Source organism: Vulpes lagopus, chromosome 11 (assembly GCF_018345385.1).
Source record: "Vulpes lagopus strain Blue_001 chromosome 11, ASM1834538v1, whole genome shotgun sequence".
Taxonomy (NCBI): Eukaryota; Metazoa; Chordata; class Mammalia; order Carnivora; family Canidae; genus Vulpes; species Vulpes lagopus.
The window spans coordinates 76270897-76388538 of record NC_054834.1 but is presented as its reverse complement, the minus strand read 5'-3'; the positions used below and the strand labels follow the sequence as shown (position 1 = coordinate 76388538).

At 47.8% G+C, this 117642-nt stretch overlaps 1 protein-coding gene and 2 long non-coding RNA genes across 4 annotated transcripts; all 3 read left to right on the top strand.

The window, feature by feature from the left end:
- The first annotated feature begins 1676 nt into the window (after positions 1-1676).
- On the top strand, positions 1677-13318 carry RPS6KA4 (ribosomal protein S6 kinase A4). 2 transcript variants are annotated; one of them, XM_041723326.1, is made up of 17 exons: positions 1677-1810; positions 1904-1975; positions 2665-2883; positions 2976-3091; positions 3656-3763; positions 3989-4069; positions 4158-4261; positions 4362-4512; positions 7407-7571; positions 9674-9805; positions 9985-10118; positions 10199-10292; positions 10868-11041; positions 11122-11316; positions 11655-11814; positions 12029-12192; positions 12436-13318. In XM_041723326.1, the coding sequence occupies exons 1-17, from the start codon at positions 1756-1758 to the stop codon at positions 12628-12630; spliced, it is 2319 nt and encodes a 772-aa protein (XP_041579260.1). In that variant the 5' UTR covers positions 1677-1755; the 3' UTR covers positions 12631-13318. The 2 variants fall into 2 exon arrangements, with proteins under 2 accessions (XP_041579260.1, XP_041579261.1); XM_041723327.1 differs by having other exon boundaries at positions 1743-1810; positions 1904-1929.
- A 34927-nt stretch (positions 13319-48245) lies between these two features.
- Positions 48246-51158, top strand: LOC121472061. The gene is made up of 3 exons (XR_005982769.1): positions 48246-48411; positions 48796-48989; positions 50555-51158. It is a non-coding gene; the product is annotated as an uncharacterized LOC121472061 (long non-coding RNA).
- Positions 51159-63389: 12231 nt separating this feature from the next.
- Positions 63390-98898, top strand: LOC121501525. Its single transcript, XR_005990623.1, has 3 exons — positions 63390-63504; positions 96858-96945; positions 98860-98898. It is a non-coding gene; the product is annotated as an uncharacterized LOC121501525 (long non-coding RNA).
- The last annotated feature ends 18744 nt before the right edge of the window (positions 98899-117642 follow it).

Genomic DNA, 117642 nt, shown 5'->3' with positions numbered 1-117642 from the left:
TGTATCCCCACTCTCTTCCCACCCCACTAGGGTTGAGCCTCTCCCCAGTGAGTTCTCAGCCTGGTGGGACATCACTTAGTGTCTCAAGCCTTCATGCAGGGACACAAAAGGTGGGAAGGACACCTGGTCTCTGACCAGCGCTTCCAGAATGACGCCCAGGAAAGCGGCAATTAGGCTAGGTGGCAGAACGTGAGTCAGGGCACCTGGGGCCACCCGGGGTAGGGCGGGGCTGCCAGGGCTGAGGTGAGGCAGCCTGAATTTGGGGGTGGCCAGTCCAGCCTCCCCAGGGTGCTCTGCAGAAGCCTGACTCATAGGGTTTCCACAGCCCCTCTTGGGATAACTAATGGCTCTGCCCTCCTCTCAGCCCAAGCTTCATAGTCTGGTGAGGTGAGCCAGACCCCTGGCCTCCAGCTAGGCTGAGGAGCTGAGAGCCCCTTCTCTTAGGCTTCAGCGTGGGGGCCCAGATAGCCACCCTACTCTCTTCGTGGCTCTGGTCGATTGTCAGAAAGGCCAGGCCAGCCGGGGCCCCTGGACCTGACCCTGAGTGGACATGCCCTGTGTGGCTCTGACACCTTTTTTGAGATTACTTTGGGCTCTGTGCTGGCATTGGGCTGGGCTTGGGGACGACAGGGGACAAAACCATGTGAGGGGTGCTTGGCACTGGTTGGGCTGTGAAAGGTGGCTGGGGGCTGAGGTGCTCTCACAGATCCACCCTAAAGGGGATCCCTGGGTGGCGCAGCCGTTTGGCGCCTGCCTTTGGCCCAGGGCGTGATCCTGGAGAACCGGGATCGAGTCCCACGTCGGGCTCCCAGTGCATGGGGCCTGCTTCTCCCTCTGCCTGTGTCTCTGCCTCTCTCTTTCTCTCTGTGTGACTATCATAAATAAATAAAAATTAAAAAAAAAAAAAGATCCACCCTAAAGAGGTTTGGTCAGGAATGCGCCACCGTCCCTGCCACAGGGGTGGGGGTGGGGGTGGGGGTGTGGGGGGTGGGGGTGTGTGTGTGGGGGGTGCGGCTGGATCCAGTACCCTCTCAGCGCCCCCTGCAGGCGCCCCCTGGGTAGGCGCCGCCCAGAGACAAGGTCCTCAGGGTGCCTGAGCCCCCAGGCCCTCACCTGCGAAGGCAAGTCCCACTGAGTGAGAAGTGCTGGGCGGAGGCTGTTAGGGCAGCACCTGGACAGGGGTGTCAAGGGAACCCACACGTCCGCTCCCCTGGAGTTATCAAACACGAGTGAGTTGAGATCTTTACCAAATACCTCACTTTCGCTGGTGGCTAAGAATTAGGTGGAGCTCCTTGGCTGCCCTTAGGCCTGGCCCCTGGAGGGGGTGGCTGGGAGCGCCTGTGTGCCCCTCACCACCCCACCGGGGGGCACGGGCTCTCGTGTCTCATCAGCCCTGGCTGCGGCAGGCACTCGGGCAGACACCTGGCTCGGGGTGGTCCCTCCAGCAGAGGCTCCAGGTCCTCCCCGGGGCCCCAGGCCCCCAGCAGGATGGCACGGGGTCCCGGAGCGCACAGCCCTGCGCGCCCGGGGGCCCGGGGGCCCGGGGAGCCGCTGCCCTAGCCGCCCACCCGCAGCCAGGCGCTGTCACGTTCCAGCCGCCTGACTCAGGCCGCGCGGGGCGGGGAGCGGGAGGCGGCGCCGGCGCCCGCCTCGGCCCCGGAGGCGGCACCAGGAAGCGCCCGCCCCGGCCGGAGCCGCCATGTAACCGGCGCCGCCCGGAGCAGAGCGGCGGGGGACCCGGGCGACCCGCACGCCATGGGGGACGAGGACGAGGACGAGGGCTGCGCTGTGGAGCTGCGGATCACCGAAGGTGGGGTGGGGTGGCCCCGGGGCGCGGGGCCGGGTGGGCCGCCGGCGGGGAGGGGCATCGCCGGCCGCGCTCATTCGCCTCCGGTGCCCACAGCCAACCTGACCGGGAACGAGGAGAAGGTGAGCGTCGAGAACTTCGAGCTGCTCAAGGTGCTGGGCACGGGAGGTGAGGACTCCGCACCCCCACAGGGCAGGTGTTGGCGGCCTGGTGCCCCGGGCCTGGCGGTGGCGCACCCGCCTGGGCCTGGGCCAGGCCTCCAGCAATGCCCCCCACCCTTTCCCGGCTCAGCCCGCCTTGGCTGCCCCGCCCTGCCCTGCCAGGGTTTGCATGCCCACTCCCAGGGACATGCCTACTCGCGCTGCTCCACATTGACTTTGCTCCTCCCCGCAAGGTCCTCCGGGATTTGCCAACACCCTCCAGGGCTTGCAGCCCTCCCAAGTGATTTGCACACCTCCTCCCCTGTGCATATGGGAGTCTGGTCTCCTGCTTTGCTCACTCGCAGCTTTGCACACTCCCCGGCCTGGGTTTGCACATCCTTCCCCTGTCCACTTTGCATCCCCCCGCATGTGTCTGATTGCCCCAGGTTTGCCCGTGATCTGCCCCTACCTTGCACTGCAGGCCTCCTGGAGTTGCATACCTTCCAGCCTGGTTTGCAGATCTCCTCCTTGGTTTTGTTGGCCCTCCTGGGCTGTGTGCAGCTTTTCCTTAGAATGTTCTGTCAGCTTTTTGCACACTTGCCTCTCACTCCAGCTCTTTACCCCAATTTGCACACTCTCTGGGTTGGCATCACCCCCACCAGTCTGCACCATCCTTCTGCTCACAGTCTCCCCTCCGCTCACTCACTGCTCCCACAGCCTATGGGAAGGTGTTCCTGGTGCGAAAAGCAGTCGGGCATGATGCAGGGAAGCTATATGCCATGAAGGTGCTGCGCAAGGCAGCGCTGGTACAGCGTGCCAAGACGCAGGAGCACACGCGCACCGAGCGCTCCGTGCTAGAACTGGTGCGCCAGGCCCCCTTCCTGGTTACGCTGCATTACGCCTTCCAGACGGATGCCAAGCTGCACCTCATCCTGGGTAAGGGCGGGCCCCTGCCGACCTTGGGGGCCACGGAGGCGGGTGGGGCTGCTCCATCAGGGTTGCTGCCCAACCTCTGTTCCACCCCCCAGACTATGTGAACGGAGGCGAGATGTTCACCCACCTCTACCAGCGCCAGCACTTCAAAGAGGCTGAAGTGCGTGTGTATGGGGGTGAGATTGTGCTGGCCCTGGAACACCTGCACAAGGTGGGTGAGGACCTGGCCACCCGGCTGTTGCCAGGGGAACTGGGTCCGGGCCTTGTAAGGGGATTCCAAACACAGCAGCCTTGAGCTGCACTCTCTCAGGCTTCCTGGGGGACTGGTGGTCCTGGTGGGGACTGGAGCCACTTCCCCAGGGGGCCTCTGGGAAGGAAGGCTTTAGTGCCGCCTGGGGAGGGATCTCTTCCCCTGGTACCTCCTCAACCAGGGGACTTTCCTCTGACAGGGAACTCGGGGCTACCTCCTGGGGCCATGCTCACAGAACTTCCTCAAATGGAGACCTCATGCCTTGGCTCCAAGGCCTTCTTAAAATGGGGCTCTTCACATAGGTTTTCCTCCCTCTGGGGCCTTGGGGCCTGTTCCCATGGTGTCCTCCTTCCTTGCTTTTACATCTTCAATGGCTTTTCCCATCCTGGTCCCTGTGCCCACTCCTGTACTGGAGACCCCACCTGTAGGGGGCTCCCTTATCCTGAGTGGGGTCTTGGTGCCTGGTCACCATAGCAGGTAGGGGCGTTGGGGAGGAAGGCTCAGTGCTCCTTTTGCTCTTGCCAGCTGGGTATCATCTATCGAGATCTGAAGCTGGAGAATGTGCTGCTTGACTCCGAGGGCCACATCGTACTCACAGACTTTGGGCTTAGCAAGGAGTTCCTGACGGAAGAGGTGAGCGAAGGGCAGTCTCTCTGCCTACTGCACCCCCATTCAAGCCTTCACCTTCCTGTCCTCCTGCTCCATGCCAGGCTCTGCATTTCTTGCGGGGCAGAGGTAAACAGGTCTAGGTCCTGCCTTCAGGAGATTCCCTGTGTTCCAACCCTCATGAGTCCAGCGAGTCCTACTCCGAGCCTTGGGGACTGCTGGGTGTCCAAATGGGTCCTCTTGCCCTCCCAGAAAGAACGAACCTTCTCCTTCTGTGGCACTATCGAGTACATGGCCCCCGAAATTATCCGCAGCAAGTCGGGGCATGGCAAGGTGGGTTAGCAGGGGAGTGGGTGGGGATTGAGGGTGGGGTGAGGCAGGTGTGGCCACGGGCCCTCACTCCCTGGCTCTACCCCATCAGGCTGTGGACTGGTGGAGTCTGGGCATCCTTCTCTTTGAGCTGCTGACGGGGGCCTCGCCCTTCACCCTGGAGGGCGAGAGGAACACGCAGGCAGAGGTCTCCCGGTGAGCGGGGCTGGACAAGGAAGGGGGCAGGGAGAGTGAGGGGCCTGGGCAGGGTTGGGGAGGGGGCTCGCTGCCCCTGACGCCCCCCCAATCCTCCCAGACGGATCCTGAAGTGCTCCCCTCCCTTCCCCCCCCGGATCGGGCCTGTGGCACAGGACCTGCTGCAGCGGCTACTTTGCAAGGACCCCAAGAAGCGACTGGGTGCAGGGCCCCAGGGGGCACAGGAAGTCAAGAACCACCCCTTCTTCCAGGTAAGACTCCTGACTCTTCCCCCACGTGTCTCTGCACACCCCCAGAGTGGGCTGCTGCCCTGGGTTGAGGGACACTGGAGGGATGGTCTGAGACCCACTGATTTCAACTGCTTTAGAAAAACCACCAGATAGCCAGTTTTTCTCTGTCTCTCGTGAAACTTGGTAGATGTGATCCTGGGGGAAAGAATTTTCCCAGGTTCATTGGCTGGCAGGGGCTTGAGGATGGCTTCCTCAGTCCCCTCACTGGGCAGGTTCAGAGAAGGGGCGTGACCTCTCCAGACTGTACAGGAAATAGTGTAGAGCTGGAGACACATTGCAGGTCAGTCCCCTGTTGGCTCACACCAGTACTAAAAGTCACACTTGCCACTCTCAGCACCCACCCAGGCATTTTGTTCTTTGTCCTCAGTACAGTCTTTGTGCCTGTGATTCAGATGGACAGTTGGTCAGTCACTGGGGTTTTCTTCACCTGTGAAGAGCACGCACAGGTTAGAGTGCAGTGCAGCGTGAATTCTGCTTCTTAGTGAGACCTCACTGGCTTGGGTGCTGTGCATGGCCAGCATTGTTGCCAGCAGGATCCTGTAATGGTGAACACCTGCTGTGTGTTGGCTCTTTGCTTGCATCATTTCATGTAACCTTTAGAACCATTTTGATGATTGCTGTCTTTCCACATGGGGAAACTGAAGTTCAGGGAGGTTAAGGAATTTGCCCAAGGTCACCCAGCCAGGAAGTGATGGAGCTCAGATCCACACCCAGGTCTGGCTGATTTGAAGCCCATGTCCTTAACTCGTGTGTTGCATTTACCTGTGGGCATTCGATTTGCCAGTTGTCTGGCATCGTAACAAAAGTGCTCATTTATGGGCACTTACCGTGGGCTGGGCACCTGGTTACCCTTGCTGTGAATGCCATCTCCTATCTTCTCACTGAGTGCCTGCCTGGAAGGTCCCTCGGAGATGCTTTCTGGGACAGGAATCTCAGTCTTCATAGTGAAGTTGTCCTTCTGTGGGGGAAGTGGCCGAGCAGTGTCAGTTTCTTGAAGTGAATTCCCTGAGCCACTCTGAGCACATGCCAGGCCCGGGGTACTGGGAATGGCTTGACCAACAGTAATACCGGAAGAGGCCCTAAGGTCTTCAGGGCCTGATACTCACAAGAAGTGTTCCCTGCAGTCCCCCTTCTCTCAAGACAGCCTCTTTGGTGATAGTAGTGCAGAGGTCCTGGTGCCAGATCCTGGGCCTTCAAGCCCAGATCAGGCCTCTTGGCTGCAAGTGACAAGAAGTCCAACTCAAAATGGTGATATCCCTGGAATAAGTTTGGCTGCTAAGAATAGAGGTTGGAGTGAACAGTGGCTTAAAGATAGAGGTTTATGTATGTATGTATGTATTTTCTGACATAGTAGGCTTGGCAGGCCAGGGCTGCTGTGGTGTTTTCATGAATACAAGCCCCTTTCTTCTTCTTTTTTTTTAAAGATTTTTTTATTTATTCATGAGAGACACACAGAGAGAGACAGAGACATAGGCAGAGGGAGAAGCAGGCTCCATGCAGGGATCCCAATGCAGGACTTGATCCCAAGATCTGGGATCATACCCTGAGCTGAAGGCAGATGCTCAACCACTGAGCCACCCAGGAGTCTCTGGTCCCAGGGTTGCCTTGTGATCCAAAATGGCTGCTGAAGTGCTTGCCATTTAGGCTGTCATCTGGGCAGAAATCAGGAGCAAAAAGGAGGGGAAGGGCAAACTGGGCACATGCCAGCTGTTCACCCTCCTCCTTTTTAAAAAATATTTTTATTTATTCATGAGAGAGAGAGAGAGAGAGAGGGAGAGAGAGGCAGAGACACAGGCAGAGGGAGAAGAAAATTGCTGTCTCTGGCAGTTCTTTCTTTTTTTTTTTTAAAGATTTATTTATTTATTTATTTATTTATTTATTTATTTATTTGAGACAGAGACAGAGAGAGAGGCAGAGACACAGGCAGAGTGAGAAGCAGGCTCCATTCAGGGAGCCCAACGTGGGATTTGATCCCGGGTCTCCAGGATCAAGCCCTGGGCCGAAGGCAGGTGCTAAACCACTGAGCCACCCAGGGATCCCCTCTTTCTTTTTTTTTTTTTGAGATTTTATTTATTTATTCATGAGAGACATAGAGAGAGGCAGAGACCCAGGCAGAGAGAGAAGTAGGCTCCATTGCAGGGAGCTGATGTGGGACTCGATCCTGAGTCTCCAGGATCACGCCCTGGGCTGAAGGTGGCGCTAAACTGCTGAGCTACCCGGGCTGCCCTGTTCACCCTCCTCTTGAGGTTCTTTCTCTGGATTCTCATAATTTTTGCTTGCAGGTCATCATGGGTCGCACTGAAGTGCAAGGAAGTTCGTAAAATAATGGTTTTTAGTTGCATACATTGCTTTCTGTAATAACATCGGGGCTATGGTACTAAGGAAGATGGGGAGTATGGAAGTTGGGGAGGCCACAAACAGGTTCTGCCACCATAGATGAAACATAAAAAAGCATGTTTTAGCTCCCGTAAGTGAAAAGTCCAAGGAAAAGTGGTCTGACCTCAGGCAAGACTGCATCCAGGTGCTGGATTTATGTTATTAAGAATTTCTTTCTTTGTCTCTTGGCTTTTCTGCAGGAGGTCCCTAGTGGTTCCAGGCCCATGCCCTCTCAGATTTAAGTCCAGTTGGAGGAAGAGATTTGTTTTGCATGCCAGTGCTATCAAAAGTGTGGTAGAAATAAGGATTCTCTTATCAGAGGGAGAAAACACAAGCTGGGAAGGCAGGAAAACAGCTTTCCACTCAAATGCCATATAGACCCTTGCCTCACTGAGGAGCTGCCCAGTGAATGTGGCCTGAGCAGATGGGGGTTTTCATTTCCTACATTTCACTCCCAGTCTCTGATTCCATCTCTCCAGGGTCTGGATTGGGCTGCTCTGGCTGCCAGGAAAGTTCCAGCCCCATTCCGACCACAGATCCGCTCGGAGCTGGATGTAGGCAACTTTGCAGAGGAATTTACTCGGCTGGAGCCTGTATACTCACCCCCTGGCAGCCCCCCGCCTGGGGACCCCCGCATCTTCCAGGTGAGTGAGAGCTCACAGAACCACAGGTGCCATGGAGACAGGATACTGCTGCCAGCCTTGGCCCAGGCTGACTCAGCAGGACTCAGCATCTCCCCCAGGCCCTGTCCACTGGTGGGTACCTGGAGTTGTCTGGTGTACAGACTGCCATGGCAGGCTATGTCTTTGAATTTCATAGTTTATCTTTAAATTTCATGTTAATTTCTCTTCCACTCCATATATCTTTATTGTTATATTTTTGTAACTATTCAGTTGCTTCAGTGGACAACTAGAAAGAGATGCCATGTTTATACTGTGGTTTTGTATGTCCCTTGACAAACCATTTCACATTTGTGGAAGCACAGGCCCCCTGCACTCAGTTTTAGAAGCTTAGGCCTGTTGCACAAGGCCAGACTCCTTTCCTTGGCATTCAAGGCTCTGTACAATGTGGTCCTTGCTCAGTGCCCCAGCTTCAGCGCTCACCATCATCCCACTTGGTGCTCTAGCACCTACAAACTGCTCAGAGGTTCCCAAACACACGTCCGTGCCTTTGCACGTTCAATTCCCTCCACCTGGAGTACCTTCCCCACAGTTGCCCACCTGGCACGCTCCCCCTCACCTTTCAAGCCTCTTTGTGCAACGCTGCTCCTCTGTGAATTCTTTCCCACTGCCCTGGTTCTGGGTTGCCCTTTCCTTGTGCACCAGTCCCCTGTAGATAGCACTTCCTTCTAAGCACTTTTGTCCGGTTGTACCCTAACTGCGTTACTGAGACTGGTCTGGAAACTCCCAGAAAGTAGGGACTGTGTTTAATTTCTCTGTCCCTTTGCCCAGTATGGGGACCTGGCCTGTAGGATGTGGCCCATAAATATGAAATAAGAACAGGCCAATATCAAATGTAGATGGGTCCATTCTCTCTGAGGCTCTCCCAATGATGGCTGTGCTGGAACAACCCTCTACCCATTATCTCGCAGTTCTTCTTTTTTTTTTTTTTAAAGATTTGTTTATTTGCAGTGGGGGGGTAGGAGCAGAGGCAGAAGGAGAGAGAGTCTCAAGCAGACTCCACGCTGAGTGCAGAGACTGATGGGGTGCTTGATCCTATGACCCTGAGATTGTGGCCTGCGCCAAAACCAAAAAGTCTAATGCTTTACTGACTATGCCACCCAGGTACCCCCATTGTCTTGCAGCTCTGAAAAAGTTCTTTCTTGTGAATCAGTGGTTACTGTCATTCATTCATTTACTTTTTATTTAATTATTTTTTAAAAAAGATTTATTTTTAGAGAGACAGAGAGTGCAGGAGCCTAGGGGTGCATGGGGAGAGGGAGAGGGAGAGAGAATCTCCAGCAGACTCCCCACTGAGTGTGGAGCTTGCTGCGGGTCTTAATCCCACCACCCCAAGATCATGACCTGAACTGAAACCAAGAGTTGGACTCCCAACTGACTGAGTCACCCAGGCACCCCTCATTCATTCATTTAATGATTCAACAATATGTACTGAGTGCCTGCGGTGTGCCATTGATCTGGCCCTAGATCCTGGGGCCAGATCAATGAACCCGAATCCAAGCGTGGATTCTTCATTCTTATGCAGTGGGTGCTATGTTTTTAGGAGAAAACAACTTGTTAAACTTGCCCTTAGAAATCCCTTGAATCGCCCCATTGTATTTCCTCAGTGCCCCCCCTCCCCCTTGCAGAGGAGACCAATGTTTGGTTTGAGATGAAGGCATAAAGACCTTTTGTATTCAGTGGGTGGATTTGAATTCTCATAAGCTAAGTGTGTGTGATGCCAGGCTGTGGCCCTTTCATGCATTGAATCCATCATTTTCTGGGTCACTACGTTGTGCTAGATGATGCCCTTGGCACTCGGGGTAGGGGGCAGTTTACTGTGATGAGAACTGTAGAGGCACAGACTGGTGGGGAAACATGAACCCAAGTGATCATAGAACAAGGTAGAATGAAATGTCCACATACTTGTGTGCACCAGGATACCAAAGCTACATCCTCCGCCACCCACTAAGTCCAGGGTCTTCCCTCTGGTCCCTGCTCCTGACTGGTCGGGGCCTTCAGGGGCTCCATATGCAACTCCAGTCCCTATGCCCATAAGCTCCTGACACTGCTCCTCCACTCCATAGGGGTACTCCTTCGTGGCGCCCTCTATCCTGTTTGATCATAACAACGCGGTGATGATGACGGATGTGCTGGAAGCTTCTGGCACTGGAGACCGGCCAGGCCGCGCAGCGGTGGCCAGGAGTGCCATGATGCAGGTGGGTTGGGCCAGGGTGGGAAGTTGATTGTGGGGGTCCTGGGCTCGGGTATTACAGACCTGGCTTCACCAGGCGCCCATAGTGTGACCTCCGTGAGGTTTGGAGCCTCTCTGAGGCGGCGCGCGGCGTGGCCGCAAGGTTCCCAGGTAGGATCCCTGATGTGTCCCCTTCGCCTCCAGGACTCGCCCTTCTTCCAGCAGTACGAACTGGACCTGCGGGAGCCCGCGCTGGGCCAGGGCAGCTTCTCCGTGTGTCGCCGCTGCCGCCAGCGCCAGAGCGGCCAGGAGTTCGCGGTCAAGATCCTCAGCCGCAGGTGGTCGGGGCCTTTCAAAGCCGGGAGGAAGGGGGGAGGGGCCCGAGGGCGGCCCGGCTGACCCCCGTGTCTCCCCCCAGGCTGGAGGCGAACACGCAGCGAGAAGTGGCCGCCCTACGGCTTTGCCAGTCGCACCCCAACGTGGTGAAGTTGCATGATGTGCATCACGACCAGGTGACGCTTTCTAGGGCTGGGGCACAATGCGGGGACTCAGAAGGCTGCCCCCCGGAGGGCCAGGGGTGGGGGGTGTGGCGGGTGGGGAGGCGGGCCGGAGGTGGGTCTCGGGCTCCGTGGGCGGGGCCTGAGGGGGGGCCCCGGAGCCCTAGGGGGTGTGGTGGGCGGGGAGGCGAGCAGGAGGAGAGGGCTAGGGTAGCGTGGGCGGGGCCTGAGGACTGGGTAGGTAGGGGCGCTAGGGGTGTGGCAGGCGGGGAGGTGGGATTTGAGCGGGAGAGTCGGAAGGCGGAGCCGAGGATGGCCAAGGTAACAGAATTTGAGGAAGGCGTGGAGGGGGCCAGGATTTAAGGTAGCAGAGGGGCGGAGGCCCAGAAGGCCGTGCAGGTAGAACCTGCCGTGGGGCCTACGGGTGGTTTTTGGGGGTGGTCTTGAGTTCTGGGCTCAATAGCGGTAGGGACTGGGACTCGGGGCGTGACCTGGCCAGTGGGTGGAGCCCGGCCGGGTCGATAGGTCACGACCAGGTCCCGATGGACCGCGGTCCAGGTGGTGACCTAGGCCCACCGCTCCGCCCGCAGTTGCACACGTATGTGGTTCTGGAGCTGCTGCGGGGCGGGGAGCTGCTGGAGCACATCCGCAAGAAGCGGCACTTCAGCGAGTCCGAAGCGAGCCAGATCCTGCGCAGCCTCGTGTCCGCCGTGAGCTTCATGCACGAGGAGGCGGGCGTGGTGCATCGCGACCTCAAGCCCGAGGTGGGCGCGGGGCTTGGGCAGCGGGGGAGGGCTGAGGCGCAGAGGGCGGGTCTCTGACTGCCGCCCCGCTGCCCTCACAGAACATTCTGTACGCCGACGACACGCCTGGAGCCCCCGTGAAGATCATCGACTTTGGGTTCGCGCGGCTGCGCCCGCAGAGCCCCGCGGGGCCCATGCAGACGCCCTGCTTCACGCTGCAGTACGCAGCTCCCGAGCTGTTGGCGCAGCAGGGCTACGACGAATCCTGCGACCTCTGGAGCCTCGGCGTCATTCTGGTATGAGACGGGGTCCTCTGGAGGATTGGGGTGCCTCCAGCGTGGGGTTAGAGGGCTTCCTGGTGCTGGCCAGCAGGGACGCCCCCGAGGTAGAGGACAGAGATCATCTTCCTGGGGGTGGCAGGATTCTGAGACTGGGTTTAGAAGTCGTCCTAATATGGAGGCACAGTTGCTCAGATGCCCGGGTCAGGGCACCCGAGTATTAGGGCTTGGAAGTCAGGGTTCACCATCACGCATGGGCCTGGTGGATGGTTCTGTGGGTGGGCTCAGTCAGGCTCTTGGACTCTCTTGCTTGGCCCTACAGCCTGGACCCGTCTCTCTTTTCCTTACCTCTGCAGTACATGATGCTGTCGGGGCAGGTCCCCTTCCAGGGGGCCTCAGGCCAGGGCGGGCAGAGCCAGGCGGCAGAGATAATGTGCAAGATCCGTGAGGGCCGCTTCTCCCTTGATGGGGAAGCCTGGCAAGGCGTGTCTGAGGAGGCTAAGGAGCTGGTCCGAGGTGCGAAGCAGGGGTGGTGGGGGGGTGAGGGGTGTCACAGATCATGGCTGGGGGGGGGCGGCCATGGGGTCATGATGAGGCACGGATCGCCAGTGGGTTAGATGTTTGGTCTCCGGACTGATAGGGGAGGAGAGTGGGGCCATCGCGATCTCTCCGGGGCGCACGCAGCCTCCGCACGCGGCCCCTTCTTAACCCTTCCCTGTCCTGCCTCCAGGGCTCCTGACGGTGGACCCGGCCAAGAGGCTGAAACTTGAGGGGCTGCGAGGCAGCTCATGGCTGCAGGACGGCAGCGCGCGTTCCTCGCCCCCGCTCCGGACCCCGGACGTGCTGGAGTCCTCCGGGCCGGCCGTGCGCTCCGGGCTCAACGCCACCTTCATGGTGAGGGGCGGGGCCTGCGGGAGGCAGGGGTGGGGCGGGGGGGCTGGAGGGGTGGGGCCTCCGGGGCCACGCCCCCAGCCCAGAAAGGTGAGGTGAACCGAGTCCTGGCCCCTGGTGGATAGGCACCCTGAGCCTTGGGGAGGTCCCGTCGGCCTTGACCTAGTGGGATGGGGCCAAGGCTAGGTTCTGGAAGTCGAGGCCCGGCCGGTGGTGGGGGGACCCTCACCTCCTCCTTTCTGCCAGGCCTTCAACCGGGGCAAGCGCGAGGGCTTCTTCCTGAAGAGCGTGGAGAACGCGCCCCTGGCCAAGCGCCGGAAACAGAAGCTGCGGAGCGCCGCCACCTCCCGCCGCGTCTCCCCCGCGCCCTCCGCCCAGGGCAGGGCCCCCGCCGCCAAGGGAGCCCCTAGACGAGCGAACGGCCCCCTGCCGCCCTCCTAGCCCCCCCGCCACAGTGACCCCTCCTTCCCCCATAGGGGCTGTGACCTGGGAGCCTCCGGTATCGGCTCCGCCCCATCCCCAGGGATTGCCCTTCCCTCCCCCTCCCCCACCCCACTCCCAGACAGAGCAGAAGTATTTTTATAAGCAGAGAATTTTTTATGTCTTACCAGATAGAGTTAGAGATGCAGGGAGGAAGGGGCCTCTGCCAAGACAGTGCTTCATCTGGCCCAAGGCACTCCCCCAGGGGCTGCTCCAGCCAGGAAGGGAAGGGCTCCTTCTCCCATTTCTTCGCACTGAGTTGCCACTGGGAGAAACTGGGACCTCTTCCCTACTCTCCCCTGAGGCCCTGCCCTTGGGAGGGGGCGCCCCTCTCGCTGTCACTTTATGGACTGTCTGTGCAATTATGTCCACCAAAGACCTGTGTTGAGGGGTTCACGGAGAGGCCCTGGGGGACCCCTGAAGCATCTCTGCCTCACTTTATGTCACCTGCTTCTTCCCTGTTGGGGCTAAGGAAGGAGGTAGGCGACCCTTTAAAGGGGAGGTCCCTTCCCTTCCTCCCCCCAGCCTCCCTTGGCATAGCTACCCCTGGCTGGGGGCAGGGCCTCAAGGGTCTGGGCTGGGCATCCACGGTCACTGCCTCAGCCCAAAGGCTGTGCCTTTGACTTTAAAATAAAAGTCCATCCAGTGCTGTGTGTGGCATCTGTGTGTGGGGGGGTGCAGAGGTCTTGGGGCAAAACAAATTTCCAGCCAAGAGGGCTTAGGGCCTCTGAGAAGAGGGACAGGACAGACCCTTATGGTCTGGGTAGGACCATACCCTTTGTCCCCAGCACCCAGCAGCAGGAGGGCCCACCAACCATCTTGGTTGTGTACTTGGACAACTCTGCCAGGTATCCTTTGGGATTCTCTTGGTTATAGCAATAGAAAACCTAACCTGAACTTACTTCAGCAGAGTGGGATTTTTAGGCTCTTACATGGTGCGGGGTAGACTCAGGCAAGGCCTGATCTGGACACAAACCTATGATCAGGACACAGCTTCTCAGTCTGACCTTTTTTTTTTTAAGTTTTTTTTTTTTTTTTTTTTTTAAGATTTTATTTATTTGTTCACGAGAGACACAGAGAGAGAGAGATAGAGGCAGAGACACAGGCAGAGGAAGAAGCAGGCTCCATGCAGGGAGCCCGACGTGGGACTCGATCCCAGGTCTCCAGGATCACACCCTGGGCTGAAGGTGGTGCTAAACCGCTGAGCCACCAGGGCCACCCTTAAGGTTTTATTTATTCATGAGAGACACAGAGAGAGAGAGAGAAAGAGAGGCAGAGACACAGGCAGAGGGAAAGGCAGGCTCCCTATGGGGAGCCCAGTGCAGGACTCGATCCCAGGATCCTGGGGTCATGACCTGAGCTGAAGGTAGATGCTTAACCACTGAGCCACCCAGGTCCCCCTCGATTTGAGCTTTTTCTGTTTTTCTTGGTGTTGCAGTCTCCTCCAAAAGGAGGATTTTCCTTTTGGCTCCAGGATGGCTGCTGGGTGCTCCAGCGGCTACAGACTGAAATAGGGTGATAAAGAGTCTTTGTTTTAGCATTTCCTAGGGGAATCCCAAGATGTTGGATCCACTTAGGTCATGTGTCCTCAATGCACCAGTCACTGTGGCCAGGGATGCAGGGTGCTGCTCCCTTTAGATCCAGTTCATGGATTCCCCTCCGGCAACTCGCTGGGTAAGGAGGAGCAGGAGGAGGGGTAAGCCCTTAGAGAGAGGTCAGTTGGATAGAGCTTGGTGCCTGTCCGTGAACAAATGAGTGAGAGGAGCAGCCCATATTCATGGCCCTCACAGCCATCTCACCCTTTCCAGGGGAGTGGGAGACACCCTGCTGTGTGATCCCTGCTAGGTGGCTGTGGCCCAGCATCTTTGTGGGCACCCCAGGTCAGAGCTATTTTTTTTTTTAAGATTTTATTTATTCATGAGAGACACAGAGAGAGACAGAGACAGAGACAGAGACATAGGCAGAGGGAAAAGCAGGCTCCATGCAGGGAGCCCTATGCAGGACTCGATCCTGGGACTCCAGGATCATGCCCTGAGCCAAAGGCAGACACTCAACTGCTCAGCCACCCTGGCATTGAGCTATTTGTATAGTGCAGAGAAGTCTACCCCAGGATTGCCTAGACATTACCACTCTAGGTGTCTCTGGGCCTTCTCTTCCCATACTATCCTGTAGGGTCATCTCCTGGTGGGCCTTCCCATCCCATTCTGAGGGGAAGGTTTGCCCCTTGGCAAACATGACCCTAGAGATACTGAGGTCAGGGCAAAGGCGGGCAGGCCCCCAGGGGCAGGTGGGGTGCCATGGGTGTGGATTAAGGGCCGTTGGGTGGTGTTGGTCATTGGGTGGGACATCCAACTGTGTCCCATCCTGAGGGTCTGAGAGAGGAGAGAAATGCCTAGGAGAAGGTCCCCAGGAGAAGAGGAGATGGGGAAAGCATCTGGAATTATGAGTCCTCTGTTACTGACCGTGGCATGAACAGCTCACACAACAGCCCCAGGCTTCTCTATTTTTTTTTTTTTAAGATTTAATTTATTTATTCATGAGAGACACGGAGAGAGAGAGAGAGAGAGAGAGAGGGAGGGAGAGGGAGAAGCAGGCTCCATGCAGGGAGCCCGACGTGGGCTTCAATCCTGGGTCTCCAGGATCACACCCTGGGTGGAAGGCAGGTGCTAAACCGCTGAGCCACCCAGGGATCCCCCTATTTTTTAAAAAGGGGGTCACACAACTGTTAAGATGAACTTGCAAGGGCACCTGGTTGGCTCAGTGGTTGGTGTCTGCCTTTGGCTTGGGTTGTGATCCTAGGATCCTGGGATCGAGTCCTGCATCGGGCTCCTGGCAGGGAGACTGCTTCTCCCTCTGCCTGTGTCTTTGCCTCTCTCTCTCTCTCTGTGTTTCTCATGAATAAATAAATAAAATCTTAAAAAAATAAAAAGATGAACTTGCAAATGAACAGATGTGACATTGTGGTCATTCAGTCGTGAAGTGTTTACTGAGATTGACTGAGGCCTTCCGATGCACTGGGACAGGTCCTGAGCACTGTACGTGGGTTATCTCCCTGACTCCTCACAACTAGTTTATGAGAAAAGCATCAATTTAGTTTCAGAGATGAGAAAGATGAACCTCAGTGATGGTCAGCACCTGCTCAAGGTCACTCAGCTAGAAGTGCATTTGATCCCGATGGTCCCATTCCAGAATTCCTTCAACCCCAGGAGTTCCACTGTAAAGAAGGGCTTTAATTTTACCTCAATGCTGGATGTTGCAATTTGTCGAAAACTTTGCTTTTCTTATAAATGATGCTGAAACAAACAAACACATTTGTACACAAATCTGGGCATTTAAAAATAGTTTTCTTGAGATATAATTCATATAATGTATTATTCCTCCATTTCAGAGTACACAATTCAGTGATTTTTTTAGTATATTCAGAGTCGCGCAGCCATGACCGCTAATTTTAGAACACTTCTCACCTCCCTAGGAAACTCTACCCATTGGCAGTCATGCCCCATTGCCCCTCAAGTCTCCAGCCCGAGGCGACCATTCATCTGAGTCCTGTCTCAATAGGTTTGCCGGCAGACTTTGATATACATTTTGAAATATACTTTCAAATAACCCTTCATAAGTGTCGTACTGGCATATAGTCTTGGAATTAGGACATGAAAATGTCCCCTTTCATTATATTCCCTGAACATTATCATTTAAAAACCTTTGCTAATTTGCTGGATAAAAGTCTCTCCAGTCTCCTTACCCTTTTATCCTATGGTAACTCATCCTAAGAAAGAGACCTTCTTGGCCTCATTTTGTGGGTGAAGGAATTGAAGCTCAGAGGATGGGCTTAGAGGGGAGGCCGGTTGGGGGTGGAGAGGGTTGGGGCTCAGACGAATGAGCCAGTCTTGATCTGAATCCTGTCTCTATCCTGTGTGCTTAGGATGCCTGACCACTCATCGAGGGAGACAGCTGTGACTTGGGTGGTAGGTTGGGCAGGTGTGAACCAGCAGAATGGGAAGGGAGAGGGTGGCCACAGGTCAGAGGCAAGTGATCAGAATCCGCTGCCTGGGAGTCTGCTTTGGCCTCTGACCAGGCCAGCCTTATGAGGATATGGAATCAGGAGAACAGAGGGGGCTCATCCTTCTACATTGGATCTATCCCACTCTTTTTTCTTTTTAAATTTAAAGATTGTATTTATTTATTTAAAGATCTTATTCATTTATTCATGAGAGATACAGAGAGAGAGGCAGAGATACAGGCAGAGGGAGAAGCAGGCTCCATGCAGGGAGCCCGATGTGGGACTCGATCCCAGGACTCCGGGATCACGCTCTGGGCTGAAGGCAGGCACTAAACAGCTGAACCACCCAGGCATCCCAGATTTTATTATTTATTTGATGGAGAGAGAGCACAAGCTGGGGGAGTGGCAGACAGAGGGAGAGGGAGAAGCAGATTCCTTGCTGAGCAAGGAGCGTGACTTGGAGCTTGATCCCAGAATCCCAGGATCATGACCTGAGCTGAAGGCAGACACCGCCTGCCGTCCCCCCACCCAGGATCCCACTCGTAAGATGGCCTTAGAGAGGGGTGCCCGGGTGGTGCAGTTGGAAGGGCACCTGACTCGTGGTTTTAGCTCAGGTCATGATCTCAGGGTTGTGAGATCAAGCCTTGCATTGGGCTCCACGCTCAACTCCAAGTCTGCCTGAGATTTTCTCCCCTTTCCCTCTGCCCCTCCTGTTTCCACTTGTGCTCCCCCCTCTCTCAAATAAATAAATCTTAAAAAAAAAAAGTGGCCTCAAAGAGCAGGCTGGGGCTCCTGGCTCTGTTAATACGCCGATGTCCCTCAGACAGCCTGACAGTCCCATAAACATTCACCTCCCTACAAGTCACTGTTAACTAACTACTGTTGAAAGTGAAGTCGGGGTGCCAGTTTTTTGTCTGTGTCCTGTGCAAGGACTGGTTGACTCTAGGCAAGTTGCCCCTCCCTAACGTTCCCTGGGGCTCTCAATAAGAATGTTCCACAGTAATGGAGCAGGGATTGCAAACTGGCTACCTGTCCCTGGACTATAGAGACTTTTTTTGGGGGGGAGGGGACAGCATGCATTCTAAAATGAGAAAATGTATATGAAAGTCTGGATCGTTGACTTTTAGTGAAAAACTGGCAGCCCTAGGGTCGGCTTTCTGTATGGTCTGATCAGCTGATGCAGAATCATGTTGCTGCAATAGAGAGGGCCTCTGCTTTCTGGTTTGTCACAGTCCCCACCACTCCCTATTGCTCATACCAGTTCTATCCCTCATTTATCTCCTTGGCCTTTTTGGGTTTGCAACTCTGGTATAACTAGTTTCCCTCTACATTCACTGCTGTGCAAAAATGGGGTTTGTGAAAGGCAAAGAGACTCCTTAAGTCTTTGTTTATTTTTAAATTTAGTTTATATATATATTTTAAGATTTTGTTTATTTATTCATGAGAGAGAGAGAGAGAGAGAGGCAGAGACACAGGCAGAGAGAGAAGCAGGCTCCAGGATCACGCTCTGGGCTGAAGGCAGCGCTAAGCTGCTGAGCCACCCAGGCTGCCCTAGTTTATATTTTTCAAAAGACATAAGCTCATGATTCAAAATTCAAAGGATACAGTAGAGAACACAGTGAAGGGGCACCAGGGTGGCTCAGTGGTTAAGGGGCTGCCTTTGGCTCAGGTCGTGATCCTGGAGTCCTGGGATCGAGTCCCACATTGGGCTCCCTGCAGGGAGCCTGCTTCTTCCTCTGCCTGTGTCTCTGCCTCTCTGTGTTTCTCATGAATAAATAAATAAAATCTTAAAAAAAAAAAAAAAAGCACACAGTGAAAACAATTTCCTTCCAGTTCTTTTTTTTTTTTTTTTTTAAAGATTTTATTTATTTATTCATGAGAGAGACAGAGAGAGAGACAAGACAGAGGGAGCAGGCTCCACGCAGGGAGCCCAATGTGGGACCGATCCCGGGTTTCCAGGATCAGGCCCCAGGCCGAAGGCAGCGCCAAACTGCTGAGCCACCTGGGCTTCCCCCCTTCCAGTTCTTATGTACTCTTCCGTGGGCATATTTCATATTTAGTCAAACTAATATATATATATATATATATATATATATATATACGCATGATCGAGGAAAGTTCACCTTCATTGAATGTTAATTTTAGAAAAAAATCAGGAAATACAAAAAGGCAAAAATGAAAGACAATTGGTGGCAGTACTCATAGATAATCTTGTTAGTTAACATTTTGATTCATTCACACCCAGATTTTTCTTTATATTTTTTATTTTTATTTATTTTTATTTTTTTTAAAGATTTATTTATTTATGATAGACATAGAGAGAGAAAGGCAGAGACACAGGCAGAGGGAGAAGCAGGCTCCATGCTGGGAGCCCGATGTGGGACTCTATCCCGGGACTCCAGGATTGCGCCCCGGGCCAAAGGCAGGCGCTAAATCGCTGAGCCACCCAGAGATCCCCTATTTTTATTTTTTAAAGATTTTATTTTTAAGTAATCTCCACACCCAACATGGGGCTCGAATCCATGACATCAAGATCAAGGGTTGCAGGCTCCACAGACTGAGCTTGCCAGCCGCCCCTACATTTTTCTTTATTGATAGAGATTTTCAATGGATATGCCATCAAAATGTAAATAAGTTATTATAACCTGTTTTATTTTATTTATTTATTTATTTTTTAAATTTAGGATAGTCATACAGAGAGAGAGAGGCAGAGACACACAGGCAAAGGGAGAAGCAGGGTCCATGCACCAGGAGCCCGACATGGGATTCGATCCCGGGTCTCCAGGATCGTGCCCTGAGCCAAAGGCAGGCGCCAAACCGCTGCACCACCCAGGGATCCCTTATAATCTGTTTTAAATAGATTTTACTATCTATGCCAATAATTACATTAAAAAATTGGAGGGGGAGGTGCCTGGCTAGTTCAGTTGGTGAAGCATGTGACTCTTGATCTATGGGTTGTGAGTTCAAGCTCCACCTTGGGTCTGGAGATTAAAAATAAAATCTTAAAAACAATTTGGGGGTATATTATGATTTATTTAGATTGTTCTCTATTGTTGGCTACTTGGGCTGTTTTCAATTTCTTACTATTTTAAACAGTGCTGCAATGAACATCCTTGTGCCTACATTCTAGCTCATCTGTCCAAATATTTCCTTAGGATACGTTTCCTAGAGGTGAATTAATGTGTTAAAGGATGTGCTCATGCATGCACATTTTGAAGGCTTTCAGTATATATGATCATACTGCCCTTCAGAAAGATCCTATTATTTTATATGACTTGCAGCATGGGCAAGATCCAAAGATATGCTGTCTCCTTGAAAATGAAACGATGCATCTCAGTAGCCCTGTGTGCCTCGCCCGGCTGTCCACATTTATGCTGGCAGAGGTCCTGGAGGTTGCCAAGGGGGCTCCTCCTTCCCCTGCCTGGAGTCTGGCTGGGCTGTGATGGTGAGGGGCATGTGGCCCATGAGCAGGGTGATGGGAAGCCCCTTCCCCTCTCTCTTCCATGCCAGTCCGTGTGGAGAATGTGGAGGGTGGGCCCCATGGAGTCCCAGGGAGGTGGCATGCAGTGAGGGCAGGTGAAGTGCTGGTGGGAACACCTGAGAACCAAGTGGCCTTGTGGTTGTGACAATCCACTGGGGCCCAGGTCTGCTTTGCTTCTCGAGTGAAATGGGGATAGAGCAGTACCCACCTGGGACAACTGAAGGGTGTCCAGCAGGGCAGTGACAAGGTGCTCGGCACACCCTGAGCTTTTCACAGATGAAACTTAAATTGAAAAAAAAAAGAGAGAGAGAACCCAGGGAAAATCAGTATTGGTTCAGGCATGCGATAGGGACTCATGTCCAGGCAAGACATCAGGAATGTTCTGCTCATCTTCGAGCGATTCATAACTCCCTGCCTGGCAGCCTGCAGGGACCCCCTCTGGCTGTGCCTAAGCTGACGATATTGTCACCTCCAGGTGGTGTGAGGCCCAGATGGCCACCCCTCCCCTGCTGCTTCCCCCACTGAGGTGGGAGTCATCTATCCAATTTCCTCACTCGATGTGGTGTCAGCAGCTTGAGAACAAACCGGCCAGCTGGGAGTGGGTGGAGGTGGGAATACACCCTCATGCGTGTGAGCACACGAATGTGTGAGCATGTGGGCATGTGTGTGAGTACAGGAGAGTGTGAGTGTGTGAGAGCACACGGGAGTGTGAGGGTAAAGTGTGAGGATGTGTGAGAGTATATGAGTGTGTAAGTGTGAGTGTGAGGATGTGTATGTCCCAAGCTTGTGGATGTGTGTAAGTGTGTCAGCAGAGACATTTGAGTGTGTATGTATTGTGTGTCATGAATGTGTGAGTGTGCAGGTGTGTGAGTTTGTGTGTGTGAGCAAAGTATGCGTGTTGTGAGTGTGAGTACATGTGAGTGAGAGCATGCATCTTTGGATGTGCGTGTGCGTGTGCTCATGTGGGCGCTCTCACTGGACACTCTGAGGGAGGCACAGAGCCCCGGGTAAAAGCTCTGCAGCAGCAAGTACTTTATTCTTTTTTTTTTAATATTTATTTATTTATTTATGATAGACATAGAGAGAGAGAGAGAGAGAGAGAGAGAGAGAGAGAGAGAGACAGAGGCAGAGAAGGAGGGAGAAGCAGGCTCCATGCAAGGAGCCCGACGCGGGACTCGATCCCGGGACTCCAGGATCACGCCCTGGGCCAAAGGCAGGCGCCAAACCGTTGAGCCACCCAGGGATCCCCAGTACTTTATTCTTTGTTTATTCCTCCTGGCTGCGCCTTACTCCCTGTGGGGATTTGTGGGATTCAGATGGGACCAGGCAGGATGGACTCTGGGCCTGGGTGGGACCAGGCAGGCTGCAGGAGAGCTAGAAGGTGGAGTGGGGCTCTGAGCTCAGCCCCTGGGAGCCTCCCTGCTGGAGAACAAAGCCCTCTCCACCAAGTCTTAGCTGGGTCACTGACAGCAAATTACTGAGCTTCTTTGTGCCTCAGTAACCTCATCCGCAAAATGGGGAGAATTATACTCCCTACCTCACGGGGTTGTTGGGAGGGATAGACAGAGTAAAACATGCAGAGCCCTTGGAACATGTGCCAGGTGTCACTAAACACTGGTGACACAGCAGAGTGGCAGTTGAAGAAGAGGTGACAAAGGGTGGAAGGGTCCCTGGGACTGAGGCAGGATGTCCAAGCCATCTTAACGGGTGACCCCGCTGGCTCACACATGACAACGTGTGCTTGCCCCGGAGCACTGGTCTTGCACCACATCTTCACGCTTCCCTGCTTGCAGGGTGTGTGGAGTCCAGACAGCAACTCCTTTCAGATTTCTGAAAACCTCAAAGGCAAAAGAACTTCCCAGCAAGGAGCTCCCAGCAAAAGCAAGGAGACTGACTTCCATTAGGCACATCTCCCAGCAGCCCTGCATTTGGCAGCTGCCCTGCCAGTGAGGGGGAAGATGGGTGGGTGGCCTGCTGGTCGGTGTGGGTTTGCTGCGGGAGGTGTGCACACAGCAGCCACCAGGCTGGGGCCTCTGGGGCCCTCTGCCTCTTGCCTACTCCCTTCTTGGACCCTTCCCTTTGACCCTTCCTGGGGTCCAGGAAGTCAGTGATGCTTGAGTAAGACTGTGGGACACCTGAAACTCCTGGCCATGTGGTGGCTAGGGGTGCTGTGTCCTCAGAGATGAGGCATGGGTGGCTTCCTGAGCCCTCTGTATCCAGCTGAGTCCGAATTTCTGGGTAGAATTCAGAATCTGCCTTTGTGGCAAACTTCCCTGATGCATGTTCAGCGTTTAGGGCCACGGATCTCATCAACTTCCTGAACTTTCCTGATGGGGAGGCTGATGCACACAGCAGGGAAGGGACTTACCCACAGTCACAGGGCTGCAGACAGAAAGGCAGGGCCAGGTCTCCTGGTGTTCCCAGCGGAGTCTTCCTCCTCACTGGGCCATGCTTTCTGTAACATGGGATTTTCCATAGGGACACAGGTCCAATTTTACAGCAGGAGATTTCAGAAACCAGCATTTTCTGCCAGAAATTTAGGCCATTGCCACTTTACTGGAAGAAGGGTAGTCTTTGGAGTAGGGGGTGTTTGCTGTGCTCCCTCCCCCACACCCAGATGCTGTGTCCATTCCTTTCCTGCCCGGTGGGGGCCCACAGGTGCCTGTCAGGGCCCGCTTGCCAACAGATGTCTCTTCAGATCTCTCACAAGGTCGACTGCTGGGAAGATGCTGGACACAGGAGTGAGAGAAGCTGCCTCTGAGCCTGGGGCACCCAGGTGGGCACTGACGGTCAGGCTGGGCGGGCACATCCCTCCCCTGAGGTGGTCACAGGCGCCAGGCCGACTGCAGCTCAGAGCTCTTTGTGGGGCCTCCCTTGTCTGCTTCTCCCCTGGCTGAGGCTTGCAGGCTCACAGCGGAGAGCTCTCGTGTGAGGGAGCCAGATCCAGAGCAGGTGTCTTTAGTTGCCTATGAAAAGAGGAAAGACTTTCTGGAGATTTCCTTCAACAGCAACAAGAACAATAATGATGTTGAACCCATTTCTCCAGTCTCACGCGTGGGGCCCTATGTGAAGCACTGTTGTCACCAGACCAAACTAGTAATTGCTAGTGTTACTGGGACTTTGTCCCATGCCAGGAGCCAGGCACTGGGCCACGCACAGTCTATGGGTGATTTCATTTCATGACAAGGTTCTACATTATTATCCATTATGGTTCCATTTTATGGATGAGGAAAATGAGGCTCAGAAATATCAATTGCCCAAGGTTACACAATGGCATTGGGGAATGCCAGCCCTGGAACCCACATATCTTCACTCTAGACTCTGGGCTCTTTTTTTTTTTTTTTTAAAGATTTTAATTTATTTCTTCATAAGAGACACAGAGAGAGGCAGAGACACCAGCAGAGGGAGAAGCAGGCTCCCTGTGGGGAGCCGGAGGTGGGACTCAATCCCAGGACCCCAGGATCATGACTGGAGACAAAGGCAGACACTCAACCACTGAGCCACCCAGGCGTCCCTAGACCCTGGGCTCTTCATCACAATGTTATCTCCTACCTTTAGGACATTTCTCCCTAGTTGATGTGTGTTCTTTGCTTTCCTCTGCTGTAAGCTTTCTTTACACGGAGGGTCTGGGGCTTGCCGCAACTTGCAGAGCCTAAAGCACCATAAATGCTGGCTCTGGGCTTTCTTAATGGGAGGCAGACAAGCCAGCAGCCTTTTTTTTTTTTTTTTTTTTTTTTAATTTTTTACTTATTTATGATAGTCACAGAGAGAGAGAGAGAGAGGCAGAGACACAGGCGGAGGGAGAAGCAGGCTCCATGCACCGGAAGCCTGATGTGGGATTCGATCCCGGGTCTCCAGGATCGCGCCCTGGGCCAAAGGCAGGCGCCAAACCACTGCGCCACCCAGGGATCCCCCAGCAGCCTTTTTTGACATAAATCCTCTCCAGAAGAAAAAAAAGTCCTGTCCATCATCACGTGGTGTTGTGGTATCCCTCCTCTTAGCTCCGCTCTCCGTTCTATTTTTTTTTTTTTTTTAAAGATTTTATTCATTTATTCACAAGAGACACAGATAGAGAGAGGGAGGCAGAGGCAGAGACACAGGCAGAGGGAGAAGCAGGCTCCATGACAGGGGACCCGATCCCGATCCCGGGACTCCAGGATCACGCCCTGGGCCGAAGGCAGGCACTAAACCGCTGAGCTACCCAGGGATCCCCAGCTGCTATTTTAAATACCACGTAGCGGTGGAATAGGATAGGGGACTTGTTAAGGGAAATACCCCAAAACAGTATTGTATCGCAGGTATAGAACGGGCTGAGAATACCTGACACTCTGTCTCTTTTTTTTTTTTTTCCCTGCCATAATCATCATTAAGGCACTTGTATCATTCTCATCTGAATCCCCCAAGCCCACCCTGAAGAAACCAGGTGAGGAGTCTGTTTAAGGCTGTGTTCCCTTACTTTCTTCAGCTCTCAAAAAAGGGTGCCCAAGCCTGTATTTGCTTACCCCGTAGCCACACTCCTGCCTTCCTTGGACAACAGCAACAGAAGGCCCGTCGTGCTGGCAGTGTCAACGGGCATTTTATGATACCACATTCATTAGCTTTCAGAGAGAGGGTGACAATATGTAAGTGGAAGTTATTGGGTGGGGTTTTGGGAAAGCTCTTCAAAGGAGGCTTACTCAGCAAGGAGGCATGTCCTTTTACCCTTGCGCCTTTCTACTCTGCTGCCTGGAATGTGGTTGTGATGTCTGGAGCTGAAGTAACTATCTTGGGATCATGAGGTGACTTCAACGATGGAAATTTCATGTTAATGATGGCAGAGAGCAAGATAGAGGAGCCCGGGGTCATTGATGGCTGTGGAGCAGCTCTATTTTTTTTCTTTTTAAAAGATTTTTTACTAATTTATTCCTAGAGACAGAGAGAGAGAGAGAGAGAGAAGAGGCAGAGGGAGAAGCAGGCTTCATGCAGGGAGCCCAATATGGGACTCGATCCTGGGTCTCCAGGATCACACCCCTGGCTGCAGGCAGTGCTAAACCACTGCGCCACCGGGGCTGCCCTAGAGCTGCTCTATTAATCCTGGACTTGGAGACACCTGGGTGGCTCAATGGTTGAGCATCTGTCTTCAGCTCAGGGAGTGATCCCTGGGTCCTGGGATCGAGTCTTGCATTGGGTCCCTCGGAGGGGCCTGCTTCTCCCTCTGCCTGTGTCTCTGCCTTTTTCTCTGTGTGTCTCTCATGAATAAATCAATAAAATCTTTGAAAAAAAAAATCCCAGACTTGACTTCTCTTTACACAAGAGAAAAACTTAACCTCCATTTTATTCTAACCATTGTGATTTGGGTTCTGTGCTACTTGTAGTCAGGTGCAATTCTTAACTGATGGCAAAGGCTTTGAACACAACTCATGCCTCCTTCCCACCTCTGTTCATGAGTAAAGAGGAGTTGGATCCTGGTATGGATCCACAGGATGTGTCTGGGGATCCATACTGGGAGGCAGAGCCTGCTGTTGGCAGGCCTGGTGTTGGCCTGGTCCTCTTTGCAGGAACTGACATGCATGATGGTTTCATCTCTTAGGACTGGAGGACGAGAATGGAAGTGTTGGTGCAAAGGTGCTCAGGGAGAGGAAAGGAAGGCAGGAATGTGGAGAGGAGAGAGCCTTCGGGCTAAGACTTGTGAGTTGTTTCTGTGAGGAGTGGTGAGCCTCAGGCTGTGTCCCTTTGGGGCCTGGGTGACACAGGACAGCACAACTATCGTGTAGGCACAGAGCCTTGCACTTCTGCTCCAAACCCAGCCTGATCCTGACTGTAGGATTGGCATCCTGGGAACACCAGGGACGGCCCTCGGCCTTCATGGCTGGGGTTGGATGGGTGTGTGGGGGTGGGGAGCTGGGGGGTGGGGGTGGGGATGGGGGGCTGCTTACCTGGAGGGCGGGCCAGCAGAAGCAGGGGTTGGAAATAAGACAAGGCTGGGGTTGGAAGACAGGTTTGGGCTTGTACCGGAGTATGTGTGAAATACCCCAGGGTGTGCTGAGGTGGGCTGAGGCCCTGGGGGTGGGCCGCTGGGCACTGAGAAGCTTGGTAATTTAGCCGTGGATGTGGGGAGACCTCAAATGTGGCCCCAGGAAACTGAGAAGGTTATCCAGGGAATTGGAATCTGATGAATTTAATTAACATCATCAATCTTGCCAGCTCCCAGCACTGTAACCTTCTCCCGATTTGGTGGAGACTCACCCCTTCACAAACCTGCTTTCAGCAACTGCTCCATAAACAATCTTGAAGTTCACCATCTTCTTTGTTATCCTGGGGTTCACCCCAAATTTTCTGTCTGTTCAGTATTTGCTTATTGAATTAGCAATTCAGCCAGATGGATTTAAAGGCATATACGACTTTTTTTTTAAACAAAGACTTCTACCTCTGTCGAATCAGCTCTGTGTGCAACCATCTGCCCAAAGATTTTGTTCTCAGAAACATCCCTTTGCCAGAGAGAGAGAGAGAGAGAGAGAGAAGAAAAAGAAACATCACTTTGCCAGTTGATACCCATAATAAAGATCTGAACCGTAGCAAGGATCAGAAGCATAACGGCCAACACCTCTGCAGATTGTAAACCAGAGCTTCACAGAATTGGGTGGAGAGAGATTTTTAACTTTCATTTTCCAAATGGGGAATCAGATGTAAGGTCTTATTTGTGATGATGTGGACAGTAATTGGAGGATTTAGGGTCTTTTTATGTTGTAAAAACCACCTTCCCAACTATTAGTATAGAAGAAAGATGGACTCACTTATTAACCAAAATATTTTATTTTATTATTTTTGAAAGATTTTATTTATTTGCTCATGAGAGACACACATACACACAGGCAGAGGGAGAAGCCGGCTCCATGCAGGGAGCCTGAGGTGGGACTTGATCTCGGGACTCCAGAATCATTCCCTGGGCCGAAGTCAGACACTTAACCGTTGAGCCACCCAGGCGTCCCGCCAAAATATTTGTTTAAATAGAATAAAAGTGCTAGCTGATATGCGACTATCAACACTGAGCCTGGCCCGGAACCAAGTGCCTTTCCTGTATGATTTCACTTAATAAGCATAATTTAGCATCCTTTCCTTCCACTTACACCTTCTTACAAATGCTGAATTTTCTTTCTCTTTCTTTCTTTCTTTCTTTCTTTCTTTCTTTCTTTCTTTCCTTCTTTCTTTCATTTTATTTATTTATTCATGAGAGACACACAGAAAGAAGCAGAGACACAGGCAGAGGGAGAAGCAGGCTCCCTGCAGGAAGCCCGATGTGGGACTTGATCCCGGCACTATGGGATCATGACTTGAGCTGAAGGCAGATGCTCAACCGCTGAGCCATCCAGGCATCCCACAAATGCTGGATTTTCTTTTCTTTCTTTTCTTTCTTTTCTTTCTTTCTTTCTTTCTTTCTTTCTTTCTTTCTTTCTTTCTTCTTTCTTTCTTTCTTTCTTTCTTTCTTTCTTTCTTTCTTTCTTTCTTTCTTTTCTTTCTTTCTTTGACATATTTATTTATTTGAGAGAGAGAGAGAGAGAGAGCTCAAGTGGGGGCAGGGGCAGAGGGAGAGGGAGAAGCAGACTCTGTACTGAGCAGGGAGCCTGACCTGGGGCTCGATCCCAGGACCTCGAGATCATGACCCAAGCCAAAGGCTGACAGTTAAGTGACAGTTTGAGCCCCCAAAACACCAGATTTTCCTGTAGGTATCCACTGTGTTCCTCTCCAGCCCAAGCACATTCTAGCACACCTTGGCCAAAGTCACTGCAATGTGTGGGATACACACTCCTTTGTTTCTACTTGGCCCCCCTGTTGTCTATAGCCAGCGGTGTTACATCAATTAACAAAAAAAGCCCTGTGTGGGCGGGGGCGTGCAGCTGGCAGGGGGAGCCGGTTCAATGAGGGCAGAATTTCCAAGGAGGAAAGCTGTGGGTTGGATTCGGGGACCAGCTGGTCAGAGGCCGAGACAGAGATAGAGAGCTCCTGCAGGCAGCTGGTGGCCTGAGCCATTGTGCCTCAGGCGGGAGGAGCAGGTCTGGGGAAAGGTGCTGGGATGTTGGAGGGGGCTGAGGTTCTTCATTTTCTAGCCTTCAGCAGGTGCTGAGGGATGGCCTTCCTGTGGCCTGCAGGGGGCAGGGCAAGGGTGGAAGGGTGGCCTTCCTCAGGAGGAGAAGGGAGCTTGGTGGGTGACTGTGGACCTTAGGTTCCGAGCCTTGCAGCAAGGGAGTAAGGGAGTAAGGGAGATGGACCCGTGGGGAGGAGGCAGAGGCCCAGTCACTTCACAATGCAGCTCTGAGTTTTTTTTTTTTTTCTAAAGATTTTATTTTATTATTTATTCATGAGAGACACAGAGAGAGGCAGAGACACAGGCAGAGGGAGAAGCAGGCTCCATGCAGGGAGCCTGATGTGGGACTTGATCCCGGAACTCCAGGATCACGACCTGGGCCGAAGGCAGGCGCTAAACCACTGAGGCACCCAGGGATCCCCTGCAGCTCTGAGTTTTGATCGGAGGCCTCAGAAATGTCCCTGCTGAGAGCCCAGGTTGCAGGGAACAGGTTAGCTCCCTGTGGCTCCCAGTAGAAGGTGGGAACTCAGAGTCCTCAACTGGAGAGTTGTAGGGAACTGCCCTCAATGAGCATTTTGTGAACTGTGTTCCTTAGAGCTTAAGGTATTTCTAAGACATAATAGATGCTTTGTAAAAAGATTTTGTAATCAGCTGTCTTTTTTGCTGCCTCTGGGAAGGTCATAAAGCCCATTTGTATATTAAAGGCTCTGACAAGTCCTGCAGCACAATGCCTGTTTGACTCAGGGTTTCCCATTGCACGCCCTTGAACACCTGTGGACCACCAGGACTCCCTGGAATGTGGTTTGGGAAACTGTATGGATGCTGCCCACTCTGAGGCTGGACATTCTCTTGGAGGCAAGCCAGGCTTGTTACAGGAGGTGATTTATGAGCTGGAGAGCCAATTCATTAATTTGTAGGAAAGCCATATCTGCCTGCCTAATCGATCTATGGCGGCAATTTGCTCGAGGTGGTCCCTCCCAGCAGGGAATTAAATGTGGGGCCAGCAATGGCTTGGAAGTTGACTGGGGAAGCCCAAGGGGGAGAAAGGGGTGGATATTCTCTAGAAAGTATTTTTTTTTTTTCCCCAGGCAGGCAGTAGCTAAAACAGACTCTTCATGGCAAGATTTTCCTGGAACTCTTTCTTCAGGTGGCATCTCCCGGGAACCTGCAGGCAGAAAGAAATCCATAGGAGCACCTACTACGTGTTGAGCACCTCACAGGTGTCATCTTACGGCCTGTGGTGGGCCTCCCGAGACCAAATTCACAGATTGGAAAACTGGGAACAGGGAGATTTCTTCTCTTGCAGTCTGGGGTGGGGCTGGGGCTCAAAGCCAGGTCTGTTGGATCCCAGGGCTCGTGTGTACCTCTGGCCTGTGGCACTCAGACCCTGGCTAATCCCCTGGGGGAGACCCACCTTTCCTTTTAAAGCTGCTGCCCCTACTCTGCTTCTTAGGATTTCTTCTCCAGAGAGAGACTGCGCGATACTTCTTTCCCATTCCCGAGTTCCCAGGACTCTAGGAGCAGTTTGCTCTTACTTGTAACCTTCCCAGTCTTGCCTCAGGACCATATCAGGCCTCCTGCTTCCTGCCACAGTGTGGCGAGCAGAAATCTCGGTCTCTGATGACCTCAGAACAGCATGTGGGCCTACAACCTGCACAGTCTGGTGCCCACGGGGCCTGAGAAGTAAGTACTTCTTAGGTGCATTAGTAAGGAAGTAATGCAGATGAGATGGAGAGATTTGACTCCATACAAATTCAGAGTCCTGTGGCCTCAGTGAAATTTCTGGGGGTCCAATGATCTGGAGCATGTTAGGATATCCCCCCAGGCAAAAGGCAGGATGCTGTACCTCGTACCAGCTACTGCAACAAGGATGGTGGTTTTTTTTCTTAAATCTGGAACCACATGCTGTACATTTTAGTGGGTTACACCAGTCCACTTATTGGGTAGTAGGAAAGGGCCATTTTTTTTTTAATATTTATTTGTTTATGAGAGAGAGAGAGGGAGAGAGGGAGAGTGGGGGGAGAGGGAGAGGGAGAAAATCCTTGAGCAGACTCCCCACTAAGCGTGGAGCACAATGTGGGGCCTGATCCCATGTCCCAAGAGATCACAACCTAAACCAAAACCAAGAGTTGGATGCTCAACCAACTGAGCCACCCAGATGCCCCAGGAAGGTGCCAGTTTGAGTGGGGGCCAGGTCAGGTCCAGCAAGCCTGGGCTGCACTGCAAGACTCAGCCAATCCATGATAATCTCAAGCATGTGCAGATCAAATGCTGCGTGGAGTGAATCTTTGTGAAGGAACCCCTGGGGGATCCCTGGGTGGCTCAGCAGTTTAGTGCCTGCCTTTGGCCCAGGGCATGATCCTGGAGTCTGGGATCAAGTCCCACATCAGGCTCCCTGCATGGGGTCTGCTTCTCCCTCTGCCTGTCTCTGCCTCTCTCTCTGTCTCTCTCTCTCTGTGTCTCTAATGAATAAATAAATAAAATATTAAAAAAAGAAAAAGAAAAAGAAAGAGAAGGAACCCCTGGCTGGTTGTGGGCCTGGTAGAGACCAAAGCCTGGGAACCAAGTGACTATGCAGACTGACCTTCTATCTCAGACTTGGGGGTGGGGATTTGTGCGCAGGAGGTTTCTTGGCGGGGTGTTCTTGGGAAGAGGGTGGCCTGGGCAGAGGGAGACGTTGAAGTGCTCTGCCAATCCCAAGGCAGCTCTGGAAAGCTCTGGAATTGAGGCAGGGGAGCTGGGTTGGGGTAGACCTGCAGTAGCCTGTCCTTGTGCAGGTTACATCCTGGGGGTGGAGCAGCTCCCTGCTGAGGGCCAGTACCTGGGTGACCCTGCCCTGAGCCATCACAGGCACTGTCCCAGGATGGAGGGTATCAGCCCTGGAGGTGGGTGCCTCACTGAACACCTCAGGGTCCTTGAGAGCGTCCAATTGGAAATTGGGTGTCATTGGACCCCCTAGGTGAGGGAGCATCTGTCATCGAATGGGAAAGTGTTTGGGCATGAAGAGTTGCATGAGTAGATGGCTCAGGTCGCTTTGACACTGACCCCAGGACATTCTCCCCTGATGCACACTTGGCCCTATGAACACTTGATGGAGGAGAAAACATCGTGGGTCTGGTTCACAGGTGATTCTGCACAGTATCCTGGCCTGGACTGGAATCGATGCCTGCAGCATTACAGTCCTACCCAGGGTTGCCCAAAAGATCACTGGTGCAGGGAAACCCTTCAGTGGGCAAATGTGCAAACAAACCATTGGATTTTCTGCTTTCTTTGGACTAATGGAAGATCAGAACTCTGGATTGACAGTGATTCATGGGCAGTTGCTAATGGTTTTGCTCAGGGGTTGGCAAATGAAAGCCCCCAGGTCAAATCTGTCCACAGTCATCTTGGAACACAGCCACACCCATCTGTGTGCTTATTGTTTATGCTGCTTTCAGGTTACAATGACACATGTGACAGATAGGTGTGATGGAGGACACGCAGCACACAAAGGTGATCATATTTATAAACTTGGTAGAAAAAGTCTGTTGGCCCCTGATTTAGCCCAATGGTCAAAGATTTGGAAAGAACAGGAGTGATAAGTGGGAGACAAAGAGGTGACAAAGAGATGTGGCTAAGAAATAAGTGGTGAGCATTCTCAGAATGGATGTGCGCTGTGAAGATACTTGTTTCTGATGTAACTGCTCCCCAAGGGGATCCCCACTGCTGAGGAGGCTTTCCATAATCAGGTGGACAAAATGACAAGGGTGTGAAGGAAACGAATCTCTTTGTGGATGTCAGTTGGCTTCTTTCTCCAGCCAGCCCAGCGCTTGGTCAATGAATCTGTGTTTAAAGTCCACAGTGGCAGAGATGGAGGTTATATAGAGGCTCAGCAAGCAAGGTGTTCTTCCCTTTACCAAGGCTGACCTGGATGGGTGATGCTATGCCCGGTGCCTGGCCTGCCACGAGCAGAGTACTGCCAGGGACAAGGCAACCTGGTCCACTTCTGCTCTGCGGGGTCAGATTTGTTTTCACTGGAAGACACATATATTCTGGAGATGGGTTTGCCATCCTTGGGCAGCATTATTATCTGTGGGCTTTGGGTGCCTTGTTCACTGGCAGGTTCCACATGGCTTATTTATTTATTTAATTCATTTATTTAAAGATTTTATTTATTTATTTATGAGAGACACAGAATGAGAGAGGCAGGGACACAGGCAGAGGGAGAAGCAGGCTCCACGCAGGGAGCCTGATGTGGGACTTGATCCCTGGACTCCAGGATCACAGCCTGAGCTGAAGGCAGGCGCTCAACCACTGAGCCACCCAGGCATCTCTGCTTCTTTTCTTAAATTTATTTTATTTAAACTCAATTTATTAACATCTGACGTATTATTAGTTTCAGAGGAAGAATTCAGCGATTCTTCAGTTGTATGTAACACCCAGTGCTCATGACATCATGTGTCCTCCTTAATGCCTGTCACCCAGCTACCCTGTCTCCCCATCCTCCTCCCCTCCAGCAACTCTCAGTTTGTTTCCTAGGGTTAAGAGTCTCTCATGGTTTGTCTTCCTCTTTGATTTCACCTTGTTTTATTTTTCTCTCCCTCCTCCTATGAGCCTATGTTTTGTTTCTTAAATTCCACCTATGATCCACATTGCTTCTGATCAAGGAATTCATATCATGGTAAAAGAAGTATGGCAATGGCTTTTGCTCATGGTCTTACTAAATATCTCACTATCCATGAGCAGCTGGCCTAAAAGAATGCTGAAGGCTAACTTAGGATGCCAGTTGGGATGGAGTTCTATTGTACAGGATAAGAGTATATGCTTTGAGCCCATGAGCATTGATGGTGTTGCTTCTCCATGGCCAGAGCATACAGGCCTGGGAGCCAAGGAGTGAAGCAATAGCAGCTTCTCTCCATTCACCTAATATCCTACTTGCAGGTTTTCTGCTTCTCCTCCCAGCAGCTTTGAATGCCACTGGTTTGGAGGTTTTAGTTCCCGAGGTGGGAACATTATCCCAGGAGACACGATTATTTTACTGACTTGAGCTTGCCACCTGGCCATCCTGGGTTCCTCGCCACAGAGTCCACAGGCAGAGAAGGGGGTTACTCACTGCTGGAGTTACTGATCCCAGTTACAAAGGGAAATGGAGTCCCTGCCCTGTAATTCACATTTTCTTCCTTCTTTTCTTTCCCTCTTTCCCTGATCTTACTGTTTTATTATTTCGTGCAAGCTGGAGGTTAACCTTACAACTTAGGTAGCAGAACTTTCAGATGGGATGGTAACTGAATTTAAGAAGTCATTCTCACGTTCTGGAGGTGAGTGGGCTGTTTGCTTCCCAGGATGGGTGCCATGACTGTTGGGACTTCTCATCTTCTCATTTTGGGGAGAAGGTGAAAGTCTTTGTGTGAAGGATGGTTTCAATTTTAGTATATGTGCTGTCGAAGCGAGCATGATGGTTTCATCTTGTATGTTAGCAGAGTTCTATTTGTTTTTGTGCAGAAGTTCAAATGTGTGTGGAGGGTGTAGTTGGATGTTGAGTAGGGAAAGGGTGGCCCGTTATCCAATTATGGTCTTTTAGCTTCCAAGCCATGCTTGCACACTCTTCTACACTGTGACGCCCTGCCCTCTTGGAGTCATCAGCACCAGCTGCAGTGGCTGCTGGCTGCTCCTCTGAGGTCTGCTTTCCAAGTGTCCCCCCTTTCTGGGGACCCTCTGCCCAGCTTCTGGGCTTGTTCTAGTCCTTCACTGCTGCCCAGCCCAGGGCTGGGTCTGCTCCCTGAACCTTGGACTCCCTGACACCTTAGAGTTCTCTTTCCTGCTTTTTCGGGTCTTTGATGCCTAGTTCATAATTCTTTAGATGGAATCTCCTCTGTTAAAGCAACATGTGTTTTCTGTCTCCTGGTGGGACCCTGACTATCACAGACCTGAGACACTGTACATTGTGCTTTGTGGATTCCCCACAGCGAACTGACATCACCAGGGTCTGTTGTTCCAACAAGGCCCCGCCCACCTCAGCCCAGCACCTCCTCTTTGTCCACTGTTGAAGGCAGTGGTGAATCCATCTACTGTGGTCTGGCTTGCCTCTGGACCCCACTTCCAGGGACATTGCCCTGGGGCTCAGGCCATGCCTATCTCCTCACCTTCCATTAGACAGTTACCGTGAAACTCCGGAGCAATCTTACAGAGTTCAGCCCCATTCTTCTGTGCCCATTTTCCTGGCTTCCCCTGAGATCCATCAACCATCCATGCACCCTCCAGCTCCTTACAGGTGGTTCCCTAAGTGCAGCCCCAGGAAGAGGGAAGCTCTGCGTGGTACCTGCCCTGACTCTCCGGGGCAGGCCACTCCATTTATCTCTGGAGTTTGCCCTGGTTGGGCTTCTAATCTGTAAGTCCCCTCCCATATCCAGTGACAATACAAGCCCAATTTGTTCTCATCTCACCCATCAAAGCTCTCGGGATGGTGGAGAGCGCCATCCTCTCCATCCCCTCCCCTCCATATGGGCCTCCACGTTTCTCCCGTGGACACCCCTCTTCCTCTGGTTAGCTGGGCTGCATTTCTTTATCTTCCTGTCTCTGACCCAGCCCAGTTCTGGCCATGAGAGCTGTTTCTGAGCCCATTCCCTTTCTCCTTGAATGAGTACGCACAGCTGGTAGCTAGTGACAGGATATTGTGAGGGTGGCTTCTACGTGGCCTTGGCCTTTGGGTTTATAACGATTGCATCAATTTGCCTCATGAGAGGCAGTAGAGGGTAGTGGTAGGAGGCAGACATCGGGCCGGACAGCCCAGGTTAAAGCCACAGCCCCTTCCACAGCTAGCCATGTGACCTCGGGCATGATTTAAGTTCTCTGTGACTCAGTTTCCCCATCTATAAATGTATTATCTATAAATGTAGCTCCCAGTCTTGGAGGTGGAGTGTAAGAACCAAACAGGCTAATACATGTAAAGCAAAGAAGGGTGCTTGGCACCAAGCAAGCGCCTGTCAGGTGTTAAATGTTATTACTGTTCTACACTTCATCCCTCAGAAGGGAGCTGAATCAAATACGCCTTTATTTATGCAAATTGTATTAAATGTACTTGGCAAAAGAGAGAAAGGAGGATTTACGTATTGCTGAGATCCCGTCAGAGGCAGATCCCCTCCATGGGCATGAGCTCTGGGTGAGAAGGAGACCCCCACCCCACCCCCCCTGGGGACACAGCTGCTCAGGACCGAGCTCCAGTCTGGGGTTGCAGACCCGCATTTCCACACAGTGTAGTCTCAGTGTAAGCTGACTGCAGCCCTAGAGGGAAGCTGGCTGGACTGGACTCCCTGAGATGAGGGCTCTGAAATAGCATCTTCCAGAAGGATTTCCAAGGGTAACCAGTTACACGTGATTTAGCCTCATGTTAGGAATGTATGTAACTGCATAGAACCACCTACACAGCAGGGGCCCTGTGCAGTCCAGGGTGCTCACTTGCCATCTCCCATCCCCTCAGACCCCCGACAATCACTAATCTACTTTCTGCTTCTGTGGATTCACCTGTTCTGGATGTTTCATATAAATGGAACCAATATGTTGTTTTTTTTTGTATCTGGCTTATTTTCACTTAACGTAACATCTTTGAGGTTCATCCATGCTGTAGCATGTGTGACAATTTCCTTCCTTTTTAAGGCTAAATACTGTTCCATTGTCTAGAAGGACCACGTGTTGCTAATCCATCACCTGTTGATGGGCATTTGGGCTGCTTCCATTACTGTAAATAGGGCTGCTATGAACCTATATGTAGAGGTGTGATAAGAGGAGGGGGGCTGGGCAGAGGGGTGGGTGTCCCTGGGGCGGGGGGTGGAAGGAGTGTGGGGGGCGGTGAGCCTCGCTTGAACTTAGCCTAGGAATCCAGAGCTAGAAAACCAAACAGGCAGTCCTGCCCCACTCCTCCCCTAGGTCAATTGTTTACATTTGCAAACTGAACCCTTTAACTCCTTGTGAAAGACCTTGTTAACCCCCTAGTCTAGGCTTTTGTGCTACATCTGTCAAACTCAGCATTTCTTTCTTTTTTAAATTTTCTCTGTAGTTAAGGGCTGTTTCTTTTTTCTTTTTAAGATTTTATTTATTTATTTGATATATAGAGAGAGTGCACAAGCAGGGGAGCAGCAGAAGGAGAGGGAGAAGCAGGCTCCCCACTGAGCAGGGAGCTCCACCTGGGGCTCCATCGCAGGACCCTGGGATCATGACCTGATCTGAAGGCAGGCACCCAACCAACTGAGCCACCCAGGTGTCCTGGTAGTGATTTTTTAGATATGGCATCAAAAGCATAGACAACAAAAGGAAAAATAGATAAATTAGATCTTCATCAAAATGAAAAACTTATGGGCATGTGGTTGCTCAGTGTTTGAGCATCTGCCTTCGGCTCAGGTTGTGATCCTGGGGTCCTGAGATCAAGTCCCTGCAGGGAGCCTGCTTCTCCATCTACCTATGTCTCTGCCTCTCTCTGTGTCTCTCATGAATAAATAAATAACAAAATCTTAAAAAAAAAAAGGCTAAAAAAATGAAAAACTTCTGTGATCAAAGGACATTATCCACAGAGTAAAAAAGGGACTCATTGGATGGGAGAAAAATATTTGCAAACTACAGATCTGATAAGGGGTTAATATCCACAATATATAAAGAATTCCTACAATGCATCAACAACAAAAAAACAAATGATCCAATTAAAAAAATGAGCAAAGGACTTGACCAGACCTTTCTCTGAAGAAGATATACACACAGTTAATTAGCACATGAAAAGATGTTCAACATCACTGATAGTTAGGAAAATGCAAATCAAAACCACAATTAGATATGACTTCATACACATTAGGATGTCTATTATTTAAAAAAAAAAAACAATACCTGTTGGCAAGGATGTAGAGAAATTGGATCACTTGCGCACTGCTGGTGTGTATGTAAAATGGTGTAGCCGCTGTGGAAAATGGTTTTACAGCTCCTCAAAAAATTAAACATAGAATTACCATATGGCTTAGAATCCCACTTCTGTTTACGTACCTCAAAGAATTGAAAGCAGATATATCGGAGAGATATGTGTACACCCATGTTTGGCTATTTGCAATGACCAAAATGTAAGGACAGTCCAAGTGCCCATCAGCAGATAAATGAAATGTGGAATCTATAGCCAATGGAATATTATTTTCAGCCTTCAAAAGAAGGAGATTCTGGGCAGCCCGGGTGGCTCAGCAGTTTAGCATCGCCTTCAGCCCAGGGCGTGATCCTGGAGTCCAGGGATCGAGTCCCACGTCGGGTTCCCTGCATGGAGCCTGCTTCTCCCTCTGCCTGTGTCTCTGCCTCTCTCTCTGTGTCTCTCATGAATAAATAAATAAAATCTAAAAAAAAAAACAAAAGAAGGAGATTCTGACACCTGTTACAATGTGGGTGAACCTTGGAGATACTATACTAAGTGGAATAAGCACATCACAAGACAAAACTATATAATTGCACTTATAAGAGGTCCCTAGAGAAGTCAAAGAAGACGAAGTAAAATGTGGGCTGGGGCGAGGGAGAGTAGGGGGTTAGTGTTTATTATTTATTCTTATTTTTTTTAAAGATTTTAATTTATTTATTCATGATACACACACACACACACACACACAGAGAGAGAGAGAGAGAGAGAGAGAGAGAGAAGAGGCACAGACACAGGCATAGGGAGAAGCAGGCTCCATGCAGGCAGCCCAACATGGGACTCGATCCTGGGTCTCCAGGATCACACCCTGGGCTGAAGGTGGCACTAAACTGCTGAGCCCCCGGGCTGCCCGGGGGGTTAGTGTTTAATGGGTATGGAGTTTCAACTTGGGAAGATGAAGAAGTTCTGGAGATGGGTCGTGATGGGAATATACTTAATGCCATGGAACTGTACATTTCAAAGTACCTAAAATGTTAAATTTTATGTAATGTATTTTACCACAATAATATCTAAAAAAAAATTTAAATCAACCCTGGGAAGGAGTTCATCAAGGCTTCCAAAGCTCTGGGTGGTTGTGGTCTTAGCCAGGGTCTCCTGACTAGCACGCTGCATGACCCCTGCCTCCTCCTCTGGGCTCTGTGCCCACCTGTAGTGTTGCTCCATGCGTCCCTTCTCCTTAGCGCAGATGTGAATCCCACTGCACTTCCTTGTAGGGAATGGGGTGAGGAATCGCTTGGGGTGTTTCTCTGCCCCTCCTCAGGTTAAAATCAGCACCAGGAGCTACTGTTCATGGAGGTGCCTGGGTGGCTCAGTGGTTGAGCCTTTGGCTCAGGGCATGATCCTAGGGTCCTGGGATCGAGTCCTGCATCAGGCTCCTCTTAGGGAGCCTGCTTCTCCCTCTGCCTGTGTCTCTGCATCTCTCTCCTTCTGTGTTTCATACATAAATAAATACACAGAGCTACTGTTCATAGAGTAGCCACCATATGCCTGTTTACTAACCTATTTGAGCCTCAGTTTGCTTTCCTGTAAAATAGGCACCTTAATACTGATCCTGCCAAGTGGTTGTGAGTTAGGTTGGGCATCCATCCTCCTCTTGTTTCTTTCCTGGATTCTGCCTCATTGCCTAGCATGTCAATTTACCTCAAATTTGCACCTTTGAATCTGCTGTGAGCTTGGTAACCATATCACCAAGCTCGTTAGGTTGTAGGTTAAGAAATTTAATTAGGCTCTGAGGAGGTTAGAAGGCTGTCCTAAGGGTCAGGTTCTCAAGCCACAGACTGTGGACTCATGACATCTTTTTGGTCCCTGGAGACATTCTTCTATAGTTGTGTGGGAGGCCTCTGTGCTCCAGACTGTGAGGTTGCTAGACGGCAGTTCCCCATGTTTTGGGCAGCTGTGGAGTGATTGTGTGACACTGGTTCTGGGAGGGATGAGGCCACTGTGCTCTGGGCTGCTCAGACTGCATCGTATGGAGCAGTGGGAGGAGTAGTGATAAGCCAGGAAGCATTCTCAGGAGGAGAGCCAGGATTAAGAGGTCCCAGAATAGAGCATACCATGAGGCGTCAACGTAGTATGGCTGTATCAGTCAGCTTTTGCTGGGTTATGCTGAATAACAACCACCGAGACTTAGTGGTTGTAATAACAAAGCTTTATTCTCGATAATGGATGTGTTGCCTGTGGTGCTCTGCTCCACATCCTCTTCATTCCAGGATTCAGGCTGAAGGATCAGCTAGGAAAGGGCTGTATTTGAGGCAAGGAGTGAGGGAAGGCAGATGGGGAAGTGTGGTGGTAGAACCATGAAACGGCTCTTAAATCTCTGCTTAGAGTAGCATGTGATCACTCCTGTTCAAATGTCATTGGTCAAAGCAAGTCACATGATCAGGCCTGTCACCAGTGGGTCGGGAGATGTGATGCTCCCGCACTGCTGAGTGAATGAATAAATGAATTCTCTGATCCTGGAGGGATTTAAGCAAAGGATGGATGCTGATTTGTATTAGTTATCTACCACTGCATAACACATTACTCGCAAACTTAGTGGCTCCATGCACCAATAAATATTTATTATCTTACATAGCTTCTGTGCATCAAGAATTGAGGAGTGACTTCGCTGAGTGGTTTAGATACGAGGTTTCTCATTATGTTGTAGCCAAGATGTTGGTGAGGGCTGCAGTCTTCTACAGACTTGACTGGGCTAGAGGCTTTGCTCCCAAGATGTTACTAATGGAGATGGGGCTGCATGTTGGTAGGAGGCCTCAGGAGACATACCTATAGGGTTGCTTGTGTGCCCTTACCTGATGGCTAGATTTCTCCAGAGTGAGAGATCCAAGAGAGAGCAAGACCGAAGCCACAATGCCTTTAATGACCTAGTCTCAGAAGTCACATACCATCATTTCTTTTTTTTTTTTAAATAAATTTATTTTTTATTGGTGTTCAATTTACCAACATACAGGATAACACCCAGTGCTCATCCTGTCAAGTGCCCCTCTCAGTGCCCGTCACCCATTCACCCCTACCCCCCGCCCTCCTCCCCTTCCACCACCCCTAGTTCGTTTCCCAGAGTCAGGAGTCTTTATGTTCTGTCTCCCTTCCTGATATTTCCCACACATTTCTTCTCCCTTCCCCTCTATTCCCTTTCACTATTATTTATATTCCCCAAATGAATGAGAACATACAATGTTTGTCCTTCTCCGATTGACTTACTTCACTCAGCCACACCATCATTTCTACAATATCCATGGTTACACAGGGCTTCCTATGCAACATGGGAAGAAACGTGAACACCAAGAGGTGATCATATGGGACCATCTACCAGAAACTGTTTTATCATTTGCCATCTAGAGAGAAGCCAGGGATTTTTAAAACCACACGGTCCTTGTTCTTTTACATTTCACAGTTGCTCTTTCAGGCTTATTTCTTTCCCATCTCCTGTTACTAGAACAGGCAAGAAGAAATTAGGTGGAATCTTCAAAACTCTGCTTGGAAATTTCCTTGGCTGGATCATCTACTGCATTAAGTACATTTTCTACTTTCCACATTCCTACAGGTGACAGCGCTGCCAAACTTTTGGACATTACATAACGAGAGTCTTCTTTTGTCCAGCTTCCAATCACATTCTTCTCATTTTCCTTTAAGTCCTGACCCACAGCATCCTCCAAGGCCATCAGGCTCCAATCAACTGCTGAAGCTCCTGACTAGGTATCAGAGTCGCTATGGGGCATGACTCCTATGTGCCCCAATTTTCTCACCTTCCTCAATGCAAGCCCATTTCCTACTCAGGGCATTTGAATTTGCTTTTTCTCTCTGTCTATGCTGTTTTTCTTCCAGATATCCTCATAGCTACTCTCTTGCTTAAATCAGATTGCCACTGAAATGTTCCCTCTTTAGAGAGGCTGTGTGTGCTACTCTAACTAAAACAGCATCCCCATTCTTTATATCCTTATCCTGGTTTGTTTTTCTTCATAGCACCTTTTTGCCACCTGATGTTATATTATATGTCTATTTGTTTATTATCTGTCACCCCCATTAGAGCACCAGCTCAAGTGGAAAGGGACCTTGTCTGTTATATTCACTGTTAAAATCCTAGTGTCTGGAACAGCACCTGGCAATAATCGTTAAATGAATAAATGAAGTGGCCTCTGCAGAGGCACCTAGCATAGAGGTAGATGAGGCTCATGCTAGGACTAGAGGGCAGTTCTCTTAAGGCCAATCTGAGGAAGAGGGCCGTTGGAAATCACAGGCTACAGGGAGACATAGCAGGTTCTGGAGAAGGGATGTTGATAACAGGTCTCAGGCTCAAAGCAGGGCCTGCTCTGCCAAATCTGGCTTTGCATTTTCCCAGAAGAGGTGAAACTTTGTATGGGTCAGGGGATCTGAGGCTTGTTCCTGAAGTTGAGGACAATAGGGTATTTCTTTTTTCAATATGTCACACTGGAGCCCATGGGGTCCACCGCTCATCCTAAAGCTCTGAGGCAGGGGTTTGCCAGGAGGTTAGGATAGACTCCAGGCACCAAAACGGACTGGGCACATTAGATTGGGGGCCACAGAATATGGTAAGAACAGGCTTTTGTATGGAAAAATGGAAGAGGAAAATTAATGTGTCCAAAGTCTCAAGAGCGTGGTAGTGGAAGGGTAAGGGCAGGAGACCTCAAAGCAGGCAGAGCTAGTTGGAGACTCAACTCTGTAAAACGTGTCCTGAGCTGATGAAAAGTTATTTATAGTTTATATTTATTTCACTCAGTGTGAATATTCATATACCTCAGTGTGGAAATATTAATGTTTGTTTACGGGGTGCTGCCCCAGGCCTACTGGGGGTATTACATAATACATAGTTGTATGCATCACATTACCTTTCTAAAGTTTGAAGAAATCTGATTGATGCAATATGTCTGGCCTCAGCGCTTTTGGAGAAATATCAGTGGATCTATAAAATCACCAGCCTCCCAGAGTTTACTGTAGGAGCGCAGGAAAAAACAGTGCCAAGTGCAGGCACAGGGGAGCACTGAACAGGGAGCTGGCCAGGCTGAGCAGTGACCGAGGAAAACTGATCAGTCTTGGGGAGAGTCTGTGAGGTTACTGGCTCCAATTGCAAGGAGTTATATCTCCATGAATGGATGTTCTCCTCTGGAAACCAAGGAGAAAGGACTTGCTGTGTTCTTGGAATTGGCAGTCCCCTCCCCAGTGGTGGCCCTAAATCAGTCCTTCTAGATCTCTGCCTTTGAAGGATTTGGGAAGCATGAGGCTGTGTCTCAGAATCTGAGTACCCGGCTACAGGATGTTGCTGTCTGAAAGAAAGCTCATTAACGTAGTTATATGTTTTCATTTCTCTACATCTAGTGGTAGAATTGCTGGATTTTATGGAAACCTTATGTATTTTATGTTTTACCTATTTTATGTTTAACCTTTTGAGGAACTGCCAGACTATTTCTTGAAGTAGCTGTACCATTTTACATTTCCACCAGTAGGGTACAAAGGTTGTAATTTCTTCACATCTTTGCCAGTACTTAATTTTTTAAAAAAATTTTAGTTTATTTATTTGTGAGAGACGCAGAGAGAGAGGCAGAGACATAGGCAGAGAGAGAAGTGGGCTCCCTGCTGGCAGCCCGATGTTGGGATTCAGTCCCAGGACTCCAAGATCATGACCTAATAAGCCAAAGGCAAACACTCAGCCACTGAGCCAGCCACCCAGGCGTCCCTGCCAACACTTGTTATTGTCTGTCTTTTTGAGTATCTCCAACCTAGTGGGTGTGAAGTGGTATCTCACTGTGATTTTCTTAGCATTTCCCTAACAGCTAATGATACTGAGTATCTTTTCATATGCTTGCTGGCCATTTATGTATCTTCTTTGGAGAAATGTATGTTAAGACCCTTTGCCCATTTTTCAATTGGGTTATTTGTCTTTTTATTATTAACATTTTATAGATTCTAGATACCAGCCCTTTCTCAGATATGTGATCTGCAAACATTTTCTCCTATTAGGTGGATTGTCTTTTTACTCGCTTGATGGTGTCCTTTGAAGCATAGAAGTTTTTAATTTAATGATGTCTAAAGTATCTATTTTTTTCTTTTATTGCTTGTACTTGTGTCATATTTAAGAAATCATTGCCTAATCCAAGATCATGAAGATTTATGCCTGTGTTTTCTAAGAGTTTAATAACTCATATTTAATTTTTTTAAATTTATTTATGATAGTCACAGAGAGAGAGAGAGAGAGGCAGAGACACAGGCGGAGGGAGAAGCAGGCTCCATGCACTGGGAGCCTGATGTGGGATTCGATCCCGGGTCTCCAGGATCGCGCCCTGGGCCAAAGGCAGGCGCCAAACCGCTGCGCCACCCAGGGATCCCCAATAACTCATATTTAGATCTTTGATCCATTTTTTAAAAAAGATTCTATTTATTTATTTGAGAGAGAGAGAGAGAGAGAGAGCACAAGCAGGCAGAGTGACGGGCAGGAGAGGGAGAAGCAGGCTCCCCACTGAGCAGTGAGCCCCATGCAGGGCTCAATCCAGGACTCCCAGGATCATGACCTGAGGCCAAAGGCAGATGTTTAACCACCCAAGCACCCCTAGGTCTTTGATCCATTTTTAAAAAAGACTTTATTTATTTGTTCATGAGAGACACAAAGAGAGAGAGAGAGAGAGAGAGAGAGAGAGAAGCAGAGACACAGGCAGAGGGAGAAGCAGGCTCCATGCAGGGGGCCTGATGTGGGACTCGATCCCAGGACTCCAGGATCACGCCCTGGGCCTAAGGCAGGCGCTAAACCGCTGAGCCACCCAGGGATCCCCTCTTTGATCCATTTTGAGTAAAATTTTGTATATGATGTGAGGTAAGGGCCCAACTTAATTCTTTTGCATGTGGATATCCAGTTGTCCCAACACCCTTTGTTGAAAAGGCTATTTTTCCACTGTTGAATGATATTGGCATCCTTGTTGAAAATCAATTAATCATAAGTGTGGGAATTTATTTCTGGATTGTCAATTCTATTTTATTGCTCTATATGTCTATGCTTTTTTTTTTCTTTTAAAGATTTTATTTACTTGAGAGAGACAGAGAGGAGGAAAGAGAGAGATCAAAAGAGCAGAGGGAGAAGCAGACTTCCCGATAAGCAGGGAGCCCGACTCAGGGCTTGATCCCAGGACCTAGAGATCATGACCTGAGCCAAAGGCAGATGCTTAACTGACTGAGCCACCCAGGTGCCCTTCTATAGGTTTATCCTTATGCGACCATCATACTGTTTGGATTACTGTTGTTTTGTAGTAAGTTTTGAAATTGGGAAGTGCAAGTTCTCCAGCTTTTTTCTTCTCTTTGAAGATTATTTTGGCTATTCTGGGTCTCTTGATTTTCTTTCTTTCTTTCTTTCTTTCTTTCTCTTTTTTAAAAGATTTTATTTATTTATTCATGAGAGACACAGAGAGAGGGAGAGAGAGGCAGAGACACAAGCAGAGGGAGAAGCAGGTCCCATGCAGGAAGCCCGATGTGGGACTCAATCCTGGGGCTCCAGGGTCACGCCCTGGGCCAAAGGCAGGCACCAAACCACTCAGCAACCCAGGGTTCCCGTCTCTTGATTTTCTATAGGAATTTTAGAATCATCCTACCAATTTCTGCAAATATGACAGCTGGAGTTTTGATTAGAGGTTGCATTGAATCTATAGATCAATTTGTGAAGTACAGCTGTCTTAGCAACATTAAATCTCCTGATCCACAAACATGGATGTCTTTCCGTTTACTTAGGTCTTCTTTAATTTTTTTCAAAAATAAATTGTCGTTTTCCAAGGATAAGTTTTGCACTTTCATTGCTAAATTTATGATGAATTATTGTATTGTTTTTGATGCTATTGTAAGCGGAATTGTTTTTAAATTCCTTTTTTGGATTATTCATTGCAAATATATAGAAATATTATTGATTTTTATATATGAACATGTATCCCTACCACTTTGCTGAACTCATTTATTATTTCTAATAGTTTTTTTTTAGTGGATTTCATAGGATTCTTCATATACAAGATCATGTTATCCTCAAATAAAAATAGTCTTCTTTCTTTCTTTTTAGTATTGGTGGCTTTTGTTTCATTTTCTTGCCTAATCACCCCAGCTGCAACGTTCAACGGAAGTGGCAAGAGCAAACATTCTTGTCTGGTTTCTGATCTTGGAGGGGGAAGCAACGCTTCTTTCTCCCTTGAGTATGATGTTAACTGTGGGATTTTCACAGATACTCTTTACTAAGTTGTGAGAACTCCTTTTTATTCCTCATTTGTTTAATGTTTTCATCATGAGGGGGTGTTATTAAATTTTGTCAGTGGCTCTTTCTGCATCTATGTAAATGACCATGTGGTTTTTACCCTTCATTCTACTGATAAGGTGCATTGCATTAATTGATTTTCAGATGTTAAAACAACTTTGCATTCCTGGGCTGAATTTCACATGGTCATGGTGCGTAATCCTTTTTATATGTTGCTGGATTTGGTTTGCTAATATTTTGTCAAGGATTTTTGCATTTGTACTTATAGGAGACATTAGCCTGTAATTTTCTTGTGATGTTTCTATATGGTCTTTGTATTAGGGTAATACAGGCCTCGTAGAATGAATTTTGTTTTATTTTGTTTTTAAAGATTTTATTTATTTATTCATGACAGACACAGAGAGAGAGAGAGAGAGGCAGAGACCCAGGCAGAGGGAGAAGCAGGCTCCGTGCAGGGAGCCTGACATGGGACTCGATTCTGGGTCTCCAGGATCACGCTCCAGGCTGAAGGTGGCTAAACTGCTGGGCCACTGGGGCTGCCCATAGAATGAATTTAAAAAAAAAATATTTTATTTATTTATTCATGAGAGACACAGAGAGAGAGAGAGAGAGACAGAGACAGAGACACAGACAGAGGGAGAAGCAGGCTTCACACAGGGAGCCCGATGTGGGACTTGATCCTGGGACTCCAGGATCATGACCTGGCCCAAAGGCAGTGCCAAACCGCTAAGCCATCCAGGGATCCCCCATAGAATGAATTTGTAAGCATTCTCCCCTATTCTATGTTTTGGAAGAATATGTGAAGAATTGGTGTTAATTTTTTAAATGTTTGCTGGAATTTACCAATGAAACTATTTGGGCCTGTACTTTTCTTTGAGGGTAGTTTTTTGATGCTAATTTAATCTCTACTTGTTATAGATATATTTAGATTTTCTACTTCTAAGTCATTTTTGATAATTTGTGTCTTTCTAGAAAATTTTCCTTTTCATCTGAGTTATCTAAGTTGTTGGTATACCACTTATATTCATTTAAAAAAATAATCTCCTTATTGTATTTATTTTATTTTTTATTAAGTAAGCTCTACACCCAACGTGGGCTTGAACTCATGACCCTGAGATCAAGAGTCTCAAGTTCCACTGACTGAGCCAGCCAGGCGCACCCACTAATATCCTTTTTTTTTTTTTACATTTTAAAAATTTAAATTCAATTTGCCAAAATATTATATTCATTTTTAAGAGTGTTTTACAGTCTTTGACTGCTAATGACTTCTTCTTGAAACTCTTTCCTTTTGGTTTTCATGACCCACTTCCTTAATAGCTACGTGAGTTGAGACAAGCCACATAGCCTCACTAGAATGAGGCTATGATGATCATAGGGCCTCCCCACTGAGTTCCTATGAGGATTAGATAAGATGGCACCTGGGAGGTACAAAGCATGGTCCTGGCACCTGGGAAGCATGAATACCTGATAATTTTTCTCCTTACTCTTTCCTCATCTTCCTTCAGTTCTCCAACCACAAATTCTCAGTCTTAGCAGGTATACTTTAGAGCAGTAGTTCTCAACTGGGGGTGATTTTGCCCACCAGGGGACATTTGGCAAAGTTTAGAGATATTTTTGATTGTTACAACTGGGGGGATGTCACTGGCAGCTAGTGGGTAGAAAGCAGAGATGCTGTTAAGTCTCTTGTAATGCACAGGACAGCACCCAGCAGTGAAGAATTATCTGGTCCCAAATAATGCTGATAGTGCTGAAGTTTCTATGGAAACAGCTCTACATGATTATTGTAAAAAGAATTGAAAATACAGGTAAGCCCCCCCAAAACCCCGCCAAAACCCAAAAAGAATAATTCCCCATAATTATGCCACATTGAAAGAACTTCAGTTACGAAAGAATATATTTTTTAAAGATTTTATTTTATTTATTCATTAGAGACACATCGAGAGAGAGGCAGAGACATAGACAGAGGGAGAAGCAGGCTCCATGCAGGGAGCCCACTGCGGGACTCGATCCCAGGACTCCAGGATCACTCCCTGAGCCAAAGTCAGACGCTTAACCATTGAGCCTCCCAGGTGTCCTAGGAAAAAATATTTTTTAAAGAATAGGAATATTTATTTTTTTAAAGATTTTATTTATTTATTCATGAGAGAGAGAGAGAGAGAGGGAGGCAGAGACACAGGCAGAGCGAGAAGCAGGCTACATGCAGGGAGCCTGATGTGGGACTCGATCCCGGGTCTCCAGGATCACACCCTGGGCTGAAGGCGGCACTAAACCGCTGAGCCACCCGGGCTGCCCAAGAATAGGAATGTTTATAGGGTAAAAATATTCTGACTGTTTTGAATTTTTCCCAGTTGTACTGCCTACCTGATTATGTGACATAATGTGTTCAGTGCCATTTTGGTGCTTGGCAGGGACAAGGAAATGCCCAATATCTATGGGATGGTCCTTGGAAGGTGAGGGTGGGGCAGAGCACCTGGTTCATCTGCAGGTAAGACCTATAAAAACTCATTCTCTGGGTGGCTTGATGTCTTGCAGGTGAACTCTGTGTGTGGCTGAGTGTGTGTGTGCCAGTGTGTTCCCACAGTGTGTTCTCATGTCATCATCCAGCTAGAAGGTAGACAGGCATACTGGTAGACAGGTATACTAGAGACTCCACAACCTCGTTAATTATGAGAAAGAACGGAACTTGAGTGAACTTTGGTATATTCATTTGGGTTGAATTCTTTGATTACATAACGGTTCCAAAGAGTTCTTCTGGGGCCGAGGGTTTCTCGACTGGGCATGTGACTTTCCTTGGGCAAACCACATCAGATATCCTCCTGTGCTGTCACATCCTGAACCATCTGTCTTCTTTGCAAAGCTCCATGTCTTGTGTGCTCAGTGAGACCTGGGGTGCAGATGACATTTCCTGGGGAGAACTTGGGCTGGCCTGGGTTGTCCTTGGAAAGGTGGGATATTGGATTCAGGCCCACCTGTGAAAAATCAGACTCACTGGTAGTTGCTGTGCGTTGCTGCATGTCAAGCAAGCCATCAGCCTTGGCCCGGTGAGCAGGTGAGTAGGTGCTCAGTATTTTACTCCTCACCCTTTTGCCCTTTGCAGAACCTCAGAGGTCGGTGTCCAGCATCAGGCCCCACTCTGGCTTACAGATGAGGCCCAGAGAAGTAGTGACTCTCCCAGTGGCACCTGTCTGAGGCTGAGCCTGAGGCCAGTAATCTTCTCTTCACACTCCTTTCCTGCCCAGGAGGGTTGAGTCAGTCCACCCAAGCACCATGGGGCCGTACATTCAGGCCCTGGGGCTCCCAAATGTTGATCTGAGGACCATGACCTTGAAATTAGCAAAGAATTTCAAAAACAGGCAGGTTCCAAACCTAGGGAAAGATGTCTGGGGGGTGGTGTCTGGAGGGGGCACTGCTGATTTAGCCTCTCTTTTTACAGAGAGGAAGCATCACATCATCCAACCTGGAGAAGGACTGGCGATGGCCAATGAGTCTTCATGGAGTCTCTCTCTCTCTCTCTCTCTCTCTCCTCTCTCCCTTGCATGTTGTGGAGGAGGACGTGCACATGTAGGCTTATATGTGCCCTGTATTTGACCTTGTTTTCTCTGTCTGCTTCAAACCTTCCCTGATACGGTGAGTGGTCTGCAGGGTCTGTCTGGTGTCCATGTCAATCCCCACCAAAGGGGCTGGAATGCTGGAGAAGGGCAATCCTGAGGTGGGGGGCCTTCTGTTCTACAGGAGCTAAAACCCTCTGTCTGGCTGAGGAGAGCCCCCACTTAACAATAGGAGGGGTGGGAGGCTCTGTGAAAGGTGACTTTGAAAGGCTGCACTTGTTCTTGTCGAGGTCTGGGCAGCAGAGCTCTGCTGTGAAGGATGGTTCTGGTGTGAGGTTGCGCTGCCGGCAGCCGTGGGGGATAAAGTCTCCTTCTCAATGGCGCCCCTCAAAAATTGTTTCTTTTTATTATGAACTGTTTCCAACATCAACACAAGTGGAAAGAATAGTATTGCTAAAGCCCCTGGTGCCCATCACCCACCTAGTTTTGATAAGTAGTGAGACTTGGACACATTTGCTTCATCTATTCCTCTCTCTTTTTTTCTTTCTTTCTTTCTTTCTTTCTTTCTTTCTATTGGAGTATTTAAAATAAAATCTCGATCATAACATGCTTCACTTCGGTGTATTTCTCTACACACACACACACACACACACACGCACACACACACACACACACACACACTCCACCCTCCACATTTTCTTATATAGGCCCAAAGCCATGATCACACCTAACAATATAAATAATCACCCGTTGGGATCACTTAATATCCAGTCTGTAATCAAGTGTCTCTGTCTCAACCGTGTCTATTTATTTATTTATTTATTTATTTATTTATTTATTTACTCATGAGGCACAGAGAGAGAGGCACAGACATAGGCAGAAGCAGGCTCCCTGTGAGGAGCCCGATGCCGGACTGGATCCCAGGACCCCCAGATCACACCCTGAGCCAAAGGTAGATGCTCAATCGCTGAGCTACCCAGGTGTCCCTCAAACGTGTCTTTTTTATACTACACTTGGTTTGCTGGAATCTGGATCCAGAAAAGGTCTAAGCCCAGGGTTTTGGTTGGTCTCCTAAAGTGCCCCCAATCCAGGGCTGATCTTCTTTCTTCTCTTTTTTAATGTAATGCTCTTGACTTACTGCATACGCCAAGTCATTTCTCCTGAGGATTGCTCCACATTCTGGACTCCTCTGTCTGCTTTCTTATAATATTGCTTACCGCTTTCCCCTATACTTCCCGGGAATTAATGTAAGCATTGGAGTCTCAAATAGAGTGAGGTTCCATTTTTTTTTTTTTAAACAAGGGCACTCCATGAATGGCGCTGGGCTTCCCACTGCACGGTGTTAGGAGGCACACACAGGCAGCTTGCTGATCTTTTAGTGGCACTAAAAATGATATGTGATTTCCGATGGTGACAGACTGCCCCCTCCTTGGTAAGCTTCCTCATCTGGTAGCTAGTCTTCCCCAGATGTTCTTCCAATGAACCATGCTTCCCTGTATTTGAGTCCTCATGTTGTCACAGCGCCTTGAATTTTGCCAGCTCTAGGACTTGTTTTCTGCCCTAGAATGTGGCCACAGGGACTCTGGGTTTTCAAGGCTAAGGCTGAGCCACAGGAAGCCTATAGCTTCCCTCTCTGTCTTTCAGAAGAGTCACTCTGGGGGAAGCCAGCTGCCATGCTGTGAGGAAGCCAGCCTGAGGAGAGGCCACCTGGCCAGAGAGAGGCCCCAGCTGTTCCCACTCTTCTGGTCATCTCCACTGAGGCATGGGCACAAGAATGACAGAGAAGATAAAGCTCAGATGGCTCTGGCCCCAGATTCTGCCCAACTCCAGCCGTCTGAGAGGCCCCCGAGAGATGGGCCCACTGACTATAGGATGTCCTGTGAAATTGTGGTTGACCACTACACTTTGGTGTAGCCTGCTGTTGACTGAACAGCCAGTGGCTTTCCTTCTAAATGTTCTAACTGATGGGGGTCATTGCCGGAACCATTGATTTGATTAGAAGTTACAGAATGCTGCTGATCTAATTCTATCACTCTTGCCACAGTTATTTGTAAGAATTCTTCCCCTCAGCAGGTAGGCATCCCTGGTGATCCTGAAATATGGACCCTACGTGAAAGACAGGGAAATGGGGACGCCAGGGTGGCTCAGTGGTTGAGCATCTGTCTTCAGCTCAGGTCGTGATCCCAGGGTCCTGGGATTGAGTCCTACATCAGACTCCCTGCGTGGAGCCTGCTTCTCCCTCTGCCTGTGTCTCTGCCTCTCTTTCTGTGTCCTTCATGAGTAAATAAATAAAATCTTTAAAAAAAGGGAAATGGTGGGGCTCTTCCTGGCTACCTTCTGCAGCAGTGACCTGGCCCTTCTTGGATTTGACACCCAGATCAAGGCAGGAGAGAACAGCCTGAGGAAGGTGAGCTGGGGACTTGGTTCCCAAGGAAACCACAAGGTAATCATCAGATCCTCCGAGGATCATTATTTCTTTGTCCTGCTAAAAACCAGATGCTGTCACCTTCCAAGCCAGCTCAGACATTTGAGCAGGCACCAAAATGGGTCCTCAGGGGTGGAGACAAGTGGTTTAGTGAGCTTACGGGGGTGGCTGCTTCTGCCCCTGGGTCTCAGCTTCCTCTCTGGAGGCCTCCCCCCTCCACCAAACAATACCCTTATCCTCAGATCTCTTAGGCCACAAGAAGAGCCTAGTTTTGGGGTGAGGGATACATAGAAAGCTGCCCATCCTGGAGCCCCAAGGGACAGGATGTCTTTGCTCAGAGTCTGCCCTGGGCTGTTAAGTGCCACCTTCTAACAAGTGCTTACTTTGTGCCAGATGTGACACAAGGTGGGCTTGGAACTGCAGGCACAAAATCTCCCAAATATTGACAAGAACTCACAGAATGGGTGCTGTCCTCACCCACTGGTTGGGTCACTTGCCCAAGGTCACCCAAAGCACCCTCTGCTGTCTACCTGTATAATTGGCCTCAGGTGGTCTATTCCTGCCAAGGTCCCCTCTGGTGGCAGCCTGCTGGCGATGGGTGTAAACTTGTTCATTGCTCACCTCCAACTGTGTGTATCTCTGATGTTCTCAGTTGACCCATGATGTGTAGTAAGGATCCCCTCTTCTTGTACCCCAGCATGGTGCCCAAGCTCTTCCTGTGGCTCCGACGATCACCCCAGGCATGGGGCCAGTAGGGTGAGGGCGCTGAGTTTTTTTCTTTTTAAATTTTATTTATTTATTTATTTATTTATTTATTTTTTTTTTTTAATAAATTTTTTTTTTTTTAATTTTTTTTTTTTTTTTTTTTTTTTTTTTTTTTTTTATTTATGATAGTCACAGAGAGAGAGAGAGAGAGAGGCAGAGACACAGGCGGAGGGAGAAGCAGGCTCCATGCACCGGGAGCCTGATGTGGGATTCGATCCCAGGTCTCCAGGATCGCGCCCTGAGCCAAAGGCAGGCGCCAAACCGCTGCGCCACCCAGGGATCCCCTATTTATTTATTTATTAATGAGAGAGAGAGAGAGAGAGAGAGAGAGAGGCGCAGAGACACAGGCAGAGAGAGAAGCAGGCTCCATGCAGGGACCCCGATGTAGGACTCTATCCCAGGTCTCCAGGATCACGCCCTGAGCTGAAGGAGGTGCTAAACCGCTGATCCCCCCGGGCTGAGGGCTCTGAGTTTTGACTCACGTAAGGAATGTCTGGCAGCAGAGTCAGGCCTGAAGCTTTGACATTTTCTTCAGTGCAGGACAGACTTAATTTGTTCTGGAATAGTATTCAACAACATTAGGTGCAATGGATCCACAGAGGAAACGCCCCTAAACACAATGTCCTCCTCACAAGAAAAAAATGGTGGAACCCACAAACATTCATGTGGTGTTGCTTGAGCCACCTGGGCTCCGTGTGGGAGGGAACGTCACCATCCATACCGAGGGTGTGTCCCAGCTCTCTGACTAGGAGACAAACATCATCTCAGGTCCCAAAATCTGCTCCTTCTTTGATTTTCCTCTTCTGGGGAAGCAGGGTCCCCAAGAGTTGCCTGGCAGCATGGGGTACTCAGGACAAATCTTCACTTGTCTTCATGCCTCTGCAAACGAGCCCTTCTTGGGTGGCACTGGTGAGGGTGGTCCTAGGGGAGCAAGGGCTTCTGAAGTGGTGTGGGGGGACCTGAGAGGTGAAGCAGTACCCCAGGTTTTGTCTTCTTGAGGCTGGAGGCAGCACAGCCTGAGGGTTATGTGCTCGGGCAGGGCCTGCTCTGTGTGTGACCTTGCATGAGCTGCCTCTGTGAGTCTCAACTTTGTCACCTGTAAAATGGGCACAGTGATTCCTCCCTCAGAGGATGGGGTGCCTGTGATCATGGGGAAGAACCATATGTCACAAACTTCAGTTGGTGTCAATCCTGACAGGGTGTATTTACACTGAGTTAAGTTTGACTCCGGGATGAGTGTGGAGGCAAGCCCAGCTATCAGTGGTTCCTCCTTAAATCTACTACAAAGGGCATCCCAGGTGGCTCAGCAGTTTAGTGCCACCTTCAGCCCAGGGCCTGATCCTGGAGACCTGGGATCCAGTCCCATGTCGGGCTCCCTGCATGGAGCCTGCTTCTCCCTCTGCTTATGTCTCTGGCTCTCTGTGTCTCTCATGAATAAATAAATAAATAAAATCTTTAAAAAACAATAATAAACCTGCCACAAAGACTTTATACAGTTCATAGCTCTAGACTAGTCTCTAGTCTCCATGATTACCATGGAGATGCCCTTTGCCATGCCCCGTGGTCTCCTGGATCCCTGCGGTTTCTGGGGCCCTTTAGGACCAGGTCCACCCTCTCAGGGACACCATGGCCATCCCCTTCCTTGTGTTCTGTGAGTCAGGGGCTCTGGGAGCTTACTCCCCAAAAGGAGAGTAAGGAAGGTATTGCCTTCCCTTGGGTCAGGAATGTTTACTTTCCTCTCCCTACCCCTCCAGGACTTCCAGCATAATTTCCCTCAATGTTTGAGTTTTGACAGAAAGAGACCATTCTGGCGGGACTTGAGCTTGGGCTCCATCATAATGGTTTCCCAGAGGCAAGAAGAGGTAATGCCTGGCTTCCCTCCAGGACTTGGAGCAGAAATACAGGAGAACAAACCCCAGCAGACCTCCATCTAGCAGCCCTGTCCATGTGGGCTGGTGAGGGAGCTGCCCTCTTCTTCCTGGCCTCTTCCTGTCCCCAGCCACCCACTACTCACACCACCCCCAAAGCAGAGACCTTGCCGATTGCCTCCCATGAACAAGAACAGCTCTGGGTGTTTTTGGCTGGGATATTTTATCTCATGCCCCCAGTAAACTTGAGAGAGAGGGACCATTCTCGTACCCATTTCCCAGGTGAGGAAGATGAGGCTCAGGAACCTTGCTCGTTCAAGGTCACACAGCTTGTTTGTTAAATTGAGCCAGAGTCTACATTCTGGTCTTGGAATCTCCTCTTCTCTCCTCTACCCCTCCAACAAGGAAACTTCACAATTGCTGATTAAGATCTTAAATTATAGTTTTATCATAAAGATTGTACTTGCTTAAATATAGAGATGTTAGAAAATGCAGAGAAAAAGAAAAACATAAAAGTCATTGTCCCCCAAATCCAGTAATAAAATATGTACAGTTGACCCTTGAACAATCCAGGGGTTGGGGCACCTCCCCATGCAGTCGAAAATCCACATCTAACTTCTGATTCCCCCCAAACTGAACTACTGATAGTCTACTATTGACATAGACAAGTCAATTAGCATATATTTTATATAAGTATTACATATTGTAGTTTGACAGTAAAGTGAGTTAGAGAAAAAAAAGTGTTATTAAGAAAATCATAAGGAAGGGGCTCCTGGTGGCTCAGTCAGTTAAGCATCTGCCTTCAGCTCAAGTCATGATCCTGGGGTCTTAGGATCAAGCCCTGCATCAGGCTCCTTGGTCAGTGGGGAGCCTACTCCTCCCTCTCCCTCTGCCTGCTGATCCCCCCTTGTGTGTGCTCTCTCTCTGTCAAATAAATAAATAAAATCTTAAAAAGAAAGAAAATCATAAGGAAGAGAGAATACATCTTCAATACTGCACTGTACCAAAAAAATTCAGTATAAGTGGACCTGTGCTGTTCTGACCTGTGTTGTTCAAGGTCACCTGTATATCCTTAGACTGGTGAGTCTCAAACTGGACCACGCATCAGCATCACCTAGGAGGCTTGTTAAAGGCAGAGATCTCCTGCCCGCCCCCTGCCCCAAGTGTTTGATACAATAAATGGAGTGGGAGCAGGAATTATAATTTCTAATCAGTTCCTTGGTGATGCTGGTCCTGCTCATCAGAGGACCCCCACTCGGGGATGCTGCTCTGGATCACGGCCTTTTGCCCTCCAAACGGTTGGCATTTAGGGTGGTCATTCTCTGCTGTGGGGCCTGCTGGTGCCCTGTAGGATAGCTAGCAGCAGGATTTCTGAGCTCTTTGCACTAAAGGCCCATAGAACCTTCCCCTGAGTATGACAACTAACAGTGTCTCCAGACACTGTTGAGTGTCCCCTGGGGGAGGTGTAGAATCGCCCCCCCCCCCCGACTCCCCAGTGAGGACGTCCCACTCTCTTCTTGCTCCATTTACATTAGCACAGAGAGGCACCCTCTAACATGTACACACAAACACACACGTCTTTCCTTTTCCTCCAGAATGATGTCAAACTATAAATACAGTTTTATAACCTGCTTTTTTTCACCCTACAACACATTGCCAATTAACTCAGCAATTAGCTCACTGGCAGCAAAGAGAAGCAGGTTTCTGCACAGATGATGTAGGAGGCATCGCTCCAAGCCCACCGTGTGGTTCTGGGCCAGGAAACCAGCGGCAGAGGGGGAGCTTTCAGGACCTCAGTCTCAGCCTGGATGAGGGCTGAAACCTCTGACTTTGGGGACCGTGTCAAGGTCTTACAAAGTGCTCTGGTTTCCCATGCCCTGGGTGTAGCTTGTAAGAAAAACAAGCCATCTGACAACGTGGTCATGAACCATGGCCTTGGGGGTCAGGGATACTGGCCTTGCACCTTCTTCCCCCCTCAGTGGGTTTCAGAGATGGACCACGAGACCCAGAGCTTGCAGGCTGGGAGTGAGGGATCCTGCCTTTTTGCCTGGAAGTGTCCCGCTCTGTTTGTGTCAGGCTGCGGCAGCTGCTATCGTCCTGCCAGCAATCAGGCTGCTTGGTGCAAAGGCACTATGAGGGCCCCCCGAAGTGGTTTCTGGGACCTGGTAAGGAATATTGGCTTTTGCTGCCTCTAGTTCTCCTGGAAGCCCTTCTATCTGCCATTCTCATGACTTCACTGTCCCCCAGACCAGGAATCAGCCACTGCCCATCACTATCCTGGGTGGGAGCCTGCCTGTGGGGCCACTGCTGGAAACTGTGAGATGCTGGCTGGCTGGGTGGAAATGCTGGGGAGAGGACACTGGCAGGATGAGACATGTCCATCACAGCCGCCTCTCCCAGCCCGGGCACCTCCCTGCTTCCCACACCTGCCATGCAGCTGACAAATGGTCTGGGTAGGTTTGACCTTGCTCCCAGCTCCCGGGGTGAGCCTGATAGGTCTAAACCCATCTGTGAAATCTCATCCTCTGTTCCATGGGGATTTCACTTGCTCTGGAGAAGGATGTTGCTCTACCCCCAGGAGTGTGCTGGAACTGGTGAGAACTGTCTTGTGAGAATCAACCATCTGCATTTCTTTCCAACTGTGTTGTCAGGTTGGTAGCTTGAGGTCAGCCACATGAGAGGATTTACACCGCAGAAATTGGCAAATGCTACAAATAAGAGTCCCTCCAACCCCAAGCTAGCTTACCAGCATACCGGTGACCCTCTCCCACTAATTGTGATCAAGGAACCAGGCAGCCCAGCTGTTCATGGGCTGGTGGCTGCCCTGTGACCATAGGAGGGGCTGATGGCAGGAGCAGAGACCTAGAAAGAGCACAATTTAAAAATTTTTATTTATTTATTCATGAAAGACACACAGAGAGAGGCAGAGACACAGGCAGAGGGAGAAGCAGGCTCCCTGGGGAGACTGATGCAGGACTCAATCCCAGGACCCCGGGATCACAACCTGAGCCAAAGGCAGATGCACAACCGCTGAGCCACCCAGGTACACTGTAAGAACACAGTTTTTGATGACATTGTCTGATCATGCCTCACCCCTCGGACTTTTGGATTCCATTTTCCCAGTTTCTTGAGAGCATCCTTAATGATACAGCTTGGTAGCTGCTGTAGGATACCCCCAGGTCAGGACCCTCAGCCGCCAGACCTCTGTGGAGCAACTAGGACTCATTTCTGTCACGGGGCAATATTCTTCAGTGCGTGCATGCTGAGGGCTACTTTGTTACCCCTTCTCTTGCCTCCTGATGGGACCCTTCCTCTACTATCCTGGCTGGGCCAACTTCCCTGTTCTTGCCAGGTCCGTTCCTGGGCTCCTCGATGCAAAATTGGGAGGATGGGAATAAGAGCTGAGGAGACAGTGGGAACTGCCTTGGTGGGGTTGGGGGATTTGGGGTGGGCTGGAGCAGAGAGTTAAGGGAGGGAGAGAGAGCAGGGGTAGGGGGGTGCCTGGGACCCGATGGTCCCTGGGACCCCATTCTCACAAGAGTATAAAATATTTTTTTAATTTATTTTTATTTATTTATGATAGTCACAGAGAGAGAGAGAGAGACAGAGACACAGGCGGAGGGAGAAGCAGGCTCCATGCACCGGGAGCCTGATGTGGGATTCGATCCCGGGTCTCCAGGATCGCGCCCTGGGCTAAAGGCAGGCGCCAAACCGCTGCGCCACCCAGGGATCCCTCTCACAAGAGTATAAGAGGAGAGATTTCACACAGTGCCATTAGGTTCCTTTGTAGTTTCTGAGAACTATTAGTCGAGGCTATTTTAATGACGTCTGGAACACGAGTCTGATCCCACACAGAGGCTGGACTGGACATTGTCTGGTCTTACCTCCGCTGAAGTCTCTGCCTCCCAAGGCGCTCAGATATCTGGGGCAGAGGTGGGATTGGATGCGTCTGAGCAGCATTTTGGCTTATTCTCCTGGGATGTGCCCAGAAAAGAAATGATGGACCAGGTATTTAGGGAACAATGATTCTACAGCTATGGAAACCAAAGCAGGGTTTTTTTTTTTTTTTTCTTTCTTTCTGGGAAATCGCCCAACCCTATTCATGTACTTTGGTATCTTTTGTACCAAAAAAATGTGGAGCAAAGCAGAATGTAGTGGCCTGGAGAAAAACGGAGGCAATAACCCAGTTTAGGAACAGTTCTGGGAGGAATGAGGAACCCATGTTTTGTCCCGTATCTCTGGGCTTTACACAAGTCACACCATGGACAAACCAGAAGCTCATCTACACAGCCTCCATTTCCCTGCTTCTGAGCCCTAGGAGCTCTTTCTGGTTTTAAAACAAAAAACAAAAAAACACCTTTTGCAGCTTGGCTTCTGCCCTATGGTGCTGCAGAAGGCACGGGCCCTCTGCTGTCCTACGCGGGGGTGGCCAGTCTTTGCTGGCTCTCTTCCTTAGTCTTCTGGCAGCATCTGCGGGCATCCGTCCCACAGGAGACAAGGCTTGTCTCGGCCTCGAGGACATTTCTGTCTCTCTCCTGGGCATCTCCAGCTCCATTGCCCAAAGGGGCCAGGCAGGTAATGAAGACGAGTAGCTGGGGCCAAGCATGAGGAAACAGGGAGTGGGAGGGGGTTATGCGGTGGACGGGGCGGAGGGTGCCCTCTGGAGAGGGCAAGGGACAGCTCAGGCCCGCTGACTCATGTCCTCGGGGAATGAAGAGGGTCAGCATTGCTGGAATAACAGCATTTCCCTTGCAGATATATTGATATTGATGAGGATAAATTAGACTGTATACACGGTACCTGACATACAAGGAGGCTGCCAATATATGGAGCTGCATTCTCTGTGAAGCTTCTTGATCCTTCTTGCACACTGATCTCGCCCTCCTTGTTTGTCCCTCATGTGGTCCTGGTCACACGGTTCTTGAGTAGCAGGATGTTAGCTACTGCCACCATAGTGCCACGTAACAAATCATCCCCAAAGCCAGTGGCTTAGGATGACAATGATTTATTTGCACGAGTTTGTGGATTGGTTGGGGCTTGGCTGATGTAGCCAGGTGGTGGCTGTGCAGACAGCTAGCTCGGTCCCACATGTCTCTTCTTCTTGGGCTGGTGGACTAGCTAGGCTTGTGTCTCATGACAGAGGAGCACAAGAGGGTGAGCAGAACATATTATTAGGCCTCTTGGGACTTGGCCAACTGGCACTGGCCAAAGCAAATCCTAAGGACAATCTCAGAGTCAAGGAGTAGGAAAGTGTCCCCCACTCATGGTCAGGCCACAGTAAGGATGTGGCCACACAGGAGGTGGAATTAGGGCTGTCACTTTGGCCTACTGTGTAGAATGGGCATGGTATATTTTGAGTCAGTGCTCTTTACGTGGGTGACTCCTTGGGGCAGGACCTTCCCTCGGTGCTCTCAGGGACCTCACTGGGAGCCAACACTGAGGGAGCGGTTCAAGCAGCCCAAGTATAATGTATTAACAAATGGTTAGATCCAGCTTTTCTGTGCCAAGCTGTGGGCAGGGAAAGGAAGGACCCACCTGGGCAGCATGGTGCATACAGTAGGTGGCTGCTTGAACTTTAGTGCCTAGGAGTGAGGGAAGTAGGTTTTCCTTGGGTGGAGGCAGGAAGGAGACCAGAACTGAAGAAGAGCAGGTGCCCTCCTCCCCGCAGAGTGCCGAGGCGCTGTTCAAAACAGCAGACTACCAAGCAGGTCTATAGTTGGTCTTGAAAATGTATTTCTTTAGAATTTTCTTTTTTTCTCAAACAAGTTAGTTTCTTTTCAGCATTTCTTTTCACTTTTTAAAGATTTATCTTCTTTTTAATAGTATGACAGAATTAAAACATTTATTGAGCTGTACTAAACATCTGATATAGTGAGCAAAATGTACTAGCCTTAAGTAGACGATTCGCTCATATTTTAGGTAGATCTCTACCCATGCGACCAGCACCCGGATGGAGACAGGACATTCCTCCCCACCCCCTGGGCTCTCTTGTTCCCCTCCCAGAGTTCAGTAACCATTATTCTCACTTCTATTGCTTGTGTGTGTTCTATGGCCTGTTCTGGAACTTCACATAAAACCAAATCCCTCAGTATGTGCTCTTGTTTGTGTGGCTTTTTTTCCTCCAAATATTACGTTTGCAAGATTCATCTGTATTATTGGGTGTAGCAGTGGAATATTCCTTGTTTCCTTGTTCTGGAGTTGTCCACTCCTGCGTATATACCATTATTCATCTGTTCTGCTGTTAACAGACATTTGGGTTGTTGCTGTTTGGGGACTATATTGAGTGATCCTGTGATAACCATGTTTATACATGCTTTTTGGTGGAAATATGCATTCATTTGTCTTGGGTTTTGACCTAGGAGAGGACTTGCTGGACCACTGGGTAGGCAGCCATATGTTTAGCTTTAGTAGATAGAGAGGGCCAAATGGTTTTCCAAAGTGCTTGTGTTTAATGGCAATTTCTTTCTCCCCTTCTTCTTTCGTTCCTCTTCCTCCCTCTTGGTTCTCCCCCTCCCCCTCCCCCATCTCCTCTCCTTCCCTCCCCTCTCCCATCTCCTCTCCTTCCCCTCCCCCTCTCCGATCTCCTCCTCTCCCATCTCTTCCTCCCCCTCCTTCTTTCTCTCTCCCCATCTCCTCCTCCCCCACCCCCATCCTCTCTTCCCCCTCCCTCATTCTCTCTCTTCCTCCTTCTTCTCTCTCTCCTTCATTCTTCCCCAGTTTGAACTTCAAAGTTAATTAGAGGGATTTAGCCATTCATATTTATTGTGACAACTGATAACATTTCTTTCTGGCCCTTCCATCTTATTTCATGTTTACTGTCTGTGTTAGTGACAGTTCAGTCGCAGGTAACAGCCATCATCTAGCTTAAGCACAGAGGGATTTATACAAGGAATCAGGTGCTTACAAAATCATTGGAATAGCTGGAGGAGCTTCCGGGAGTGAGCGCCTGAGAGGCACCACACAAGTGGCCTGAAAGGGAGCCTCTATTCCCAGCAAGACTGGGAAACCAGGGACTCAGCTTGCCACCCACTGGATGCTGGCCCAGGGCCACACTGTCTCTGCTGGACACAGGGCTTAAGACGTGGCTGTCATGACTGTGGGCTCCAGGATGGCGTGACCAGGCCGTGGTTCACCCCAGCAGAGGCAGCTCTGCCCTGGGGAACCCAGCCCCACCCCTCACCACCACTCAGGCCTGAAAGCAGAAGCAGGGCTGGCCTCACTCTGGCCCTGGGATGTCCCTCTCGTGTGGCTGCTTGGTGGAAGCAAGGTCACAGGCAGAATGGGGCTGCGTCTGGGAAATGGATTTTCTTTCCCACCTTCTAGCCAACAGCAAGGCACTCTGCAAGGGGGTGGAATGCTATGGCTTTTCCAATTATTTCACTTTGTTGTTGTTGTTTTTTTGCCTTTCTTCACTCTCACTGGCTTGAACAACTTCATTTTTATTTCTAGCCTCCTCCATCCGGTGTGCTCCTGATTTAGAAGTTCCATAGGGGTCCTGGGTTCTACCAGTGGCTAATTTCTAGCCTTAAATAATCTCATTTAAACCTCTAATACCCTCTTACCATATTCAAGTGAAGTGTTACAAATACCCCCGCTGACGTTTTTACTCAGCAAAAAATGAACTCTAGAATACTTCCCCTCTCTTGCTCCCTGGCCACAGCCCCCAACTCATGTCCTGAGTTTTGCTGATGTCATCTAGACATTTTTGTTCCATTTTAGGCTATTTATTATTAACTTTTCCTTTAGAGTGTGTTTCCTGGCTTGCAGTGATCCCTTTGAAATAATTACATCCTCTTTCTCAGGCACCTTAGCATCTCCTGAAATGTAACTAACCAGGCTTTATGGCTCACCACTGTGTCTCCCACACTGTCTTCCACTCTTGTAAGATTTTTGTTGGATTTGATTTTCAACTTGTCAGAGGGCTGGTCTGTTCTCCTTGTTGCTCTGGAGGAGCTTTTCTCATCCTGGGCTGCCTTCCCTCATCAGTTTGTAAATGGGTTCCCTCCCCTCTCACCTCCAGGGATGCAAATGAAAAGCTGGCTTCTCTGCCTGTTAGGGACCATTCTTTCTGGAAGCTCCAAAGACCTTGTTTCTCATCTGTGGAGCTCAGGCTTCTCGCTGAGCTGCGTGGAGGTGGGTATTCTTTATTTATCACTTCTGCCTGCAGCCCCTTCAAATCTCACAGTTCTCCTCTCTCTTTCTGGAAGAGCCAGAAAGAAATGTTATCACCACATCTTCTTTTGTTCATTTTCCTCCTTCTAGAAACCCTAGTACCCACAATTTGGGGTCCTGAATCTGATTTTGCAGCCTCTTATCTTTTTCTCCGTGCTTTCATTGCTTCACATTTTGGCTCTAAGTGGGGAGCAGGGCCCCTTCATCAGTCTTCCAGAATGCAGTGTTTGTTCTCAAGGGACCTTTCCTTTTTTCGCTTCCTCTATTAAATTTTAATTCTGGAAGTCCCGTGTATGTCTGTGTTTTGAGTTCTTTTGTTTTGTTTTGTTTTGTTTTGTTTTGTGTTTTGAGTTCTTGAGAGACTTCCTTGTGTGTGCTGTGTGCATCCCCACTCCGCAGACAGTGCTCATCAAACCACTTGAGGCCTCGCCCCTTCATCCCTTTGTGCCAAGAAGTGGATGAAGCCCTGGTCCCTCTGGGGTGGGCGCTCTTCTCTGCTTGCCCAAAGCTCCTTCAATCTGTACAGCCTCAGCGGTGAGTCTTGTGGGTAGAACATGGGCTGGTGGCAACCAACCGGGCCAAACTGGGACCCAGTCATTATGATGTGCTGCAGGAGGGCACCATGTACTCTGTAGGTCTCATACGGGGAGCAGAGAGCGAGGGACAAAAGCCATACAGACCCTAAGGAGCTCTTGCCCTACAATATCCACTTCAGATGTGGGCAAGGAGGTTCATGCAAAAGCATCCTCAGGCCATAGAGGGCAATGAGAAGGGGGTTTTGCTAAGAGAGGAGGATCAGAGCCCGATTAAGGGAGCCCTCTCTGTGGGAGGAAGAGCTGAATGAATGTGTGGTGACCAGAGAGGGAATTGTGGCAAGGACAGTGGTTGGTGTTCTCTAAATTTGGCTCCTTTTCTTCTGGGCACATAGCTAAACTACAGTTCCCAGCTTCCTCTGCAGCCAGGTTTGTCCCTGTGACCATGTAATCTGTTCTGCCCAGTGGAATGTGAGCAGAAGGCACCAAATGCAGCGATCTGAGGGGGGTGCATGGGTGGGGGGTTATATATCCTGAGGCAGAAAACATGGTAGAAGGGTCTTTGGTTTCTGAGTCATTGCCTGGAGGAGAACTCCTGGAGGAGAACTGCTCAGGAAGAGCCCCCAACCAGGAATAGCCACGTAAGACTTCTACGCATGAGCAAGAGTGAAACTTTTGTTGTGTTAGCTATCAAGATTTGGAGGATGTTTGTTATGCAGCTAGCAGCTGATGACTAAGACTGAAATCTTTCCTGGAAGCCCCTCAGTGGACCTGTTTGCACAGCTCATTGACTGGAGTTGGACTGCATGCTGTCCCCTGACTTGTTTGCAGGTAAAGTTGATAGCCAAACAACATCAGGTTTTGGCCAGCAAGGAAGAAGTTGGGAATTGGTTTAGAGTAGGCAACCGCCAGTGGCTGCCATATTGGTGAGGCTACACAGCTTTTTATGTACTTGCTGGCTAATTTCACTTGTTTTATCAATTGTCCCTTCATGTCCTTTGTCTATTCTTCTATCAAGTTTTTCATCTTTTGTTAATGAATTATAAGGTCTCTTGAGACATTAGGGATTGTAATGCACATCTGTAGTTATTTTTGTCCACTCAGCATCTGAATTCCTTTCCTCCCTTTGAGGTATCCCCTGATTTCTGCTACAGATCCTGGCCTTGCTTTCCAGCCTCCCTTGCAGCTAGGATGCAGGCCTGTGATGCAGGCTCTGCCATTCAGGTGCTCTTGCCTCAGAAATGCACCTGGAAGCTAATGATTAGAGGTAGCAAGAACTGCACAGACTTTATTCTGGAGAGGGAGAAAGCAGGGGCATTGCCTGGTGCTTAGCATGGGGCAGCACCGGGGTCTCCACCTGACCCACTGTACCACAGTGGCCATTCCCATCTGGAGGCCTTCAGTATCCATCCCTTTGCTGATTAAATCAGCTAAGGTCAGTTTCTATTGCTTGTAACAACAGAACTGTGCAAGCAACCTTTCGTCTGTATTGTCTGTTACAAATCCTTTGTCCAATTGCTATTTGTCTTGCAACTTTATATGTACAATAGCTTTTCCTGTAGAGAAGTTTTGGATTCTTTTATTATTTTTAAAGTGGGCTTCACATCCAGCGTGGGGCTTGAACTCATGACCCTGACATCCAGAGTCACATGCTCTACTGACTGAGCCAGCCAAGGTGCTCCAGAAGCTTTGGATTCTTAGGCCACCAGATAGATCGACCATTTCCTTAGTTGTTTCTGATTTTCAGGTGATGGTATAAAGGCCTTCCACAATCCAAGATAAGAACATTCACCTACGTATTTTTAAAGTTTGAAGTTATTATTTCACTCAAATATTTATATTTAAATATTTTATGCTTAAACACATATCGAGTTTAAAAAGCCCAATACTACCAGTAGGCTTAAAGAAATTAGTACTTTACTCCATTTCTCTGATTCTTGAAACCCCCTATGCAGAGGCAACCACATTCAGCTTTTAATAGATGTTTCCTCTTTTTAAAAATTTCATTTCAGTCTAAATGAAACTGTTTATATCTTAATTCTTGGTTTTCAGTTTTATTATTTTTATTTTATTTTATTTTATTTTATTTTATTTTATTTTATTTTATTTTATTTTATTGGTTTTCAGTTTTAGATATATCTCCTCACTTGCTACCATGGAAAATGAGCTTTAAAAATTTTTTTTTTCTTTCAAGTTTTTTTTTTTTTAAAGATTTTATTTATTTATTCATGATAGACAGAGAGAGAGAGAGAGAGAGAGGCAGAGACACAGGCAGAGGGAGAAGCAGGCTCCATGCCAGGAGCCCGACGCAGGACTCGATCCTGGGACTCCAGGATGGTGCCCTGGGCCAAAGGCAGGTGCCAAACCGCCAAGCCACCCAGGGATTCCCCTTTCTTCCAAGTTTTTATTTGGAGCTTTTTTTTTTTTTCCCTCTTATCATCCACACTTGTATTATATGCCCGGCCCTTTTAAAATCTTTAGGGGCTCTTCATTTTTGTTGTTGTAAACTACCTATTGAAGACAGGGACACTTTGTCCTATAGTTTCCTGCAGTCTAGACTTTGCTGGTTGCATGACCTTAGTGTTGTTGGGCAACTTCCTCTATTCCCTATATTTCTTGTAATTTGGTAGTTGGATCTAGAGCAGGCGTTGGCAAAGTTTCGAAGCCAGATAGTAAATATTTTAAGCTTTGTGGGCCATATGGTTTCTGTCATAATTCCTCAAATCTGCTGTTGTAAAAAGTAGGGTGCAGGCAGTCGTAGACAATACATGAACAAAGACCAGTCAAATTTAATTCAGCGTTGTGGTTTGCAGACCCCTGACTGAAGGCTTGGTCAGGTTTGGCTTTGATTTGGCACCGCATTGGTGGCGCTGAAGTGTGCAGAGGCACCCTGTGTCCCATTGTTGCCAATTCCTTTACTTCTTTTCCTTCCTTCCTTCCTTCCTTCCTTCCTTCCTTCCTTCCTTCCTTCCTTCCTTCCCTTCTTTCTTCCTTCTTTCCTTCCTTGTTTTTTGGTAGTGGTAAAATGCACATAACAAAATTTACCTTTTTAACCATTTCTAGGTGTCCAGGGGCATTAAATCCATTCACACTGTTGTGTGGCTATCCCCACCATCTGTTGCCATGACTCTTTTGTTTATGAAATTGAAACTGCCCCCATTAAACAAACCTCTCCCCGTCCTCGCTTCTCCCCAACCCCTGGCAACCACCACCCTTTCCATCTTTACGATACACATGCTATTTAACTTGAAAAATACAGAAAGAGGTCAAAACTGGAAGTAAAATCCACCCATGATCCCACCACATTTTTGGGGAAGCATGTAAATTAAGAAGTGAAAGCTCTGTCTTCTGCTCCCTCAACACTACTCCTCGCCCTCTGAGAGCCTCTACTCACAGCTGGGTACAGTTTTTTCCAGACCCTTTATTTTTAAAAAACTTTTATAAGATTTTAATTAATTAATTAATTAATTATGAGAGACACAGAGAGAGGCAGAGAAGCAGACTCCCTGCAGGGAACCCAGTGTGAGACTTGATCCCAGGACCCCAGGATCACAACCTGAGCCAAAGGCAGATGCTCAGTCACTGAGCCACCCAGGTGCCCCTTTTCCAGACCCTTTAATGCACTTAGAAGGACATCTATCTACACATAGCAGAAGCATGTAACCCATGTGGAGGCTCCCTCCTTTCTGCCCTGCAAGGGGAGGCTGCAGAGGAGACGGTTGGAGTATTGACCTTCCACCTCTACCTCTGGTTGCCTGTCAGCTCACTTACACTTTTTGCTGCCTGAGAGACCATCTTGAGGACGGGATCTATGTTCTCTAGGCCACAATGGAGAGGGCACGCCCTCTCCCCTTTCTGAATTTTTTTCTTACTCCTTTTCTTGGGATAAAGGGAATATCAGACCCATATGGATTTTAAGCGACTCTTTTTGGAATGCTCTGAATTTCTCCCAAGAGTGGGGGGGTAGGGAGAGACCACATTGTCTCCTGGTTGGGCCAACATTATCCCTTAAGATAGGCAGAGGCAGGAGGCTGGGGCGCGGCTCACGGCAACCCCATGGAAGCACCTTGGTCCCCCCATTTCCCTTAGCCTCCTTCCTTTATGTCCCTTGCCACCCAGCCCCTTGGACCCACCCGCCCTGGGACACAGTCTCAAAGTCTAAGACCCTTTGAACCGCTTGCAGATTCCGCTGCCCTTGGTGCCCACTAGGTGGCGCTCTCTCCGCTGTGTTCCTCCTGGCTTGCTTTAGGGTGGTGTTGGGGGAAGGGATGGAATTCTGGCCTCTGTGTCGCTGATTTTAGGAGGGTGAGGGTGGGTAAACCTTGGGGCAGAGGATCAGGGATGGGGAGTGGGAAGCTGGAATCAGATGCAGCTCACACACTAAGATGGCAGGGTATTAACTTCAGACTTTCTGGCTGTCTTTGATGGAACCTTTAGGAAAACAGGGACATGCAAGTCCCCCATCCTTGCAAAGCTGGCCACAGGGAACCGACTTTGGAACTCCTAGGTGACCCTCTCTGGCCTATCAAAGAGGTCACAGAGGCATGAGTGGAGTGGGAATTTGGAGCTTGGTCTGTGTTCCCTGCAGCTTGGGGGAAGCACTGGACAAGTGATGGATTCTCACCAGAGACAATGAAATGGTGATTGTCTGACCAGGGGTTTGGCCTGAGGTAGCAGAAGAGAGGGCTGGAGTTCCTGTAGCCCCTGGTGGTGTCCCCACCACATCCCCTCTCCCCGCTGGTGTGCCTTCTCTGGAGAAGTGCTCTGGACTGTGGAGCCACAGTGCCTGGAGGGTTTAGGGGACAGCTCATAGCCCATGTCGAACTGATTCAGGGTATAAGAGGCTGTCCCCTCGCCTCAGACAGGGCTAAATTCCTGGTACAATTTGTACATCAGGTCAAGGCTGAGCTTAGTCTGAGATGGTTTCGTTACTTACCCTCCCCTCTTCCCTATCCTATCCTGCTTCCCTCACTCCCTGAGGGGCCTTTCCTGGGGAGCTCCCCCTGGCAAATCCCTGCTCCCAGAGCTCTGCTTCTGGACAGCTGAAGACAGGTAGTACCAAAAGTGGTCCCAGGAAGCCAAAACCCAAGGATGGGGTTTTTCAGTTGGATGCCTTACTTTTCAGTTGTGATGAGCTCCCCTACCCCCACCCCTCTGGGGAGTAGAGCCCTGGTGGTGCCAGACTTCTACCTTCATCACCTGGGACAGGACTCAGGTGGAGGGTAGTGTCATGACTTGTGCGATATTCTGGTGCTTGGGAGGCATTGGGGAAAATAATAATCATAAAGACTGCGGAACAGAGAAGTTGTTGCTGGGTACCACTGATGATTTAAAGAAAGAAAATGACAAGCTCAGGACATTGATCACTAATTTAAAGCAAAGTCAGGAGGATTCCTCGGGATTCCTTGGCAGTATTTAAAGAAAGTTCACTGCAGCTGGAGACAGGCTCAGAACTTAACCGTAATAGAATTTCAGAAAAAGCTGAATTTCCAGCCTGGGGATGTCTCCCCTCCAAAGCCAGGGCCCCAGGGGGGTGGGGTCCACAAGTCCTGAGATGGAACTGTCAGGGAGGTGTACTTGACAACCTTGAACCCCAGACATCCTGTACTCTCCGGCCTGCAGAAGTGGCCCACTCGTCCTGTTGGAAGATAGAGGTCATCCCCACTGGGCAGGCCTCTTGATTAAAGATCATACAGAAACCTCACATAAGCACTCCTTCAAAACAAGGCTTTCCCTCTTTGGGATCTGCTCTCCCCTCTTCTCTTGGCCACCAGACCTCAAAGTGCAATAACATCTCAATGTGATCTCACAAGGGGAGTGTTTTGCCTGTTAAGGGACAAGAGGAATTAATCACCAAAGGAGCTCCAGGAATAAGTCTACAGGGACGGGCAGAGACTGGGAGAATATTCCCAGGGGTGGACCCTGAAGGTACCAAGTCAAGGGAAGCTGAATATAGCAGAATATTGAAGAATTTAGCAATATGGAAAGACTCTCTCAGATTTGACACTTAGAAAGGCTCTTAAGAGTGAGTTCTCAGAACTTTGGAAGTAGTGATAGTGTCCATTCAAGGAAGTAGGTGCTGGGACATCTGTGGCAGACCATGGAGGAAGGTATACAAAGACTCAGAGAAGTAGGCAAGCTAGATTGGGCCTTCTACTGTAGACCGGAAAACCCACTGGGTGACTAAGTTCCTTGGGCAAACACACTTCTTTATGAAGGTTATAACCTTATAACCTTATGGATAACCTTATGAATTGGGGAAGCGACACTAGCATATTGGGAAGCCCAGGAGGCACTGTCTTCTGTAGCTTAGGTCTGACAGTGGAGATGCTTCTATGGAACTGAGCTCTCCAGTAGCAGTGGGGATGATAGGATCCTGTAACTCTGCACTTAACTGTCACAAGCAAGGTGGATACAATTACCAGAAAGGACAGCAAGATCAAGATGGCAGCCAGGAGCTCTGACCTGCAAAGACCTATGGAGATGGCTACTAGTACATGACTTTTCCAGGAGCAAGGTATATTGGCAGCCACCGAGGCTACTGTTTAATGTATACGATCAAAAGTGATTGAAAATGGGGCACCTGGCTGGCTCAGTGGGTAGAGCATGTGATTCTTGATTTGGGGGTTGTAAGTTTGAGCCCCATGTTGGGTGTACTTAAAAAATAGAATCTTTGATAAAGTTGGGGTGCCTGAATGGCTCAGTAGGTTAAGTGTCTGACTCTTGATTTCAGCTCAGGTGATGATCTCAGGGTCATAAGATCAAGCCCCCTGTCAGGCTCTACACTGGGCAGGGAGTCTGCTTGGGATTCTCTCTCTCTCCTTCTCCCTATGCCCTCCATCAACCCTCCTGTGCACTCTTTCTCTCTCTCTTAAAAAAAGAAAAAGTGATCAAGAATGAGGTCAGATGCCCCAATGGAAGGTAATGGTCCTTTATCCAAACTTGAATAAGCTCTTGGGCTCAGAATCCATCAACTGAAGGAAGGGTAGGTCCCATAAATATCATGGCAAGCACATAGATAGTGATTTTTTTCCAGTCTTTTCTGAAAGGGGGTACTCTATGAATTTGCTAGAGCTGCTGCAACAAAATATCACAAACGATGTGGCTTAAACAACAGAAAGGTATTATCTTGTAGTTCTGGAGGCCAGAAGTCAGAAATCAAGGGGTTGGCAGGATTGGTAATGATAGTTTCTTTCAAAAGATGTGGGGAACAATCTGGTCCAGACCTCTCCCCCAGCTGCTGGTGGTTTGCTGGGAATTCATGACAATCCGAAGCTTGTGGAAGCATCACTCTGATATCTGCCTGCTGCTTCACATTGCCTTCTCTGGGTCCAAGCTTCTCCTTTTTAGAAGGACATGGTCATATGGGATTAGGATCCACTCTAATGGCCTCGACTTAGCTTGATCATCTGCAGAGATCCTATTTGCAAATACGATCACATTCACAGATGCTGGTGTGGGGCTAGAGCTTCAACATATTTTAAGTGGGGGACAAGTTAACCCATAACAGAAAGCTTCAGCCATTCATTGTAGTAGCCGTACTTGGGGAAAGGGTGTGTGTCATTCTGGTTCCCTGGGGGTGGACAGATAAAGTTAGAGGTATAAGAAATTTGTAGGGGCGTCCCCTGTGAAAGGCCCGGGGCAGGGGGCGGAGCAAGCGTGGCTTGGAAAAGCCAACTGGTACCAGTGAAAGAAGATGAGGAAGGAAGGAGGATTGCAGGGGAAAAGCCCACAACAGTGTGGCTCTGAGGGAGTCAGACCCCAAAGGTTGCCCTTTAGAAAAGTCTCACACTGGGAAGAGAATGCGAGGCCCTATATTTTCTGCTGTGTATAGTCGTGGACCGGGAGTATTGGGGAATGGGGGGTGGGTGGGGAGTGCATGGCCTTGGCTCCAACATAGTGGCCCTACTCTCACAAGCTTATAGCCTTGTGGCAGGTTCTCTCTTTTTTAAAAATGTATGTATGTATGTATGTATTTGTAATTTCTTCACCAATGTGGGGATTGAACTCATAACCATAAGATCAAGAGTCCCACACTCTTCTGATTGAGCCAGCCAGGCGCCCCTTGGCAGGTTCTCTCTTTTTATTTATTTATTTATTTATTTATTTATTTATTTATTTATTTATTTTTAATTTATTTTATTTTATGATAGTCACACAGAGAGAGGGAAAGAGAGGCAGAGACACAGGCAGAGGGAGAAGCAGGCTCCATGCACCAGGAGCCCGACGTGGGATTCAATCCCGGGTCTCCAGGATCGCACCCTGGGCCAAAGGCAGGCGCCAAACCACCCAGGGATCCCAGGCAGGTTCTCTTTTGAAGGGAGAGCTGAGTGGCACATCTCCAGGGCTGCTGGCCACATGGTTCGAGGGCTTTTGGATGTAGGGTCCGAATTGACATGGATGCCCAGGGACCTGAGGGCCATGATGTAGCAGTAGAGAAGAGTGCAAGGGGACCAGGTGATACATGGAGTCCTGGCTGAAGTCCATCTCACGATGGGCCTGTTGCATCTAGAGGCCCCCCTGGTGGTCATGTCTCCAGTTCCTAAACGTGAAGTACTTAGCAGAAACTTCATGTCTGTTCCTTTAGCTACAGAACTTGAACTATTGTATTAGGAAAGGCCGGTAGAATCCCTTATATAGCCCTCCTAGATCCTCCTCCCCCCACACCCCACCCCAGCTAAGAGAGCACATCAAAATCAATATTGCATTTCTGGAGGAATAGTAGAGGTTGGTGCCATCTTTAGAGACTTATAGGATGCAGGTGTAAGGGTCTTTATCACATCCCTGTTGAGTGTATCAATCTGGCCCCTACAAAAGCCAAACAGGTTATGGCAGAGGACAGTGGCTAACCAGAGACTCAACCAATGAGTGGCTCCCAGTTTGCTTCTATGAAGGATGTGGCATCTTTGCCAGAGCTGGTTAACATCATCTTGTTCTGTGTGGGATGTGGCTATTGATCTGGTTGCCATATGCATTCATGATCTTACCCCAGGGATCTGTGAATTTTCCTGCTGTCCATTACAGTATAATTCAAAGGGCCCCGGCCCTTCTGGACAGCCTATGGTCTGCCACATTGGTCCACTCTGTTGTCAGCAGCATGTTAATCAGACCCGATGAGCAAGATGTAGTAGGTGTACTGGAAGCCTTGGTAGAATGTGTGTGTTCTAGAGGTCGGGGGGACGTGTGGGCACATCGGGTCATCTGCTCCAAAGCAAAGGGTGGCTCATTGCACCATGTACCATTCACCATTAGAAAAAGAAGCACAACTCCTGGTGGGCCTCTGGGTTGGGGGGAAGCATAGTCAGCCCTGGAGAATACTGCTTTGGTCCATTGATGGGGTGTGATGGAAGGCTGCAGATTTGGAGCTGCAGTGATGTCTGTGACATGTGACCCATCAGACCCAATGGTACTAGAGGTATCTGTAGCAGATGTCATAAGGTGGGAAGCTCCCACAGGAAAGCCACAGTGCCAATCAGGAGGTGCTGGAACTAGGCTATGCCATCTGCAGCAGAGAAGGGCTCCCGACATGCCACTGGACCTTGGTAGAAGCTAAGCACCTGACCAGGGAACACCAAGTGACCAAGTGGCCATAATGCTTTATCATGAGCTGATAAATCACCCACCAATCAGAAGGCCAGGCCTCTGTCATAAAATGGAAGTGGCCCATTGGACACTGGGCTGACACAGGTCCCCAAGCTGTACGAACAGGTGGCCCAGATTCCCATGTCACCAACTGCTGTTGCATGGATGTTCCTCACAGCTCACACATTGGGTAGGCACTCCTTGTGACCAGCTGTGAGGAGAGAAATTGGCTGGGTCAGTTTGTGCAGGGGTCAGCTCCATACGTTGGTGTGAGCTGTCAAGGTGGGCCTACGGGACAGCGGACAGAGCTTCAGGTGGCCTGCTAGCCATCAACGCTGTCTGGGGAGAGAAGCAGCCTGGGGTCAGGATGTGTGGGCTTGTGGGCATTGGCCGGACTGCTTGGTCAAGTCTGCAGAGAGCAAATTGGGAAGATGGGGAATTAGGGGGCCTGGTCTGGAGGTCTCTCACGTTAGTGCCAGAGAGCATCAGGTGCTTCAGAGATACCCAACAATGAGTGGATGAGGTGGTCCAGCCAGCCGCTGTCCTTAGCTGGCACAGTGCTTGGGCCACGGGCTCGGGAAGAGGAGCAGTTATGGTGGCAGAGCAGAAGGCCAGGCTCGGGACATTGTGCCCCACTCACCGAGGCTGCCACAGTTACTGCCACCTCCGAGTGTCTGATCTGTCAGCAAGTGAGGTCGACTCTGGGCTTCAGGTATAGAACCATCCCCTGGAGGTGATGAGGAGGCTGCTTGGTGGCAGATTGATTTTCCTGGACCCCCTTCCATCCTGCAAAGGGCAGTGATTTACCCGGGTCCATGGGCTTGGTTCTGGGGGTGGCCTTGCATTCCTTTCAGGGTTGGAGCCAGCACCACTGTCCATGGGCTCATGGGGCAGCTGACTCGCTGGCCTGGAGCCTGAACACCACCCATGACCTAGGGGTTCACTTTATGGGAAGGGAGGGGTGGCAGCAGGCACAGGACCATGGATCCACTGCTCCCATTCACACCACCTTGTTCGGAGCCAGCAGCTGGGTAGAGCAGGGGATTGGCCCTGAGGATCTTCCACGGTGAGATGGCTCCATGGTCTATGCAGCCCTAAGAGGCTGTGTCCACTGTAGAGCATACAGGGAGGACATGGGAGTGGCTTCACAGACGCCAACCCCTGTGACCCATGTAGGGAATTTGTGCCTTGGGTCCCCCTGCTTTAAACTTTGTGTGCCTAGAGGTCCTGGTTCCAGATGTGAGCGTATGTGTGCACACATGCATGCGTGTGTGTTTCCATGGGAGCCATGGTAAGGATCCCATTGAACTTAATCCTGCAGTAGCCTGTTCCTCTGGGCCCTGTGCCAGTAGCGGAACAGGCACAGAAAGGAGTGACCATGCCAGCAGTGGGGAGAGAGAGCTCAATCATTAAGAGGAGCAGGGGTGCTGCTGTGTGTTGGAGATGGGAGGTGGGGCAGGACATGGAGATGGGGAAAGGGATCTGTTTGGCACAAATGGCAACCATGGCTGGATAAGGGCCTGGGAACCAGGGCCTCAGATTCCTCGGGATGGGAGTCTGGGTTGACCACCGGGTGAGACACCTAGCCCAGCAGATGGGGAGATGGGGAGGCCGAGGTGGGTGTCCGGGGGGCCTCAGGGTCAAGTGTAGGGGTGGGGCCTCTGGTTTTCCCCACTCACCCACCCCTTGGAGTTTCCTTAGGGGTAGTGACAACTGCGTAGGAGAGGGAGAGCGCCCGGGAGGCGACCTGACGTAAGAAGCAAGAGCCTCTGAGTGACATGAGGGGTGGCCTGTGGTGGAGGCCGGGGATGCCCATCCAGGCTGCCTCCCAGCCAGTGCTGCAGTGGCCAGAGAGGCTCAGATGGCCCCTTCTCTGCACAATTGACCCCCGCTGTTAGAGCTGCCTTTCCAGGGAGCTTATCCCCCCTTGCCTTCCTGGGGGCAGCCCACAGCCCACGCTGGTTGAGGAAGGGCTACAGGCGCCGGCTTCAGGTTGGGGCCGACTCTGCAGTGCAGCAGCGAGTTCTCCTGGGACAGAGCAAGGCTGCCCCTCAGCCCACACCCCTGCCCTGCCCTCCCCCTCCCTCCCTCCCGTCCAGCTTTGAGCTTCCACCATGGCCTATTTTCCTGAGAAATGATGCATCTTCTAACCCCTGCCTCACTCTTAGGCATAAGGTTTCCTTTGGGGTGATGAAAACGTTTAGAACTGGAGGTGGTGGTTGCACAGCATTGTGACTGCACTAAATGCCACCAAAACATACACGTTAGAACAGCTCATTTTCTGGCATGTGAGTTTCGCCTTGATTTGAAAAACGATATGTGAAGAATAAGAAGCTCCCCTCCCCCACCACATGCACGCACACACACAGAGACACACAGACAGACCCACAGACACACACAAGCACACTCCTGCCACCACAAGCTTCCTGATTGCAGCAGGGCCGAGCCTCAGCCTTAGATGGAATGGAGAGTTGGATTGCTACCTGGTCCTGGGCAGGGTAGTAACCAAAGCAAGGGGGCGTTAGGATCTGGAAGTGGGGAGCTGACACTGTCGGCGAGCCCCAGGGCCTGGGGGATGTTTGTCTTGGAGCAGGGACAAGGGGTTCGGAGAACACACTCCTGTGGCCTGTGCTCACTGTTAGTGCCTGTCTGGGCCACGTGGTGCTGGCTTCCTTTCTGACATCCTCCTAAGGTTCCTGGGAGGGCCTCCCTCTAGTGCCCCACCCCCAAAGATTCACCTGTTTTTCAACCCCAAGCTTCCTTACAAAGCTTGACTTCACTAACAGCCAGGGGTGACTTCCAGAAGGATTCCCCTCCCCACGATCCAGGGCTTGCCCTCAGCCCAGGGAGAAGGGGCCATGGAAGTTGGAAGTGTTGGAAAGGGAGGAGCAAGAAGGAGATTTTAGGAAATGTCACCCTGGCCCAGGGCTCAATCAGATGCTACCTTCTCAAATGGGCCTCCAAGCCCCATCAGCCCCTCCCACCCTTGGGGCTCCCTTTGCATGTCACCCTTCTGCTCCTTCTGCTCTGTGACCCTACAACTTGACATGACCTTGTGTCATGTCATGACATGTTCACTAATTCCTTGTCTGTTTCTTCCACTGGAAGTTGGCCCTGAGTAAAGAACAACTCTTTTGGGATCCCTGGGTGGCGCAGCGATTTGGCACCTGCCATTGGCCCGGGGCGTGATCCTGGAGACCCGGGATCGAATCCCATGTCGGGCTCCCTGCATGGAGCCTGCTTCTCCCTCTGCCTGTGTCTCTGCCTCTCTGTCTCTCTCTGTGTGACTATCATGAATAAATAAATAAAATCTTTAAAAAAAAAAAAAAGAACAACTCTTTTCCAGTCAGCATATGTTAGCTTCCTTGCCTTAAAAAAAGGTGGTAAAATATATGTGGCATACATGCACCATCTTGACTATGTTAAGAGTACAGTTGAGTGGCATCACATATGTTCACATTTTATGCAATCATCACCACCATCCATCTCCAGAACGTTCTCATTGTCTCATACTGAAACTCTGTCCCCACGAAACCCAAACTCCCATTCCTCCTTCCCCTCAGACCCTGGCAGCCATTATCTTACTTTGTGTCTCTATGTGTCTGACTCTAGGAGCCTAGGACTCTATGTACCTGATTCTAGGGTGACTCTAGGGACCTCCCGTAAAAGGGCTCAATGTTTATTCTATCGCGATGGGCTTATTTCACTCGGCATCATATCTTTCAGGTTCAACAATTTGTCAGAATGTCCTTTTCATTTTTTAAGGCTGAATGATATTAGATTGTATGGGTTGAGCATACTTCATGCCTTTTTTTTTTTTAAGATTTTATTTATTAGAGAGAGAGAGAGAGAGAGAGAGACCAGGGGCAGAGGTGGAAGGAGAGGGAGAAACAGATTCCAAGCAGGGAGCCTGACACAGGGCTTGATCCCTGGACCCCGGTATCATGACCTGAGCCGAAGGCAGGTGCTTAACCAGCTCGGCTACCCAGGCGCCCCTACCCCTTACCTTTAATGACTGAGTTGTATAGATTCATTTATTTTACAATTCCTTATTGAGAAGCATTTAAGTTTCCTTTGTTAATTTTCTACTAACAACGCAGAAAAACATACCTTTAACATATTTTTGATACCCTCGTGCTATCATTTCTGTAGGATACATTTCTAAAAGTGGGATGGCTGGGTCATAGGGTATCAGCATTTTACGCGTTCTTGGATGTCACCAAACTGTCCTCCCAGAAGGTTCTCCGGACTCCTGTTTGCTGCAGGCATCTGAGCACGCCCTTTGCCCACACTGGTCCTATCTTCTGAAGTGTTGCTGATCTGATAGATTAAATATGGTTATCTCATTGCTTTAACTTGTATTTCCTTAAGCATTATTGAGGTAAGACATTTTTTATGTTTCTTTGTCATTTGCATTTTGTATTTTGTGGATTTCCAATTTCTATCCTTAGTTCATTCCCCATTTTGTCTTATTTTTATTCCTCCTAGGATGTGCATTATATTCCAGTCATGATCCTTTAGTGTCATTCAAATATCTTTTCCTAATCTGTAGTCAATTTTTCACTTTGCGGAGTGTTTTGTTGAACAGAAACACCGCGTTCTACCATCATCCCCTTTATCAATTCTTCCTTTTAGGACATGCTTTTCGCATCTTATTTAAGAAATGCTTCCCTTATACAGAGATCTTAAACAGATTTTCCTGTATTTTCTTCTTCTTCTTCTTCTTCTTCTTCTTCTTCTTCTTCTTCTTCTTCTTCTTCTTCTTCTTCTTCTTCTTCTTCTTCTTTTTTTTTAAAGATTTTATTTATTTATTCATGATGGACAGAGACACAGAGAGAGGCAGAGACATAGGCAGAGGGAGAAGCAGGCTCCATGCGGGGAGCCCGACGTGGGACTCGATCCTAGGTCTCCAGGATCACACTCTGGGTTGAAGGCAGCACTAAACCACTGAGCCACCCAGGGATCCCCTCCTATAGTTTCTTCTTATAAAGGTTTTAAAACTTTGCTTTTCATCTTTTCATATTTGAGACTCCTGCAGGCCTTGTCTGGTTTTTTGTTTGCTTTTTGTTTTTTGTTTTTTGGCACGGTGTTACCTTAGGTTTGGTTCCTCGAGGAGCTGACTTGAGACCAACCAAGATTTGGGTGCCAGCCAAAGTGAAGGAAGTGCGTGCTGATGACTAGGTGCCACTGGGGAGACAGTGTAGAACTTGACAGTGTAGAACTTGACAAGCTAACTTGACAGTTATCTTGCTTCAGGGGCAAGGAAGTGGTGGTGTTCATCCTTCAGCTCTACCTCGATCACCGCCTGAGTGCCGTTCCTGGGGCATTTACTCAGCCTGCCAGTCCAGCCTGCTGTTCTTGCAGAGAGAGTAGAAGCCCATAGGTCTCAGAGGGGTTTGCAGGTGGACCCTTTGTATGTCTGTATCAGGAGTGTGCAGGGGATGGGGCAGGGCACCTGTGTCCACTGCAGTGTGAGGCTAGGACCTATGTTTGTTTCATGGCCAACCAGTTGGCCTAGTACAATTTATTAAATAGCCCATCCATTTTCTTACTGATTTTATTATGTCAAAGCCCTGTGTTCACATTGTGGGTATATTTGTCTATCACTGTTTACTATCAACTGTTTTTTTTTTTTGAGATTTATTTATTTATTATTTGAGAGAGAGAGAGAGAGCGCACCAGCAAGCATGGGGGGTGGGTGCGTGGAAAGGCAGAGGGAGAAGGAGAGAGAGAGAATCTCAAGGAAACTCCCCGCCAAGCGCAGAGCCTGATATGGGGCCTTATCTCACCGCCTGAGCAGAAACCAAGAGTCAGATGCCCAACTTACTGAGCCACCCAGGCACCCCCCCTTTTTTTTATGATAGTCACAGAGAGAGAGAGAGAGAGAGAGAGAGAGAGAGAGAGAGGCAGAGACATAGGCAGAGGGAGAAGCAGGCTCCATGCACCGGGAACCCGACATGGGATTCGATCCTGGGTGTCCAGGATCGCGCCCTGGGCCAAAGGCAGGCGCTAAACTGCTGTGCCACCCAGGGATCCCCAGGCACCCCTTTAAATATAGTTTTATAAGTCTTGATCCCTGGTAGGGACAAATCCCTTCTCTTACCTCCATTTATTGCTCTACTCAAAATAGATTTGGTTATCCTTTACTATCCCAATTGCATTTTAAGATTATATTGTCGGGTTCCCTGAAAAGGCCCATTCAGAGTTTGATTGGAATTGTATTAACTTATAGATTAATTTGGGGAGACTTGTTATGTTTATGATTCTGGGTCCTTCTGTTCATGAACATGCTCTGTATCTTTATCTGTTCATGGCTCTTTTGTTCTGCAGTAATATTTTGCAGTCTCCTCCAGGAAGGTTTTACACATCACTTTCTTTTAATCTCAATTCCTAGTGGCTCTTGTAAGCAATGCCTTCTGATATTGTATTTTCTGACTGGTTATTTCCAGACATGGGATATTATTGATCTTTTATATTGCTCTTGTATCTAGCAACTCTTCTATTATCTTTCAAAGTTTGTAGAAGCTCTGGGGTTTTCTACGTAGACAATCATATTATCAACAAAGAACCACAAAGTTTTGGCTCTTCCCCCCCCCGCCCATTATTATACTGTTTATTTCCTTTTCTTAACCTACTGAATTGGCTAGGATCTCCAGCACAATGTCAAATAGAGGAGTGCTTGCTGGGTCCTTATTTTATTCCTGAATTTCAATAGCCATACTTTTCATGTTTTCATGTTAAAGTGTAATAATCAGCTATCTGCTATGAGTTCTTATTAGATTCCTTTGATCAAACTATTTTTATTTTTAGTTTGCTTCATGAGTAAGTATTGAATTTTATAATATGTTTTTCTGCATCTACTGAGATGGTGGTGTCATTTCTTTTTGACTCCGTTAATGTGGCAAATTCTATCTAAATATTTTTCAAAATTTGACTATTATATACCTAGGATAATCCCAACTTGGTCATGATGTACACATTTAAAAAACACATTATGAATTTGTTTTGCTTGTATTTACTTAGGATTTTTACACGCATGTCAAAAAATGAAATCGGTTTATAAATTTCTTGTGCAATCTTTTGTCCAACTGGTATATCAGCTATGCTACCTTCCTAAAATAAATCCAGTCTGTCTTCTATATTATTTTAGAGGGCACTTGATGGGATGAACACTGGGTGTTATACTATATGTTGGCAAATCAAACTTAAATTAAAAAAAAATCCCTACTATAACAATTGTTATGATCTCTGTTTTGTCCCTAATGCTTATGACTTGACACTTTGAGTTGACTGGACTTGCACAAAGTTTGTTATTTTATTGGTCTTTTAAAAGAATCAGCTTTTGGTGCCATTGGTTGTGAGAGGCTTTAGGAAATCCAACAAATATCATCTGTCTTTCTTATGGAATTTACAGATTATTGTGACTAAGATAGAAAGGGAACCAACAATTATCATCTTTATTATTGACGAGATTGATACAGGAGAATGAAACCTATATATGAGGGCAAAGGCCAGAGTGAGACAGACTCATGTGCTCACTTACACGGTTGAGAGATGGCAACCCACACTTTGTCCCTTGGAGACAGGCTTTTATACTCAACTTAGTCTGTGGTAAAGGACAATAGTGAACATATTCTTGGCTGGAGTGGGGACAGAGGGGAAAGATAGATTGAAAGAGAAGGGCAGAGAAGAGGTGGTTTCATACATGCTTAGCTTCTGTGTCCAACCAGGGGAGGGGCTCCTGTCCCCCAGCAGGTGTAAGGTGGGGGAGGGAGAGCACAGAGGCCTGACCAATTTCTCCTTCCCCTTGGAAGGAAGCCTCATAAGCAGGCAATACGGTCTCCCCTGACACTAATTATGTCCAGTATTTAAAAGTTCTTATTTCATTAGGTTTGCTTTTACCATTTTTATTTCATTCCTTTTACTTTCTTTGGTTTTCTGTTTAATATTTTTCTAGCTTCTGAGTTAACTGATTCAGTCATTGTCTTCAATCTTTGTTGTTTTTTAAAAAAATGTATCATAGTTAAGGGTATAAATTTAGAACTAAGTAGCTGTGCATTTTAGCTGCATCCCACAAATTTTGAAAAGCAGTACCTTTATCAACACCCAATTCTCAGTATTTTGTCATGTATTTGTAGGTTCCTTTATAATTAGAGTTGCCAAGGTTTATTTCTTATTTATAAATGAGTGGGGCTAAATTTTTTTTTTTTAAATAGTGGTTTTCCAGTTTAACTGCACTGTGCTCAGAGATTGTGGCCTATGAGATATAGATTTTTCAGTATTTCTTAAGACTTCCTCTCAGACCTCATGAATGGTCAATTTTTACATATGTTCAGTGTGTGCCTGAAAATAATGAATATTGTCTATTTGTTACGTCCGAATATATAAAATAGATTAAGCTTGTGAATTATGTCATTCAGACATTATAGATTGTTACTTTTTTTTATCTGCCTGTTCTAGTGGTTTCTGATAGATGAGTATCAGAGTCTTCCATGCCTGTGGCTTCTCCATTTCTCATTATAAATAAGTCAGTTTTTGCTTTGCGCATATTGAAGTTATATTGTTAGGTGCATGCAAATTCATGATTTGGATGATCGAATAACTTTATGTTGTATATTTATTTATGATGCCTAATAATGCTTTCTGCCATAAATTCTTATTTTAACATTGTCGGGCCAGCTTTTGTTGTTAGTCTTTGTCTACTGTGGCAGAAGTTTCTAGTTGTCATCTGGTACTAATTTTCCCATTCTTTCTTAGTAGCACAGCTAAACTGTACTTGTGGTGAAAATGCACCTGGCTAAAATTATATTAAGTGGCCTCTCTTGCAGCGGGGTGTGGCCCATGAGATGTTGGCAGGATGGAAAGGCTGCTTGCAGGAGTCAATCCAGTAAGGAGGGTGCACTTTTGTTCTGTCCTTCTTTCCCCTTTCTGCTGCCTGGAATGCTGATTGGATGGCTGGAACCCTGGCAGCCTTCTAGGAATGTGATGTTGCCTTGAAGATGGCACCATATACTGGAGTAGTGGAACAGAAGGAAGGAAGAATACAGGGGTCCCTGTTGACAATGGAACTGTTGTTCCATTTCTGGCTGGCTTTCATCTATGCCTTTCTATGTGAGAGAGAAATGCACTTTTATTGTGTTTAAGCTACTGCTTTTTTGACTTTTTATATGCAGTCAAAACTAATCCTAACATATTATATTAAATATTTTTTTTGTGTGTGTCCCTTTACTTTCAGTTTTTGTTGTTTTTATTTTTATTTTATTTTTTAGAGAGAGTGTGTGTATGAGCGGGATGGGGAGGAGCAGGGGGAGGGGGAGAGAGAGAATCCTAAGCAGGCTCCATGCTGGGCTTGGATGTAGGGGTTGATCCTACGACCCTGAGACCTTGACCTGAGCCAAAATCAAGAGTTGGATGCCCTACCAACTTAGCCACCCAGGTGCCCCTTGTGGTTTATTTATTTATTTTTATTTTGTTATTTATGTTTGTAGTTTATTTTCAATGTTTTCTTTTAAGTATATCACTTCACATATTTTGGATATAAACCCTTTGTTTAGTCACATATATTAAACTTTTTAATAACAATGCAAATTTGTGTATATATATATTTTAAGATTTTATTTATTTATTTATTTATGAGAGACATACAGAGAGAGGCAGAGACATAGGCAGAGGGAGAAGCAGGCTCCCTGTGGGGAGCCTGATGCAGGACTCGATCCCAGGACAGTGGGATCACTACGTGAGCCAAAGGCAGACGCTCAATTGCTGAGCCACCCAGGTGCCCCAAATTTGTGTATATTTTAAAAATAATTTTATGAGCATTTAGCATTGTGCCTTGGACACAGTAGGTACTTGCAAAATGTTTGTTGAATGCTGAATAAATAAATATGCTACAAATATTTTCTCCCATCTGTCATTTATCTTTTTACTGTAATTATAATGTTTTTGCTGTACTGAAATTAAAGTTTTTATGTAATCAAATACTTGAGCCTTTCCTATTTTGGTTTCTGAGTTTGCCTATTGTGCTTAGAAAGGCTCTACTCACCCCAAACTTATAAACACACTCTCCAAATTTCATATCACCACTATATCTGCGAATATGTATGCATGAATATTGACTTGATGAGGGTTTTTGTGTGTCTATGGTGTGAGGTAGACATTCAACGTTGTTCCGTTCTAAGTGGATAGCTAATTATACGAACATTTTCACTGAACAATCTATCCTGTTACCAGTGAATTGAAATTTTATTGTAAATTAAACCATCTGGCTTCTTTGGTGTTGCTTGGGAGGATCGATAACCATATTTACCCAGACAAATTCTCTGCTCTGCACTACCAGAGTGTACTATAAAATTTATCCATGTGAGAAACAACTTGCTTGGCAGCAAATTTAGATTTTCAGTTTGGAGCCCTTCCCACCTGCTTCCTGAGAGCCTACACTGTCATGACTGCCTTTGGTGAACATTTGCAAGGCTCAGAGTATCTGTGTACCCCTTTCCTAGACGTCCTTGAGACCCATGTTCCACACTTTTTCTTTCTTATCCCCGACTGTGGCATAATAAAAAATATATGTTCTATCTTTATCCCCAGTTCCATTCCTGACACAGAGCTCCTAAATTCCTTGGGATTACCAGAGTGCTAGGAATGTCTTTGGTTTTATTTATTTTTTTTAAAGATTCTATTTATTTATTCATGAGAGACACTGAGAGAGAGGCAAAGACATAGGCAGAGGGAGAAGCAGGCTCCCTGTGGGGAACCTGACTCAGGACTCGATCCCAGCACCCCAGGATCATGACCTGAGCCAAAGGCAGATGCTCAACCACTAAGCCACCCAGGTGCCCCAGAACATCTTTTGTTTTAAGGGACTGACTCTTGCTGGATCTCTAGATGGCTTCACAATGGGGGTTGGTCACCAACATGACCAAACCTTGATTACAGGTTTGGAACTTGGGGCACCTGGGTAGCTCAGTCAGTTAGATGTCTGCCTTCAGCTAGGGTCGTGGTCCTGGGGTCCTAGGATCAAGCCCTGTGTGGGGCTTCCCGCTGAGTGGGGAGCCTGCTTCTCCCTCTCCTTCCTGCTCGTGCTCTCTCTCGCTATCTCTCTCTCAAATAAATAAATAAAATCTTAAAAAAGAAAGAAGGTTGGAACTTCTACCCCTCCCCCAACCTTTGGGAAGGAGAGGTGGGTAGGAAATTGAATTAACAATTGATCACACCTAGATGATGAAGCCTCCATAAAAACCCATAAGTGGTGGGGTTTGGGAAGCCTCTAGGTTGGTGAACACCTGGAGGTGCTAAGAGGGTGGCTCAGCTGGAGAGGACGTGGAAGCTCTGCACCCCTCCACCCCACACCTTACCCTCTGCATGTCTTGCAGTTGTCTCTCTCAGAGTTGTATCTTTTGTAATAAACCGATGATAGTAAACAAAGTGCCTTCCTGAGTTCTGTGAGCTGTTCTAGCAAATATCAAACCTGCAGAAGGAGTTGTGGGAAACTTCGATTTATAGCCAGTCAGTCAGAAGTAGGAGAGGCTCAGACTTGTGACTGGGGTCTGAGGTGGTGGCAGTCCTGTGGGACTGAGCCCTTTAACTTTGGAATGTGATGCTAACTTCAGGTAGACAGAGTCAGAATTGAATGGAATCTCAGGACACCTGTTGGCGCATTTGCTCTCAAACTGACCACTGAGCCAAATCATGAGCTTCTGCCCAGGAGTCAGACAGAGAGCAGATCCATCCTTCCACTCACAGTGGCCAATCAGACACTCTTCCAAAACATCCTTCTGCCCCAGGGAAGGATTTCCTTTCTCCACTGTCCTCAGAGCCTCTCTGAACGGGGTCCCACTGCTGTCTCAGCCCATGCACCAGGCTCAGGGCTGTTCTTTCTCAGGCACTGGTGGGCAAGATGCCACCACATGTTTTCGAACCCCTCCAGTAGGGGTGGAGGGTGTCCTGTCCCACCCCTCGATGAGAATCACTACTAGGGCTTTTCCTTAGCAGGACCATGCGATTTACTTGTCAATATGGTGCTGATCACATAGTAGGTGCTCACGTAATTGATTGATACCAATATCAGCACAAAGCTCCCTTTGCGTCTGTAGGGAACAAGCATGTACAGAGGGGAGCAAATTCTCCATTTTTAGGACTTGATTTCTGTCTCCTCTTATTACATATAAATGTCATTCATTTAACCATAAGACTTTTACTGTCTGGACTCCAGGTGCCCTTTATTTATTTATTATTAAAATAGTGGTTGGGGGGGATCCCTGGGTGGCACAGCGGTTTGGTGCCTGCCTTTGGCCCAGGGTGCGATCCTGGAGACCTGGGATCGAATCCCACGTCAGGCTCCCGGTGCATGGAGCCTGCTTCTCCCTCTGCCTATGTCTCTGCCTCTCTCTCTCTCTCTCTCTCTGTGTGACTCTCATAAATAAATAAAAAATATTAAAAAAAATAAAATAGTGGTTGGGGCACCTGGATGGCTCAGTCAGTTGGGCATCTGCCTTCAGCTCTGGTCATGATCTTGGGGTCTGGGGATCGAGCCCCATGTCAGGCTCTCTGCTCAGCAGGGAGCCTGCTTCTCCCTCTCCCTCTGCTTGCTGTTCTTCCTACCTGTGCTCTCTGTCAAATAAATAACATTAAGAAAAATCTTAAAAAAAAATAAATAAAGGGACACCTGAGTGGCTCGTGGTTGAGTGTCTGCCTTCAGCTCAAGGAGTGATCCCGGGGTCCTGGGATCCAGTTTAGTATCGGGCTTCCCGCAGGGAGCCTGCTTCTCCCTCTGCTTGTGTCTCTGCCTCTCTCTGTGTGTCTCTCATGAACAAATAAATAAAATTTTAATAAAATAAAATAAAGTAGTGGTTACTACTTTAAAAAAAATTTTTTTAAATTTTTTTTTGTATTTATTTATGATAGTCACAGAGAGATAGAGAGAGAGGCAGAGACACAGGCAGAGGGAGAAGCAGGCTCCATGCACCGGGAGCCCGACGTGGGATTCGATCCCGGGTCTCCAGGATCGCGCCCTGGGCCAAAGGCAGGCGCTAAACCGCTGCGCCACCCAGGGATCCCTGGTTACTACTTTTTAAAAACAAAGTAATGCTAGTCCAGTGCAAAAAAATGGAGGAATGTAGAAATGCCCCTGGAAAGTACACCCCCAAATCCATAATCACCTGTCCAATGTTAGTATTTTGATGTATTTTCTATTCTTCCTTATGTATATATTCAGATAGATACAGGTAGAGTCTTACAAAACTATTTGTTTTTATACATGGTTCTATTGCCAGGAGGGGTTTTTTTTTCTGTTTAGCAATATATTATGAACATCTTTGCATGTTGATAAATTTTTTTCTACCATATAGTTTTTAATAGATGCAAATTATTCTAGTATATGATTGTGCCTTGACCAATTCCCTGTTAGAATTTTTTTTTTTTTTTTTGCCATCATAAGCAACCCTGGAATGAACATTTTTTTCCCATATTAGTTCACTCATATGCTTGTCTTCTAGAGGTGGCATTGTTGATCCCGACAATGGATGTTTTTAGGGTTTTTGTAAAAATTAGTCCCTGAAAGACCATATTGGTTTTAGAGGCTCATTTCAAGCTGGAGGCAGATGTTCTGTGCGTGATCCTAGCCTTGGACCTGGTGCCCACAGGCAACATACTCTCCAGTCTCCTGGGTGTTTGGTGCCATGTGTCTTACAAAAGGCTTTGTTGTCCATGACCTCAGTCGTTGTGTCCTCAACATTGACCCTGTGAGGTCAAGAGGACAGGAAGTCATCCCTTTGGCAGATCAGAAGCCTGAGGCCGTGGATGTTCAAATGTTGGTTTGCAAGGGCCTTCGTAACCAAATACCATAAGCCAGAGGCTCAAACAACAGACATTTATGTTCTCACAGTTCCAGAGGCTAGAGGTGCAAGATCATGGGGTTGGCAGGTCTGATTTGTTCTGAGGCCACTCTCTCTGACTTGAAGATGGCCACCCTCCCGCCATGACTTCACAGGGACTTTCTGTGTCCCCGTCCATCCCTGGTGTCTCTCTGGGGATCCAACTTTCCTCTTCATATAAGGACACCAGTCAGACTGGACTGGGGCCCACTCTGATGGTCTCATTCAAACTTTCTCACCTCCTCTAAGGTGTCCAAATACAGTCAGGCACATCCTGAGGTAGGGGGGTTAGGGATTCAACATGTGACTTTGGGTGTACAACCCAGCATGTGACAGTGAGTGGATAGTGGGAACTGGGGCTCTCCAGATTTCTCCAGTCTCTACTTCTCCCAAGAGCCAGGACTCTGGCCGGGGCTGGGGGATGGGATGTAGACATGGCGTTCCACTGCGGTCCACACCAGGAATCTTTCAGGAGTGGGCAAGGCACGAACACAGGCTGGGCTTCTGTTAATTTGGTTTGGGAGGAGGGACAGACGTCACTAACGGAGTCTCTCCCAGAATCCCAAGCCTTTGGGAGGCAGAGGAATCCTCCTTGGAAGAATCTTCTGGTTCATAGATTCTGACCGATTTCCCAAAGTGATTTCATTAAGTGGAGCCTTGACTTTCTTTCAGTACAAATTTTCATTCATTAGCTTCTTCAGGAGGAGGCTGTATGGGTGGGTTGGGGGGGGCACTGAATTGGAGATGAGAGCCCCAGGGTATTTGGACATTTCCCAGCAGGCAGCAGCATGGATTTCGTCTATAAAACGAGGACAGCCCTGCTCTCTTAGAAAGCTCTTTGTAGGCTGCATGAAAGGTATTATTAACATTAATAATAAAAATAAATGAGAAAGAAAAAGACACAGAATCTTAAGTCATTGATATCCGTAAGGGAAATAGAATCTGTGCATTCTTTTTTTTTTTTTTTAAGATTTTATTTATTTATTCATGAAAGACGCAGAATGAGAGAGGCAGAGACATAGGCAGAGGGAGAAGCAGACTCCCCGCCGAGAGCCTGATGTGGGGCTCCATCCCAGGACCCCAGGACCACGCCCTGAGCCAAAGGCAGTTGCTCAACCACTGAAACACCCAGGCCTCCCAAGTGCATACATTCTGAGATAGAAAAAGATGACCTTTTAGCTTAGCTGTGAAGTTCAAATCCATTTTCATCTGCTCTGCGCAGTAATTTGATTGCAAGACACACTTCTGACTTGGAGAGAATTGGTACCCAAGCCTGACAAGAGGCCACACCCCGGCCCCTAATGAGCTGGTGACTTTCCTGCTCTGGGCATTATCTGGCAATCACCGGTGTCAGTGAGTCGATGAAGAGTTGCTTGGGGAAATCCAGGTCCACACGGGCATTTGGAAGAGTCTCCCAGTAGGGTGATTACCTCAAGCAAACTAGGTCTGGAGTTTAAAGCACATGGGAGCCCAGTACAAATGAATAGGTGTAAAGAAACCAGAGACATACTTACCACTGGGATGAGAGGGGGAATGCGGTTTTAGCAACGCCACAGAGGACACTGCCTGGAGCAGCACCAGCTTTGTGGCTGGTGGGATTTTAATTAGATTAAAGGGCACTTTTTAAGCCCCGGTATTTTAGATGTATTCCCGTCAATGAGCCCAATCTGGATGTAGAGAGTGTCATGGGACATCTGGGGCCAGCCCCTAGGAGCAGAACAGGGTCTGGCAATATTGTTTCTGAATCCTCAGCTCCAGCGTGGGGAGGAGAGCCCAAGAGGGACACTGTTGTGCAGAAGACTGACACAGCAGGCACTGGCTTTGCACTTGACATGCCTGGTTCAGTAACTATTCCTCTAGCTGCTCTGTAACTGTGGGCAGGCAGCCCCACACTTGGGCTCTCCTCTGTCCAGTGGGCCCAGTGAGGCTCGGCAGTGCTCTTTGACAGCATGGCCTGCAGTCGGCTGGGCTGCTGGATAAGCCAGCGGGACGCTAACATTTGAGGGTAGAGTGAGCCCTAGTTTCCTAGGGCTGCTGTGATGGTGTCACAAACCAGAGGCTCACAATGACAGCAATTTATACTCTCTCGTCTCCCCTGCCTCTTCCAGCCTCTTCCAGCCTCTTCCAGCTTCTAAAGGCTGCAGGTGATCTTGGCATCACTTGGCTCGTAGATGCATCTCTCCTGTCTCTGCCTCTGTCAGCATGTGGCCTCCTAACCCATGTCTCTGTGTCTTCACCCGCCTTCCCTCTGTGCATGTCTGTGGCCCAATTCCACCCACCCCACCTCCCTATAAGGGCACCAGCCAGTGGATTTAGGGCCCAGCCTTTTAAACTCATCTTAACTTGATTTCAGCTCTAAAGACCCTATTTCCAAATAAAGCCATGTTCTGAGGTTCTGGGTGGACATGGATTCTGGGAGAACACTGTTCAGCCAGTGCAGTGGGAGATGAAAATGTGGGTGATCCCATGACTTTTCCAATCACTCTTGGGGGACGAATGTCCTATGGTCACTCTAAGTCTAAAGCAAGGTCTCAAGTCAGAAATTCAAGGTTCCCAGTCCCGTGTATTGGTCCTGTTTTTTTTCCCACCCAAGACACATCATGACTGCAGGCTGGCTGATAATGGGCAGCAGCAAGGAGGTCTGAACAGCAGCCTTGTCCTCGCCCCTCTGCAGCTGGCGGTGGGCCAGGGAACAGCTGTGGGGTAGGAAAGGCCCAGCATAGCTGTCCCATCCTAAGAGCTCTGAGATCTGCTGGGATTTAACTTGAGTGACTGAGAGACTGCAGGGCAGGGGTTCTCCAGGGAGATGTCCTCTAGTGGCCTGCTTGCTCACTTCCTTCTCGCGTCCTAGGACTTAAGCAGCCCACCTGAAGCCCACCCCTGTGAGGCCTGTGTGCTATTCCAGCTGACCTGTGGGACTCTAATCTGCCCCCACCTGTGTGGCCTTCATCCTCCTCTGCCTGGACCAACTCTGGGAGGTAGGCTGGTCCCAGCTCGTCAGTGGGCCAGGGGAGCTCCACATCTTCATTGTGTACTCAACAGTCAGGTCACCCATCAAGCTCTGTGGGAGGCCCAGACTCCCCTGGCTTGAGGTGGGAAGGAGACACTCTTTACCCTTACCCTCTCTCATTGTACTTGGAGACAGGTGGGACTTCCAGCTTTCTCCAAAGAAATCCTTTTATAAAAACCTCTCTACTCTGACCTTTCTTGATTCTGAGATTGATCGGTTGTGAAATCCCTTCTTGATGACACTGCCCTCATGGGCCTCATGGCCTGGCTGTGATGCAGGGGAAGTAGGCATTGTGAGACCTCATGGGGTCATAAGGGAGGGCCCAGGGAGCACTCAGAGGCTGACCCATCCTCAAGGGTCCCATGGGTTTGAGCAGGGGAGGTGACCGTGATATTCAGGCAAATGAGGATCAGATGGCCTATGTGGGGAAGGAATAACAAGAAGCCCTGAAGGTCAAGCCAAGGACATCAGGTTTTATCCTGCAGGAACAAGGGGCACAGAAGGTCTGAGAGCCAAGGAGGAACATGGTGGATTCAGGGTTTCTTCTTCTTCTTCTTTTTTTTTTTTTTAAATACTTTATTTATTTATTCATTTATTCACTGAGAGAGGCAGAGACATAGGCAGAGGGAGAAGCAGGCTCCCCATGGGGAGCCTGATGAGGGACTCAATCCCAGGACCCCAGGATCATGACCTGGGCCGAAGGCAGACACTTCACCGACTGAGCCACCCAGGCACCAATGACATGCATGTATCTTAAGTGTGCGGGTCAGTGGGTTTTGACAAGTATATATGCCCATGTAACCACCACTGCAATTGAGGTAGAGAACACTCTTCTCACTCTCCAGTCTTTATCGCTAATACCCCCCCACACCTACTTCTAGACTTAGGGGACCGTTCGCGCTTTCTGTCACTATAGTTTGGTTCTGAAATTTCATATAAATGTAATCGTACTTTGTGCAGTCAATTGTGTTTAGTTTCTCTTGCTCAGCATCCTATCTGTGAGATGGATCCATGTTTCGGCTATTAGGAATAAAACTGCTATGCACATTTAAGTACACTTTTTTTCAGTAGACGTATGTTTCCATTTCTCTTGGATAAAAAATACACAGAGGTGAGATTACTGGTTAGTGTGTGTTTGACTGTGTAAGAAAATTCCAGGCTGTCTTCGACAGTGGCTGTTCCACCTGGACCTCATCCCTGCAGACACCTGAGATTGTCAGTTTTTTCCATTTCAACCATCTTAATGGTGTGGTGTGGTGTCTCACCAGGGTTTTAATTTAAATCTGCCCCAAAGCTAATGACCCAAGGATCTATCTGTTCTTGTACTTACTGACCCTTTGTATCTCTTTTTTGAGAAGCGAGTGTTTGAATATTTTGCCCATTCTGAAAAATTGTGTCATTTTCATATTGAGTTGTAAGAGTTCCTTACATATTGTGGATACAGGTCTTTTAACAGATATATATATATTACAAATATTTTTTTCCAGCCTGTGGCTCACCTTTTTATTTTCTTAACGAAGTTCTCTGAGAAGCAGAAATTGAAAATTTCCTTGAAGTTCTATTTATCAATTTTTCATTAGCTCATGCTTTGGGCTCCCTAAGAAATCTTTGCTATGTAAAGGTTGTGAAGATTTTTTTCTTGTTTCCCTCTAGAAGCTTTATCGTGTTAGCTTTTATGTTTAGATCTATGAGTCATTTCAAGTTGAGTGTTTTGTGCAATGTGAGGAAGAGTCATTTTCATATAGATATGCAGTTGTTCTAGTGCTTTACTCAGTAGATTGTCCTTTTCCTATCGAATTGTTTTCTGGATTCCCTCTTCTGTCCCACTGAGATTTGTCTACCTTTACACCAAGATCACCCTGTCTTGATTACTGTAACTTTATAGTCAGTTCTTTTATCCGGGAGTGTACATTTTCCCAATTTATTCTCCTTTTTCAAAATTGTTTTTGCTATTCTAGGACTTTGGCATTTCCATGTAAATTTTAGGATTACCTTACAAATTTTTATAGAATGCCTATTGAGCTTTTGATTGGGATTGCATTAACCCTAGGCTCAATCTAAGTTGAACTGGCATCTTAACAATATTGAGTCTTGTAATCCATGAGCAGAGGTGACCTCTCCATGTATTTTGGTCCTCTGCAATGCTGTGCAGTCTTTAGGGTGCAGATCTTACACATATTTTGTTAACTTTATCCCTAAGTACATCATATTTTTGATAAATAAATTGTCCCAAGACATGTTGAAGGGAGGCCCTGGTGTTGGTGAGTAAGTTTTCTGCATTGTCAACTGCATTTTTAAAACTTTCATTTTTAAATTGATTATTGCTAGAATAGAGATATGCAATAGATTTTTGTACATTGACCTCATATCTTCAACTTTGTTAAATTAGCTTCTTAATGAAACAGGCCGAGCTCTATGCTCACCCTTGGGCACACTGGACATACATAGCCCCCCAGTAGGTTACAGATATTAAGGATAGTCCCACATTCATCCAGAGAGTCATTCCATCTCATTTCACTCAACAAAGACAAAGATAAATTTCCAAGCGGGGCTAGGATCAGGGGAGGCCAGAGAGGCCCCTAAGGCCTCTGAAACTTAGCGGAGTCCCTACTCTCGGGGTGGTGCAAATGCAGGGTGGGCCTTGAAAAAGAATAGGCACCCCCTTAAGTACTGTGCCAGAAGGTCCCTGCTCCTAGGTCATCATTATGAAATCCAAGTGGAATTCAACTTCTAAAAATTCCTTCTTCCATATGTTTATTTAGAAGATCGAAATTAATTTGCAGAAAGCAAACAAACAGAACTATTCAAGGAAAAGTAGTTCTTTTATTTTTCAGTCTCTTGCGAGGCCACAGGTGTAAGTGGCACGTCAGTGCGGCACTTGTGGCAACTCTGGATGGTGGCAGCGTGAATGTGGTGCTTGCCGCCCAGACTCCCAGTGACCTGGGAGGCAGCCCCACCACTGTGCTTAGCTGAGGGAGGTGGGCTTCTCTGACTCGCTCCTTCCCCCCACTCACCCCCTTCCCTTTCTCCTGGAGGCTGCGGTGTCTGGTGCACGAAACTCCCCGTCTTAGATCCATATCCACTGTTTTTTGGCCAAGGAAATATTCCCCCAGCTTCTTCTGAACGACTGAGGGCTTTTTACTGTCAGGAACTCCAGAGGAGAGGCATGGGGCTGGGATCTCATAGTTGCCCTGTGTCTGGCACCAGGCTGGACCCTTTCATTCAACTCTAAAGCCAACTCTGTGAAGCAGATACTCATTCCTTCCTTCGGTATTTGTGGATCTGAGCCCCGGGGATTCAGCAATGAAGAGATGAGAGAGAAGTCCCTGCCCACCTGGAGCTTATATTCTGGGGGGTGGGGGGGTGGCAGGACAGAGGATGAGCCAGGCAGAGAAGTCACATGAATCCACCCTCCACTGGGGGTATGTGCTGCCAGGAAAAGCAGGGGGAGCTGAGGGGCAGGCAGTGCTGGGGGACCTCCCCCCCCCCCCCCCCCCCCCCGCATCAGAAGAGCAGCAACCGGCCCATGTGACGGAGCAGAAAGCTGCGGGAGCTGAGCAGCAGTGTGGGGAGATAACGGGATGGCCTCCGAGAGCACTGGAGGGGTGACCCGCCACTTCCCTCCAGAGAGGTCCTCAGCAATCTTAGACTCGGAGGCCCCTTTCCCAGCAGATGTTCTGTGACACCTGGTATGCTCTCTGAAGATGAAATTTGGAGATAATATGTTCCCCCTGTGCAGACAGTTTTTTAAACAGCACCTAATATTAAGAAGAAAGAGAAATGCAAATTACAATAAAACCATAATTATCATCATTCAAAATGTAACTGGTCCTTGTAACGACCCTAGAAGTGGGGTGCTCACACCCATTTTGAGTGGTTTCATGTAGGTGGAAGGGCTTGCCTCAACTTACAGTGAATAAATTTAAATTTCAGACAAGAGGTTGGAAGCCACCCACATGCACACAGTGAGGAGAAGAGGGAGTGAGAGCCGGGGTGCAGTGGACATCAGAAGGAAAGTAGTTTGGGAAGGAATGGATGGGAGAGGGAAGGAAATCACCTGATGGCCATGGGAATAAAATGCCGTGACAATGACAGATTCTTAGAGGGGAGAAAATGAAGAAGCATGTCATTCTTGCAAATGAGTGGGCCTTCTACCCACCACAGGGACCAGATTGTAGAGGAACATTCCACAAGCATAACCTGCACCCCTCAGTCCCCGGAACACTACTCCTGGTGAGGCAGGAGTACTTAAAAAAGCCATGGAGGGGATCCCTGGGTGGCTCAGCGGTTTGACGCCTGCCTTTGGCCCGGGGTGCGATCCTGGAGCCTCGGGATTGAGTCCCACGTCGGGGTCCCGGCATGGAGCCTGCTTCTCCCTCTGCCTGTGTCTCTGCCTCTCTCTCTCTCTCTCTCTCCATGTCTATCATAAATAAATAAATAAATAAATAAATAAATAAATAAATAAATAAAATAAAATAAAATAAATCTTAAAAAAAAAAAAAGCCATGGAAGCCGGGGAGCTTGCCTTAGCTGGTTACCCCAGAAGGTGGGTGCCTGGAAAGAGAAGGGGTGACATCAGAGCTCTTGAGGGGTTGGGGAGGGCTGCAGAAGACAGCCACCAGACGATGGGGAACCACCAGGCAAACCAAAGCAGATAAATAGCCTCATCCTTTTACTTCCCACAGCATAGATTTGTTTTCATTGTGTTATGAGACAGTAAAAAATATATAGAACAAATTTGTGTAATAAAATTCAGTGCAATCCTTGTGTTTTACTCATCTGGGAATCTGATAACGCTTCTTCCCAAATCTCTTGCCAGACCTGTAGTACATGTTTGATGGGACTGTCACCAGCGATGTTGCCCCCCGTCTCTGGGGCTATGCCACGGGGAGGGGTTTTCAGAGAAGTCCCCAGCCAGCAGAGCACGTCTCCATTCACTGTGTGGTAGCTGCATTCCTGGAAGAGCCAGTGCATATTAAGCATAAACAAAAGAAACTTTGGTTTTGGTTTTAAGTGTAAAATAGAGTCCGGTTCTAGGCACAAGTAATTGGCCAATAGGTTTTGCACCATCATGAATGCCCTGCAGAACCCTGGAAGTGCTGCAGGAAGCAGGAGAGATCTCTGCGTGGCTTCCCGGGTACTGGGGGCTCTTCTGGACCTGCTGCTATGTGCCCAACACGATCCCTGCAGCAACCAAAGTGGCTTCTACTAGTGTCCAAATGCATCCTCATGCATTTGTGGAGAAATACTATTTTGGGGGTGTCTGGGTGACTCAGTCAGTTAGGTGTCTGCCTTCGGCTCAGGTCATCATTCCGAGGTCCTGGGATCAAGCCCCTGCATTGGGTTCCCTGCTCAGCAGGGTGTCTTTTTTTTAAAAAAAATTTAATTGGAGTTCAATTTGCCAACATAATAGCATAACACCCAGTGCTCATCCTGCCAAGTGCCTCCCTCAGTGCCCATCACCCAGTCACCTTAAGTCCCTACCCACCCCCCCTTCCACTACCCCTTGTTCATTTCCCAGAGTTAGGAGTCTCTCATGTTTTGTCACCCTCACTGATATTTTCACTCATTTTCTCTCCATTCCCTTTATTCCCTTTCACTATTTTTTATATTCCCCAAATGAATGAGACCATAGAATGTTTGTCCTTTTCTGATTGACTTATTTCACTCAGCATAATACCCTCCAGGTCCATCCACATCGAAGCAAATGGTGGGTATTTGTCGTTTCTAATGGCTGAATAATATTCCATTGTATACATAGACCACACCTTCTTGATCCATTCATCTTTTGATGGACACCGAGGCTCCTTCCACAGTTTGGCTATTGTGGACATTGCTGCTAGAAACATCGGGGTGCAGGTGTCCTACCATTTCACTGCATTTGTATCTTTGGGGTAAATCTGTCGGGCAGTTCTATTTTTAACTCTTTGAGGAACCTCCACACAGTTTTCCAGAGTGGCTGCACCAGGTCACATTCCCACCAACAGTGCAAGAGGGTTCCCCTTTCTCCACATCCTCTCCAGCATCTGTTGTTTCCTGTCTTGTTAGTTTTCTCCATTCTCACTGGTGTGAGGTGGGATCTCATTGTGGTTTTGATTTGTATTTCCCTGATGTCAAGTGATGCAGAGCATTTTCTCATGTGCTTGTTGGCCATGTCTGTGTCTTCCTCTGTGAGATTTCTCTTCATGTCTTTTGCCCATTTCATGATTAGATTGTTTGTTTCTTTGCTGTTGAGTTTAATAAATTCTTTATAGATCTTGGATACCAGCCCTTTATCTGATAGGTCATTTGCAAATATCTTCTCCCATTCTGTAGGTTGTCTTTTAGTTTTGTTGACTGTTTCTTTGGCTGTGCAAAAGCTTCTTATCTGGATGAAGTCCCAATAGTTCATTTTTGCTTTTGTTTCTCTTGCCTTCATGGATGTATCTTGCAAGAAGTTGCTGTGGCCGAGTTCAAAAAGGGTGTTGCCTCTGTTCTCCTCTAGGATTTTGATGGAATCTTGTCTCACATTTAGATCTTTCATCCATTTTGAGTTTATCTTTGTGTCTGGTGCAAGAGAGTGGTCTAGTTTCATTCTTCTGCATGTGGATGTCCAATTTTCCCAGCACCATTTATTGAAGAGACTGTCTTTTGTCCAGTGGATAGTCTTTCCTGCTTTGTCGAATATTAGTTGACCATAAAGTGGAGGGTCCACTTCTGGATTCTCTATTCTGTTCCATTGATTATGTGTCTGTTTTTGTGCCAGTACCACACTGTCTTGATGACCACAGCTTTGTAGTACAACCTGAAATCTGTCAGCAGGGTGTCTGCTTCTCCCTCTTCTTCTCCTTGCCACTCCCCCTGCTTGTGTTCTCTTTCTCTCTGTCATATAAATTAATTAAATCTTTTTTAAAAAATACTATTTTAAAGGGGCAATTGAATGGTTGGGTAGAGACAAGTGGACGGTGAGAGTGCACCAGGCACTGGGTGCCTAGTCCAGAGCTGGAGGGGGAGAGCAGGGACATGAGGCTGAAGGTGGAACTGACAGGATCTGCTAGTGGGTTGGACATGGAATGTGAGAGAAAGGGAAGAACCAAGGATGAGTCCAAGGGATTTTGGTCTGAACCATTGGCCAGATGCAGTTACTTTAGGGGAGGATCCTGGGAGTAGATAGGATTCTTTTTGGGTGTATTGAGTTGAGTTGCCTCCCAGATATTCAAGGGGAGATGCTCAGTAGGAAGCTGGTTGTAAGGGAGTGAAAGGCATGAATCAGGGCTGGATTGTGAACAACACCCACCAGACGGGCTGAGAGGGATGTGAAAAGAGCAGAGCCTCCGTGCTGGGCCCCCAGCAGCTAGGGAGGGCCAGCAGGGAGACGGAGGGAGCCCCCATCAGTGCAATCGGGGATGGGAGGCCCAGCAGAGAGAACAGGAAGGCAGTGCAATAAGGCATGCTCGGCTCTGCCAGGTGCTGCAGAAAGTCAGGTGATTGGGATCCCAGGGCTGACCTCCCGAAGTAGTCACAAGGATGTCACTGCTGGTCTTGACAGGAGGGGGAAAAGTCGGTCATTTAAGAGAAGAGGGGAAGAGTTGCTGGAGAGTTGTCCTTGAGCAGGTGAGAAAGGACACATGGGCCTGGAATAGGAGAGATCGGGGATCCAGTGTCCCCAGTCCCTCTCTTAAACGTGGATGACACAGGCCCTGGAGGTGAACTTTGTTTTCTTTTATTGCTTTTCTCATTAGAGACAAAATTGAAGAGTGAAGACCTGGGACTGAAGATCATCCAAACATAGAAACAGCCTTTCAGAGAAAAGGAAAATCAAGTTCTCGGGTGCGTGGCTTTGGCGAGGTTGGGATGAGCCTGGGGCAGGCCTGCTCCAGAGTGAGCCCCGTGAGCAGCTCCCAGCCCCAGACAGCCCCCATCCTTGTCCAATAGCTGTGAAGATGCTTGCGTGAGCTGTTGGCTGTGAAAGCAATATTAACGAAGCAACAATAGATGTGAAATCAGATGTTTTTGAACAAAAAACAAGGTTATGCATTGATGTATTGACAAAATGTTGTGACCAGAGGCTGGTAGGACCCTGACCCTGTATTTGCCCTGAGAGCCGTGGTTTAGTGTTCGAGGTGACTTTATGGAACATATTACCTCAGGGACGCCTGGGTAGCTCAGCAGTTGAGCGTCTGCCTTCGGTTCAGGGCATGATCCTGGAGTCCCGGCTCGAGTCCCACATTAGGTTCCCCATTGTGTCTCTTTGTGTGTGTCTCATGAATAAATAAATCTTTAAAAAAAAAAAAGAAAAGAAAACACTATCTTAAATCATGCATCGAATGGTTCATCTCAGCGAAATAGACACACTCGCTTGAGTGTCACACATGTTTGTCGAAGGAAGACATTTTCTTTCATTTTCTTTCTTCTTTCTTTCTTTCTTTCTTTCTTTCTTTCTTTGCTATAAAAATACTATCTTGGGGCACTTGGGTGACTCAGTGGTTGAGCATCTGCCTTTGGCTCAGGGCAAGATCCTGGGATCCTGGGATCAAGTGCCACACCAGGCTTGACATTCATCTTCTCTCTTACACATTGACCATACGTGTCTTCTTTCTGTTTCTGTCTGGATTGATTGTGTACCTCTTATTTTGGGTTTTCTATGATTTTACTCTTCCCATCCTTCCTTCTACTTGCTTTCCTTTGGATTGCTTTTTTCTTTTTCTAATTGCTTGTTTATTTGTAGTAACCCTAGATTTTCTCACGTGTATTCTGAAATTAACAAAGTCTAAATTTAATAAATATCCCCACTCTTCTTAATAATCAAGGGCTTTGGAGCAGCCCCGATGGTGCAGGGGTTTAGCGCCGCCTGCAGCCCGGGGTGTGATCCTGGAGATCCGGGATCAAGTCCCACATCAGGCTCCTTGCATGGAGCCTGCTTCTCCCTCTGCCTGTGTCTCTGCCTCTCTCTCTCTCTCTCTCTCTCTGAATAAATAAGTAAATAAAAATATTTTTAAAAAATCAAGGGCTTTGGAATGCTTTCATTCCTATCATAACTCCTCCAGCTTATATATTGTTGTCAGATCTTGTAACTTATTTTTTTAATTGTTAAAATTAGACATTATTATTGTTTCATAGTATTTGGATCTGCCCACATAATTCCCAATTTTTTTGCTCATAATTCTTTCTTTTTTTAAAAGATATTATTTATTTATTTGAGAGAGAGAGAAAGAGAGCACACAAGTGGGGTGGGTGGAGAGGCAGAGGCAGAAGATTCCTTGCTGATCAGGGATCCTGACTCAGGGTTTGATCCCAAGACCCAAGATCATGACCTGAGCCAAAAGCAGATGCCTAATTGACTGAGCCACCCGGGTCCCCCTATTTTACTTATTTTATTTTATTATTTTATTTTATTTTATTTTATTTTATTATTTTATATTTTTAGACTCCACACTCAGCATGGAGCCTAACGTGGGGCTTGAACTCACAACCTTGAGATCAAGAACTGAGCTGAGAGCAAGAGTCAGATGCTCAACCAACTGAGCCATCCAGGCGCCCCAAAGATTTTATTTTAAAGTAATCTTTACACTTAACATGGGGCTTGAATTTACACCCCAAGATTAAGAGTCATATACTCTACTGACTAAGCCATCCAGCCACCTCTTATTTCCTTGTATTTTATAATGCTGAAGATAATTTTAATTTTTTTTATAGTATTATTTCTTTCTTTCTTTTTTTAATTTTTTATTTATTTTGTTACAGTCACAGAGAGAGAGAGAGGCAGAGACATAGGCAGAGGGAGAGAAGCAGGCTCCATGCACCGGGAGCCCGACGTGGGATTCGATCCCGGGTCTCCAGGATCGCGCCCTGGGCCAAAGGCAGACACCAAACCGCTGCGCCACCCAGGATAATTTTAATTTTTTAAAGTAAACTTCCGTGCCCAACATGGGGCTTGAACTCATGACCCTGAGATCAAGAGTTGCAGGCTCTACCAATGGAGGCAGCCAGGAGCCCCAATAATTTTAATTTTGAAATGACTTCATACTTCTAGAAAATTGTAAGAATGGTACAAAGTTTGTGTTTTTCCCTACTCTGAACATTCATGGAGAATACATTACCAATCTGATGCCCCATCATCCCAAGTATGTAAGTGTGTGTTTCTTGCACCGAAGGATGTTCTGCATAACCACAACATGACATCAGAATTGGGGCACTAACACTCATGCGTTATTGCCACCTAATCAATAGTCATGGGATCCGATCCAGGGTTAGATGCTGTAGGTAGGTGGCTGTCGTGTCTCTAGTCTCTTTCCGGCGTTTTCTCAGTCTCTCTCTGACGTTCATGACCTTGATACTTTGGAAGAGTACAGGTCAGCTGTTTTGTAGAATGTCCCTTGGTAGGGCTTGTCTGAGGTTTCCTTTTGATTCACTCCAGGTTATGCATTTTTGGCAGGAATCTCACAGAATGTGTGTCATGTTTTTCTCATTGTACCTGATCAGAGAGAACAGAATTTAGATTGGTCCCACACTGTCCACATGGGGATGTGGCATTGTGACTTTGACTACTTGATTGAGGTGGTACCTGCCAGGCTCCTCCTCTGCAAAGTTATTCTTTTTCCCCTTCTCATCAATAGGTGTTTTGGGGAGAGGTACTACGGCAATGTGAAAATATCTCGCTTCTTCCAACTTTGACTGGTTTTAGTACCGACTGACGTTTCTTGGCTAAGCGGCTTGTAACTACAGTGGTTGTCAAATGATAGTTTTCTTAATTCCATTTCCTTCAACATTTATTAGTTGGCATTTAGTGTAAGAAATATTTTTTTTTTAATTTTTTATTTATTTATGATAGTCACAGATTGAGAGAGAGAGGCAGAGACACAGGCAGAGGGAGAAGCAGGCTCCATGCACCGGGAGCCCGATGTGGGATTCGATCCCGGGTCTCCAGGATCGCGCCCTGGGCCAAAGGCAGGCGCCAAACCGCTGCGCCACCCAGGGATCCCAAGAAATATTTTTTTTCTGGGGCTCCCGGGTGGCTCAGTGGGTGAAGTGTCCGACTCTTGATTTTGGCTCAGGTCACGATCTGGGGTTCGTGCGATTGAGCCCCACATCACGCTCTGTGCTCAGCGGAGAGTCTCCTGGAGATTCTCTTCCTCTCCTTTTGCTCCAACCCCCCACCAAAATAAATAAATTAATCTTTTTAAAAAACGTTTTTTCTTTCCCTCATTTGTGTATTCACTCATTTGTATATGTACGTTTCTCTGTTTTATTCACTAGGTTGCAGCCTGTTATTGTCATTACTTATTTTGGTGTTCAAACTGTCTCAGAGCCAGTGGAAGCCCCTTACAGCTGGCTCCTTGGCCTTTCTGATTTGTCGCCATCAATTTCTGAGCACAGCCTTACTTTCTGGCACAAAAGATGTTACAGGCTCATCTTGTACTTTTCCTGCCTCAAACCTGGAATTGGTCATTTCCCCAAAAAGCCCTGGTTCCTTTTAGAAGAGAACCCAAGATCCTGGTGCTAGGCATGCTCAGTGCTAGTGCTCTCAGGCCTTTCCAGCAGCAAAAGCTAGGACTATGTGTATGTATACACACATCTAGTCCTCTGTTCATTTCCGTATGTGTCCATGAATATCGAAAACCATCCATTCGTCTCTCCAATTATAATCTAACCCCAAGGTGCACACCAGTTTTCTCCATTTCCAGATTTATAACTCCCTTCTCTGACAGTAAGAAAGAGAGTTTCCATTATCCTCGATATTTTACTTACTTCGTTCATCTCTTCTAGGTAACCAACCTGCCATCGTACTGCCACGTGCCCCCCAGGGGCCTGTGAGGCTGCACATGCTCACGGACACAGGTGTGCTGTGTCTGGCTCAAATATCAAAAGTGCTGTTATCACTGCTCTATGTGGCCTTCCAAAATGGTGACTGAGTCTCAGGGAAAATCGGAACATGACAAAGTGCAATTTTCTCTCATTCCATGAGATAGTCGCAGTCCCAAAAAATTCAGCGTTAGGAAAAAAAATCCACATGGGGATGCCAGGGTGGCTCAGTAGGTTAAGCATCTGCCTTTGGCTCAGGTCATGATCCCAGGGTCCTGAGATTGAGCCTTGTGTCAGGATCCCTTCTCAGTGAGGGGCTTGCTTCTCCCTCTCCCTTTGCTCCCACCCCGCTGCTCATTCTCTCTCTCTCTAATAAATAAAAATCTTTTTAAAAGTCCATGTAAAAAAAAAAAAAAAGTCCATGTAAAATGATGTTAAGTTTTAGGTGCTGAATGATTATAAACAGGGTCTTATAATAAAAAAATTAATTTCAGAATTACTATGATTAATATTTTAAAGCGACAGTGATTTTATAAATATTTAAAAGTATTTTGAATACAGTCCAGTGGCTATATGAAAGTCTTGTGGGATGTTGGATGATTCTTGGTTGTGTGGCACCATGTTGCCTGTGGCAGGACACTTGCTATCCTGGCTCCATCCTCTGTGGATGCCACACCCAGTCACTGTGACATATACAGACACTTCCAGGGGGCTCCAAGCCACCATCATTTCTGGTTCTGCCCCCCACCCTACCCACCCCACTCCCTGGTGAAAACTTGGGCCTAGCACGTGGGCTGTGCTGGCACCATGAGTGCACTAGCTCTCTGACCGCCTGCTGCCCTTGGCACCTCTGCAGGGCTTCTATAAAGCGGTGGCTCTGTGTAGTGGTGCAAAGTGGGTCACAGCCTTGGAAAGAACAGCCTTCATTGGGTTTTTCTTCAAACAGGATGCAGGGGATGGCTTTGGCAGCTGTCGGAATGGGGGAATCTCAGTCCTGTCTTGGTCCTGAGTTGTCCCCAGTTCATGAGGGAAGAGTATGAAGCCGAGAAAGGTGGGGAAGGACCGCATAAAGGGAGGGATGAGTCACTTCCTCACTGTTCCCCAGTGAGAGAAGATGCCCTTCGATCATTTGTTCATAAAATATATCCCTAGCAGGTGCCTGCCATGGCCCATGCTGCACTGTGATGGGCGATGGTGGGGCCCAGCCCTCCTGGAGCAGACAGGCCGGCTATGCACGGGTCCGGGAGACAGACAAGGAAACAGGTGCACGGATGCTGACAGGTAGGAGAAGAGCAGGTGCTAGGCTGTGAGAGAATAAAACAGAAGAATTCAGTGGCCATAGGACACCCAGAGGGAAGGTTGGGGAGGCCACTACATGGAGGTCCTATTCCCTTCTCAGGGTTACTTCTCGGGTGGGGAGGGACCAGGGGCTTGGGGGTGCCATGCCACACTCGGCCCTGAGGCAGCCGGGCTCCTGCCAACATTAACAATGATGGAGTACTTACTTGGCGTCAAAGATATATAAGCCTTTTCACAAAGAAGAAAAGGTTGGGACTAGTTTGGGAACGGGGCAATCTAGGCCAGAGAGGTTCAGGATGCAGAACAAGGAAAGTGTGAGTTGGTTAATTATCAAAGATATTTTGAAATTCCAGCAAAGCAGCATTTTTGGAAGGAATCCCCCTGAGCGACTTCCATTTGGTGACATACCACCCTGAAGACAAACTAGAGAAGCTAAGAAAAATTTAAAGAACTTCCCAACTTTTAAGTTAAACCCAGATGCAGTGACCCTACTCAAATGGACACCCAGTCCCACCAAACTGGAATGTCCCTCAGCCCCTGCCTGGCATCAGTTAAAGGATGAACCAGTTGCTCAGAATGATACCTGGGAGCCCGTCCTCTGATTGGTGGACTTAGGTCAACTGGCCCCAACCAGGTCCTTAATGACTGATCCTATAGATTGTGAGGCTCCCAGGGTGGCTGTGCCTGCTTGTGGATGGGGGAGGGAGAACAGGAGGCCACCCAGGAAGGAGGCCAAACCACACTGCCATAATGGCCCAAGCTCCCAATGGTAGATTCTTGAGAGTGTGAAGATGTCTGAAGATGACATGAGGTTTGTTCCTTCCTTCCTCACAATCCTGGAATCTTTCTTTATTGTAAAAGGATTTCCTTCTTCAAGCTTTAACAAGTATTAAAATGCGTGATTTTAAAAACAGGTTAGAGATGCCCATTAAGGAAATTTTGAAAATCTAAAAAAAGGGAAAAAGTTAATTATGGATTTGCTTCCATTTTATCATGTTTCTTTTATATATAGTTAGGGCTTTTTTAAAAAAAGGTTTATTTATTTTAGAGAGAGAGAGAGTGAGAAAGCATGGCAGGGATGACCAGAGGGAGTGAGAGAATCTTCAAGCAGAGTTTATGCTGAGGATTGAGCCTGACATGGGGCTTGATTTCATGACCGTGAGATCACCACCTTAGCTAAAACCAAGAATCAGACACATAACCAGCTGAGCTACCCAGGCACCCCTCTATTTTATCATGTTTCTTGAACTGTGGTGTAGATTCCATAATCTTATCTCCTACCACTCCCCATGCCTTCACCACCTCCTGCGTGTCCTCGTGCTCTTCACCCATCACATCTCCTACCTCAGGGCCTTTGCACTGACTCTGCCTTCTGCCTGGAATGCATTTTCCCAGACATCTGCATGGCTTACTCATTTACTTCTAAACCTGTGCTCATATACCACCTTTTTGATAATGCCAACCCTGAACACCCTAATTAAATGGTGTTGCTGATTATCCCTAGTTCCCCTTACTCTGCTCTGCTTTGTCCTTTTTCTGTGGTGCTCTCTACCTTCTAGCATTCTAGGTAACTTCTTCATTTACTTAACTCACATATTCCCGCCTCCTCTGCTAGACTGTCAGCGCCAGGAGGGAGAAGTCTTCACTGTCTTCTTCGTGGGGCCTCTCAAGCATCTAAAATGGAGTCTATCACATGGCAGACTCAATAGTTTTGCCTGATGAATTAAATGAAGAGTAGCCAATATTTGTGGAGTAGGCCCTCTTCTCAGCACTTTGCATTTTTCCACCACCTCTTGAAGGAAGTTTTAATAAACCCATTTTACAAATGAGCAACCTTAGGCACAGAGAGGTTAAGAAATTTGTCTAAGATCACACAACTAGTCAGTGCCAGGGCAATTCAGCCTCGCCAGGCCCTGGGCAGTGGCCACGACAGGCCAAGCCCTGCCCTGGCAGAGGTGGGGCCCAAGCAGATGCTCCTGGCTGACCCAGGAGAAGAGGATGGCTTTCCTCAGGCAGAGGCAGGGTTTGGGTGGAGAATATGGAAGGGGAAGGGCAGGCAAGAGAGAAGCCAGCTAGGCAGCTGTTGCACTTGTTCGCTTGAGAGCTGATGGTTCTCTGCTTGGAAGAGTGGACATGGAAATGGGGAGAAGTGTTAGATGGGGTTCTCACAGACACCGACTTGGAGGGGGGCACTCAGATGCAAAGCGTTCATTAAAGAAGTGCCCCCACAAGAAGCAGGAAGTGGGAAGGAGAGCAGGGAAACAGAATTGGGGAGGTGAAACCAAACAAAGGTGCAGTCTTGTGGTTATTCAGTTAAAGAGGCTCTGGGGGCTGGAAAAAGTGGCAGGTGCCAGCCTGGGACGGAAGCGTACAGGGTCTGGGGAGAGGCACAGGACCAGTAAAGTGGATCTGGGGGCATCTGGATGAGTACCAACAGCAGTACTGAAGGAAGAGAAGAAGCAGGAACTAAGGAAAGCACCCAGGTCATTGTTGAGATGGAGGAGGACTGGGGGAGGACCAGGGAGGGGACTTGCCAAGTGAGAGAGGCCGGTCGGCAGTGGTGATGTCAGGTAGACAGTCGGTATGGTTTTGGGGTCTGGCCTGGGGGCACACAGCAGGAGTCATTCCATAGGCTGGGAGTCATCCCATTGGTTGGAGGTCATCCCATTGGTTGGGAGCATGGCTCGTGTCTGAAGACATAGGACCTTCTGGAGGTGACTGGTCAGATGAATGATGGTGCATCTTTTATTTGAGGAACCCACTTTCCTCTCTGCCTTGTCCCTCATTCTACTCCCCTTCTTTGACTTCCAGAATGCCCCGCGTTCTGTCCCACCACAGGGCCTTGGCATATACTGGTTCTTCGCTGAGAACCTCTTGCTTCTCCTCCTCACTATGTTGATTTCTATTTAAGTTGAAGCCCCTGACTCTCCCATGGCTCCCTCAGGGGAGGTGTTTCTCAGAACCACACGGAAGCCCCCTGTATACACTGCCTGTGATCTTGAACTTCTCCTTGGGAACAGTGACCACAGTTGTCAGTTTACATCTATTTTTGTGATTTTGTGGGTTTTGTCCACTCTGGGTGCTCAGCCCCTTTCCTCCTTGCCTGGTGAAGGAATGAGCTCCCCAAAGCACTGCTCTGATTGTTCTTTTCCTGCCTCCAAAGCTTTTTCACTGGCTCCCTGCGGCTCCCCTAGTGAAGCCCAGGTGCCCTAGCTGGGGATTGGATCCACTGCCCGGAACCTGCCTATTTGTCTAGCTGTATCCCTGGCTGAGATAGTCTCTGGCCCATGCAGATTTAACGGTTCGCCCTCCCTTTCTGCCGGATGCTGTGTGACCCAGTTAGCGGGCCTTCCTGTCCTCATTGCTAACCACTGGCAGCATTCAGATCTCAGGAGTACTTCCAAATACCTCCCACTGTGGGTCTCCCCAGCTCTCCTGCCTGGAAGGACCGTACTTCTTCTCTTCTTGCTCTGTATACCTGCCCATAGAGCCCTTAACACATTCAGCCCCTCTGGAATACTTGGCAAATCTATCTTTGCGTCCTTTGTTGTCTGAGGGCAGCAGCCTGGCTTGGGTCCTGGAACAGGGCCCAGCTCTGATGTGTGCTGGTCTGTGTGGGTGGAATGGACTCAAGCTGATGCTGGGTGCTTCTGTGTGTGTGTGTGTGTGTTGCCTGGACCTTGAAAAGAGACAGCCCATCATCACCTGGTGTCCAGAAGTCCCCACCCCCCCAAGTCGGAAAAACAAATAAAAACTTCAGCCTCTCCTGCCAGGATCCTGGATCAGATGGATCACCCCAATCTTAGGACTAAGTCCCACCAATCACTATGTTGTTTTGTTCTGTTTTGTTTTATCAGTGTGTTTTATCTGGTATGGTTTGAAAAATTTAGTAATCTCAGAAGATAACCCAGTTGCATGTACAAGAGTCAGCTGAGAATAACCGAAAAGAATCACATACCCTTACGTGTGTGAAAGAAGTCTCTTAACATTTAGTGGCTCTTTTTAGTGTGATAAAATATACACAGCATTAAATTGACCCCTTTAACTATTCAGTGGCATTAAATACATTCACATTACTGTGCAACCATCACCACCATCCATCTCTAGAACATTCTCATCATCTCTAGCACAAACTGTCTCGTGAAACGCTAACTCCCCACACTCTCCTCCCCCAGCCCCTGGCAACCACCATTCTACTTTCTGTCTCTGTAAACTCGATGATTGCAGGGGTCTCATATGAGTGGAATCATACAGTCTTTGTCATTTTGCGACGGGCTTATCTCACTTGGTATGACACCTTCAAGGCTTACGCATACTGCGACGTCAGAATTCCCTTCCTTTTTTAGGGCTGAGTAATGTTCCATTGTATGCAGCATCTACTGTATTGACTACTGTATTGCATCAATTACTGTATTTTCTCATTTTCTGTATTTTTGGAACTGTGGCATTTGGAGCCTTGATCCTGGAGAGACTGCCTCTCCTGGGGTCAGCTAATTCATAGAGATAGCAAATGCTCCCCTGTAAGTGTGCCTTTGATGCACAAACCACCGACTCAGAGCCCGCATCCAACCATCTTCTTTATCAAACTCACACCATGCCAATATTCCCCCTCCCCTAAACCTGACCCCCAAGGCCAGGTTCTGGACAACTAGGGGCCACTGCTAGAGCCCAAGAACTCACCAGAATTATTTAAATCATCCAGTCCTAACTATACCTGGGGACTTACCCTCTTGTTCCATTTCTTGCCACAAAAATCCCAGTAAAGGCACTGGGCCATGCTCCTGCCTTCTGATCAACCTTGCACTTCCACAAATGGCCCTGCCTCCCACTTCTGGGAATTTTCGAGTGTAAACATCCTGCTTCATGACAATAGGTTTTTTTTTTTAACGTTTTATTTATTTATTCATAGAGACAGAGAGAGAGAGGCAGAGACACAGGCAGAGGGAGAAGCAGGCATCTTCTGCTTGACGTGGGCCTCGATCCAGGGTCTCCAGGATCACGCCATGGGCTGCAGGCGGTGCTAAACCACTGCGCCACGGGTGCTGCCCATGACAATAGGTTTTGAATCCGTGTGTCTTACCATACCGGATTAAAACAAATCCTAGGTACATTTTAATACAACTGTGTTGTATTTATCCATTCATCTGTCCATGGACCAACTGAGGACATTTGGGTGGTTTCCCTCTTTTGGCTGTTGTTGTTGTTGTTGTTTTTTAAATATTTTATTTATTTATTTGAGAGAGAGAGTGAGAGAGTGGCAGGCAGAGGGAGAGGGAGAAGCAGGCTCCCCACTGATCAGGAAGCCTGATACAGGACTGGATCCCTGGACTCCAGGATCATGATCTGAGCTGAAGGCAGACGCTCAACCAGCTGAGCCACCCAGGTGCCCCTGTTACTGTTTTTTTAATGAGATATTTCAAGCATGCAAGAAGAAGTAACAAGAATAATATGATGAATGTCCTCATACGGTCTTCTGCCCTGACACGAGACATTAGGACTCCTCCTGAAGCTTCCATGTGCCCCTACCTGCCACCCCTCATTTCCCAGCAGGATTCTCTCTGGTCCATTAGTGTTCTTCATCTCAGGCAGGGGTGTGACTTCTACTCCATATGAACGTCCTCATAGCTAGTAAGTGGTATTATCTTGTATATTTTTTAATTTTAAAGAAACAATATTGTAATGCTTGTCTCACTCAGCACTATGTGTTGTGGTGTGAGGTTTAGTTCATTCATTTTACCTGATGGATCGGTGTTCCATTGTTCCAATATACGATAATTTATGTGTCCATTCTCCTAGTGATGGGTATTCTGGACATTGCCAGTTTTTTTCACTGAAAACATGAACATCTATGTGACGTAAGTGTGCATGAGTGTGGCCATCTGCAGAGGACGGACTCAAGTGGGGACCTGAGTGCATGTACATCTTCATTTATCAGGTGTACCCAAACTATTCTCCAAACCAAGATGCCAGTTTGTACCCCGAGTAGCAAGTAAAAGGATTCCTGTAAGGGTTGACTTGAAACTCTCAAATTCCTGTCTACACCAGACACCACTTGGTCACGGCACTTCTGTCTGGAGCAAACATCCTCTGAGGGTGGTTTTGTTTCAAGTGAGAGAGTGGTTTTCTGGAACTTCTTTCCACCATGGAGTCACTGTCTTTTAGCCAGGATGTTTCTAGAGGGGAGTCCCTTGTTTTTGTTTTAAGGAGCCTGAGTTGTGCATAAAGGTAGCAGAGGGAGCTGGGCTGACCAGCAAATTGTACCTGCTTGTGGAACCAGCTGTCAGGGTCCGCAAGGTCCCTGGGGTCCCTTTGGCTGTCTGCAGATGGGCATGCCCATCCCTTACCTACCCCCGAGTGCGACCTGGCTGAGCCTCCCCGCAGCCCCACTCTGCCTTGGAGTTGTGGTGCCTGGCTGATCCCAGGCCAGAATTGCTCTGGCAATTTGCTGGCAGTTGGCTTGGCAGATTTATAGGCATCGAACCAAAGAAAATATTTGCTTAATAATGTGCTTGTTGTGAAGTGTCTTTATGCTCGTGGGCTCTGACAATGCAGAGTGTTTTGGCAAAGAGGAAGCAAATTTCTTTGAAATTAGGATATTCGAAGTAACTACTCAACTCAGGCCTTTTGATATTGCTTTAAGAAATCTGTTTTGCCCATAAAATCATGGTTCTGCTGTTTGCACCTTTCAGCTGACATTTATTCCAATTTTCAAATAGCAGCTTCTTCCACTTTACCTTCTGTAATTCAAAATCGGGATCTTTAAGTCCTCGGGAAATTGTTTTTGTAATATTCTAAAGTGAAGATACTTGCAAATGTGTACTTTTTAGAACGAGTGTAAATTTTAAATTCAGGATTAAAGTAACCTTTTATGTGCCATCTTGTCTGTCCTGTAAATCACAAAGTGTTTTATTCTCTAGTCTTCAAGCATATCTCAATTGCCCTGTATTTTCACAAGGCTGGAATTGCTGTTTACACAGATTGAGACTGGCTCAAAAGCTGTTTTCTGTGCTTTATAAACTGTAAGCCTCGGCTGCTGGTGCTACCCAACGCCTCCCCAGCTGTGGGCATGACTGATGTCCCCAGGTGGCTAGGGTCACAGGTCTGGTAAAACCTGTGGTTAGAGGGGCTCCTTGGTTTGGGCTCAGGTTGTGATCTCATGGGTCGTGGGATGGAGCCCTGAGTTGGGCTCTGTGCTCAGCAGGGAGTCTGCTTGGAGTCTCTCCCTCTGCCCCTCCCCCCAACTCCCATGTGTGCACAGGCATGCTCTCTCTCTCTCATAAATAAATAAATCTTAAATATATATATATATATATATATATATATATATATATATATACTGTGGCAAGTTCTTGCTCCATCTTTCTTTGGGGCCTCATCTCCCTTGCAAAGCTCTGTTAATCCTCCTCCCAAATATCCCTGGTCATGTCCCACCTGTGCACATGGCCAGGCAACTAGCTACCAGCTGGCATCTGCCAGGCACCAGTGCCACTGAAGCTTAGCACACAGTGCCTGTTTCTACTGGGCCAGGCTCTCCCTTCCCTTGGCCCAGCTTCCTGGCTTCTACCCTCTTAGGTGGCAGGTAGAAGGGCAGGGAAGAAGGCCCCTTGCCGAAGAGATTAGGGATTGAGCCCTCTGTGCCCAGATTTCAAGAACAGCTCTTTTAGGCTTCCTCTCTAGCAGCCAGATGTGTCCCAGCTAGGCAGGGGAGCGGGCTGAGGGGTAGACCCTTGGTTGTGATCTTGGAGTCCTGAGGTTCCCCCTCTTGTTGATGGAACATTCTTTCCTACCTGCTCCTACTCTCTGTTCCTTGAGAAAACAGATTTCTGGGGCTGCCTCACTGTTTGCCAGAAACATCTTCATCCTAGCTCACTTGAGTTCACTGCACTTGGAATACAAAGTTTCCTCAAGCCTGGCAACGCATGTTGCCTGATTAACGCTATTCCTAAATATTGATTATCCCAGTCCCTTCTGTGGAGCATCATTCTGATGTTAGTTCCTGATTGTCGAAGCTGAGTACAGGCTACATGGGGTCTGGATGGGGAGGGTAACCTTCAGAGCATCATGACAGGGGTCAGGAAAAAGTAGGGTCATGAGAACTGAGAGTCTCCAAACTTCTCTGGCCCTTCATTCTCCAACCAGGGATTGAGTAGTTTGTACTACTAGTATTCCTTAAGCTCTTCAAATTACTTGGGGATAGAACCAAAAGTTGATTTGTTTATATATTTTTTAAAACAGTGGTTCATGTACAGATTTAGCAAACTGACACCTTCAAGACACCTTTCTTGGGACGCCTGGGTAGCTCAGCAGTTGAGCACCTGCCTTTGGCCCAGGGAGTGATCCTCGAGTCCCAGAATCAGGTCCCACATCAGGCTCTCTGCATGGAGCCTGCTTCTCCCTCTGCCTGTGTCTCTGCCTATCTCTCTGTGTCTCTCATGAATAAATGAATAAAATCTTAAAAAAAAAAGACACCTTTCTCTTCAGTGACCTCGTTTGAAATGTTCATCCATTTTCTGCTTTAGTTTTTTGGCTAATACATGTGTGTGTATGGCTATGAATTTCCCTGTAAGTACTGCTTTATCTGTATCCTATGTATTTTGATAATATTTTCATCATCATTCAGTTCTATTTATTTTTAAATTTCCAAGATCTTCTCTCCATTGATTTAAGAATGATTTAGAGGCATAGGATTAAAACATTTTTTTTTTAGTTGGGGAATACATGTAAAAGCTTCAAAATCCAAAATGCCTAAAAGGTCTACACAGAAAACTAATCCTTCTACCCCACCCCCCAGGCATCAACTCATAGTCAACGAATACTGGACATTAACTTTGTGTCCTTGCACCTATAGTTTATGCACATAAAACAAGATGTATATAGATGAGCATATGAACATATATTATATGCATGTATTCCTTCCCTCCTTCTTAGACAAATCCTACTCCTTTACATCAGTATGCAAAAAGCTGCTTCATTTTTTTAATAGCTGCATAGTGTTTCATCAAATGGATGTACCAAATCTAGATACCAAGTTCTCTACTGATGAACATTTCTATTGACTATGGTTTTCCAAATTTATAAAAAATGTCAAATTTAAAAAATATTTTACTTATTTATTTAACAGAGGGAGAGAGAGAGAGAGCACAAGCAGAGGAAGCAGCAGAAGGAGAGGGAGAAGCAGGCTCTACACTGAGCAGGGAGCCTGATGCCAGGCTTGATCCCAGGACACTGGGATCACGACCTGAGCTGAAGGCAGACCAGCCACCCAGGTGCCCCAAAACCCCTTTTAAGAATATGTCAGTTCAAAAAAAAAAAATATGTCAGTTCATAGGTGTGGAATCGGTATAGGTCAAGTGTATGTGCATTTGAATTTTTTTAAGATTTTATTTATTTATTTATTCATTCATTCATTCATTCATGAGAGACACAGAGAGAGAGGCAGAGGGAGAAACAGGCTCCCCCCAAAGAGCCCAGTGAGGGACTTGATTCCAGACCCTGGGATCATGCTCTGACCCAAAGGTAGACACTCAACCACTGAGCCACCCAGGCGTCCCGTGCATTTGAATTTTGATAGCTGTTGCTGGAAACCTTCTACAGGTGTCTTCCATGTCTTCCAGTGCTGCCATTTTACATTTCCAGGCAGAGTACGAAGTTCTACTTACCCCTCAGCTTTGCCAACAGAATGTCTTATCAAACTTTGGTCCTCTGTCCTCTGTTGCTCTATTAATGAATAATCGTATCATTTTAGCTTTAATTTGCATTTCTCTCATTATGAAGTAGAGTGTCTGTCCCATGTTTTAAAGTCATTCACATAGATCTTGGTTTCTCAATGCCATTCTCTGACAAAAGGAGCCAGGACTTCTTGGAGAAATGGCTGATTCCCTGAGGCAGGGGAAAATGCAAGGTAAGCCTGGAACAACTTGTAGTCAGAAGTAAGGAGGGCTAACAAATGAAAACAACCCACTCACCACCAAGATAGAGGTACGTCAAAGGGTGGTAGGAGCAAACTGGAAAAGCTCTCAATGGCCAAAGCTAGAACAATTCAAGCAGCAAAATAAATAATGTAGTACCGCAAATATAGACAAAAACATAAATTAAATATATGTGTGCCGACATTGACAAATAAATGATTGTATAAATAAGTAAATGGGGGAAAGGACAAATCTTTCTTACAGAGGAGTTCTGAGTCATTAGGTAGGTACTTTCCTCTTCAAAAGGCAAAGTTTAATTCCCTTTCCCTTGAGTATGGGCTGGACTTAGTGAATAGCTTCCTATGAATAGGGAATGGAAAGAGATAATAGAAGTCTGGCTGGAAGAACCAGGCCAGCACCACCCTAACCAATTATCCAGGCTTCCAACACGCATGATGTCACCTGGAGTACCCCCTGATCTGATGAGAGAAGGGCACTCACTTTTCTGGTATTCTTCCCCCAAACTCGTAACTCCAGTCTAATCCTGAAAAACAAAAACAAAAACAAAAACAAAAACAGAACATAAAATGATCTCAAACTCAGGACATTCTGCAAAATACCTGATTAAACTGATAAAGTTGTGACAAACAAGGAAAAGATGGTCTAATAGGTATATAAATATATAAATATAAAGTGGAGCCTTGAATACAGACCCTGGAACAGAAAAAGAACAATATAGAAAAACTGGTAAAATCTGAACAGACCCTATGGTTTAGTTAATAGTAATGTATTAATGTTATTACCCTAGTTTTGACAAATATCCCACAAGTTATGTAAAATGTTAACATTAGGGAACCTGGGGAAAGGGTATAGGGCAACTCTGTATTATGTTTGCAACTTTCTGTAAATCTAAAATGATTCTTCAATAAAAGTTTTATTTTTAAAAAGTTACCAGTATTTCTCTTTTTTTTAAATGAATAGTTGATCATTTCTTTGGCAAAGGGTTTTTTGGTTATTAGTCTCTTGTTCATTTGTAGAAGGTCTTTATATATTAAGCATTGATTATAATATGAACTATGCATATTTCACCCAGATTGACTTTGTCTTTTGATTTTACTTGCAATCATTTTTTCCCATTCAGAAATGTTTTAATTTAGATAGTCAAATTTTCTTTTTTTTCTCGTGTGGCTTTTAACTTTATGCTATAGTTGGAAAATCTCCTTCCTTCTAATATTACAAAATAATTCTCCCATGGTTTACTCAAGTGCTTTTACTTAAGAAGTATGTTTTAATATTTCCAACATAGTCTGTATGACACCTACTTTTAGAAATGTATTAATTTCTAAAACTGCATCAGAGTAGTCAGGAGATAGACACCATCCCAGGTATTTGAACAGGGAATATTCAATATAAAGAATTCAGTTGCTAAGTAACGGGAAAGGTAGAAAGAGAACTCTGTAAAGTATTTAGGAGGCTAACAACCACAGGAAGCAGCTACCATGCTCCTGGATGAGGGAACAAGGAAAGAGGCTGGAATGACTAAGTAGAGAGATAGAGGATGGGTCCCCTCTTCTGTGCCTGGGATGCAGGCTCTGAGGAGTCACACTGGCTGTGCCAGTGTCTCAGAGGGGTAGGGTGAGGACACAGTAAAGTTGCTCTGCAAGTGTTGGAAAAATTGCTGTGGGCAGGAACTGTCCACAAAATGAACAGACTTTGCTGGATACTACTTGCCAGACTCAAGGCAGACAGGAAAGAACAAAAGTCCTCTCTTTCCCCTCTAGCTTTGTAATCTGTATCTGGTGCCCCTATCGGTAGGACTCTGTCGGCCATGCAGAAATGTCAACTAGAGAAGGGTGGTTTGGAACCGAGACAGTAATTTATTTTTTTAAATTTTTTTAAAATTTAAATTCAATTTGCCAGCATATAGTATAACACCCAGTACTCATCCTATCAAGTACCCCCCTCAGTGTCTGTCACCCAGTTACCCCATCCCCCCACCCACCTCCCCTTCCAACTCTTTGTTTTCCAGAGTTAAGAGTGAGACAGTAATTTAATATCATCCCATTTGCTTCAGTGACTTCTGCACACTTCATTCCTTCCTCTTCCCTCTTCCATTGAGCCAGCAAATTACAGTGACTACCTAAAAGCTCCTTAGCTTTATTTTATTTTATTTTATTTTATTTTATTTCATTTTATTTTATTTTTGCTCCTTAGCTTTAATTTGTTTTTTAATTTCTCAAAATCAAAGGTGTCATTAGGATTGCATACAGTCAATGCTGGTTTAGGTCTATCCACATGGTGTATTTGCCAGTTTATTTGCCTGCCATCCCTTCTTCCATCTCAGACCTTTTCTTAGGAGATTGTATTCCTTCTTGCTGAAGCACATCCTCTAGAACCTCCTTTGGTTGGGATCTATTGCTGGCGAACTCTCGATTTTTATTTGTTTGTAATGTTAATTTCACGATCACGGGCACTCTGAAAATGTTTTTTATGTGGCCTCTTGGCTCCCATTGTTGTTTGTGGCAAGTCTGCTTTCAGTCTAATTGTCATTCTTTTATTGATGCCCTATCTTTTCTCTATGCAGACTTTTAAGACCTTTCTACTGTACAGACAACTTGGTGTATTAATGTAAAGACCAGATGTATTTAAATGGACATTGAGGGACACTTGGGTGGCTCAGTCAGTTAAGCATCTGTCTTCAGCTCAGGTCATGATCCCAGGGTCCTGGGTTGGAGCCCCATATCTGCTTCCTGCTCCGTGGGGAGCCTGCTTCTCCCTCTCCCTCTGCCTGCAGCTCCCCCTGCTTGTGCTCTCTCTCTCTGTGTCAAATAAATAAATAAAATCTTAAAAAATAATAAAAGGACATTGATCTATGGGCACCTAGCTGGCTCAGTCAGTGGAGCAATGCAACTCTTGATCTTGGGGTTGTGAGTTCAAGCCCCAAGTTGGGTGTAGAGGTTACTTTAAAAAAATAAAGTTTTAAAGAAAATCTGAAATAAAATAAAAGGACATTGATCTAGAGAGAGACAAATAGTAATGGTGGTCGAACTTTTGCCCTATCTCTGAGACCTTAGGCAAGTTTCTTAACAGCTGAGTCCTGTGACTTTGTGATAAGAACAAACATGTACTTTGCGTGGTGGCTGTGGCAAAGAAGCCACATTCACAGGGCCTGGACAAATGAGACACCCCACTGTCATGGTCACAGTTTTTCCCAGTGACCCCATCTTGCTCGTCATCACCACAGTATAAGGTTAAATTCAGCTCTGCCAACAATGATGCTTAGTGTTTATTTTGAAATTTCAAAGCATAATTCCGACTATGTTTCATTTTATTATCCCCTGTTACATAGGATTTTCTTTTACATCCACTTAATAAAGGAATTCACAAGCCTCTGTTAATTAATTTCTCAGCACAAACCATGGCAGCTCATACCCTGAATAGTTTCATGTCAGAACTGGACAAAAGAAGAAAGGGAGTTTTGGGTCCTCTGGGTAAGAGAATGGTAATTGTTTTCTGTGTCTATCCATAGAGGAAGGCACTGGTCTGTTCATGAACACTGCTACATCCAGAACAAGGAAAGCAACTATTCTCAGGCTTGACAGCTTTCAAACTTTTTTTTTTATCACAAATTTTGATTTAGAATTTTTCCTAAAATTGTTGTCACATTTGTATGTGTACTGGACAACTTGACATTGAAAGCAGTAAGCAGTTTCCCCTCGAATTAAATGTAGATTATTCGTCTGGGAAATTATCTACCTTCCTGGTTCCTTTTTTTTTTTTTTTTCACCTTCCTGGTTCTTTGCTAACATTTTTACTCATTAGAGTCTTTGCTGCTGCTTCTTTTAGGTCTTGAAACAACCCAGCTATTTCCTCTGCAAAGAACAAAAATTGTACTCCTTTTAAAATCTTCCCTTTCTCACCTGTTTGAATGCACTGAGGTTGTCCAAGGGAAAAAATACAAGATCTGTTGAGAAACAAGTTGTAGGAGAAGATTAATAAGTCCTAAACTGTCAGCCTATGAAGAGTAGTAATGAGGACATCTCCCTGTTCCATAAAGACATGGCTGCTAACCTCATTATTCTTGGTATTGGAAAAGAAACCATCATTTCTCATCTACAAGAAGATAATCTACTTTTGTGCCTGAGCATTGTTTACACCTGGGATGCTCTATGTGGGTGTTAATATTTTCTAATACCTCTTTGCTTTTTGTTTTCAGGTTGTCCTTGTATATGGTGTCATCTGCCCCCCCTCAGGAGGTATATGGGGCTCAACCTCCCATTGAGCTACTGACTGGTTAGGTTACTGGGACTTGTGTGGCCTAAAAAAATATTAATATGAAGCTAGTGGACATTTAAGTCCTGTATGCTATGGAACCTCCAAGTACATTTTCGGAGTTTGTGATTAAGATTATAAATCACTCTGGCTAGCTGGAGTGAAAGAGAGAGTCAAAGGGGCCCTCTGAGGCACACTGTTCTGTGTGTGTATGTATCTTCTGTGTGTACACAGACCAGCAGGGAGCATACAATGGTCACCCTTGCAAAGTGGGTGGCCTTGGTTAGGGCCATTCTTCTACCAACTCCTCCAGACTTTCTGTCCCTCCTTCTGGGACTTTGCTCCCCATTTCCTGCCGCTGTATCCTGAGAACCCCCATCTCCCTGTTTTATCCTTTAATGCTTCCACTGTAGGAAATGTCCCGGCTTCAGGGGTTCCTCAGTTAAGTCCCATCTAGTGGGTCACTGTGTTCAGACAGGCTGCTGGGAAGAATTTAAGTAGGAAATAGCCAAATGAATGAATCTTTAAAGATCTTTTACATTTTCTGAGAGAAAACTATAAATGTGAAGGAATCGCTATGTAGGAGAAATGTGGTCATTCTGGAGTGTCTAAATTGCCCTGTTCAACTAACGGAGTGTCTTCAGCGATTCTCCCCCTGACCCTAAGCTGGTGTTCTATTTTTTTTTTAATTACTTTTTTTGATAAACATTTCTTCAGGAAACATCCTCAGGGCTTGCTGCCTAACCCCGGATCGCTATCTGATCTGTAACAGGGCTGTTCAGCATACTTGCTGGGGCCTCTCTGAACACTTTTTTTCTTAAATGGATAAATAAAAGACTGCATTGCTCCTGGCTTCAGACCCCAAGCCACTCATGGGTCCTCCCATGGTTACTTTCCCTGCCCTCTTGGGCTCCACAAAAGGAATAGGCTGAAGCCAGGAGGTGATGCCCTGGAACCAGGGGCTGGGGTTTGAGGTGGGGGCAGTCTGGTGGACTAAGCCTTCGAGGTCCAGTGCTCTCCTTACAAAGACACCTTCACAATTGAGGGGTGCCTGGGTGGCCCAGTTAGTTAAGCATCCAACTCTTGATTTCGGCTCAGGTCATGATCTCAGGTTTGTGAGACTGAGCCCCATATCAGGCTCCAGGAAAATCTCCATCTGCTTGGGATTCTCTCTCTCCCTCTGCCTCTTCACCCTTCTCTAAAAAAAAAAAAAAAAAAAAAAAAAGAATTGAGATGCATGATGGGA

Excerpts from the sequence above, each read along its gene's own strand:
- RPS6KA4 (XM_041723326.1), top strand. The coding sequence starts at position 1,756 with ATGGGGGACGAGGACGAGGACGAGGGCTGCGCTGTGGAGCTGCGGATC. Across the intron at positions 4,070-4,157 it reads GCAAGTCGGGGCATGGCAAG|GCTGTGGACTGGTGGAGTCT; the intron begins GTGGGTTAGCAG and ends CTACCCCATCAG. Across the intron at positions 10,119-10,198 it reads GTCAAGATCCTCAGCCGCAG|GCTGGAGGCGAACACGCAGC; the intron begins GTGGTCGGGGCC and ends GTCTCCCCCCAG.